This window comes from Cimex lectularius, unplaced genomic scaffold (assembly GCF_000648675.2).
Source record: "Cimex lectularius strain Harlan isolate CLEC.00 unplaced genomic scaffold, Clec_2.1 scaffold231, whole genome shotgun sequence".
Lineage (NCBI taxonomy): Eukaryota > Metazoa > Arthropoda > Insecta > Hemiptera > Cimicidae > Cimex > Cimex lectularius.
The window spans coordinates 96,943-241,121 of record NW_019392879.1 but is presented as its reverse complement, the minus strand read 5'-3'; the positions used below and the strand labels follow the sequence as shown (position 1 = coordinate 241,121).

Here is a 144,179-nt window from a genome sequence, read left to right as displayed (position 1 = left end):
ATTACAGCATGTCCAGATTGCAGACACCTCTCTTTCGGCAGAATTTCCACCTAAAAACACTGCAACTTTATCAGCCATGATACTTTTTCTCATTTGTTACCACCGGCGTAAATTTGTTTCAGCCAAATTACGTGTTACTTTCCCGATATTACCAGCTCCCTGTATAGGTGTCAGGTCGTTATTTTTTAGAATGTTGCTAGTTTTGTCATGCTCAGCCACAAAAATAGGATCTAATTTACCTCGATTGCGAATTTTCCGATATAATGAGCGACTGTCTGTCATAATCATAGTCCCGAAGTCCCTGGACAAGCTGAGACCGATACAGCTTAAAATTGTAAGTCCGGAACCTCACCTCTAATTTTTTTTTTTTTTTTAACTAAAACCTTTCCTATATTTTGGAAAGAGGAATTAGGATTTTTGCGAACATACAGTGAACTTTCAATTAATTAATTTTTTTTGTAAGGTTTTGGTTGAAATGAAAAAGCTAGTGACACAACCGGGATTCGAACCCAGGACCAGTTTTAGCTAAATACGCTGCTCTCCCACTTGAGCACACCTCGATCCACTCGAACACCAAATCCCTATCTCAACCTATAACCTTTCGAATTTTCCCTCTTTTTGCCATTTTTAGTACAAAAATAAATACAGTTGTAAAAAGAAAAAGCTACCGGAACTTTAGAAAAAAACTTCACCGAAAAACCAACTAAGAAGAAATCGTCTATTCAAAGATTTATTTACAAAATCCAATTATAACCACAAGTGGGAAATTTTATCTGTATTTTGTTTACTTCTCATCCTTTAAAATGGACCAAATGTTTTCGTAAGGTCGAATAATATCTAAGAAATGTTGAAAACTGTAAATGGTGGCTAATTTTTTTCCTACTCAGTGCGTATAAAACTGGCTTAATTTATGTGTAACAAATTTTGCATGATAAAAGCTGTGCCAAGTATAAATAAATGTTTAGCAACCAGGAATGAACGAAAATCAAGTGTTTTTTCTTCTTTTTGAATATGATGTATATTTTTCTCTCCGGCTATTTGTACAAATTTCATTGTTTTTCTGTTCCCAGAAGGCGGACTTAGCCGTCGGTTCCATGACGATCAACTACGCCCGGGAAAGCGTGATCGACTTCACGAAGCCGTTCATGAACCTCGGGATCAGCATACTCTTCAAGGTAATATTCCTTTCCAGAAGAGAAAACCGGGACGGGCAAAGTTTCCACGGGACCGATCCCAGACGGCGATAACGAAACCGAGAAACTTCTCAGACGTCCGTTATCACCTCGGAGTTTCCAGTAATCATAAGACGGCAAATCTTCTCGAGAACATTACCAACAAAGTCGACAAGAGCTAAATGCGACTGATATTAAATTAATAATATTTGTCCAGTGGAACGCTTTTTTATATAAAGGGTGTCCTCTTTACATGGCTTGGCTGAATTTATCTTGAACCAATGACGCTATCAAAAAAACAAAAAATACCTTTTAACTAATTTTTAGTCTAGTTTCCAATTTTTACCTTTTTTTGAGAGAAATAATGCAGTGTACCTGAGGCCAAGTTCAACCTCAGAAGAGAAGAAAAACTAGTATATTTTACTAAATATTTACATATGTACATATTGTAACCTGACTCTTTTTACATTTGCGTTAGAAGTGCAAAAGACATTGGGCTTTATAACCTTCTACAACCTTAATATTTTAATCATTTTGTATTGTTTAGCCAGTCACTGCGTTTAGCGGGGAAAACTGATTATAAAAAACCCCGCTGTCACTTTTGATTCATGGTAATGATTTTAAATTATGTGAACAATTTGAAACTACTTTGCGTGCGATTCACCTTTTTGACAGATAACAAAATTTAAATAACTCATATGTACATATGTATAAATTAAGTATAAACATTATATGTATATGTGTGGTGATTAGTGACTGTTAATCGATAATTATTCAGAAATCGTGAGATGCGGTCTGGTGTGATGTAGGTTTCAGAAAAACATTTTCTTTATCGTGCCAACGTTTCGATCTTTATTAGAAACGTTTACATTTAACAAATTCATGTAGCATGTGGAAAAAAGTGAATTTATACAATGCAAAATATCTATTTCCTGATAGCCCCAACCAATGATCTTTTTTTTCAAACTTGTAACCATAACTTTGTCATTTTTGGATCAATTTAAAATTCGATTGTACCATTGTTTTGGGCGTAAAAGTCGTTTAAAATGAAGTGTCCGGATGTATGAGGTCGTATTTGAAGTTTTTTACTTGAACTGGGTCTGAGGTACGCTGTATAATTTTTCTACAAAAAATATAAAATTTGAGACATATTAAACGCGTTTGAGAATCAAATACATTACACGACATTTGAAAAATGGAAAAAAGGAGGAAAAATTCAAAAGGCGGGTTGAGATGGGAAATTAGTGTCCGAGTGGATCGAGGTCACGATAGCTCAAGTGGTAGAGCAGCGGCGTATCTAGCCGAAGGTCGTGGGTTCGAATCCCGCTCGTGACACTGACTTTTTTATCTCAACTAAAAACCTTAATTAATTAAAAGATATTAATTGGTCAAGCAGACCACAAAAACTAATGAATTATTATTAACGTTCTTCAAAAAATCGTCAAGCGATTTCTGTGTCCATGTGGCTTGGCCTTTGGAGAAATAATTTTCCAAATTACCATTGCTCTAATAATCATCGACTAACTGTCACTAATCACCACACATTTTTAAATTTTATTTTATTATAAGTGAGAAAACCAATAATTAAATCTATAAACACTTCTTTTCCTTTGTTATGCATGTAGTTCATCAATTTTTTCCTCTATGATAAAAACAAATAAACGAGATCGCTTTAAATTAGATATGTATAAAAAAGTAATAAAAATGAGAAAACAAGTGAACAACAATTTTTTTCAAAACACAAGTTTTATAGAAAAGTGTTTATAGCTCAAGTGGTAGAGTAGCGACGTATCTAGCCGAAGATCGTGGGTTCGAATCCCGCTTGGGGCACTGACTTTTTTTATTTCATCTAAAAACCTTAATTAATTGAAAGATATTAATTGGTCAAACGGACCACGAAAACTAGTGGAATTAAACAGGTTTTTGTTTTTGTTTTTTTATAGCGTCATTGGTGCAAGACATATTCAGCCGGGCCATTTAAAAAGGGCACCCTGTATATAACTTACGTGTGAAATTATACAAAACATCTTTTTTTTTTAATTCATGTGGTGTTCTGAGAGAAGAAAAGAATGAGTAGGGTTCATCGGGGTCGTTATGTTTGTCGAGGTAATTTTATAGAATTAAGGAAGGAGGAGATTCTGGTCTCTTAGTGGTTTTTTATTAAAAGCAGTAAGTCCATTTTTCCTTTTAAACCTTTTAACGTTTATAAAACCGAGGTGAAGTTTTTAGGTAAGAAAATTTTTGAGAATCGGGTCATTAAATAAAACCCCTGGGCGATTATGCTTTTGATACGACCAAAAATTTTAAAAATTGAGTATACAATACCATGAAAATATGAATAATCCTCTCGAACCGTTTAAGGAATGTACGCGTCTTATGAAACCGTGAGGCAAGGAATGGCCACGAGTCGGCCAAGAATGTGCATCAGTTGTGCGGAATTTATAGTGGTGGGCATCAAAAAGTCATCACGACTTTCGCAAACTCCGGGATCATTGCATATCTGGATCGAAGGGGCCAATAAACTTCTCCTCCTAATACCCGGGAGAATCTCTCACCTTATCACACCCCCTAAGTTAGTCGAGGACCCCGGCCCAAGGGGTGGAAACGCGTTTTAATGGGCACGGCTTCGACTGCTTGATGTACGCCGAGGCGGAGATGGATTCCGTATCAGTCCTCCGAAGATTGATCTCACAATTAGCATTATTTCTTCCTTTCACTAACAGTTTGAACCAAGCACTAAATTTCTCTTTATCATCCTACAATGCATACCCATAAAAAAGTACACTAATATGCCCAATGGACATAAACTAAGGGCGGAAAGCAAAATATATCAAAATGCTTTAAACAAAATGAAATAATAGTAATAAACAAAAACCTTTTTATTATACGGGGATGATATTGTTTTCATTGCAAAAAAACAAAACCCCTGCTGATATTATAAATTATTATGGAATGAGACTTAGAGACATATCTGGATAAATAAAAAAAATTATGATTTATTTCAATTAGTTAAGGTTTTTGGTTGAGATAGAAAAGTCAGTGTCAAGAGCGTGATTCGAACCCACGACCTTCGGCTAGATACGCCGCTACTCTACCACTTGAGATATCGTGACCTCAATCCACTCGGACACTAACTTCCCATCTCAACTCCACCTTTTGAATTTTACCTCCTTTCTGCCATTTTTCAAATATATTCTCGTCAAACACTGACTTTTTTATCTCAACTAAAAACCTTAATTAATTGAAAGATATTAATTGGTCAAGCGGACCACGAAAGCTAGTGAATTGATTATGATTTATGCATCAAAAACGAGTTAGGCATTAAAATTTAAGTAATTACTCTTTGATAAACAGTTAATTGACAAAGGGAAAAATAAAAATATCTTGTGGTATTTTTATGAGTCAGAAAATCTTATTAAAAATTTTATGAAATGCAAAAATATTAAATTTATGAGGCCAAGTATGATATGGTTCATATTTTCATGATAAAGCAAGGTAATATTATATGGTAAAATGTGATTTTAAAGTACACACTTAATGTAAATGTAATTAAACACAACCTCATAAAAACATGATTTAGTGTTTTTACCTTCATCGGATATAATGCGTCAAATTCGCATAAATTTAAAATATTTCAACGAAGCTAATAGTCGCCAGCACTGAGATGGACCTAAGTCATCTATGTTACAAGGATATTTCTTAACTGATTTTACTATCAGCTCGTGACCATTATCCGAGGAAAAACAATTTTGGTGGGCGGTATGTTTGCGCAAAACTAGCAATTTTTATGCAAGGACTGAGTTGACTCCTAATCCATCCAGTACGTGTCACCAGGACGTTTAACTTTTGCCACTTCATTATAGCCTTCTGATCAATATGCAAGAACAAAATCATTTGATGGGCGGTATGTCTCCGCTAAAGTCTTGAATTTGAAAATGTTTTATCGAAGCCTATTAAGCCACCAAGTACTTTTCGCCAGGACATTTCTAACCGTCGCTACTTTATTTGCGCCTCCTGAAAAATTATCCCAGGATAAAACTAAATTAGTGAGCTGAATGTTTGCGCCAAGGTGTCAATTTCTCTTTATTCAAGCACTGAGATGACCACTCCAAAGCCACCCTGTAAGTGTCACCAGCACATTTAACCGTTGCCACTTTATTATAGCCTCCTGATCAATATCCAAGAATAAAACCATTTGGTGGGCGGTATGTCTCCGCTAAAATCTTGAATTTTAAAATGTTTTATCGAAACCAAATTAGCCATTATTAAGCCACCCAGTACTTCTCGCCAGGACATTTCTAACGGTCACTACTTTATTTGCGCCTCCTGAAAATCATCCGAGGATAAAACTAATTTATTGAGCAGTATGTTTGCGCCAAGGTGGCAATTTCTCTTTATACAAGAAGGGAGATGGCCAATCCAAAGCCACTCTTTAAGTGTCACCAGGACATTTAACCGTTGCCACTTTATTATAGCCTCTTCATCAATATCCAAGAATAGAACAATTTGGTGGGCGGTATGTCTCCGCTAAAGTCTTGAATTTTAAAATGTTTTATCGAAGCCAAATTAGCCATTATTAAGCCACCCAGTACTTTTCGCCAGGACATTTCTGACCGTCGCTACTTTATTTGCGCCTTCTGAAAATTATTCGAGGGTAAAACTATTTTAGGGTAACTACCAAGGTGGCAATTTCTCTTTATAGCAGCACTGAGATGACCACTCCAAAGCCACCCTGTAAGTGTTCCCAAGGACATTTCCTAATCCTTCCTAATCCTTTAACAATCCAAATCGTTGCCACTTTGTTATATTAAAACTATTCTGGTGGGCGGTATGTTTGCGCCAAAATTGCAATCTAACAAGGAAAATCATGTTAGTTTTTTTTTTGTGACTTCGACCCAATCGGACACCAACTCCCCTCAACTTACAACCTTTCGAGATGGGGAGTTGGTGTCACGATAGCTCAAGTGGTTAGAGCACCGTCGTATTGAACCGAAGGTCGTGGCTTCGAATCCCGCTCGTGACAGTAACTTTTTCATTTCAACCAAAAACCTTACACAAAAAGATTAATTAATTGAAAGAAGTAATTTTTTCAATAGACAACTATATATAATGGCTCTAAAATATCTTTTACTCATAATTTTCCCTATTTTTTTTCAGTAAGACTTGATTTCAAAAATTGAAATATATTTAAAAATTGAGCTTTTACTTAAGAAAATTTAGTATTAAATGTGAGTACGATTTTTGCTCTGCTTATAAAAACAAAGGATTTATTTGATTTTATCTAATTGTAAAGGATTTTTTATTGTTATGTCGGTTGTCTCTCAGAGATGCTCGAAAGAAAAAAAAATTCATTTCTGCTACATCGAGACTAAACAGCAACAAGTCAGCCGGGTGATCGAACGTTTAATTATGCAATTAGAAGTGGGAGGGATTGTGAACTTAATCGGGTTAATTAATTGGCGGCCGACGTCTCAGTTTTCAAAGGGATTTGATGCTCCTCGTTGAAATCGGATCGGCACCGTTTGTCTTCAGTGGTAAGAGATGTTTTGAAATAAGAGCCGATTCCGGTTATCAAGGGTCTAGCCCTTTGCATTTAGAGTGGCGAATTTAGCGACTTTCGACACTAATTACTTGTCCAAATGGGAAAAGGTTATGACTTTAAATGAACCCCCTTTTGCATCGTACTTAAACGGCCTGTTACTGCAATTAAATATTGAACAAGTCGAAAAGTGGATGGTAAAAACTTTGTTAACCGATGTAGCATTACAACACTGCGGCCCTTTTTAGCAATTAATTTTCGAATTTGCCCACGATGTCTTGGCAACTTTTAAAAGCATAAAACGGAGGATGTTTCTGGCTTTTTTTGTCTGAATATTTTAAAGGGGTTTTTGTGTTATTCACCAGGTTCCGACGAGCCAGGAAACGAGGCTGTTTTCATTCATGAACCCACTCGCAGTCGATATCTGGCTGTATGTACTCGCGGCGTACATACTCGTTTCAATCACGATGTTCATCGTGGCTAGGTTTTCTCCTTATGAATGGCAAAACCCGCATCCGTGCGATGTAGACAACGATCTCATAGAAAACCAGTTCTCTCTAGCCAATTCTTTTTGGTTCACGATCGGCACTCTCATGCAGCAAGGATCCGACTTGAATCCCAAGGTAGATTAACAACAATACCAATTCTTAAACATTTTTTTCAATATTTTTCATATTTTTACTAGGCCACCTCTACAAGGATCGTCGGAGGCATATGGTGGTTTTTCACACTGATCATAATTAGCTCGTACACGGCGAACCTCGCGGCCTTTTTGACCGTGGAGAGGATGATAACGCCCATAGAAAACGCGGAAGACCTCGCTGGACAGACTGAGATCGCCTACGGAACGCTTGACAGTGGATCAACAATGACGTTTTTCAGGGTAAATATAAAAAGTGTCTCAAAATTGACGTCAGATTTGAATTTGCCGCCACTTTTGCAGTAAATTGTCTGCAACCCTGAAAAAAGAACAATTTGACAGGTGAGAGTTTAGGGTTAGGACAAATGGAGCGTTATACGATACAACGTGTGATGATTATTAGTGACCGTTAATCGATAATTATTCCAAAATCGTGATATGCAGGTGTGATGTAGGTTTCAGAAAAACATTTTCTTTATCGTGCCAACGTTTCGGTCTTTATTGAGATCATCTTCAGGGCCTTAAATTAATTACGAAGACTATGCAATCCAAAAATCCACAAAAACAGAGGTAGAAAAAGACAAAACGATCAAAATAATTTAACAAAATAACAAATCACTTACAACACCTCACTACAAATCAACACAACCTATCTGAACAAACATATACCAAAACCAAAAATTTTCCCAAAAAATAATCCTGTCATACTCATTCTTTCTGCTGATAAGACAAAACAAACAGTAGCAATCAGCAAAAAAAGAGTACAGGGAAAAAATTAACAAAATTATCACAGGCATAAACACATACAGCATAATCAAATCAGACCCTACTCCTTCTCTCATTAAACAGACAAACAAAATTCTCCAGGAAACACTTAAACGAAAAGAAATTGACATATACACCTACAAAACAACACCCCCGAAACTATATGGATCTGTAAAAACACTTAAACCAGAACACCCTCTAAGACCCATAATTTCATTTGTAAACTCCCCCACATATAACATGACAAAATACTTAACCAACATACTCAATAACATCACAGATAACGCATATAATGTAAATGATTCATTTCATTTCATTAACAAAATTAATAATATCCACATCCCCTCACACTACTCTCTCATATCCCGATATGTTTCATCATGGTTCACCAACATACCAATAGACACAACACTGAACATTATTAAAGATAAATGGCCCAACATAACACCACACACATCTCTATCAAAGAACACGTTCGTAACAATGATCCGACACTGCTGTGTTAAAGGATATTTTACATACGACAATCACTTTTACAAACAACTTTGGTATAGCCATGGGTAGCAACCTAGGCCCGATACTTGCAGACATAATTATGACACATCTATTAAACACAGTTATACCAAAACTTCCTTTAATATATACCTCAAGTTCACGACAGGCATCTCATGTTCCTTACTCTCGGTGATTATTCCAGAAACCTGCAAGGCATTGTACGATGTTCTAAAGGAAGAGTACTTAAAGATAAGCGCAGATTCAATACAAGTTAAGCAGTGGGAAATATGGGCCTACAGAATTCCACAAGCTTATCGTATCCTTCATTTTTTAAATTTTTGTTCAAATATTCTTTCGACTTTATTTTCCACAAGGCATGGCATTTCCCTGTACAATTCAATGAAGTTTGATAAAACTTCCTTACTCCAACATCTGCTGTCTGCCATACAAAAATAAAAACAAGTAATTTGATCCAGATTACGAAACCTTTTGAGAACAGTAGCGAACAGAAGCAGATCGACAGTATAAGAACGTAATGAACAACTCGGCGTTGACGACTAACCCTACTTTTGATTACACTCCAACCCTCACGTAAAACTGTGAATTACTTTGTCGCTCCCGACCTTCAATTGGAGTGCGATCAAAACCTCCACGCTGAACCGCATTTACACTGACGCTTTTGAGCGTAGATTTGAGTGTCCCGCCCAATCGTCGACTCTTGAGCGTACGTGTGAAGGCCCCTAATCATAAACGTAATTTTTTAGGAATGGTTTATATCAACATCAATTACAGAACAGATACATGTAAACTCAGTCGCAGCTACGCCAATATAATTAATCCAATTAAATATAGATAATATATATATTNATGGCACAATTACACAGAAGACAAACACTTTGAGCCCTGAAGATGATCTCAATAAAAGATCGAAACGTTGGCACGATAAAGAAAATGTTTTTCTGAAACCTATATAACACCAGACCGCATCTCACGATTTCGGAATAATTATACGATACAACAACGTGTTTTCATTATGGAACAATATTTCAACTAAGTTTTTCTATCAATTCTTGTCCATGACACCGAATTGATGTTCCTGGGTTTTCACCAACACTCTCACGCATTCCTTCGATATTGACATTTGAACGGCTTGATTTTGGACGACCGGTGTGTTTAGCGTCTCCAACTGATCCAGTCTCCCTGAATTTTTCAAATAAACTTTTCACAGTTGACGAGGTTAAAGCACTATTTTGACCATATTTTGTATAAAATTTTCAAACTGCGGCCGCCAAAATTTCATTATTTTGTAAATATTGTTCCGGCCTGGTTTCAAAAATGCCGGCAAATTCAAATCTTGCGTTAATTTTGGGACACCCTATATTTTTAATATTTGTACATTGTAGTTTTGAGTTCTTTGGTTTCTGGGATTGTAGTTGATAGAAAATATTAGAAAGCTTCTGAGATGATGATGGGTCTGCGAGTCGACTTATGCTGAACTGGCATAGGGTCACTTATTGGGTCCGTCTTCACTCGTTTTTTTGTTGAATTACTCAAACCTGTTTCGGCAATGTGCCATCTTCAGTGAGGAACTGTTCCTTAAGTGACCCTAAACCGATTCAACATAAGAATATGAGCGTTGAACTAACAAGCCCTCTGGGCCGAGGAAAAAGACAAATCTAAACTAATTTATATAATTTTTTTTTTCGACAATTGTCTTCTGCTTTTGTTGAGCGTGCAATCCAAGGTTATAATATATAAAAATTATGGAGTATTTTATTAAATAAGACTAGGGATTTTTTTGTTTTGTCCCCCCTATCCTCCACCCGGCCATACCTTAGGAGACACCGCCGGACCGAGTCAATTTACTAAAATTTTGTTATCAAGACAATAAGGGGAATTAATTTAACTCCTTCCTCTCGCCTTGCCTGGTTAAAGCTGAGGACTAGGAGGAAGTCTAGAGGGTTTTGCTTCTTAAAAACCCTTACTTCCAAGTACGTACCAAAATGAGTCCTAGCTACAATAAAAACAAAGCCCTAGCCTGGATTGAAGCTAATTGTTCATATATTTATATACTATATGTACATGTAATAAATTCAATGAATAAATAACACAATAGATAGAAACAGAATTAATTTCACGAGTAAGTTTGTGAATGAAATTATTTCTTAGAAAACTAAGTAGGCAAATCATTACGTAAATAAATAAATACAAAAATAAATAAGGAAAACAATTAAATAGAAACAAAATTTAAAAAATTACAAGCCCTGAAACCATTTTTTTTTTTTTTTTTTTTTTTTGGTCAATTCGTGTACGTTAGAAGGCGAGATTTTGGAAATGAGGAGTATGAAAATTCTTAGCGCAAAAGTCAGAGAATAAAACCATTTTGTACAAAACTATGGAGGCAAATCATTAGGCAAATAAATAAACAGAAAAATAAAAAGGGAAAACGATTAAATAGATAAAAAAACTAAAAAAATTATAAGCCCTGAAATCATTTTTTTTTTTTTTTTTTTGTCAATTCGTTTAAGTTAGATGGCCAGATTTTGGACATGAGGCTCTTTATTTTTATTGTCGAGGGCGTATGAAAATTCTTTGCGCAAAAGTCAGAGAATAAAACCTGATAAAATTATTTTACTACTTGGTTTTGTATGAAATGGTTTTGTTCACTGCCTTTTGCGCACAGAATTTTCATACGCCCTCGATAATAAAAATAATGAGCCTCATTTCCAAAATCTGGCCATTTAACTTAAACAAATTGACCAAAAAAATGGTTTCAGGGCATCGAAGCAAAAAAATTGCCTCCGGCTAAACGATTCCAAAAATGTTTGTTTACTTTAAAAAGTTGTACTTAGGGCCTTTGAAGCGTACTTAAAATAAATTCGAGTTCTAATTTTATCCAATATCCTCTCTACTAAAACTGTTCGAAATCTGTATTTCTCTTTTGTGGGCCTATGTAAACAACTTTTAAATTTTATTCACAAATAGTGACATGCGGTCTGGTGTGATGTAGGTTTCAGAAAAACTTTTTAAAAAGAAAAAAAATTTCTTTATCGCGCCAACGTTTCGATCTTTATTGAGATCATCTTCAGAGCTTAAAGTATTTGTTTTCTGCGTAATTGTGCCATTCTTGTGTGTCGTGTGGGCACTCTCAACACTTTGAGCTCTGAAGATGATCTCAATAAAAATCGAAACGTTGGGACGATAAAGAAACTGTTTTTGTAAACCTACGTCACACCAGACCGCATCTCACGATCTACGAATAATCATCGACTAACACTAACTAATCACCACACATTTTTAAATTTTATTTTATTATAAGTGAGAAAACCAATAATTAAATCAATAAACACTTTTTGTTATGCATATAGTTCCTCAATTTTTTTCCTCTATGATAAAAACAAATAAACGAGATTGCTTTAAATTAGATATGTATAAAAAGTAATAAAAATGAGAAAACAAGTGAATAACAATTTTTTTGAAAACTCAAGTTTTATAGAAAAGTGTTTGTTTTTGATCTCCCCCACCCAAAAAATTAAACATAATTCCGATTCATGTTAGATATTCTTTAAAGCACATAATTACTCATTTTTATGGTTAATGAGAAATATATATTTTTGGAATCGTTCAAACTTGGGGCAATTTTTCCCCTAGATATCCAATGTTTCACTAAAAATTTCCAAACTCCACCAGATTTGATCCTTGTAAAGCTGAATTTTTCTTATTATTTTTCTCAGTTTGTTATTGTTAGGTTGTTTTACTATTTTTCATTGAATGGGACCCGTTTTCTAATAGAAGTAATAATTCCTTTTGTAATTCATTCCTTAATCTTTTGAATTTTTTTTCATGAGGGTTCGCAATAGCAGAGGTTATTATCAACCCTCGGAGTGCCGGTGCTTTTGAAAAAAAAGCGCATATGTAAGTATGTCGGGTTCGAATGCAGGGCCGCTGGATTCGAACCCGGGAACTTTACCTTACAATGATGAGTGCCGTGTCAACGCCTAAACCGTTGCGGCTACCGACGCCCCATCATAGAGTTGTTAATTCGATTATTAATTGTATCATAAAATTTAGACATTGTTTTATCTACTGAAAGATTTTTTTCTTTTTATCTTGCTAAAAATTTGTTTGTCCGTGCTCTGCTGGTCACGAATCAGTACGTCAAAATTGCATAATAAAGCATTGTATGAAAGATATTTAAATACATAATTGGGGAACGTGCGACGTAGAATGAAGGTTAAAATATTTTTATAGTGTCAAAATAAAGTAATTTTTAAACAGCCCAAAATAATCGAAATACAATTTTTCGGACAAATAGAAAATTTTAGTTTTGACAAGCCTTAACAAACTTAACTGTTTTCCTCGATTCCTGAAGAGAACTTCAACAAGCTGATCGTGATTTAATACGTAATCATTCAGCACCTGATTTTGAAGGACTATTCAAATTTTGCGCTGAGATTTAAAATCATTCTTCAAAAATTGCTTTTTTGAAAACAAGATTTTTCACCTCACACTTCTTTCATTACTAGATTCCTAATATTTTAAAGAATTTTGTACCATTACAGATGCTATGGAGCATATTTTAATTTTGTGTTTCAAAATAAACTGATTTAATTTCAATTAGACTGATAGAAAAAAATATTGTTAAAAAAGTTGGCTGTATGAGGGCTCATTAGAATGTACACACACAACATATAAACACAACATATAGCATAAATTTTTATGCAATTCATTAGTTTTCGTGGTCCGCTTGACCAATTAATGTTTCAATTAATTAAAGCTTTTAGTTGAGATAAAAAGTCAGTGTCACGAACGGGATTCGAACCCACGACCTTCGGCTAGATACGCCGCTACTCTACCACATGTCACATTGGCATCGACTTTTTTTATCTCAACTAAAAAACTTAATTAATTGAAAGATGTTAATTGGTCAAGCGGGCTCTGGAGATGATCTCAATAAAGGTCGAAACGTTGGCACGATAAAGAAGTTTTTGCAACCTACGTCACACCGGACCTCATCTCACGATCTCCAAATAATCATCAACTAACGGTCACTAAACACCACACATTATGTTAATTGTTAATTTTTATGTCTTAGGGGCTGAAATGACCTTGTTGTCGACAGCCCCTGGAGCCTAATCTTTCTGGCTGTACGGATAAGCCCGAGGTATGACCGGTACTGTCAACACCTGGAGTGCGTGATCTCGAGGCCTGCCGGTAATTTGTTGTAAATTACAAAACCTAGAATTGGCGGTGGACGGAGAAGTGACAAGCTTAACTCTTTACGCGTATGTGTGAACGTGCCTGTGTAAATTTGAGTTTATATAAATCAGTAAGCCGCGAGAAGAAATTTATCTAAATATAAATTCAATTCAAAATTCTTACAAAATTACTTTTTTAAATTATTTATTTTTTTAGATAATAATTAAATTTTTTGATGTTTTTGTTATTTTATTATTTGTATTACATTATATGTTCAATAAATATGCTGTAGCATGGAATTTCATTTGTTAACAGAACTTTCAATTAATTAAGGTTTTTTAGTTGAGATAAAAAAGTCAGTGTCACGAGCGGGATTTGAACCCAAGACCTTCGGCTAGATACGCCGCTACTCTACCACTTGAGCTATCGTGACCTCGATCCACTCGGACACTACTTCCCATCTCACCCCCACCTTTTGAATATTCCCTCCTTTTTGCCAATTTTCAAGGTCGTGGGTTCGAATCCAGCTCGTGACACTGACTTTTTTATCTCAACTAAAAAACCTTAATTAATTGGAAGATAATAATTGGTCAAGCGGACCACGAAGTCTAGTGAATTGAATAAGTTCATATGAAGTATATCTCCACTAAAGCTCTCCGTGGCCATTTCAATTGTCGCCGAGATCAAACAGATTAATTTGCCAAATGGCAAAAAGGAGGGAAAATTAAAAAAAGGTGGGGTTGAGATGGGAAGTTAGTGTCCGAGTGGATCGAAGTCACGATAGCTCAAGAGGTAGTGTAGCGGCGTATCAAGCCGAAGGGCGTGGGTTCGAATCCCACACGTGACACTGACATTTTTATGTCAACTAAAAAACTTAATTAATTGAAAGATATTAATTGTTCAAGCGGACCACGAAAACTAATGAATTTAATTTTATTTAAACTTTTTTATGTTTGATATTTAACATATATTTGAAATTTTAGGATTCCATGATTGAAACGTACAAGAAAATGTGGAGATTCATGGAAAACAAGAAAGTTTTCGTTTCGACATACGAGGAGGGTATTAAAAGGGTGCTCGAAGGGAATTACGCTTTTCTCATGGAATCGACCATGCTAGATTATATCGTACAAAGGGACTGCAATCTGACCCAAATAGGCGGCGTCTTGGATACGAAAGGATACGGAATCGCTACTCCAATGGGTACGTGAATGTTTTTCAAAAACTTTACCTTGTTCTTTTACGATCGATAAATCCAGGTTCGCCTTGGAGGGACAGGATATCCCTTGTTATCTTAGAACTCCAGGAGAAAGGCGAGATTCAAATGCTGTATGACAAATGGTGGAAAAACCCTGGAGACACTTGCGTCCGAAAGGATAAGAGTAAAGAGAGCAAAGCGAACGCTCTCGGAGTAGACAATATCGGTGAGTCAATTTCAAAAAGGTGAAAAAAAAATTTAAAAAAAAAAGATAAGTAAAATTTTATATGATTTAACAAGCATAACAGTCTATAGGGTTTACTATGTTGTAAGGTGGAGTTTTTGTTGTTCTTCTATGCGGTCTTGCCATAGCAGTCGTCATCGCAATTTGCGAATTTTGCTACAATTCGAAGAGAAACGCTCAGCTCGAGCGGGTAATAAATATTATTAATTTTTAGAAAGTAAATCAATTTGATTTTTCTTTTTCTCTGCAAGAGAGGAGGAGCGCAATCCCTTTGCTCGGAAATGGCCGACGAACTGTGCTTCGCATTGAGATGCCGTGGTTCGCGGCAGAGGCCGGCTTTAAAACGCCAATGTTCGAAGTGTGCTGATGGTCCGACGTACGTTCCGGCCGTGCCGCCTGCACCGGGGCCACCGCAGCTTCCTCCGTACAACACTCAGCCACAGGTAAGGAGGTACGCAACACACTTTCTTACGATTGGAGCTGCCTCTAATATAAAACAACACTCATGCAACAATCCAGATTTGCTTAGAATCTACAGACAATAATTCACGCGGGGTTCGCCTTGTCTCGCTGTTTTCTAGCAGACATTTTTAAACTTTTTCTTAATCAATCAAGATCAAATTAAAGAAATGTGCAGTATCTTCCAGCCAAAAATACAATACATACACGTCCAAAGTTAATATGATTCTAAAATGCGAAACCAGGCGGACCAAAATGATAAATAATTTATTTGAGTTTCTTAAAATTCTGAATTATAATTTGTTGAGTTTTTGTTTTATCCCATTAGATTTGGCGATATGGCGATCTATGATGATCTATGCTAGACCGATTTTAAGAAGGATCTTAAAAAACATCAGGTTAAAACAAATTATTCATTTTTATACAACCTTTATCTAGGCTAGAAAAAAACCGTCTATCAAAAATGTTAAAAAGATTTTTAATTTATTACCATAAATTTTGAATATGTGTCATAATTTTGTCATAATATCAAATAAACATTTTGAACACGTCCGGACTGGTCTCGGGGCGAATAAATTTAAAAAAATGTTATTAAAAAAACACATTTAGACATTGGACGAGTTGTTAAATTTTGTAGCCGTACTGTGTCGATAGATATTTTGTTAAAATGTTCACCCTTCGATCAAGTCTGTTACTTGGCTTTCCTTTGCAAACTGAAGAACATCCTGTCTCACAGGAATATCTGCAGTGTATATTGAAAATAGAAATGGGTCAAGTATTCTTCCCTGAGGAACACCCTCTATAATACGTATATAATGTGAAAATTCAGTTCCCTGACGGTAGTATGCTATATCATACTGAGATCTTATCTGAAGGACTAATTTTAGGAGGAACCGTACTCTGGCGAAAAATATTTTTTTAAATGTACACCCTTCGAGTCCGCCACTCGGATTTGCTTTGTAAACTGAAGAACATCCTCTCTCACAAGATCTGCAGTGTATATTGAAAATAGAAATGGGCCAAGTATTCTTCCCTGAGGAACACCCTCTATAATACGTATATAAGGTGAGAATTCAGTTCCCTGACGGTAGTATGCTTTATCATACTGAGATCTTGTCGACGGACCAATTTTGGGAGTAACCGTACTCTGGCGAAAAATATGTAAATTACAAAACCTAGAAATGCCGGTGGACGGAAAGTGACAAGCTTAAGAGTTTTCGCGTATGTGTGAAGGTGCATGTGTAAATTTGAGTTTGCATAAATCAGTAAGCAACGAGAAGAAATTGATCTAAATATAAATTCAATTCAAAATTCTTACAAAATTACTTTTGTGTATTATTTATTTTTTTAAATAATATTTAAATTTTTTTCTGTTTTGTTATTATATTATTTGTATTACATTATATGTTCAACAAATATGCTGTAGCATGGAATTACATTTATTAACAGAACGTTCAATTAATTAAGGTTTTTTAGTTGAGATAAAAAGTCAGTGTCACAAGCGGGATTCGAACCTACGATCTTCGGTTAGATACGCCTCTGCTCTACTACTTGAGCTATCGTGACTTCGATCCACTCCGACACTAACTTCTCATCTCAACTCCACCTTTTTGCCATTTTTCAAGGTCGTGGGTTCGAATCCCGCTCGACATCACTGACTTTTTATATCAGCTAAAAAACCTTAATTAATTGAAAGATATTAATTGGTCAAGCGGACCACGAAAATTAGGGCAATAACAGAACGTTTTCAATCTCATGACAAGAGTCCTCTTCAGGGTTAATAAAATTTGCCTTTCTAGTGGACTTCCCAACAGTGTATTTTTTATTTGTATATTGTTGTTTTTACAATTGTCGAAGGTTTTTAGTACAATTAAAAAACAATTTAACTATTTAGCAACAAAATAACAAAACAATTCAACAAGGTTATACGACTTAAAGCTTAAAAATAATACTTTTTTATATAAAAATACATCGAAGAATTGATTTTTACCACATTGCTCGAATTAACTTTTCTGACCGATTTCCAGAGATCCAGCATGGCAATTCCCCTAGACCTCCCTCAACCCATGCACATGAGCATGTAACCGGACATGTCACAAAGATGTAAATATTTCAAACACGACAGGAGGACCAATCGTCATTGTGGGACAACACGCCGCCCGTTCCGCACTGAAAAAAACCAAAAGGAAACTGAAAGGTTTATGGCAAATAATAAAACAAGTGTTGTATACACAAGGATTTCTGTTTTCTTTAAAAAAAAAAAAAGTATTTGTGATGTAGAACAATCGCTTATACTGTAAACGTCAATTTTAAAAAACCTTAAGTGTTTTCACTGACTCGTATGTTATTTGTGAAGTGGTTGATAAAAGTTCGATCAGGTGAATCTACGCAGTTTTGGTGTTTTTTGGTTGTGTATTTTTTATTTGTTTATTTTTTATATTATGATGACGAGACTAAAACTGGCCGAAAACAAATTTTTAATTTAATTTTTTTCAAATTTACAACCGTAAATCGTGGATTTTACTGCCATTAAATACAATTGATATATCGCTGTTGTATCAATTAATGTCCAATTGTTAATTATAAAATTTCTACGTTGTTTTTGCCGGATTCGGTTTTTCCCGGTTTTCGTTGAATGTTCGCATAAATGGAACGAGGTTTCAGATTTCCGTTGTCAATATGATAATTAATTTCGAATATAACTTACAATTAACATAAATTTACGGGAAATATAATTTCGAATTGTTATACTTTCAAAGAATTGGATAACCAAAAATACATTTTTCCTGGGGAAAATCCCGTAATCCAAGCCAAAAATTATTTCCTGGCGGTGTTTTTCTGGCCCAATATCACTTAGACATTTGAAAAATTATGATTATAGTTTTATTAATAGCTTTAAATTCTCAAAATTATTCATTGTATTAGTAATAAATACCATAAAACAACAACAAAAAATTCTAAATAAACTTAGTTCCTTTTGACAAGATAAACGACCATAAAATTTTAAATCATTGCAACAATTGTTTACACAATTAAATTTACGAAAAGGCTACTTAACTTTTAAGCTAGAAGTTAAGTAAAATATTGATCACATTTTGGATTATCAGTGGACTTATTGACCTAATTAATGCTATAGAGTATTTGCACTCTATTTTGTTTTATTGGAATATAAAAAAATTGACGCTAATGCGTTCAGCAGTTTAACAAGAAATTCCAGGACGAGAAGAAAGGGGTGTCCAATTTTTTTTTAACATCCTTAAAACGTCCTTGTAGATACCAGGTTCAGGACCTTAATTAGGTTAAAATTCAACAATTATTTTAAAATACGGTTTTCTGCCTTTTTTGCGCATGTATTTCAAAATTTCAGTCAGTCGATTTTCTTCTCCATGATAAGAAAATAATCGACAAGTTGGTATTAAATTAGGTTAGTTAAATAAAAAATAAGAAAAACGGGAAGAAAGCAAAAAACGTTTTTTTTAATAAATCAATTTGGATTTGTTTTAAGCACCCTTTAAAACCGTGAAATTGAAATTTGTGGGCTGTATCAGCTATTTTGTTTTCCTTTAATGACCATTTTTACACTTTACAAAACATAACTGATTTAGGTTAACAGTATTACAACCTGAATAACTCATCTTTCAAGCATGTTGAACAAGGTTTAGATTTTTTTCGTTATGAGTGAGAAAAAAAAGGATGCAATTTGCAAAAAGGTTTTGCTTTTTAGTTCTCTTCTTGCTTGTTTACTGATGCCAGATTTATGCCATTATGTTCGGTATATAGCATTATAAAATCCATTATCGTTTCAAGGTTGTTCTAATTTTTGTGATTTTCTGAAAAAAAAGAAATATCTACGGCACTAGAGCAAGAAAATTTCTCAATAATTCGTATTGAAAGGTTTTTCGGATGCAAAAAACGAATATCAACATTGTATTTTCATTGAGAAAATCATTTTCATTTTTTTTTGTATATTACTCGTTAATTACGTGACAGCTGCATTTGGGAGCTAGTGTAAAATATCCATATAAAGACGGCGGATACATAAGTAAGTAATTTCAGACCAAAAGGCGTTAAAATATTTTTATGTTTAAAATAAAAAAATCTTAAAAAGTTCAAAATTTTGAAATATTTGCTAGTAAGAAACAAAACTGATCGGCAAGAATACATAAAAACCTAAAATATACAAACAACAAAATATGACAAAAATATTTTCATATTTACTTACATTTAAGAAAATATTTTTAAATAAAACCAAAAATTTAAATAAAAGTTTTTATTTTTTTTTTAAATTTTAAGCGAACGTTTCTATAAAATACAATAATACTTAAATGCAGGGTTTGGTGCTAATTGAGTAATTTTTGCATATTTTGCAGAAGAACTTATTTGGTCAATCGGGCCACGAGACCTAATCGACTTATGTATGTTTTATAGTAAAAAAAAATTAAATGTCCTTAAATTATAACGGTGATCATTAATCTAATTAAATATTGTTATATTAGACTGTTATGAAAGAAAAATTTATAAAAGGAAATGAAATGTTTTTAATGGCCAGAAGTACGGCGAATCGTAGCTACACTACCGCACGACAAAATTGTAATGCATGTTTAGAATCGGCCAGTGCCTCAACAATTCTTCTTTTCTGTGACAATTCAACGCATTTCAAAATATCTTGGGAAAGTTGACAATTTTCCAAAACTGATACTGATAACTATGATAATAAGATTATTATTTTGATTAAAAACAACAATAAATTATTTAAAATTGAAACTAAATCAAATTAAATACAGCCCCCGATCCTAGTTTTTCAATCTTGCCTAGTAAAAGATCGATCCTACTAGAAAACCAGAGATTAGCGGATTAATAATATAATAATATAATCCGGATTTATTGCTGAATTAAAACCGATATAGGTCCACATCTCGCATAAAAGTCGAGAATTTTTTTCGAACCTGAGGTATAATTAATCCACAGCACTGCCATCATACGGGAATCTGGCGACAAATGCCCAGGAAAAATGTATTTGGGAGCTAGTAAATAACTGTAGGGTAAATAAAAATCAAATTTTAAACCCCTGAGGAAAGCCTGGTTTAATTGCTTAGAATTAGCATCTATGCAAATATGTCAATAAATATTAAAAACTATTTTTTTTTTTTTTTTTACATATTGTGTAAATCATGACCGTTTCACTATATTATGTGTTAAAACAAATTAAAATAAGATTACCAAGTAATTAAATATTTTTAACCGGATACCGCTTGTTATTTTAAAATTATTATATTTTCTTTTTGACTTATTTTATAAATATTTTTCGCCTAAGTTTGAAGGCAAATAATTTTTTTTAACGTACTTCAGTACTCAATTACAGCATAATTTGACTCATTTATTGAAGGGTTTGGATAAATACGAAAAATCATACACTTTTGTCAATAATTATTCAAATATCGTGAGATGCGGTCTGGTGGATGTAGGTTTCAGAAAATCATTTTCTTTATCGTGCCAACGTTTCGATCTTTATTGAGATCCTCTTCAGGGCTCAAAGTGTTTGTTTTCTGCCTAAGTGTGCCATTCTTGCGTGTCGTGTTGAGAGTGCCATTTTGAGCCCTGAAACTGATCTCAATAAAGATAAAAACGTTGGCACGATAAAGAAAATGTTTTACTGAAACCTACATCACACCAGACCGCATCTCACGATTTCTGAATAATTATCGACTAACGGTCACTAATCACCGCACACTTTTGTCAAAGTGTGCTGATTTTATTTATAGTGTAATAATTTAATTATATTCGTCATTTCATGTTAATATAGAAAGCCACATGAATATTAAACAAATTAAACTGATTCAACTATTACTAAATTAGAATTAGAAAATTTTCAAAGGCCTAAAATTGTTTTCAAATAACGGGCTTTCCTCGGGAAAACATTTTTTTAATTATTCATTTGAGCCGTATTACGAGAATAGGTAAAGCGTTGCTATCTAAACTTGGTGTAAATAAACAAAATTTATCATCAGGCGACCCTTAAAGGGTCAATTTTTGTGGGGTTTTGTAAGGTGAAAATCTATAATTGTCAAGAATTCACTTCGAAATGCGTGTTTTCAAAATGTTTTCACAAAAAAAATTGTCACGGCTTTTAAAAAGCCAAAGAAGAATGTATACTAAAGATTTTTTTTAGACGAAAATTACTTAAAATTTAGGCGATAATTGTTAGCGAGCATCTAGTGGGATATTTTTACTAATCGACGAAGGTAAACGTTACCTGATTTTTAATGTTAAAATATAAGAATTTTTTAAAATTTTGTTTGAAAACATAAAGGAAAATTGTTTTGTTTGAAATTGTTGTTTTTTATATTCCAAACGTTATAAATGTGTTGTTTTATTTGTTATAAAAATCATATTTACAATTGTTATTATGCAAATGCAAAGAATGGATATTATATTAAAGAATGTATGTCAAAATAAACAGTACAAAATTTCGTCTAATTATTTTCTATCCTTGGCAGCTAGAAATAAATTATTTTTAATGGTAACGTTTTTCAGTTTATTCAAAAAAGAAATTTCAGTTTTAATATGGTTTCACCAGGATAACTGTTTTATGTAATTATTAAAAAGATTATGACTTTTATTTTTCAAAATCTTGTGAATATTTCACTAAGGGACGAGCATCAGGTTTAATATTTCTTCGCAGATAAAATTAATTTTGAAATGTTTAGTTTCAATTATGTAAAGAATACATTTTATGTTTAAAAATAGATTTTATGAATGAAAATTTAATTGTAGGAACGGTATATTAAAAGCCTAATTTACTGGGGGAAAAATACAACAACTTTTCTTTGCTTTTGGACGTATTTACGAAAAATATTTGATCCGCTAAGAGGGATCGATCGATAGACTAGCCAAGATGCCACCCTCGTTAAATAAAAAATGAATGAAGGCTGGAACGAAAAACTCACATCATTTAGAGTTAAAAAAGACACCGCAGGACTGCAGAGACCAGTCTAGAACGGAAAAGGTAAAACTGTCAGGTTGAATATAGGTCACACGGAATCAAGCGTGGACTCCTTTTTAACGGAAGACCACGCCGGAGCCCATTGGGTAGATAAATTGTCACTTTGGAGCATTTAATGTTTTCATTAGTAAAAATAGGGTGAGTATGTAGATTCACTTTACATCATTTTATAAAAAGTGAGATGTTTACAATCGACAGAAGTACGGCGAAGCGTAGCTACAGTGCCGCAAGACAAATGTGTATTGCACGTTTAGCATAACCTGTTGCCTTAATATTCACCTTGATTTTTCTGCGACTGCATTTATTCAATGCAATAAAAAATATCTGGAGAAAAAAATAATTTTTAAGAGCTGATTCAAAATATTGATAACGATGATAAAATGATACGATAATAAAACTGGTATAGTAAGTACATTATCACTTTAGAGCACATTTTAATAGAAAAAATTAAGTGGGCAAAGAAATAGCAACTTTATATAACAGAGATCGTTTTGTGTGTGTGCATATACAGGGGGTCATTTTTTGACACACCATTGAAAAATCAACGTGGGTGCGTCTAAATCTGACTCGAGGCTTATTTCCTTTGATTAATACGTTAATAAAAGAAATTTAGTCAATTTTCGGTGCACAATTGGAAAATCATCGTTGGTGCGTCTGACATGACTCGGCACATTTTATTTTGTTAGTCTCCTACCAAAAATAGGCGAGTCACTTTCGACACACCATTCGTTACAAATTAGTTTTAGTAGGTTGGAAGGAAAATAAACAAAACCAATATTATTAGAACATTCAAACACAATGTAAAAATTTAAAAAAAAATTCTTCACAAATTAATTTGATTAAGGTTTAATAGTATTTTTTTCGTCCGATCATCGTTTTACGATAGACTAGGCTACTGTGTTGCAGCAAAATGGAGGTCAGTTCGAACAATTATTATAATGATTTTGAACATTTTTGGTTTGCAAACAAAGGAGATTGTTACATTTAATTTTTTTTTTTACTTCACCAGAAAAAAGGGGATTGTTACATTTATTTAATTTTTTTACTTTACCAGAAAAAAGGAGATTGTTAAATTTATTTATATTTTTTACATCACCAGAANTATATATATATATTTGTGCATATGTTATTTATCGAAAAGAATGTATATATTAGCGTGAATATAGATTGAAATGAATGTGTTGAATGGCTTGTCTTTATGGACTTGAATAACACTGAACTAAATTAAATATTAACAAGAACTCAATTAATTATGCGCAATTTTTTTCGAAATGGAAAATTTGTGTCAAAGGCGGGATTCGAACCCACGACCTCCGGCTAAATACGCCGCTGCTCTACTACTTGAGCGTTCGTCACTTCGATCGCCCATGCCACAAACTTCTCATTTCGACTCCCCGTTTTATTACAATTATAAGCAAATTGCGACTTTATATGGAAACACTTTTTATTGACGATTGTACTACATTAGCAGGACTGTGTACGATTGAAAGGTGTGATACTAGATTAATAATAACTAATCTTTTAAGTAAGGTATTAGTTGAGATAAAAAAATTTAGTGTCACGAGCGGGATTCGAACTCACGACCTTCGGCTAGATACGCCACTGCTCTATCACTTGAGCTATCCTGACTTCGATCCACTCAGACACCAACTTCCAATCTCAACCCCACCTTTTTGAATTTTCCCTGCTTTTCGCCATTTTTCAACCAATAACCGGTACACCATTTTTTAATAATAATTATATTATGCCATAAACGGTTTTTCTAGTGTGGTTGTTAACTTATTATACTGGATAGCTATTTCTATTAAATCTGTAAAAAAAAAACAGAAAAAAACACATAATTAAATTGTCCTGTTTATGGAAGAGGAACTGAATTGAAAAGACTTCATTTGGTCAATCGGACAGTGAAACATAATTGATTTAGTACGCAAAGATGTAGTATACTTCACTAAAGCTCTCCGTGGCAATTTCATTTGTCGCCAAGAATCAAATAGATTACACGACATTTGAAAAATGGCAAAAAGGAGAGTCAATTCTAAAGTTAGGGTTGAGATGGGAAGTTAGTGCCCGAGTGGATCGAAATCACGAGAGCTCAAGTGGTACAGCAGCGGCGTATTTAGCCGAAGATCGTGGGTTCGAATCCCGCTCGTGACACTGACTTTTTTATCTCAACCAATACCTTACTTAAAAGATTAATTAATTGAAAAGAATTTATTTGGTCAATCGGACCACGAAACCTAATCGAATTAATACTAACTTTTTTATTATTTTATCAGCTTATGTTCAATTATACAAATACTCAATTAATTATACACGCAACCCGCCTGTGACACAAATTTTTAATTTCGAAAAAATTGAGTATAATTAATAGAGTATTTGTATAATTAAGCACAAGTTTACAAAACAAATAAACAATTAAATATTAATATAAATTAACTAGTTTCGTGGTCCGCTTGACCAATTAATATATTTCAATTAATTAAGGTTGTTGAGATAAAAAAGTCAGGGTCACGACCGGGATTCGAACCTACGACCTTCGGTTCAATACGCCGCTGCTCTAACCACATGAGCTATCGAGACTTGGATCTATTGGGTTGTCCGGAAAATAATGCAGGATTTTGGTATTAAACAAAAAAAAAGAAACTAGTTACTTTAAAGCAATGTTCTTTAATCAAAATAATTTCCCATACTCTCAATACATTTCTCCCAACGTGTTGGTAACTTATTAATTCCGTCTGAGTAGAATTCAGAATTTTTAGAATTGATAAAGTCAATAAACGCATTTTCCAGTTCCGTTTGATTTTTGAATATTATGTGTTGTAAGTAGTGGTCCAGGTGTCTAAAAAAATGGTAGTCAGTAGGCGAGAGGTCCGGAGAGTAGGGTGGGTGAGGCAAAGTTTCATAGCCAAGCTCCAATAATTTTTGTGACGTTACACGTGACACATGTGGTCGAGCGTTGTCATGCAACAAAATGGGCCCTTTCCGATTGACCAAAGAGGGCTTCATTACTGCCAATTTCTGATGCATGGTATTAATTTGGTTACAGTATGATTCAGCATTGATGGTTTCGCCAGGATTTAAGAAGCTGTAGTGTATTAAACCAAATGAAGCCCACCATACCGTAACCATTACCTTTTTTTGATGAGTTGGGGGCTTTGGAAAATGTATTGGAGCTTCTCCTTTGTCGAGCCACTGTCCAGAACGTCTAGTGTTATCGTAGAGAATCCACTTTTCGTCACATGTAACAATTCTGGCCAGAAATGGGTCATTTTTGTTTCGACAAAGAAGTGATGCACAAACATCAAAGCGCTGATTTTTTTGGCGATCGTTTAATGAGTGTGGAACCCAATTTTCGAGTTTTTTCACTTTTCCAATCGCCTTGAGGTGGTCAGCGACGGTCGTTTTACTGACTTTGAGTTGCTCTGCAAGTTCTCGAACAGTTGTTTTGGGGTTTTCTTCCACCACTGATCGCAGAACATCATCATTAAGAGAGGAAGGCCTTCCACGACCTTCTTCATCTTCAAGGCTGAAATCTCCCTCCCGAAATTTTTTAAACCACCTTTGCACAGTGCACTCATTAACACAACCCTCGCCCCAGACTTGGTTAATGTTTCTAGCCGTTTGGGCTCCGCTTCGGCCGAGTTTAAACTCGTAAAAGAAAATCGTACGAAATTCTCGCTTTGACATTATAAGGATGACTGAATTATTTCCAAGTAGCGGAATGCTACAGAGGTAAACAAACAATATCATTTGGAAGAGGATTAATAAGTGTTGACATTCATACAAATGAGTAATCCTGTAAACGTAAACAGAATATTTTATATAGATTTTTTTTAATGAAAACTTAAAATCCTGCATTATTTTCCGGACAACCCGATATAATGGAGCTCTCGGATACAAACTCCCCACCTCAACCCCACCTTTTGAATTTTTCCCTTCTTTTTGCCCTTTTTCAAATGTCGTTTAATCTATTTGATTCTCGGCGACAATGAAAAATGGCAAAAAGGAGGGAAAAATTCAAAAGGTGTGGTTGAGATGGAAAGTTAGTGCCCGAGAGGATCGAGGTCACGATAGCTCAAGTGGTAGAGCAGCGGCGTATTTAGCCGGAGGTCGTGGGTTCGAATCCCGCCTTTGACACTGGCTATTTTATTCCAGCTAAAAGCCTTAATTAATTAATATAAATATTACCAGTTCAACTGAAGTAAACTCTAAGTTCTATAATAAAGTTTATTTTGAATTTACGTAACCTAGTTTGATTGAAAAAATAAAAAAAATCATAATTAGACAATTATTATTTTCACAGCGTTGAACTACAATCCTTAAAACATAATATCACATATCTATTAGGGTGCCGTCTTTAATAAAATGTTAATAAATACGTTCCGATTTTTATAGATTCCATGGTAACAGCACGTAGCATAAAATCATACCTCGGAATGAGAAGACAGGTTGACACGGTTGACGATCCCGAATAGGGTAGGTGATGTCCCAATTAAATCAACAGAATAAATGTGATTTGAAAACGTTTTATCGCTGAAACAAGAAAACTTTGAACATGGCAGGTGAATAGGGATCTTAAGATGAAACATGTCAGTATAATCAGTTCCGTGTTAGTCACGTTCAATTTTCGATCCTTCGTTTATCGCTTGTCGTCTTTTTCTACGTTGAATGAATAATTTGAACCATTTGTTGATACATTATTACTTTTTATATTGGTTTTTAAATTTTATTTTTAACACATCTATTTTAGTGTTTGAATTGGAAAGATGGAACAAAAATTCATAGCGTTAAATGGAAGAATTGGATAAAATTCCCGCTAAGTACTAAGAAAAAAAACTTTATGGTTAATAGAAAAAAAGGAGTTATTAAATAACCGCGCAGGAAGTGATTTCCCAAGTTCAAAAAATAAATTCTTAAGTTAAAGAAAACTTCTTGAAAATTGAAATAGAATGCTAAACATTACGAAAAACGCTTCTTTTTTAATGTTTTTTTTTTTTTTTGGGGTAAAATCAGAGCCTTGGGGCGTCGGTGGCCGCAACAGTTTAGGCGTTGACACGATTCTCTCACTGTAAGGAAAAGGTACCGGGTTCGAATCCAGCGGCCCGGCATTCGAACCCGACATAATTACAAATGTTTTTTTTTTCCAAAAACACCGGCACCCCGAGGGTTGATATGACCTCTTATGTTGCAAACCCTCGCAAAAAAAAAATTAGAGACAAAATCAAATTATATACAATACACTTTATTAATAATGTAATAATATGTAAGATTACAATTACAAGCAAGTTTTGTTTTTATTTGTACATCACATTTTAATTTTTTTTCTCGTATTTCGTTGTAAACACTTCTATTAGTACATATGAATAAAAGGATAAGTTTTTAAAAGAGGGTTGACGGAGGAAAGAAAGAGGTTCCAATTGTTTCAGAAAAGGAAAATTCTTTATAAAAAATATAAAAATAAACGGAATTTTTCCTGGTAAGAAGTTACAAATAATTTCGCAAAGCAGGAATTTTCATAGATATTTTTTTTAGTTCGAACGTATAAGCATCGGTTTCAAGCGCAAATATCTTATACAGATTTGACGTCGAATTCGTGTGATCTCGGCAAATATAAATTATTGATGTCTCTGTAAAATTGTTTTGAAAGAGGGCGAACTGTTCCCTCATCGAACGTTTTGGGTTTGGAACTATGAAACAAAAGCAGACGTAAATTGGAAAATTTAGGCGATTACACGAATCCGACGTAATATACATGTATACGAGTCGTTATTAAATCACAGGTCGGATGTTCCTTCGCTGTAGTGCTGGGTGCCGGGAGGAGGTCTGTAGCCGGGGTAGGTGGAATTGAGAGCGTGTTGAGCGAAGAACGAGCTGTAGTCCTTTTTGACTTTCCTAGGTCTGCAGGCGGGCCCTTTGGCGAGGGCGAGCCTGGCTTCGTTTTCAGCGGCGCTCTGTTGCTTCACGCTTTCCGGCGGCCATTTCTGATCTCCCCTCATCCTTTCGCCTCCTTTGATGCTTACTGCAACCGGTTGTGCTGCGTAAACGGGCGATGGCGCCTGGGAGAGCGGAGGTGAAGGCCTGAGAGTCACAGTCGCCCTTGGCGGCTCGAAACGGACCGGATGAAAGACCGCGTGCTGCTGCGGGGTGTAGCCGGCCGGCTGATGGTCTTGCCTAGGGGTTGGCGGGGCGACGGGCTTTACGGGAGAGAAAGGCTGCTGTTGGTATTGGTTCTCCGGTTGATTAAACGGCTGCTGTTGCGGGTGGAACTGCGGCTCCTGCTTCTGGAACTGCTGCTGCTGGTATGACTGCTGAGGAAATTGCTGCTGCTGATATTGGTGGGGCCTCTGAAAATTAAAAAAAAACATTTAATCAGTTTTTGATCACAGGGTAAGATTTATATAATAACTTTGTATAATGCAAAAATGAAAAAAAAAAATAGAATTATCCGCTAATAAGTAGAAAAATCATTTATAAGAAATGGTCGCGTTTTCTGAATCTATAGTGATTATATTAATGTAACATCAACTTTAACGTTTGCAATTCATTACTGTAAAACATTTTAAAAGGAAGCCGAAATTGTAATCCAAAAACACTGCTGCATGCAAAAATACTGGTTATGGAAGAGCAAGAAAAAGAAAGTTGTAGATAGTCGAGCAAATGAATTAACGAATGAGTGAGCGTTTGAGTTAAAACGATCGATTGGGATTAGAAATAGATAAAAAGAAAGACTGATAGAAAGCAATATAGATAGATTGAATGATTGATCTAGATTAGAAAGATAAATAGATAGAGAGATAGAGAAGAGAGAAAGAGAGAACAATGAAATAGAGAGGGAGAGGGATAGAAGAAATGTGAGTTCCTGCAGCAAGAACAAATAAACAAAGACAAAAATTGACAAAAAATCAAACAAAGAGCCAAAGAGATACACAATCAAAATTCAAAATAATTTTACAAAAAAATCAATTAACAGACACAAGATAAGGTAAATTGTTCAATAAAATTCAGCAATAGAAATATATACCGACATAAAAAATGACCAAACTTAATTTATATATGATTACATATATATATATTGNTATATATATATAAGAGAAAGAGAGAATATAAGAAAGAGAGAGAGAGTAAGAAAGAGAGATAATGAAGAAAAAATAAGAATGAGTAATCTATCTATCTAATCAATAACTAGTTGGACAGATAGTATAGATAGAATGATAGATAGGTAAATAGATAGCAAGATTGATAGACAGATAGATTTATCGAGAGATAGACAGGTAGATAGATAGATAGAGAGAGACAAAGAGAGAGAGCGAGAGAGAGAGTGGCTGAGAGGGAAAACGAAAGAGAACAAAGAGAACAACACAAGGAGAGAGAGTGAGAGAGAGTGGTTGAGAGGGAAAAAGAAAGAAAATAACACAAGGAGAGAGAGAGTGTGTGTGTGTGTGTGAGAGAGAGAGTGTGTGTGTGTGAGAGAGAGAGAGAGAGAGAGAGAGAGAGAGGGAAAGAGAGAGAGGGCAAGGTAGATCAAAAGAAATGTGGAAAGAGAAAGAGAGGGGGTGTCAGAGAGATAGTTAGATACAATTTATGGTAAAGAGTTGGTTTATGAGGAAGTTTAAAAGGTAATGAAGTTAAAAGAAAAAATTGAAAAATGGCAGTAGATATTGAAAGAAAGAAAAAAGTGAAAGTGAGAGTAATGTAAAAGAGGGTACCAAATAAAGGGAATATAGAATGAAAGAGAAAATGAATAAAAGAGAGAGAGAGAGAGAGAGAGAGAGAGAGAAAGAGAGTTAGTGTTGGGTGAACGTGATAGTAAAAGACAGAGGAACGGGAGAAAGCGTGGAAGAAAGTCAGTACTTGAATGAATGAATAAATAAATGAATTAGATAAAGAGAGACAGATAGATATAGGAGAAAACTAAAAAGAGTGAGACAGGGAGACAAAGCGAGAGAAAGTGTAAGAAAGAAAGAGTGAGAGAGAGATAGGGTCAGAGGTAAAGTGTAAGAGTGAGAAAAAGAGGATGAGTCTTTGAGTAAATGAATAAATGGGAGAATAAAAGGAAATAGTAAGATAGGTTAATTAGATAAATAGTTAGATAAATAAAGATAGATTGAGAGAGAGAAAGTGAGTAAGAGGGAGAAATGAAAAAAAATCATTTTGACCGATGTATACATCCAAGATAGACAAAAGAAGTGAAAGAGCTTACAACTGTGTCGAATAAAGTGAATTTGGCATAAAACAATAAGATTAATCGAAAAATAGATTACTCTTAATACTAAATTACTCACTCAATTTACTAAATTGAATTATTTTAACCAGTTTATTTTTGATTAATATTTATGCTTTTGGCTAAAATCTAACCATAAAACTCTAAATACTGCACTAATTTTATACGTCGCAATCGCTTCCGGCAAAACTTGATTTTCCCTTGAGTCTCGAGCGCGAAACAGTCCCGTAGGTTCTCCGTGGCGAAAGTAATAGCCTTCCAGAGTTGGGGGAGGATTTTCTAAAATTGATATCGATGAAGATCCGTCATACAGAACAGGTATGTGACCTGTTTTACAATGAACCGAGCACCAAGGATAGACGGGATAGGAGACGAGATTGAAATTCATACGCGACGAGCGTCGCGAATGAGCCAGGCGAATAAAACGGCCGTTGCTTTGATCGCATATTTACGATGGAATTTCAAACCGGTCGGACAAACAAATCATCCTTCTTTGGTTGTCGCTGAACAAAGATTTTCAAGAAAAGAGTGATTGGCAATATTATTTTTATTTTACAAAAACCAAAACGGAAACAATCACTGTAACACATATACAAAATATAACATACATAAAACAAATTGAATTATGTCAAATTAACTAAAAAAATTTAAATAAAAACTGAACTTTATCAAAAACATACATAAATTCTATTTTAAATAAGTCGAATGTAAATTGATTGGAATAGAAAAACAAACACCATGAATATACAATTTCCATTATTAAAAATAAACTTGGTGCCAAAGAAATCGTGTTTAACAAATGTTTTCTATTTTTATTTCCACCGTTGCACCACTTGCATAATTCGTTGAAATATATTACCTTTTCTATATTTTAATATTACACAATGTGCAACATTTACAAATTATTGTAATTATTACAAAAATACTGTATATATAGTAAGAGAAGTGGATGAATACATGGGCGACTAAGTGAGTGAATGAGGACATGAAAAAATGAGTGAGAAATTGAAAGAGAAATATACTGAAAAGAGAGTGCAAAAAGAATAAGTGAGTGAGTGAACGAAAAAATGAACGAGTGTGTAACTGCATAATTTAGAGATAGATAGAAAGGTAAAAAAAAGAGAGAGAGAGAGAGAGTGAAGGAAGGAATGGTTGAATGTATAAATAAATGAATAAGAACGAGAAAGAGGATAAGTGTTACATTTTTATCCAGCAGTATTAAATAACAATTGAAAAGTGAATCCAACTATTAAAAATTAGAGATAGTATTGCTGAAATTTGGTTTTTCTTAATTATAAAATATCTAAGCTTCAGAGGTAGGAACAGTAGAAAATGTACTTAAAATACGATATTTGCAATCAGAATGTAATAAATAACAGTAATAACCAATTGATTTATTTTAAGAAACGTTTTTACAAAACGTTGGTGACAATAAACTTCAAAATGATTGACAAATCATGACGAAATGTATAAACTTTTAAATTAGCCAAAAATGTAATATTAAAAGAGTACTTGGTAACTGGGCATCTTTACAATAAAGTTTACCTAAACTAAAAATTACTTCTGAATATATTAGCCAAATGATCCAAATCTAAAATCTTATTTAAATGCTATTTTCCTTTACAACTAAAGAGTACATTTCATAATTACGAAAAAGTAGTCTAAGCAGTCTAACTTAAAAAATTTTTAAACAGGCAGTAATCAAAAGTTGTCGTTCAGTTATAGGTGTTTTTTTATCAGTGAGTAATTTTTGCGTATTTTCATCAGAGTTGATCATTACGTTTAGTGTCAGTCGCCTTCTTAAAATAATACTTAAAGTTGACGATGAGTTTTGGTCTGCGAGTCGAGGAACTGAATAATTTAGAGATAGATAGAAGGGTAAAAGAAAATTGGATACATATTTATCCAGCAGTTTTAAATTAGAATTGAAAAGTGAATCCATTTATTAAAAATTAGAGGTATTTTTGCTGACATTTAGTTTATCTTAATTATTATATTTCTAGGCTTCAGAGGTAGGAAAAGTAAAAATGTAGTGTAAAAAAAAGATTTTCAATCAGAATGTAATAAATAACATTTATTCATTTTAAGAAAAATTTTTAAAAAACGTTTGTGAAAATAAACTTAAAAATTATTGACAAATCATGAGGAAATGTATAAAGTTTTAAATTAGCCAAAAATGTAATATTAAAAGAGTACTTTGTAAGTGGTCGTCATTTCAATAAAGTTTACCTAACTCGTAAATTAAAAAGTACGTCAGAATCAATTAGCCAAATGATGGTGTGATTCACCTAAAATCTTATTTAAATGCTATTTTCCTTCACTAGTAAATAGTATATTTCACACTTACGAAAACGTACTGTAAGCAGTCTAACTTAAAAAATTTTTTTAAACAAGCAGTAATCAAAAGTTGTCGTTCAGTTATAGGTTTTTTTTGATCAGTTAATATTTTTCGCGTATTTTCGTCAGAATTAATCATTACGTTTGGTGTCAGTCGTCTTCTTAAAATATATCATTATATGCTGTACTTAAAGTTGACGATGGGTTTTGGTTTGCGAGTTGGGTAACTGAATAATTTAGAGATAGATAGAAAGGTAAAAAAAATCGAGAGAGAGAGAGAGCGAGAGAGACAGACAGACAGACAGAAAGTGAGAGACAGACAGACAGACAGAGAGAGAAAGAGAGAAAGTGAGAGAAGGAAGAAATATTTGAATGTACAAATAAATGAGTAAGTGCGAGAAAAAGAGAAATGTTACATATTTATCCACTATTAAATTAGAATTGAAAAGTGAATCCATCCTTTAAAAATTAGAGGTATTTTAGCTGACATTTGGTTTATCTTAATTATTATATTTCTAAGCTTGAGAGGTAGGAACAGTAGAAAATGTAGAGTAAAAAAAGATATTTTCAATCAGAATGAAATAAATAACAGTAACATCCAATTCATTTATTTTAAGAAACGTTTTTACAAAACGTTTGTGAAAATAAACTTAATAATTATTGACAAATCATGACGAAATGTATAAACGTTTATATTAGCCGAAAATGTAATATTAAAGGCGTAGTTTGTAACTAGAGCCATCTTTACAATAAAGTTTACCTAACTTGTAAACTAAAAATTACGTCTGAGTCTATTAGTCAAATGATGGTGTTATTCATATAAAGTCTTATTTAAATGCTATTTTCATTTACTACTAAAGAGTATATTTCATATTTACGAAAAATTATTCTAAGCAGTCTAACTTTTAAAAATTTTAAATCAAAAGTTGTTTTAAATTATGTCGTTCAGTTATAGGTTTTTCTTTAACTAGTGAGTAATTTTCGCGTTTTTTCAGCACATTTGATCACTACGTTTAATGTTAGCCGCTTAAAATTTGGCATAATACTCTGTACTTAGAGTTGATGGGTTTTGACCTGCGAGTCGGGGAACTGACGTTTAGCCGGCACACTTACTGGGTCTGTCTCTACTCGCGGTTTTTTGAATAGTTCAAACGCGTTTCGGCATTGCGCCATCATCAGTGAGGAAATTTTATGATGAGTTCCTCACAGAAGATTGCACAAAGCCGAAACGCGTTTTAATAACTCAAAATCCCGCGAGTGGAAACAGACCCAGTAAGTGAACCTGTGCCGGTCCAACATCATTTGTTTTACTTAATAAACCATTTTTAATGTTCGAATGGTCGAAAATAAAATGTGATTATATCAGAATGTCCTGAAGATTAAAAAAATAAATAAATGAAAGATATTTTCTATGGTTGGAAGTACGGCGAAGTATACCTACACTTCTGTAATACAAGTATGTAATGCGGGTTTAGCATTACCCAGCGCCTTATCATTCCGTCCTGATTTTCCCGCGAGAATTCAATAAACTTGAAAACTCACTTACTTGCTAGTCATTGGTATTTTTAAAAAAAACTGATACTGATGTTGGAGAAGAATTATAAGATTCGATTTGAATCGTGAAATCAATTTTAAATCGGATTCACCGGCAAACTAAATCAAGCGAATTAAATACAGCGCCCCGTTCCTAATTTGTCACCCGGCTTGGCCGATCCGACTATTGAACCAGAGATTAAGCGATTAATAATATAATCTTGATTTATCGGCGAATTAAAACCGATGCAGATTGAAAATCTTGTGAACGGCTGACCGAAACGCCATCCCCTTTGCTGATTCACCCAAATCAGTACATGGGGTAAGAATAAGCTCAACACACCGTCCACCCGACTTTAATCTCTAGTCAAAATGCTTTAAAAAAATGCAATACATAAAGCAAATTAAAAGTATTTGTGAAAATTCAGTTCAAGTAAACGCAAAAATTATCTTGAATCTTTTATATCTAAAAATTGTTAATATTCTCCTCAAATCAACTCTAACTTTTGAATTATTCTGAAAGTTTTGATATATTTTTTAAAACGCGAGTCAGCCGTTAGAAACAAAATTTACAGATAAACAAGACGGCTTTCTTTATGCGAAACTGAGATCGGCATGTTGCCAGAAAGTAAAAAACATAAGGCCTAGATCCAAATGTGAAACGGTGACTACATCGAAACGTTATACCGTTCCAAAAATCTTTTTTTAATATCTTTTGTCCACTGTAAGCTTACACGATATTTTTTTCTTATAAGTTTGTCAAAAACGAATAAATTTGTAATGCATACCTGTTCAAAATGACAAGATTGAAATGGTCAAGAAAAGTATTGATATAATTCAAGGGTGTTTTTATCTCTACGAGCAATAGAGTTCAAGGAGCGAAAATAGACAGACCCAATGAATTCAACCCTCGGTAAATTTAAAAGGCAGACCTTACACAGTACTACAACAAAGAATAGATTGATAGTCGATGTGATTTTGTGTTTTGTAAACATTAATCTGGTTTGGCATCAAGGGGAGGATAATTTAGGCCGGTCCTGGAGCCCTTAACACGTGCTTAAATCACTTTTATTGCCCTATACGGTAAATAATTCCAAGATAAGGTTCCTTAAATAGGCTTTCGGGAGAAAAAAACTCACTTGAGAGTATAACGGCTCCTGGACCTCAGCGGACTCCTGTTCGTACGACTCTTCCGGAGGAGGCGGCCAGGCGACGCGTTTCAGTCCTAAAACACAAACATCACAATAAATTAATAATTCATATACTTGTGTTAATAATTTTTTTTCTTAAGTATTATTATTTCTAGCTCAAACAGCACTACAATTTGATTCTTTCACACTCCTGTCCAGGGTTAACTCTTGGCATAATGTAGAAGATTGGCTAAGGAGTGAAACTGTCGCATCAGGTGGAAAAGGATCCAGTTCTCTGGGCTCGACAAGTTCCTGGCCCGTTACCAATTTCAATTTTATTTGTTTCCTACTCCGTGCCACCGGGAATAAAAATGACCCGTCAATCCCCTCGGGGCATCTTGCACTCTTTGACAGCCGGACCGAGTTTAAAAAAAACAGGAGATATTCTTTTACGCGAATGATACACCGGTGTGACATCCGAGATTGGTTTGTTAAGAAAATTATTGTAAAAATAATTAACAAAACAAGACCAACCGCCCTTATTTGCGTGCAATCGAGACAATTATGTACCAATTTAGATAAGAAATCAGTAAGTCGAACAATTTTGACGAAGGATTTTATTCTATAACTATCATCAAACATATACCTCTCTATCTCAAATTAATGATGTGAGGATGTGCCTACTGTTATTGTAATAATGCATGACAGATGTGCAAGTTGAAGTACTCTTGTCATGAGAAATCCGTAGTTAAGCTTACAATGTCCTATTGTAAGACAGGACAGACTGCTTCCTCTTTAGAGAAAGTTCGAACAGCGTAGGACCATTGTTTAACTTCTCTTAAGTTAAAGTTATTCCTTAAGCCAGTTTTACTAGATAAGACCTTTGAGATGAGAGAAAGCCACGAATAAAATCAAACTATCTTTTTTTCTGAATTTTCCCTCTCACTCTCTCTCTCTCTCTCTCTCCCTCTCTCTCTCTCTCTCTCTCTCTCTCTCTCTCTCTCTCCTATTTCTCCTCGTATATCTCTCATCGCTCTCTTCCCCTTTCAGTGCCTTGCTCTCCTACTCTCTTTCTATCTCTCTCTCCTTCTGCCTCTGTCTTTCTCTCTCTCTCTCTCTCTCTCTCTCTCTCTCTCTCTCTCTTTCCCTATTTCTCCTCGTATATCTCTAATCGCTCTCTTCCCCTTTCAGTGCCTTGCTCTCCTACTCTCTCTCTCTCTCCTTCTGCCTCTGTCTTTTTCTCTCTCTCTCTCTCTCTCATTCTCTCGTTCTTATTCTTACACTCTTTACTTTTCTACCTATCGATCTATTTGTCTACATATTTTCTCTATTTTACTTTTCTGTTCTTGTCTAACTATCTATCTGTATATATATCTATATATTTATACATCAATCGGTCCACCTGTCACGTTCATTGTATTATAAGTTGCTTGCAAACTAAATTTGCAAGGTTTGTTATAGTAATTCATCCTAAGTATTTATGTCTCTATCGATCTCTCTCATTCTCACGCACAATCATTCGATCATTCATTTATTTGCACTGGCTATATGAGGGTTTTTCTTCTGTTTTTCTCTCTATATATTTACTCTCTCTCGATCTATCTATCAATCAATCCATTTTTCCATCCATCTATCCGTTTATCTACCCATGTTTTTTTAATAGAGTTTTCTTTGTTTTCCCATTTATACATTTGTTGTTGTTAACAATGTCTAAATCACAAAAAAACTAAATTTACAGAATACGTAATATATAAATATCATTATTTAACCTAAATGCTTTACATATTTTTCTTCTTTTCTTCAAATAATCACTTGCGATACATAAAATTTCATAACTATTATTTTATTACACCATCGAATTGAAATGGGATATATTTGAAAGAATAAACAGTAAACATTATTTTATGTTAGGTTATAGTCGAAAGGAAAAAGCTAGGATTCGAACACACGAACTTCGGCTAAATACGCCGCTGCTCTACCACTTGATCTAACGTGACTCTTGTAATTAATCATTTTATGTAAGGTTCTAGTCGAAATGAAAAACCTAGTGCCACGAGCGGGATTCAAATGTCGCCGAGAATCGAATCCTGATTACACGACATTTGAAAAATGGCAAAAAGGAGGGAAAATTCGAAAGGTTGTAGGTTGGGTGGAGAGTTGGTGTCCGAGAGGATCGAAATAACTATAGCTCAAGTGGTAGAGCAGATGTGTATTTAGCCGATGGTCATGGGTTCGAATCCCGCTCGTGACACTAGCTTTTTTCAACCAAACCTTACTTAAAAAGATTAATTAATTGAAAGAAGTAATTGTCAATGGACCACTAAATATAATGGAATAAACATTATATATTATTATTCTAGTATTAGTTAATCTTAATATTAGTTATTCAAAATCAGAAAGGACCTCCTTTATCTCAATGGTGCAGCTTTTCGGGTTAGAGAACATGTAATTTGTTCATTATGCAATGACCAGGTTAAAGAAGTCATAGTGCATTTTATTGCAAAATGCACTATCCAATCGGAAATTCGGCTTCTGCATCTACATTTTGCTAAATTGAATATGACACAGGTTATTGACTTACTGCTTAATGATTACCAAAATTTAATCAAATATGCACGCCACGCCTGGCACTATCGCCAAGAGTTTATATTAGAATTTAATTTTTGAATATTTTAATGCTTTGTCATTCTAAATTGCTGGCCCAAATAATTTATATATCTATATTATTGTAAATTAAACGAAAAACAAAAATTATTGTTTATAATGTATGCTAGTAATTAATGTAATTATTAAAAATTAAATTATCAATTGTAATATTTATTTATGGATCAATTTTTTTAATTTTTTCTTTCGTACATTTTTCTCTGTGTCGACCAAAAATTTAAGTCAAATGAAAATCGACCTCCGGCAGGCGGACCCTCCATGCCGTAATTTTACTTTATTATTATTATTATCTTAATATTGGATTTTTTAGCGTCAAATCAGTACTAGTTAATTTAAGTTAATTTACCTAGATTACTTTGTATTTTTTTTTGCATTTCAAAATTCGTAATAATACAGAAAAATGAGAGTGATTAAAAAACAAATTGTGACATCTTTTGATAACCTAATTTTTTTTCAATTAGAGCGAGGTAAAGGCGAGGGATATTTTTTTAATTGAACTATCTTAATTGGAAGGAAGCCATTGGGCAATCTCTGATCTGGTGTGGCGGTATGAATCGGACCAGATTCCACAACTAAATATACCTTGCCCCACGAGGTATTCAATTAAAGATAGATGAAGGCGATATCTGCCCCGGTTATTCCCAGTTTGAAGGCAGTGGTCGGCTGACCTAATCGCGAGGATCGCCGTTTCAACCGGGTTTCCATTGGGTGGGGTCTGGCAGGACGTTTTACGCAGGAAAACGCCCATGCCAAGAATGTCGCACACCTAAGTGAATGTGACTAAAGCTAGCCGTATGCCACTCATACAAAAGTGTGATAGTAGGAATTTTAAATGTTTTAAATGACATTGTCACAAGCAATGTCGTTTCAAGCGTCAGGTTAAATAGCAGAATTTTTTTCTCACACGTCCAATTTTCCAGGGACTGGGTATCAGAAAAAAACATTATTAACGCTATTTAAAAAAGCAAAATGTCAAATACCTTTTTGAGTTTATAATATTATTATTTATGTATATATTTTTTTGTAAATTTTAGCTTAAAAACGTTAATAAGTAATGTTAATTTAATGATAATCATATTTATCTATGAATTATATTTATTTCAATATTGGTGAAAAAAATGAAACAAACAATAAGAGTGAGCGAGCTATGAAACAAATAAATAAATAAAAAGAAATTTCTCTTTTTTTATTTTTAAAAAAATCAAAATTTTAATGATATGCATTTACGTTTTCATAATCAATTGACCAGGTTACATATTTCAATCAATTAATTATTCTTTCTAACGTCTTGGTTGATATAAAAAAGTCAGTGTCACGAGCGGGATTCGAACCCACGACCTTCGGCTAAATACGCCGCTACTCAACCATTTGAGCTATCGTGACTTCGATCCACTCCGACACTAACTTTCCGTCTTAACCCCACCTTTTGAATTTTCACTCCTTTTCGCCATTTTTGAAATGTCGTGTAATCTATTTGATTCTCGACGACAAATGAAATGGCCAGGGAGAGCTTTAGTGAAGGTATACTTCATTTTAACTTATAAAATTATCTAGTTTTCGTGGTCCGCTTGACCAATTAATATGATTCAATTAATTAAGGTTTTTAGTTGAGTTAAAAAAGTCAGTGATACGAGCGGGATTCGAACCTACGACCTTCGGTTCAATACGCCGCTGCTCTAACCACTTGAGCTATCGACTTGGATCCTCTCGGACACCAACTCACCACCTCAACCTACAGCCGTTTGAATTTTCCCTCTTTTCGCCATTTTTAAATGTCGTGTAATCGTATTGAGCTGAAGGTCGTGGGTTCGAATCCAGCTCGTGGTACTGACTCTTTATCTCAACCAAGACCTTAGAAAGAATAATTAATTGATTGAATTTTAACTATATTTCGACTGGAATTGACAGTTGTTTGCACAATCTCTTTCCAACTTTGATAAAGTTTGAAATCGTCAAACTTTAGATGTTGGAGCATATGCACGTCGTAAATAATTCCGTTGCATTGATGGATCAAGAGGCGTAACGGATTTTGAGTTAGACAACTTCATAGTCAATTCCAAAGGAGAATACAAGACGAACTCGACGTCAATAATTCCACGGGCCTTCCGACACTCGATACGTGCTGATTTGCAAAATTAAACCGGGTTTTAGTCGACTTTTATAATTGATTAAAGATTAAATATAACATGACGATGTTTATAAACGCGGAGCCAACAATTTATTTTTTTCGGCAAATACGACCACCTCAATCGTAGGACCGTAATAATTTTCCACCAAAGCCCTTTGCAAAGGGATCCATTTTAACCCTTTAGTCCCAAAAGGGCGGAGGTAAAACAATGCATATACTCGGAAAAATGGTTCTGCATTTGTACAAAATGCAAACGAAACGAGGGCTTTTTAATTACATCCCAGTGCGTATAAAGCTTATGCAATTCAACAAAAGCCATTATATTAAATAATCCAAAAGAAAAAACAAATTTATTAACAAAATCAAACTTAAATATAAACCATTTTCCAAAATAATCGACAGTTTTTTCAAACGGTTTCAATGAAATATGTATTTAACCTTCATTCCTTTAGAAAATTAAAACGTCACTCATTTCCATATGTTTTTATTCATAGTTAAAGCATATAATTAAATATTAAATTGAAGAGCAATCAGGATTTTTTAATATATTTTTTGTTTATTCATTAGCATTAGAATGTTTCAAAAAAGGACCAAATTTGATGAAAGTACAGCGTGGCCATTTGCAAAATTTATAACTATATACGTTTTGTAGCTATTATTGTTATTAATTTCTCTATATCTTTTTTACGTCCTCGTCTAGTACAATTACACCCCAATATATAGGATAAAGATTAATTATTCAGAAATCGTGAAATGCGGTCTGGTGTGATATAGGTTTCAGAAAAACATTTTCTTTGTCGTGCCAACGTTTCGATCTTTATTGAGATCATCTTCAGCTCTCAAAGTGTTGGTTTTCTGTGTAATTGTGCCATTCTTGAGTGTCGTGTTGGGAGTGCCACTTTGAGCCCTGAAGATGATCTCAATAAAGATCGAAACGCTGGCACGATAAAGAAAATGTTTTTCTGAAACCTACATCACATCAGACCGCATCTCACGATTTCTGAATAATTAATCTTTATCCTATATATTGGGGTGTAATTGCGGTAGAGGAGGACGTAAAAAAGAATCCCAGTCTTTAAAAAAAATGCGGTTTGAAGCTGTTTAAAGTTTTGGAAACTTGTCTCTTTTGGTTGTTACAATGACATTAGAATTTTGCCAAAAAGTTATAAAGTTGATGAAATACAGCGTGACCGTGTACAAAATCTATGACTACATACGTTTTGTGTAGTTTTTCTAAAATCTATATTCTCTATGTGTGGATTAGTGGCCGTTAATCGATGATTATTAGGAAATCGTGAGATGAAGTCTGGTGTGATGTAGGTTTCAGAAAAACATTTTCTTTATCGTGCCAACGTTTCGATCTTTATTGAGATCATCTTAGGGCCGGGGATTTACGAACATTGTTTTTATAAACAACAGCAATATCTCACTGGCATTCTCGACACGACACGCAAGAATGGCACAATTACGCAGAAAACAAACACTTTGAGCCCTGAAGATGATCTCAACAAAGATCGAAATGTTGGCACTCACACCAGACCGCATCTCACGATTTCCGAATAATCAGATATTCTCTTTCATATATTCTATCTATAAAACTTTAAAAAATTGAAAATATACTCAAACAAAAAATAACGGACGGTCATATTTTGTGTGATGTGTTTTATAAAATTCATGTCTGGAGATATAATATTGACCTTTTTTTTTGTAATAAACCCTAAATCCTCTACGAAAAGGGTGACAACATGAGCAACATACGGTCGAGCATTATCATGCATCAACAGGATACATAAATAGAACGAATGGAACCACACCTTCCATAAGAACTTCCTCGAGGTACCTTGTGCAGTCAAAGATCCATTCTGTACCTCATACCATAACTGACCGACTTTGAAAAAGATGTAACTGCACGCCTTCACAAATGGTCCAGGTCATATGATTCACCTGGACATATCACTGCAATTATCTGTGAAGAGAACAGCCCCTCATTGCATTGTGCTTAACGTCTTCCTTCGACCTTGCCCTGAAAGGGAAGACCCAAGGAAGAAGGGAAATGTTTTTCTTATTATTAATTTATCTAATCTAATAGGACCCCCTTGCTGGTTAATCCTTTTGAATACACTTTTTAATAAATACAATATTTTAATAAATAACTAACAATTATGGGTACAAGGAGTAACCAGCCCGGAATTAAAAGTTCAGGAAACGCTAAGATCTAACAAGTAACTTATCATAGGAAGAAAAAGAAGAAAAAAGAAAGAAAGAAAAAACTAGTAAGGTACTTTATTCACTATAGCTCGGCTAACAGGCTTGAGGACCTCAAACGTCCTCTTTTCTTTAACCAGTTCGATGAGGGTCGGTGGCCAAGTGTGGCGGAACAGAAGCTTTAGTGGTTCCCTCACACTCTCAAGGAAGGGGCAGTTGAATAGTCTGTGTTGCACGAGAGTCCAATGTAGATGCTGATTTGCGAATAGTTGCCTTTCACACAATGCCTCTCCAGTAGTAGAGAAAGTGATACGAGACCTCCTAATGACTGGGCTATTCTTAACTACCGAGGAAGCCGTTAAATGACGGTTCCATGTGCGGTAAGAGCAATAAATCGATCGTCCCCAGCCCTGGTACATCGCGGTCGAACACTATACGATTAAGTTTCGGAGGCCCTTTGCCGATATAGACCATCGAGGATACTAGAGTGCGGCACAACCAGGGCCTGGGACTATGTAACGGCCGGGCGAGATCTCATCAAAGTCATGCTTTAAAAAAAATAATGACTTTTTTGCTGAAATTTATTGTTTCATCTACACAATCACACCAATAAATACATTCATACCTATATACATTTATCGCCCTCATACTTTTTGGTAGATGGAGTACTCGATATTCCTCCATCCACCTTCATCAAGACTTTGACATAAAACCTATGGTTTCATGTGCAGTAAATTTAAAACAATGTACTGATGAAGGAGATAATCCTATAATAAACTAATCTAGATTGGGGTCGATGGGGTATTTTTGTAAGATTTGCGCCACCAGCCCAAGTCATACACACAACCTGAGAGGCGATGGAGAAGGTATTTCGCCATCAGCCCTTCCCCATTCACACCAATAAATACTCATACAAGACACAGAAACACAAAACACATAATTTAACTTATATATGCAATAAATAATTTCCAATTCCCACAAAAAGCAGAACAGGGGACTTTCGAGAATTCTTCTTAAAGGCATGAAACGCCTCTATTATGTGGGACACATCGAGCAACCTTTCTCTGCATAAGGGGCACCTGCGCGGGCTTTGGCCAAAAGCAGGTGCCCGTGTGTCAACCGCGTATGGCCAATCCTCAGTCGGGTGAGGACGATCCCTCGTCTCCTGCTCAGGTTCTCTAAGGGCCATCTACCGGTCGTGCTCTTGACTCACATGTACTGATTATTGTTAATCTAAATAGTGTAAAAAGATGAGTAACACTCTATAAAGGTAAATAAAGTAAGTTGTTAATATTGTATTTACGTTTTAAGTCAACAATTAATCATTAAACCTAGATATTATGTAAAATAAACAAGTAAACACAAATGCCCAGTTTTTTGACTTGAGTCTATGTTTTTAGTAAAGAAAACTGTCCTTTTGTGGGACGTTTCGATTCGGTGAAGGTAATTAGATCATGTCCAGGGGATTTTCTACTTAAGGATTTATGAATGTGGTGCTTCACTTCAAAAGGATGAAAGGGGATGAGGGGTGGAGACTAAGGTTATCCATTATATGTGCGTGAGGGGCATCATTTATGTCTTGATGAAGAGTAGCAAATATGGATTCTAAATGGGTAGGAAATAGTTTTGATTTATCATAAAAATGAAAAAAAAATTAGATGATGCAGAAAAAAATAGAGGAATATCAATTTTGTTTCTAACTTTCTGTTATATTATCTGATTTAGTACGATCCCGCAAATTATTTTCTCATCATAAGTAAATAAAAAAAGGATCATATATATCTTGAAAACATAAACAACTATGGCTGAAACCCCCATAAAAAAGATATATATTTAAATTGTTTATATTTTTTCCTCGGTTCCTTGGGCACATTGGCAAGAACGCTCGGACACGTGCCTAATATTTTCGTCCTAGTATCACCAAAAAAAAAGTTTAATTTAAAACAGTAGACTACTCTTGTTTGATGTAATAAGCTTTACCTTCCCAAAAGCACATATTTACTTTAAAAATTCTATGGCACATGAATCTTAATTTAAATTCTGAAACATTAGGTAATTTTATAACACGATCAAACTATATTTAATTTATCAATTTAGCTTAAATTAAAATACAAAACTTGAAAAAAAGTTAAAAGTTAACATTGACAATGAACTAAATTAAAAAGACTAGAGGTACTAACAAATACAATATAAACTTTCCGTTGTAAGTTTACAAATTTTTAATATAGAAGTGTGTGAAAACAGAAAAAGAAGTTGAAAAAGAGAAAGAGAAGATACTCATCAAATCGATTTGAAAATAAATTATATGTATACTATTTTATTTAATCAGAAGATGCACAAATAAAATTGACCTGAACGAGAAGAAAAAAGTCTAGAAAAAAAAACCAACAGAAAAAGACATAGAATGGCATTTATTCTTGAAAAACAAGGAATGAACGTAAAATAATAGATTTACAATACGAATTTAATTTAACAACTCTTAATTAAACATAAGTTTATAATTCCATGTCATAACTGCACACTTGTACTCAAAATTATACAAAATATTTGTAAACTTTCCACCAAAAAAATTATAAACATGTCAGAAATGAACTACAAGTTGGTCGTTTATGTTTATGTATGGAAAGATCCTTTTACAAAAAATATAAATCGCGAGGTTATGAACAATTTAAGCTGTAGATAAAGAAAATTGATAAAGTAACAAGAACAAAACAAAACCAAACATTAATAATAATTTCAATTAATTAACATTTTTATGTATGGGTTTGGTTGAAATGAAATAATTAGGGTCACGAGCGGGATTCGAACCTACGACGATCGGCTTCGTTCGAATCCCGCTCGTGACACTAACGTTTTCGATTCAACCAAGAACTTACATAAAATTGTTAATTAATTGAAAGAAGTAATTTGTTCAACCAGACCACTAAATATAATGGAATTAATAATAATAAAAGAATAAACCATATTTATACGGGGTGTCCCAGTTCCTTCTGACGAAACTCAGGGAATCGATTCTACTCTTCGTTTGGAGCAAAAAATGCCCAGGAGAAAATTTTCGGAAAGTTCTCTATTATGAAGATATTCTACTCTACTAGAACGTTATTTAAAAACCTGGATATATCAACGTAAAGAATATTAGATGAAGAAGTTTTTGTGAAATTTGACAAGTTGTAGGTATTTTTTTGTAACCTCAGTAGGACGTGTTTAAATTTTGTAATTTTGACATGTTCCAACTGATATTGGCTAACATTTTATGTCATTCAGATTATTGCAAATAGAAGTATCTCACAGAAAATTTAGCGTTCTTTCAAATGGTGTAATTGGTTTTGTTGAAGTCTCAAAATTTTTGAAGTTATAAGCGTTTTTATGTGGTAAGGTAGTGAAAAGTTGAAAAAACCTAAATTGACGAATATCTTCAAAACAGTGAACTTTCCGAACATTTTCTCATGAGCATTTTTTGCTCCAAACGAAGAGTAGAATCGATTCCCTTAGTTTTGTCAGAAGGAACTGGGACACCTGTACATTTTATATAATATATAATTAGCCGAAGGTCGTGGGTTCGAATCCCGCTAACTTTTTCGTCTCAACCAAGCCCTTACATAAAAATGTTAATTAATTGAAAGAAGTAATTTGGTCAATCAGTCGACTAAATATACTGCAATTAATAAGAATAAAACAATAAACTAAATTGATATATTTTATATAATATACAATTAGGAAGTTATTGGGTTCGAATCCCGCTCGTTACACTAACTTTTTCGTCTCAACCAAGACCTTACGTAAGAAAAATAATTAATTGAAAGAAGTAATTTGGTCAATTAGACACTAAACATAATGGATATGATATAGAACATTTTATATAATAGAAGAATTATATTTTATATAAAACAACTAAATTTATTATAAAACGATCTGTAATATTTATTGACTTTAATTTATGTTTAAAAGTATTAAAATTTAGATGATAAAATAAATATTTGGACATATCTTATTTCCTTCTCTCAATATTTTGTTTATGGTGAATAAAATAGCTTTACACAAGGGTTCACCAATCATACGCAACATTGATGAATACCTGGTGGCATGTATTGGATCATTGAAAATGATACAAATGAGGTCAGTATAATAAGAAATCAAGAAACAAAAAATAAAAAATTCTGTCAGCTAATAGTGCTAGAAGATTGTAAAGAGAAAAAGACAGGTCTGAAGATAAGAAAATGAAAGATTGTAATAAATTTATTTTATACTTTATCTAAAAATTCAGACAGAATAAAACTGTGGATTCCATACGAGAGTAGAAAATTCAAAAATAGGACGGATTAGAGTTTTCTAGAATGTCAATGATGAATTGGGATTATGAAAATCACGAGTGTTTCTTGTAACAAAGCCTAGAATTTTAAGAGCTTTTTTTATTAACACTGATATGCTCCTTAAATTCCAATTTGCTATCAAATAAGATACACAAATCTTTGACACAGAATACTGTGTTTAGTGTGGAGTTATTGAGAAAATAATTATATAGAAAATTATTAGAAGATGATTGAAGGAAATTACTGACCATTTAGCTACATTTAAATTTAAATAAATCATGTTTAAGTTTACATGATTCTGATGATTATTTAAAGATAAAACTCTACTTGGTTAGAGGTAAATACTCAAATTACTATTCAGCAAACTTTGCTTTTACGTAGAGCACACGTGATTAAAGTTATTTATTTTAACACGAATAGCTCTTTTTAAAAGGTTTTTTTGTTTAAATAGGATACCCTGAGAATTGTTTTAAATCTTGGACGCGGTGAAATTAAATCGCAAAAAGTTATAAATACCTTTGTAAGAGTCTTCAGAGTTGTTTCTTAGAGGTAGACAACTATTCTAGTTGCAGGACAGTCCCGCCAAACTGCTGGGGATAAGAAAAGTGGGGGATGGACATCGACGACCCCCTGGGGGAAGGGAGCGGGCATACAAAACCTTCGAGTCATTTCTGCCGGATTTACCTAATTTCGACCGGCCAGGGGCGGAAATAGACTTTCGTCCCTGCTTTTAACCAACCGGCCCCTGACGGATCGGACCGTGATTTACTTTCCAGGGTGGGCTATTTTCGCGAAGAATGTACCCCTTCCGGGTCCAGGGGCTTCCTCAAGCCTAAATTCGACACGAGGGGTAGTATTTTTTGTTTTATTTGACACACGAGAGGAAATAAGCTTTTGCGTAAGAAAAAGACGAGGAAGTGTTTCAATAATTAACCCTTAAGTTATTTAACCCCTTCAAAAGAATAATTTAAAAAACGCGAAATTGGTTTTCTTTAAATTTCATAATTTATATATTTCCCTGTTTTTTCCTTCTATACACTAATGATCTTCTAAAATTAAAAATATCCAGGAATTTTTTTAGTTTGCAGATGATACGTGCTTGTTTCTTCTGAAAGGATAATTGTTAACTTCCATAAGTTTATTATTATTAACAATGATCATGTTATAACATAGATAACTTGTTAAAACATAGTTATCTTCGTTTACTTTTAAACAACGATATATCCAATGTTTTACATTTTTGTTAAGTAAAGGAAAAGTTTTAAAGAGCTTTAAATTTTGTCTCCATACGTTAATTTTTTTATTGTAACTGTTTCCTCATACCATTTACAACTAAAACTTGGTTGTTATAGTAAAATTTAGGTTAAATTTGAAGTAATACATTGATTCTTTGGTTATGCGGCTGACAAAACTTCTTTATAAATTCAATATTATTTTATTTCAGTATTTTATTTTAAAAAATTTAAAATCAGTTTATTATGCCTTAGTTCAGTCTATAATTTGCTATGATACTGTTGCAAACCAATATTGTTATTTTTAATCTATTAATCATAACGCAAAAATTTCTTTTGAAAATTATCCTTTCTAAACCTTTATCAGATTCAACACCAGTAAACTATATAATTTTCAGTTTTTAAAATTTAAACAATTGTTTGGAAAATGCTCTTGTTTGTATGTCTTTAAAAATTGAAATTTTTGCTGAATCAAACAATGGCTATCAAACGAGACAAAAAGTAATTACTAATATTTTTATATCCAAAGTAAACAATAATTTTTACATCAATTTTTCATTAAATGCTGTTGGTAGCCTTCTGTACAATCGTAAAATTATTTAGCAAATTTAATTCAAAATTTTAAATTTATTGTTCAGATATCGTTAGATGCGGTCTGGTGTGATGTAGGTTTCAGAAAAAGATTTTCTTTATCGTGCCAACGTTTCGATCTTTATTGAGATCATCTTCAGGGCCTGGGATACGCAGAAAACAAACACTTCGAGTGAATAGAAATACATTGATTGAATATAATTTTAAAAAATATTTTTTTGCATTGTATAACTACACTTTTTTCCACATCCTACATGTATTTTTTAAATTTAAACAATGTTTGTAAATCCCAGGCCCTGATGATCTCAATAAAGATCGAAACGTTGGCACGATAAATAAAATGTTTTTCTGAAACCTCCGGCACACCAGACTGCATCTCACGATTTTTGAATAATCATCGACTAACGGTCACTAATCACCACACATTTCAAATTTGTAATTTGAGCTTTCTTTGTGTTATATTTGGCATCCTATGGCAATTATTGTATTCTTTAATTTTTATTTTGTCTTTATTTGAATGTATTGCATTTTATTTTATTTTTGTTATTCTCTCTTCATTGTTTTTATTTTCTTTCATTTATTTTGTCTAAGCTCATTTGATTTAATTTTTGGTAATTTTTTTTCACCGACGTAATTCCTGCCGTTCAAGCACTGCATTTAAGTGGCAGGCAAAAATGTGCGCGTTGGGTAAATGAGTTAATTTTATTTTTTTTTTACGAGGGTTCGTAACTGCACAGGTCATATCAACCCTCGGGGTGCCAGTGTTTTGAAAACAAAGCCCATTTGTAACCATGCCGGGTTCGAATGATGGGCCGCTGGATTCGAACCCGGGACCTTTTCCTTACAATGAAAAGAGCCGTGTCAATGCCTTAACCGTTGCGGCCACCGACGCCCCCAATTATTATTTTTTTATGAATTTGAATTTTATCACTTTTAAACCATTGTATAAAAAAAAACTTAGATTTTAAATTTCAAATATGCACGGATAAAAGAACAATCAAAATCATAACAGTTTATTACCTACTTACGAAATGTTTAACAGTTTTTATTTCATTTTGTACAGGTGAGAAGAATATACTGTTGTACAAAATGGAAACATTGAACAAGTCATTTTACATAAGATAGCAGCTTAAAATTAATTTAAAAACTGTGTATAGTTTCAAATTTTTACTCGTTTCTTTTTGTAAAACTATTTTTATTATGTAAAGAAATCACACAAATATATCAACTAAATCATTAAAAAAATGTGCATTTTTTATATTAAACTAGAACCTTTTCTTCACAAAATATAATTGGTTCCACGAGAGTCCAAACTTCGTAAAAGCTTCTATTATTTTTTTTTAATTAGCGAATGGACTGTTTGGTTGAACTATTGTCGTGATTTAGTTGCAACCAGCCAGCCCACGGATTGTTTGAAACCCTCGTCTATTTACTCAAAATATACCTTTCAAAAAAGTTGCTGTTTGACATTTTTTGTCGTCAATTAGGTTGGCCGGAAAAAATCGCTTTTCTTGAAAAGTTGTATTTATATATTTTTTAGTAATAGTGTAGCGCTCTAGACAAGGCAATGGGACCTAGGTGAGCATACGAATTTCTTTTAAAATCGTACATTCTGGTAGGAAGTAGAACAGGTTCTCTTTGATATTAGATCCAGGGAAAATTCAAAAGGTGGGGTTGAAATGGGAAGTTAGTGTCCGAGAGGATCGAAGTCCCGATAGCTCAAGTAGTAGAGTAGCGGCCGAAGGTCGTGGGTTCGAATCCCGCTCGTGACACTGACTTTTTTTATCTCAATTAAAAACCTTAATTAATTGTTCGATATTAGAGTTATACGGAGAACACAGAGCAGAAGGAAGGACCAGAGGGTGTGTAATTTAACCATTACTCACACCTAATTTTAACAACCATCCGAAAATCGCACAAATTTAGATACTGATTAGGGTCAGATAAGAAAAGGCAGTGGGAAACAGTATGATTGAAATTCCTATAAAGCAAAAAACGAGTTGATGTCACAGACTTCGGATGGCGTACACTTTACAAAAAGAGAATCAAAATTAGGCTACCATTCGGATATACAATTTTTTAAGTTATGTAAAGTGGACTATTTAGAAAATAGAGTGTGCCAGTGGGACAACCAAAACGTGTTGTGTTTTTTAATGTCAAGAAGGGTAATTTTTGAATAAGGGAATTACAGATCCAATTTTTCCGGGGATGTCTCGAAATAAAACATATAAGAGGGGAGGCCAAAAGCTTTTTGATACAAAAAAATTTCAGAAATTTCTCAACTACGTCATACTGTTGATGTACCCAAACTTGGCATGAATAGAACAACACAGACCAAGAGAAATCATTAACTATGTTGAATTTGGCTATCATTGGGGTGTTTTAATTTAGCATTAAGCAAGCCAAAATTTTGTTAAATCCGATCTTAGCTGAGGCGAAACCTGCTTCAAATTATATTAAAAGGAGAGATGAAGTGTAAGAGCAACCCCAAGATATTTGTAGTGATTTACCATTTCAAAAGGTCATCCTTTATAAGAAAAACTGTTAGTATCGACAAGTCTGCCACTTTAAAAAAAAATGACACCGTCACAACACAAGATTGAAGTCAAATTCCAATTCTTGCATTATCTTTCTAAAATGTTTTGTTCCTCTCTAAACTTACTTGATTGTCAATTACAAACATCATCAGCGTGTAATAATGTTTTAACTGTAGTGTGCGATAAATTTAAAAAGGAACACTCAAGAGCGGAGAATTAATTCGCTACGAATAAAAACAGGAGTACAATTTTGTCACAATTTTAGGTTGTTGCCAGAAATTAACGATTCGCTATTTTTAGATACCCTTGGCTACACGTCGGTGGTGTTCTAACAAAAATAATACAATGAAAGATTGGTTTAAGAAGGCCGAAGAGATTTTGAGATAATGAAATCGAAATGTGACAACTTTCGGCCTCGAAATGAATTGCATGAAATGTACGGAAACGGCCCAAGTTTAGTATTTGATACCTAACCAAAAAACACTAACTTTTGGAAAAGAAATGCACATAAAAAAACCCACAAACGTAATAATACATTCAAGTGTAATATAACTACAATCAAATAGGTTTCCTATTTAAAAAAAAAGTAAATAGGACATTAACATAAATAAATATACCTAATGAGATAAAACATTTTAAAAAGTTATCTTAACGTAAATAAATACATATAATGAGGTGAGCTACGTTAAGATTTAATCTTATAGTCGGCTCGATATAAAAAAACCGAAAATTTTTTTTTTCTTAACAGTGACGGTTTTATATAGGCCAATTTGGAGCACGATGTGACCTTCCTTTAATCCAAAAATATATCACGTTTATATTATTAGCTGTCCGATATAATTTTTTTTCGTTTTGTTAATAAAGGAATTGGTCTAAAGTTTACATCAAGCATTTTGAACTGATTTTATTAGAGGTAAAACATTTGACTCAGAATAAATTTCAAAGTGAATTTATTAACTTAAATTTCTCTTTTAAATCAGCTAAAAAGGATCGGTAAAGAAACCGGATCAAAAAGAAAATGTGGTCACAAAAATAGATAATCTTAAACTAGTATAAATAAAATATTTTTATGTAAGGTTTTGGTTGAAATGAAAAAGTTAATTAAAAGCGGGATTCGAACCCACGACCTTCGGCTCAATACGGTGCTACTCAAACTTCGGACGTCACGATAGCTTAAGTGGTTAGAGCAGCAGCGTATTGAGCCGAATCCCGCTCGCGACATTAACTTTTCATTTCAACCAAAACCTTACATAAAAAGATCAAGTAATTGAAAGAAGTAATTTGGTCAATAGATTACTAAATATAATGGATTTAATAATAAAATATTTGATCCATAAGGAAAGGTCTCTTCTTGTCAAAAATTTTTATACAGCAAAAAATTCTTTTGGCTATTTTTTTAATGAATAATTTGGTATAGTTAGAATATTTTTATGTATACAAGCATGGATAATAATGATTACTCAATATCAATGAATTTGAAGTGCCAGGTGGGAAATATGACACCCTTGTAATATCAGGTTGGCATAAAATTCTTTTTCGCTAAAGGCATTTTTGCTATTATTTCTTTGGATCGGATTCAAAATGAGTCAAATGCAGTTTATACAGGAATTCACTTGTGATCCTACCAACTGCATAGCTTGATCTTCAGCCGGTGAGGTATTCTCTCGAGGAGGCTAATAATGGTCGATTTGGCCATTATCCACGATCCTTGCCAAAATTTACCGTTATACAGTGGCCACTTTTCATATCTCGGCGCTAATCTACTAGGAAATAGATTACCTTGGCGCATTAGAAGCAAGATGCAAACAGAAAACGCGATCAATTCAATACTTACACGCTTGTCTAGCTCAGTAGAAAAACCACCCAATATAATGGGTTAGCTCATAGTGATAAAAAAATCGGTGACAGTATATCTAAAGTGGAATAAAATGCCGTACATGTCCTAGTTTTATCTCAATCCGTCCAAAAGTTACAATTTTTTATGTGCTTCTTTACATAAAACCTTAATTTTCTCCATTATAACTAAATTTTCTTAACTTTAGACCCTATTTTTAGATTTAGCACCGAATTTATTTTTATATTAGTCTAATTTTGTTCTAAAAATCTCCTATCTACTTACAAAATAACTTAACAAACAGCATAAAAATTGAAGAAATGGTAACTTTGGATCAATTTCTTTAAACGGTAGCTCACATTCGAACGGTTTTTTCGAAACCTCGATTATTTTGATTTTTTGATGGCCAATTTCAGTTCGGAGTTGGGAAAATTGGTCCGGGTCGTCTCCTGGGAATTAGATGCTTGTCCCAAGGGTTGATCGGTCATGTAAATTAATAATGAGAAGGTAGGAAATTCGGTGGTAAATCTAAAAACTGGGTCAAAAGTTTGGAAACGTTAGGTTAGAGTAGGAAAATTCAAGTTTTATATAAAGAAACGTGTTTTTCTTAAATAAAACTTTTAGAAAAACGTAATTTTTGACCGGATTTAGATAAAACGTGAGGTTTAGGGCATTCCACTTCACTTTATATGTACTGCCAAGGGAAAAATTAACACCACGAGCTTACCACACTGTTAATTCATTAAAGTACTTCTGTTAAATAAGGATCGTATAAAAAGCGCGGGTGCAAAAAAAGACCAGTTCTATTTTTTCTAGAGTTAGTTTACAAAAAAAGCAAGGTCTTTCCCCTCAGGGTTTTCAGTAGACTAGTATAAGAAAAATTGTAAACAACTGATTGATCTCGCTACATTCCAAGTCGTGCCAATTTGGTTAAAGGCGCCTTCAAAGCCCAAGCCAAAAGGAAAGTGCAGAAGGGGAAAAATTTATCGACACCTTTGTTTATTAACAAGCCGACATGCAAAGTAGCATGTATTTTTCTCCCGAGTGTTAGTTTATGATCTGCACACCCTGGGCAATCTGTTATATTTTTAAAGCGGTGCGGTTTGCGTGGGAAGCCGTGCAATATAAAAGATTTACCGACCCTTTTTCCTTTGCTAGACGGTAAACCTTTAAGTTTTACAAAATCTAATTCATTATTGTTTCATAATATATTTAAATAGTAAAGTTTCGACATCTTTGGGCAAATAAAACCGTCTAGGCTAGTTGAATTTTTAAGTTTTAGTTTTTTCATTTAAAAGCTTCAGTTGTCTCTTTTAAACAGGAAATGCAAAACCAAGGACCGGCAGGATCCAGTTAAAAATAACGAAGATTACACGGTTTGTTCAAACGTGATACCCGCCGGATTTAGATCGGACTACTTTTATTTAACAAAAAAATATTACAAACTTGACTCCTGTCCAAGGTCTCCTAGACAAATGATTCATGCGTTTGTGTATTATTAAAGCATGATAAAATCCCATACTTACCTCTTCCTCTGTAAAAAATATCACTTTTATGCCATAATTAACTCTCCCCCCAACGGACTTGCGTTACACTTACACACTAATTTTCATTATGGTTTTCTTATCTCTCTCTCTATCTATCTATCAATCTGTCTGTCAATCTTTCTATCTGCCTATCTATCATTCTATCTATCTAATTATCTGTCTATCTATTTATTCATTAGATAGATTACTCACTCACTCACTNTCTCGCTTTCCTATCCACTCACTTTCGATTTTTCACTAAAGAACTATCTTGCTTCTACCATCTACCAAACTGTTTTCATTTTTTTCTTTCGATCATATTGTTTTATTTCGATTTTTGGTTTCCTCTTCTTTTCTACTAATCATTATCTACTTTCTGATCATTCTCTCCCTCTCTCCCCACTCACTTTGATTAAGCTGTTCGACTCATTAAACTTCGAAGAAATAGTACCAGACTGTTTGATACAAGACGGTAAGGGATCTTGAATCATCCGAGCTTTATTTATATAAAATGGTACGGGGTCGTGTTTTGGTCTCTTTCCAGAAAAGTCGGAATGGTGACGGAAAACTGGCCTACAAAGCGAGCCTAGGCGGACCAGAAATAATGATACATAGATCAAAAAACTGCCAGTAAATAGCATACATCTTGGTATGTACGTAGGCTTGTAGTTATAATATTTTTACTTTGGAAAATAATAAAAGTTTAATTTTACGTTTAAAACACTGATAAAAGTACTATAATAAATAATTATTTTAATTGTTATTATTTTTCTAATAATTTAATAATCTTAAGGTTTAATTAAGGTAATTTTCTATCTCTTATCTTTAATCACTAATTTATGATTAATTTCTTACAGTATTTACTATTATAATATTTATTTGTGTTGTAATTTCCGCTTTTCGCCGTTCAAATTGAGCGCTATTAAAAAGCCAGCTGCTTGGAACGTCGAGGGTATCAGCGGGTTCACTTTTGCAATTCATGTTGAGAGACGTCGTTGTAGGAGTCCTTCAACCTGATGATGAGCTAAAGGGCTCGAAATCCGGTCGTTCCACAACAACTTACTGTGAGTAGGAACTATTTTTTTTAAAAAGGATGTTCTTCAATTTCCAAATCATGATGGTACATGACTCCCAAGCAGTACTGCTTTTGTTCAAGGGAACAAATTAATATTGGAAAACAAAAAGTGTAATTTTATTATATTACCGGATTATTAGCAAATTAAGTTTATAGAAGCTTTTCATTTGCTTGGATCATTATAACGGCAAAATGTAATAAAGCAGGCTTATCTCGTGGCGTGTAAGCAATATTTTATGAAGAAAGGACCTCTGTTTTTTATAATAAAACGTACAAATTTGGCCCAAGGTGGAGTCACGTCAGCTTTCATAATTTGGAAGAGGGCCGCGAACCGGTCTGGAAGTTGGACCCCCGACGTCCTCGGGCATACATCATAACCGTTAATTACCTTTTAAGGGAGGTTTGCTGGCGAGGAATAAAAACCCGACTAGGGAGGGGCGAGAGAATCGAGTTAGTAATGTATAAATCATCGGGGGGGATCCTCCTCCTGGAAATTTTTATTACGTTAACCCGAATGTCCGTTTTATCATATTACAAGGGCGATTCGCTGAGCATCAACTTTTTAGCGCATGCTTAAAATCCAATTAAGTTTGATAAATACACGAAATGGCGTGGGAGCGAGGAACGTCGTTAACTTTTACACTCGCCATTCCATTTAATGTTGATATCAAGTTAATATCCTTAACTCCTAATTGTGTTAAGCTTACGTTAATGACCCTGCGGCTAGATTGTAACCGGAGTGAATATAGTTTCTTTATCGATACCCCATGTTAATTAGGTTATTAGCAATATCCTAGACGTGTTCACTGTTTGAAGATTAATCCCTGATCTTTAAGCCAAAGTCGTAAAGACTCTAATTATCTTTCTGGTTTAATAACAACTTACTTAGTTCCCCGTAACGACTATTTAACAACAGATGACGTATTTAAAAACGCAAAAACTTACACACTGAACTGAAAAATGTATTTTTAAAAGACCATAATATTATAAAATTTAATTATCTAAGTACCCAATTCTATGAAGAAATTCAATTAATTAAGGTTTTAAGTTGAGATGAAAAAGTCAATGTCACGAGCGGGATTCGAACTCACGACCTTCGGCTTGATACGCCGCTACTCTGTCACTTGAGCTATAAGCTATAACTTCATAGCTTAGCTCAAGTGTCGAAGGTCGTGGGTTCGAATCCCGCTCGTGACACTGACTTTCGTATCTCAACTTAAAACCTTAATTACTTGAATGATATTAACTGGTCAAGCGGACCACGAAAAATAGTGAATTCTATGAAGAAAGTAAAAGTTGTATGGTCGAAAAAAAGAAGAACTTTTTTATTCAAAATCGTTGTCAGATAATCGTGTTTTTCAATGAAAACGATATAATTATTTGTAAGAATGGAACCCCTGGAAAATCCAAGTATATTCCCAGAAAGAAATAAGTACTTCTTTGTTACTTTCATGCTGTTCATTTACGTTTATAGAAACCTAGCAAATAGTTTAAATTTCATAAATTAATATAAAAGTAAAGTTTTTGTGTAAATTAAGGTTTGTAATCACGCTAGCTAATACTTTTTCTCTTAAACAATCAATGAAAACGAAGATGACTTGTCAATAAATTCGTTAGTTTTCGTGGTCCGCTTGACCAATTAATCCAAGTCACGATAGCTCAAGTGGTAGAGTAGCGGCGTATCAAGCCGAAGATCGTCGGTTCGAATCCCACCCCTGACACTGCCTTTTTTATTTCAACTAAAAACCTTAACTAATTGAATGATATTAATTGGTCAAGCGGACCACGAAAATTAGTGAATTTAATGAGTTAAAATGAAGTACACTTCACTAAAGCTAACCATGGCTATTTCATTTGTCGCCGAAAATCGTATAGATTACACGACATTTGAAAAATGGCAAAAAGGAGGGAAAATTCAAAAGGTGAGGTTGAGATGGGAACGGATCGAAGTCACGACAGCTCAAGCTAGAGTAGCGGCGTATCAAGCCGAAGGTCGTGGGTTCGAATCCCGTTCCTGACACTGATTTTTTATCTCAACTAAAAACCATAATTAACTTGTCAATAAAGTTGAAACCGGTCGCCAAAAAAACATTGGTTTTCTTACAAAAAACCTTACTCAGGATATACTTGGATTTTCCAGGGTTTCAATTTTTACAAATAATTATATTATTTTCATTGAAAAACATGATAATCTGACAACGATTTTCAATTAAAAAAAAGCTTTTCTGTTTTTTTTCTTCAACCATACAATTTTTACTTCTCCACAGAATAGTGCTCTTAATTAAAACGACACGAACACAAACCAAAGAATTATTCCTTGACTCCACACTATCGAAAATCCGGAAAAGAAAGAAAGAAGTTCAATAGTAAATCAAAAGAAGTAATGAAAATATGATATTAGATCTTCAAATATAGTGACTTCATTCATAATGGCTCAATTTATTTTATAGTTTTATCAATATAATTAATCTTACAAGAAAACCTAAGAACGGGGGAGGACGGATTTTAATTAAACAATTAAAAACGTATTTTCAGTCAAATTTAAGTTTTCGTAATTTGGATTTTGGCTATCGTTGAGCAAATATTTAAATGTTATTATCAGGCGATTTGTTTTCGTAAAATAAAATAATAGTTTGCAGCATATATTCAATGAGATTGCAGTATAAAAAATTACAAAAAATAGATTTAATTATATAGAAATTATATAGATTAATTACATAGATATATCTAAAATTGTATAGATTAAAATATATTCATTTTACAGGAAACAGTGTGAATATGACTAGAATTTTATACTTCTAGTGAAGTATCTTTTTTTATACGTATTGTATATTTTATATCTATTCAGTAATTGACTACTTGTGGCATAAATGAGACGCTAGCATTTTAGGTAATAAAATACAAGGTAATAAACAAAACAGAAAAATAAGTAAAACACGAAGATAGCCGGCGATGACCTCAACTGGTTTTCGGCCCTTAAAATTCCCATATTATTGTTATTTACCAAGAAACAATGTTGACTTTTAATAAACCAAGTTGTGTCCTCAAAAATTCTGAAATATAATTTATTTTTAAATTTAAAAAAAATTGTCAACATTTTTACCAATGACTCTGATTTTATTTTAATAAGAAATATTACATAACCAGGAAAGAGGTCTATCGATCAACAGAAAATTTGAGAGGGTTTTAAAATTTTTCTAAATTTGTTTCAGTCACAAAATAAATATATTATTGTATTTAAATGAATCACTAAAATTTCCTCGTTCGCAGATTGATTCTTTTCATGTTTTTGCAAAGTAGTTTTCCCCAACATACAATGCCGGTATAAATATTCCCGAAAATCATACAACAAGCAGGCGTCCCACAAGGGAGTATTCTTGGTCCCATCATTTATATCATTTATAGTGCTGACCTACCTAAACACCCTAATACCATCGTCACCACCTACATGAACGATATCACAATTTTGTCCTCTAGCCCGAATTCTATTCAAGCTACCTCCAATATCCAAGATCAGCTAAAGGTTATCAAAGAAATCAGTGGGCAAGACTGAATGTAGAAAATTGCGCTCAGAGTACTTTCATATAGAAAAAACAGTCTTGCCTTATATTGTACATTAACAATAAAGAAATACCGACTTCCATTCAAGTAAAATACTTAGGACTATACCTAGACAGCAGACTATACCCTCACAAGACTGAACAGACTACTACTTAACAAGTCACGATTCAACTAACCTTATACATATGGACATTGGACATACAGAGTGGGACTAGGCGTTCTGCCCAGCCATCCGAAATCTACAGCATCCAATACTTCCATTCGAAGTCCTCTACAGCTTGACAAAACGTCAAAGCTCCTTACTACGTCTATCTAATTATCCACAACGACCTCAAACTTTCTTTCGTCAACCAACTGATCCATTCCCGATTCCAAAAGTTTCACACCAAAATCTCGATTCACCTACTGCTCGAGTCCTCGTATATCCACCTCGGAAAACGACATAATCAACGATGGCCTCGAGACCTTCTTGCCTCTTAATCCCTTACACCGGTCCATCATTGGATGGTTTCTCATGGCATGTATCCACTAGCGAGAAAATCAGAAAACATTATTTTTGTTCAATTAATTAATATATATGAAAGGTATTGGTCAAAATAATTAAAAAAGTCAGTGTCACGTGTTTTATTTCGACCAATACATTTCATAAATATTAATTAATTGAAAAATGTTAATTGGTCAATCGGACCACGAACAGTAATGGATTTAATAATTAAACTTAAGTATATCTTCACGAAAGCTCTCCGTGGCCATTTCATTTGTCGCCGAAAATCAAATAGATTACACGAAATTTGAAAAATGGCGAAAAGGAGTGAAAATTCAAAAGGTGGGGTTAAGATGGAAAGTTAGTATACGAGCGGATCGAAGTCACGATAGCTCAAGGGCTGGAGTAGCGGCATATCAAGCCGAAGGTCGTGGGTTCGAATCCCGCTCGTGACACTGACTTTTGTATTTCGACCAATACCTTTCATAAATATTAATTAATTGAAAAATGTTAATTGGTCAATCGGACCACGAACAGTAATGGATTATTTTTGTTGTAAAAGGTCCTTAATCGGAAGTCAATTTCTTGAGATATCTACAGCTAAATTATAAAAAAAAATTAAATATATCAATAAAAAGTAATTTAAACAATTTCCCATGAAATAGCTTTTTATTAACAATTTCAATATTGGACGGAACAAAATTAATGTTTCAGATCGAATTGCTGATGGTAAAATCCTGATCTCTAGAAAAAAATTAATTTTTATTATAATTTAATCCTTTTTTAATCATAGCCTGACCTAAAATATGTATTTTGTGTAGACATTAACTAAATAGTCTTTATGATTAATGTACAGAAATGATTGCGTCAAGATTGGTTTAGGGTTTAATAAATTTCCTCGGAGAAAGAAAAAATTGTTTTGACTTAAACAGTACTTTCTAATTTATAATGGGCTAGGTTTTTGGCCGTTAATTTCCCTTTTGGTGTTCCACTTTTGCCTGATTAACTTTGCAGATTCAATATTCCGAGCTAATTAATCAAATCGCCCCCCCCCCGTCATGGAAAACGGTTATCGCCATCCGACGATGAATCCTGCGGCTGGCAGGAAAAAGCATCGTCTGAAAGGGAAAAGGTAAATCGAGAAAGGCCTAAATAAACCTGCCGCCACGCCCGGACGAATTGAGTTGGATCCAAGAATGCCAGGGTGCTAAATTCTATCTATTCCTGAATATGGATTGATAATAAAAAAAAGAAAAGTTGTAAATCTTCCAGACAATTTTTTTTTTCAACAAAAGCTCTTTTCTTTTTCATTCAAATGTAGTGAAAAGAAGTATTGTGATTCAAAAGCTCATTGTATAAAAAAACAACTTCGAAATATTATTACATACATAAATTTTCCAAATATGTTGCAAGTCATGTTCTTATTAAAAATGGTGTCAATTGTTTCATATTATGATTAGAAGAAATAAAAATAGTAAGATGATTCAGATGTTTTGAAAGGCCTGAGAATACGATCGTATCTCTAAACATAACAAAGTTTAAATAGCCTCCCAGTAAAATCAACAATATTCATCCAAAACTCATATTGCTTATTTAACAACTTTATCACAATATGTTTAATATCAACATCATAATTATGCTGACAGAGTATAATCTTTTTCAGAACCATTTACGCGCAATGACATCACGTGATGACTTCTAATCTATATGATAATATAAACTAATAATACAAGCCAGTGATGTATTAATAAATTTAAATAAAAGGTGAGATTCGAAGCTTTAAAATGAATTTTTTTTTAAATGTTCCGGATCGTGTGTTTTGGTGTATTTTGGGTATTTTGAGCAGCAACTTGTCATTTATTTGAAGATTCTCTCCACAAACTTTCCGTTCCGTACTAAAACACCGTCTATCCACTTGTTACATTAAGGAGAAAATATGTATTATGGCTTTTTATGGTTTGTCGTAAAATTCGAGCTCGATCGGAAAATCGCTTCTACAAAGTTGAATTTTTTTACATTTCGGTACACTTTTATTCAAAACTGAATGACAAAAAGGAGGGAAAATTCAAAGGTGGGGTTTAGGTGGGAGGTAGTGTCCGATTGGATCGAAGTCACGATTGCTCAAGTGGTAGAGTAGCGGCGTATTTAACCGAAGGTCGTGGGTTCGAATCCCGCTCGTAACACTAGCTTTTTTTCACTTTTTTCGAGGCCTCTTAATCATGAGTTTACTATGTCTGGAACCTTAGAGTTCGTCTATTTCTCCTTTTGCAAACCCATTTGTGAGAAAGTATGTTTCATCTTATGATCCTACATAAGATCCTCCTAGGCGTAAAGTTGGTCTTGAAAAGATGTGATAGGGTGTTCCCCGGGCTCAGTTTTAGGCCCCATTCTATTTATTTTTAATATACAAACGATTAAAAGCTCAGTTGCCCAGAGAAAATTACTACACCCAATTAGCCAAAGATTAAAAAAACTGAGTTTTTGTTGAATGTGACATGTCACTACTAATCCAAATTCTCCGTGCGATTATACTTATGCAAATGTATTAAACTGCTAATGCTCTTAATCATGAAAAACAAACAACCTGACTTTTACCCAGAGTCGAAATACTCAAAATTATGATTATAAAAATATATACAGTTGATAAAAAAATAATTGAAAAAAATAAAGATTTTTGATCAATCATTTTCTTAAAGTTGTATTTATGTATTTGCGATTTTCTGTCATAAAAGTGTGCATAATATACGTAAAATCATTCTAAATTTTCATAAATGGAATATTTCTAAAAATGAGAATTTCGAAAGGCAATGAAAAAATGAAGATTTTTGATCAATCATATTCTTAAAGTTGTATTTATGTATTTGCGATTTTCTGTCATAAAAGTGTGCATAATAACCGTAAAGTCATTCTAATTTTTCATAATTGAAATTGTTCAAAAATGAGAATTTCGAAAGGCAATGAAAAAATAATGATTTTTGATCAATTATTTTCTTAAAGTTGTATTTATGTATTTGGGATTTTCTGTCATAAAAGTGTGCATAATAATCGTAAAATCAATCTAATTTTCGATAATTGAAATATTTTTAAAAATGATAATTTCGAAAGGCAATGACAAAATAAAGATTTTTGATTCATTTTGTTAAAGTTGTATTTATGTATTTGCGATTTTCTGTCATAATAATCGTAAAATCAATCTAATTTTCGATAATTGAAATATTTTTAAAAATGATAATTTCGAAAGGCAATGACAAAATAAAGATTTTTGATTCATTTTGTTAAAGTTGTATTTATGTATTTGCGATTTTCTGTCATAATAATCGTAAAATCATTCTAATTTTTAAAATTGAAATTTTAAAAATGCGTATTTCCAAACCCAATGAAAAAAATAAAAATACCAAGAAGAAGAATCGCTTGTTTTGGCCTGGCTCTTCGCATTTATGATCAAATGTCGCAAACTCCTGCGTCACATGTTCTCTGCATTTCGGCCACCCACATATTAAAATTGGAAGGAACGTTTAACTAGAAGATATGTTGAAAGTAATTTATCACACATAAATAGACCCAGGTTGTACGGAAACAGTGTCTTTCCACGTTGTAGGAGGAAAATAGTCGAAGTATTTTTATACATTGCCTATATTTCTGGGCATAGACAAGTTGTTAACTGTGCGAATTTCCTGTCCCTGAAATATAAGTAACTTCAGGTATTCCCCTGGGTGGGAATTTGTCCCCTCTTTTTAAATTATTTATAACTGATTTACTTTCTGTATTAAATTATAGTAATATAAAATTGTTTGCAGATGATGTAAAAATTTATAGGCCAATAGAATCGATAACTGATAATAGATTACAATCAGATAATTTCTATTATCCGTTTTTATAGGCTAAATAGTATGTATTTGAACATTTCATAATGTAAAGTTGTTACCTATTCAAAAAAGAACTGTAATATTAGATATACGTTTTGATAAATGACGTTCCAATCGAAAAGTTATATGTGATCCAGTGATTTAGGTCTAATTTTTGATAATGAAATGACTTTTAATAAACATACCTTTTATTCAAGAGAAAAGTCAAAGAACTGTGGGATTTAAAATGCGTAAAAGTGCATATTTCAGCAAAAAAGTGTTAAAAAACAAAACTTTACTGTAGCTTTGTCCGACCAATATTAGAATATAACAGGGTTATACAGTGGCCAAATATGATAAATATGTACATAGTCTAAACATAGTGCAAAATAAATTCTTTCGCTATACAGCTTATACGATCAAATTTATTACAAACCCGTAAATAAAACTAATATATCCCAGTTCTAAAGAAAATGATCTGCTGTCCCTTGAGAATAGAAGAATGTATAGATATAGTCTAGATATATTATTTTTGTATATAGTAAATAGCATGATAGATAGTCATAAATTTTGGAATGTTTTAGGAACTTTAATATTCCTAGGCTCAATATGAGAAATTCTAATTCATTTTTTATAATTATGGCTGACATATATGAATCCCTTGTAAACGTTTAATGGTGGAAGGGAATTTGTTACGTTTTGACTGGTCTTTTGACAGCATATCAAAACTTAAAAAAATTATTGTAAATTACATTATGTTAATTCATTGTAATGATTAAAAGTATAAAATGTATAATTGTGGGAAGTTCCTGTAAATATAAATATTAACGTCATATAGAAAGTAAAGTCATAAAAAACGGGAATTTCACCCCTTTTGATTAATACACTCTGACCGTCTGGACCAGGTCCAATGAAAGAATAAAAAATCGCCTACGCCCGTTAATATTTTAAATATACCAAGTTGCGTAACTTCAAAGCCTCCAGCGGTTTTAATCGCTCCGGTTGAATTAGGATTCATGAAAATAATCTCGCCGAAAATAAACCGTTGTCTGGGTCAGACGATTTCTGACCTAATCGGAATCCTTTTGAATCTATCAAAGGACTAAATCGGTCTCTGTAGGCCAAGGTTTGAGCAATAAATACATCGCGGGTGCACTATTCTCGTACATTCAATGACTCGCTTTCTCTTCTTTCGTTTTTAGAAGGTGACGAATCCAGAGAGGACGAAAAAAAGATATGAAATTGTTTTACCTTGATTAATTGTAATAAAATCACATTTACATCTCTCTCACTCTCTCTCCTCTCTCTCTTTCTCGCTCTCACACACTCTCTCTCTTTCTCTATCTCTATCTCTATTTCTTCTCTCTCCCCCTCTCATTCTCTCTCTCTCTATCTATATATCTATCTCTTCTCTCTCTTTCTCTTTCTCTATCTCTATTTCCTCTCTCTCTCTCTCTCTCTCTCACTCTCTCTCTCTCTATCTCTTTCTTATATTCTCTCTTTCTCTCTCTCTTTCTTTCTGTCTCTGTCTGTATGTCTCTCTCTCTCTCTCTCGCTCTCTCTCTCTCTCTCTTTCTTATATTCTCTCTTTCTCTCTCTCTCTCTTTCTTTCTGTCTCTCTCTCTCTTTCTCTTTCTTTCCTTCTCTCTCTTTCAATTTATGTGCGTCTCTCGCTTTCTCTATCTATCTACCTATCCATCTACATATCTCTCTCTATTTCTATTTATGTCTCTATTCATTTATTTATTTATCTTCATATAGCATCTATATATTACCCATCTATTTTTCCATCACTTATTTTTCTCCCTTTATCCATTTCATTCACTCACGCTCACTCAATTAATTTTTATGTTCCTCTCTCTATTTAGGTCTTTCTATTTATCTAGCTATTACCTATCAATATATCTATCTGTTTATCTCTACCTATCGATTTATCTATCTCTAACTGTCAATATCTATCTATCTATCGAGCTATCTGTGTATCTATTTATCTATGTATCTCTTACTTTTTTGCCCTTCTCACCACTCTAACATTCTACTTATTTAATCTATTTAACTGTTGTTCTACACATCTATCTACTCCTCTTTTTCCCCTTCTCACCGGTCTCGCGTTTTTTGCTTTATTGTAAATTTATTTTCTTCTCTCTCTCTCTCTCTCTCTCTCTCTCTCTCTCTCTCTCTCTCTCACACACACACACACACACACACACACACATATATACCTACCTATCTGTCTATCTATCTTTATCTCTCTCTATCTCTTTTTTATCTATTCTAATCCTATATCTGTGTCTATATTTTCATTAATAAAATCAGCTAGGATAATTTTTATACGTGCAAACATTTATTTAATTGTGATTTCAATTAATTCAATGAACTTGGAACAACATAATGACAAGGATTTAATGAAAGTAAAATGTATAGGAGGACAGTTCTTGAACGATGAGTATCAAATGTCTTTAACTTACAATTCCATCTTGTTATAAAAGTTGGGTAAATAAATTTACTTCTGGCCCGTTTTTAAAAATGTTTCCAATTATCCGAAAGGTAGTTCGTTTGACGATTACCGCCATCCGAGACAACACACTGCCTTCCCCCCACAATGAAATGAATTATTAAATAGGTCCTAATGAATAATAAACAGAACAGTCCCCCGGGTGATTTACATAAATGTAATACTTGCCTCGGAACTGGAAAAGTAATAAAAAAGTTAAATGGAATGTCATCCCGAAAGGGAAAACTTTTGATCTCGGGACTTTTCACTTCTCCCTTTCGTGGATTACGTCCCGATTAGCGGGGCCGTTACTTTTCCTTTTTCTTTTAGACGCGGAATAATAAATAAAAAATGCGGGGCTTTTAAGAAGAGACTTGGTGACCACACAGTTTTTGTTAATATGACTTTCAAGCTTTTTTATTAAGCCTTTTCATTATAACTTTTCTTTTAATTGTTTATACTATGATATCGTCGCGTTTAGCTAACTGATCCAAAACCTCGAAAGGTTTTTCGGAATAATTAATATTTTGATTTGGACCTGTATAAGCTTAAATCTGTACATATGTACAGATTACGCTTGAATTGAGCCTATCACTTTTTGCAGTTTACTATAAATTACCAGCAGGTCACGAGAATCTCCCAGGTGGTCACACTTCGGATTTATGCGAGGCTGGGCTCATGAAGCTATCAACAGCGACACCCAACGCATGCATTTCCTTGATCCAAACTCATTCACTCTCATTCATTTTATATATACATTCTTGCCTATGCATATACCATTCATTCAATTAAGATTACTATTCGATATCCCTCCATCAACCTAGGGTGACTGGCGATAAGTGTCGAATTTTCAGCTGTTTCTACCCACCATATGCAACAAAAAAGTTCTTTAACCCTTGTCCAAATCTCAAAGAAGCAATTTCAGATTTTGGTTTTTTTTCGACTTAGGTGTAATAAATTGCTTATAAACTTCAGAATGTAGAAAAATGTGATTTGTGCTACTTGAAAGAACGTTAATTTGGCGGAAGAAAACACATATACATTGCAGAATTGATGAAAATATTCTGCACGAAAAATTCATAGAAAACAAAAATGTTGAAATTTGGAATTTTGAGCAAATATATTGGTAATTGTTAATAACTACAAACTTCTAGAGCTTTACAAATTCTCTCAAAAGTTCTCCATTCAATTATCTTCCGGGAGTATAACGACCTTTTTCGATTGCGCTTCTGGAAGCTCAATTTTTCCAGGAAATCTATCTGGCTGTTGGGTTTCGAGTCTGTTCTTTATTGTTCAATTCAATCAGTTTGCTTAATGTTTTCAGCTGACTACGTCCTCAGGTTGGTGATTTAGAACTGATGTCTTTGATTCCTAATACATATCTTGCTGATATGCATTTCATTTACGGTTACTGCTACGGTAATGCAACTGCTGCAAGGAGAGAATACAAAGCTCGTTTTCCACATTCCAGCAGATCGCACCTTCCAACGACTTCATCAGAGGCTGAGGGAAACTGGTTCTTTCACTCGAAGAACGAGGGATGACAATCAGCGAATTGATGAAGATAAGGAAATTTTGCATTCTGTTAATCGTGATCCCGAAAAACGTGCGTGTTTCACAATGGAGACGTTGGGATACCCTTCATCCGGAAGGATTGTACCCTTACCATTTTATTAGGGTGAAAAGTTTGGAACGAAATGATCAGCAGAAGGTTGATTTTTTCCTCATCTACATCAATTCGCTGATTATCTTCCCTCGTTCTCGAAACTCAAAGGTTTTCCTAAAAAAAATTGAGCGTGCCCCTTCATCGACACCAGTTTTTTCAACAAAATGCAAACTTTTTTGGCCTTCCAGAAGCGCAATACATAAATGTGGGTATACAGCTAGATGCTAATTGAAAGGAGAATTTTTGAGGGAATTTGCAAAACTCCAGGAGTTTGTTGTTACTATCCAAAATTTTCAAAAAATTCCAAATTTCAACATTTTTGTTTTCTGAATTTTTTCTTAATTTCGCAATGTAAATAGATTTTCTTACAGTAAATTTACAGTTTATAAGCAATTCTAGTCTAGTAGGACCTAAATCGAAAAATTAAAAAAAAAAAAAATCTGAAATTAATTCTTTACTGTTAAAATTTGGACAGAGCTTTATATGTGTTTTCTTGTATGGTGAGTTTCTATTTATTTATTTTTTCTCTTTTTTTACGATGGTTCGCAACAGCAGAGGTCATATAAACCTTCAGGGTGCCGGTGTTTTTGAAAAAAAGCCCATTTGTAAGTATGTCGGGCTTGAATGCAGGGTCGCTGGATTCGAACCCGGGACCTTTACCTTACAGTGATGAGCGCCGTGTCAACGCCTCAACCGTTGCGGCCACCGACGCCCTTCCTGCATTTATGCCAGCCACCCTATAAACTAATTGACGGACGCATCACTCACACTACACATTCACGTTAATAAATGCATTTACTATCAACACATGCTACGGATACACAACTATCAGTACTATATACGATAAAACCACCCTGCTCTCGAAGCGTTGCGGACCAAGGGGAGGGCTCAGCCTTCCTATGTACCGACTCTCTGAACGCTGTCTGGGCTACACACGACAGGTTCTCTGTGGACCGTCTCGTCCTGCTCTTATTAGATAAATAAATAAGAGCTGGAGCCTCTCGAAAAAACGGTGGTTGTTGTCTGGATTCCCGGACACGTCGGCCTGGAGGGTAACGAATGTGCGGACATGGAGGCGAAAGCAGGGACGTGCCACCCTTCAGATCGGACCATCGCAATCAGGCCCTCTGACGCTAAGCACGCGGTGAAAAACATGATAAAAAAAGATGGCAGCATCAGTGAGCGGGGTAGTCGGAGAGGCTCTTGCAAGTCAACCTGAGAACCTTAGCAGGCGACGAGGATTGTCACTCAGGAGGAGGAAAGGACGAGGTCTTCTCACCGGACTGAGGATGGCCATATGCGGTTATCGATCGGGCACCTGCTCTTGGGCCAAAACCCGCGCAGGTGCCCCTTATGCAGAGAAAGGTTGCTCGATGTGTCCCACATAACAGAGGCATCATGTCTTGGCTGCATACAGAGAGCGTGTAGGCATGACGCCGGATTTAAGAATGGTTCTCGGACACGGTATCGAGTTTCAGGGTCCTCATTTTCGCTTTTTAAAGGAATTGGGAATTTTTCATTATATATAGAAGTAAAGGTATGGTTTTGTGTTTCTGTGTCTTGTATGAGTGAATGTATTTATCGGTGTGAATGGGGAGGGGCTGATGGCGAAGTAACTTCTTCATCGCTTCTCAGGTTATGTGTTTGAGGACCTGATGGCGGAAATTTTCTAAAAATATCCAATCGACCCCAATTTAGATTAGTTTATTATAGGATTATCTCCTTCATCATTGTTTTAATTTTACTACACATGAAACCATAAATTTTATGTCAAAGTCTTGATGAAGGTGGTAATTTCATGAAATTACGACGAAATATCCGCGTATTTTCTTTATAATCGGCCTAATTCCTGTTCGTTTTTTTAATAAATATCATATCCACATTATATCTGTGGATCAGCCGTCCTCTAAGATCCTCTAATCTAGAAGACGTGCTTATCAGTTGCAAGTTAAAAAAAATGTTTTCAGGTTGGCAATTATGCAACAATGTTTAATCTCAATTGAATTGCATGTTAATCAGTGTCCGATGAGAAAAATAAATAGAACAATCGAACCGGCCAGACTTCTAATTTGATCAGTATTGCCAGCTGTATGTTCTCAGGAGTGTTCATTACTGATCGGCTCGATGTTTGAGAATAGGTCCGCCTATTTTCGCTGTTGCTCCAGATTCTGATGCCGGCTGGCTTAACGCCGAAACAGCGAGAATATACGGACGACAGGACCGGTATCGGCTGATCCGCCGGCTTAACCTAATTCATTCGAACCGAGTTTTTCATTGCAAAAAAAATCCCATGTTGTCACTGTGTTCACGCGACATATTTATTATACATAAATATTTTTGGGCAGGATAGGACATAATTTAGAATATTAACGTTTCGCTTACATGAGAAAATCCCAGTTAAAATAAAAAAATTAACAAATAGCAGTCTAAGCAAAATACTGATGACAGTGGAAAAGAAAAAACCTACCCACCCATTTGACACAAAAATTAGCGAACCAATGTTAGTTGTGTTTAGTTTCAATTATTTAATAATTCAATAATAATAAATAAAAAATATTCTCTCGAATTATTAACATTTCAGGAGCGAAGTATGCAATGAAATATAACGTATCTGGGTACAGGGTACAATTTTTTGAAGGTTACGACCTATTTTGTAAATAACCAAGGTAAGGTAACTATTATTTTAGTATAAAATATATAAATCGACCTTAAAATGAATCCATCTTGTCCCATTTTTGTCATTAAAAAATGTATTTCCTTTTATTTTCTCTCTGTGTGTAGAAAGTGTCAAAAGTCGACTATTTATAAGTAGTACATTTCTACAACTGCTTATTCATTAAGCCTGGTGTTCTGCCAAGTTAAAAATAAGACGAGGAGTCATTAGGATGAGTATTCTAGTCGGCTGACACTAGGAATGAACCTATGGGAAATCGGCTTGATGGATGACCGATTTAAAAGCATAAACAATCTTTGACGTTGTTTGTTTCGAAAGATGTTTTGACCAAACAGCAGGACGGGAAAATCAGGTCGAACACAAATTTTCTAGAATTTGATTTTCACGGATGACATTAATAAATATTACAAATATTTGCGTGTTTTGTTTCTTCGTTATAACTTTGACTTTATGACCAGAAATGCACCTAGGGAAACGTAATATAAACCAGAAGGTTTGAAGGCCATCGTCATTTTAGGCAGCTTGCAGACCAATGAGACTGATGCGATATGGTCGGTTCTCGGAATGGGAAAAATGTAGAGAGGAATCAGAAGAGATAGAACGGATAGAGATGTTAACTACAGTCAGCCAGCAACTCAGTGAATCAACCAAAACTGCTTCGTGTGAAACTATTCTAAATGCGCTCGATATTGGATATTTTAATGGACCACACAGTTCGACTCTACATGTCCTAAGGGGCTGCTGTCTTGCATAAAGTTTGACGGTCAAACCGGTCCTAAAAGTCAGTTAAAACTTTTATGTCTCGAGTGAGGATTATCAGTCTCCTCCACTTGTAATCCTAATTTGACTTAGTGGAAGTCTGTAGTTCGTTAGTTTTATTAGTCAGTGGAGAGTAGGACTTCCAATCTCTGTTTATTCATGCTTGTCCTTCATTTTTGCACAGACTTTGATAAGATCAAGATGTTCTGTGTACTGGGTCAAAGAGGCGAGAGGATGCCCGCAGTGAGGAGAAGTTTCGCCTCTGCTGTGGAATGGGGTTATGAATAACTTTATATTCAGACTAAATGAAAGCGGAATCTATACTCAAGCTATTCAGATGATATTGGCATACTAGTCTGGGGCAAATTCACTACAGCATTAAAAAAGCTCACCCAAAGAGTACATAGAAATAAAAGGTCCATGTTTCTACAATAAAGTACTCCATTTCAAAATAGACGTTAGAATGCTAGGAATAATTTCTGGCAAGGAGCAAAACTATAACACTCACTTACAACACATCAAGACTAAAATTAAAATAGCAGGAGCCCAAAATGTTAGAGAAATACACCTCTTTCACGATTAAATAAATCTTGTCAATGCTCGTGCCATATAAAATGTTAGAAGAGTTTATATTGACAAAACATCCTTACCAGATCATACATTAAAGTATTAGCAGGATAAAGGTCATATCCATAAGCCAGTGATGGCATCCAAAATCTCTACCAGACATTGGCTTGAGGAAGATCTGCAAGACCACGTCAATCTGGGCCGAGAATTTTTGTTTAATTGAGAGAAGTAGAGTGTTCGCCGTGGCTAACTTTTAATTATAGGTCATTCAATTAATTAAGGTTTTAAGTTGAGATAAAAAAGTTAGTGTCACGAGCAGGATTCGAACCCATGACCTTCGGCTAGATACGCCGCTGCTCGACCACTTGAGCTATCGTAACTTCGATCCACTCGGACACCAACTTACCATCTCAACCCCACCTTTTGTATGTTCCCTCCTTTTTGCCATTTTTCAATTGGTCAAGCAGACCACGAAAAATAGTGAATTTAATTATAGGTCTGAATTACGTGTAAGTATGTCTATGTCGAAAATGTTAACATGTGTAGAAATATCTGCAGTGTATAATGAAAATAGAAATGGGCCAAGTATGCTTCCCTGAGGAACACCCTGACTATTGCGTATATAAGGTGAGAATTCAGTTCCCTGACCGACTCGGCAAAATCGGCCCGTCAGATAAGATCTCAGTATGAGATGGTACGTACGAGTGGGGATGTTCTACAGTTTCCATTAATTTTTAATTTCATCTGTAGTATGGACAATTAAATTATTAAAATGGCTACACATACATGGAATTCATTCTAATCCCTTCTTGACATCATATTTTGCTTTTAAGTAAATGTGTAGCGAGGTGATGAGGCTGTTGCTTGGACATTCTGATGAATTGGGTTTGTCTTTATTTGCTGTTTTGGTGTCTCTCGCGTAGTGCTACTTTCAAATATCTTCAGAGTTGTCATCATACCCGACGTATTTTCAGAAAATTGTTACTTACTATTATTAGTATTTCACCACAAGTACGCACTATATGATGTTATACTTGTTACCCAAAATTCATAGGTAAAAGGGACAACATGCTTTTGACTATTATAATAACCATACATCGGATAATAAATTCAAACATCCTCAGAATGAGTATTGAGCACAGGATATTAACAACAGATTATCAAGAGGGTATTAAAAAACCTCACTAAAACTAGCAAGGTCATTGCCACAGGTTGACAGGGTCTCAAGGGAGTGATATGACTATACAACGGTCACTGGCATCTGAGAAAATACCTACACAACATGAGTAGATACAATAATGACCCCTTTTGTACGTTATGTATGAAGAGAAGGAAGCCTAAGGTACCGAAAAGACCAGGGAACAAAAGTTCACAATGAGGTACTACTTTTTAAAAAATAATCGACTCAATTAACTAAAGTAATTAATTATGAAAAGTAATAACCCCAAATTCTGACCCTAGTATCTTCATAAAAAGAACATAAGAGCCAGCACGAGACATTAACACTTTGAACAAGTGCACATACACAGTAAGGTAATCCCCCCCCAACCAATCAAATCCGCTACCTTGGGCACTACTTGGACAGTTGACATGGAGCACACACTTAAAACTTTAAACGGCAAGAACTAAACCGAAGATACATATATATTCGTAGTATTGGACCTAGATCCAGAATGAGTACACACAATAAACTAAAAATCTACATGCACTAATTAGACCTATTTGAGCTTACGGTCACCCAAAGAATTCAATACTTTCAATCTGACCCCCTCACTGACCAAACCATCCACAAAGACATCCGTGACGGATATCCAAACACGATTCCACAACTTCCATTTCAAGCCCACCTTCCACACCAATCCACTAAGATCTCTTCCTATCCCATCCACCAATCCTCCAACAATCCTAAACAATCAAAGTTCCAGCAATGGCCGGCTCCTCTACCCCATCGGCAAGCCCGGTCGGACAAGTTGCCAGATCTTTTATTCATCATACCAATTGTTAAATGTGTACATTTTTGTGCAGAAAACGATAATAATAAAGTATCCCTCATATCATCAACGTCATCATCAAAATCAACATCTAGGTGCTGAAAGTTACTTGAATTAAAATTAATAACATTATTTACGATCTACAGTGTAATAAAGAAAATATTTTCAAATTATTTTGTAAATGCTTCGGTTTGATAAATTATCCTTTTTTTAAACATATTTAGGATCAATTATGAGCAAATTATTAATACATTTGTTTTTTGACGTAAGATAATTTCGAATTAGATTCCAAGGGAAATTCAACCTATAAATTTTTAACTTGTTTCTAATAGAATTTAACAAACCACCAAATGAGAGTTTCTCAACTTCACAACCCACGAAATGAGATAAGAGGTACTGTTAGAATATTCACAGAAGTAATTTCCAGGAGGAATAGTTTAATCAGGAGTGAAATACATTAGTATGATGTATGTACCAATTAAGGCGGAATGCATACGAGAATAAAGGACTAGGGTACTCAGCCTGGATAAAGTAACAACTGCTTTCATGCTACTGGGGAATTTAAAGACCTCGTAGCCCACTGATATTAACACTTTATTGTAACTCATTCGTTTTAATAAGATTTTAATTAAGGCCGAGCCTTACAAATTAGTATCTGGTTATTTGTTTTTACCACACATGTAACATAAGCCGTATGAATTTTTTTATTGTGCAATTTGGTTATAGCTTTTCTTCACATGATCACATCGTGATTTTATGATTATGAACAACTAATTCAATATATTTCCCGTTGTGATCAAAAGATAAAATCTGGGGGGGGGGAAATGAACACAAAGGCTCACCGTTAACATTTCCATGTAGTCTTTTGTCTTTTTTTTTTTTTTTTTTTTTTTTTTTTTTTTTTTAAATGGATCGTGGGTACTTTTAAATGTACGATCCGGTCAGCCGAAGCATATTCTCGTGAGAAACAGGTCGGAGCAATTTACGAAAAACTTGAACATTTTCTGTCTAAGAAAAAAAACAGTTGAAGAAATTTTATTTGCGAATTATAATGAACGAGTCGTTAAAAACGTAAATTTAATTCACTAAGAGACCTGGTTTTATTGTCGGCAATGATGATGCCCGCCAAATTAGTTTAAGTAATATATTTGTTGTGTGATGTGAGGGACAGGTCACCGCTATCAAGGTTGTAGTAATACTACCGAGATGCTGCGATCTCTCCAATATGAATGAATTTATTAGCGTGAATGATTTGTGTAAATGGGCGTGGATTAAGGTTTTGGTTGAGATAAAAAAAGTCAGCGTCACAAGCGGGATTCGAACCCACGATCTTCGGCTTTCAAAACCTTAATTAATTGAAAAGAATTTATTTGGTCAATCTGACCACTAAACCTAATAAAAGTTATTACTATTTTTGGGATTTTCGAATTTTTTTACATAAAAATCAATGTCTTTTCGCGGGGAATAAACTTACAACTTGTTTTCTTGAGAAAAAAAATTAACGCACTTTGCTGACCTAGTAAAACATTCTGTCTGTAGGCTACTGAATTCGAGCTATATATTGCAATATTTACAATTATTTGGTGACTAAGCTACGTAGAAAATTAGGTTAAAATATTTTGTATGAAGAAAGAAATTTGATTAATTTTCCACGCAAAAACCCACGAATACATTTTTTTTGTGCTTTCCAAATACATCCACTTAAAAAAAATAGTGACTGTTGAAAAAGTTTTTGCTGGGTAGACCTGCTTTCTGTAAACTAACTGTGAACCGTAGATAAAAAGGAGGATTTTTTCCAGAGGATTTATGAAATTTTGATTGGAGAAGAAAAAATACTAACGAAAAATATCTATTTTTTGTTTAACGTAACTATTTGTAGCTGAGGGCTTTAAAGACAGCTTAAAACAAGTCAGAACTGTATTTTTCAAAAATGATCTTTTTTGACATACCTTACCGATAAAATCTTCTACTTTTTATATATCTTTTCTCATTTTATACGACCTGGCATATCATTTTGTTGGTTTGAATGAATAAACAAACATTGATATATAATAACCTTGAAGTACATGTCAAACAAAGACAGAAAATCATATTTTTAAAAATTCAAATACTTTTTTCCCGACTTCTAGGGCCTATTGATAAGAATAAAAATAGTGATAATTTTGAAAAAAAATTTACTGATTCTTAGAAAATTTTACTAGAAAAAGCCTAGAATCTGTAAGTATAGTATTAGTATACACTCAAACTTCTCACTTATAATGTCGTGAAACCTGGAAAAATCTAAAATAATGAAATTAAGCTTTTTTCGGATGTAATAATGTTAACTTTTGATAAAGTGAGAAGAGTTAGAATACTGGGCGTTGGTGGAAAAAAAAATAGTCACCGATGAATTTTGCCAAAAGAAATGTCTATTTTATTATTGCTATGAAAAGTCGTATTTAAGAGCTTTAAAGAGTAAACTGAATCTTAATTTTTTTTGACAAAATATTTTCTTTAATTATTAATAAAATCAGTCCCACGCACATAGCTACCGTTTATAATATTTAAAATAAATATCTGTGTGGTGATTAGTGATTTAAACAATGTTTGTAAAGCCCAGGCCCTGAAGATGATCTCAATAAAGATCGAAACGTTGCACGATAAAGAAAATGTTTTTCAGAAACCTACATCACACCAGACCGCATCTCACGATTTCTGAATAAATATCTGTGTGGTGATTAGTGATTTAAACAATGTTTGTAAAGCCCAGGCCCTAAAGATGATCTCAATAAAGATCGAAACGTTGCACGATAAAGAAAATGTTTTTCAGAAACCTACATCACACCAGACCGCATCTCACGATTTCTGAATAAATATCTATTTTAAAAAAGACAAATTTTCTGTAGTCTATTCTCAACAAAAATAACAAAATTATTTTTTTTAAATTAGTGACGTCAATGGTTTTATCATGGAAGAATTATTATTTCATATTGTATTATTGTTAAATTTTTTCTTAGTATATTTTTAAAAAAATCACAACGAGCTTGTAAAATAGATTTTCCTGTTGATGAAGACAAATATTTGAAAAATGAACTGCAAGGAATTACAAGAACAAAGATAAGGTCAGGAAATTCTTGTAAATCAATTATTTTATGTATGTCTTGTATGATCTAAACCAATTGGTCGTGGTGAAAATGAATACATTTAGAAAATAATTACCCGTGGACATGCGGCCGTTGATCTGGAAATTCAAGATTGTCTTAAAAAATCAGTCACCGGATCAAAACCGAACTGAGCCGGATTCCCCTTTTCGCTATCTTAAGTCGACTGAGGGGAGGGGCCGAAACTAGCCGACCTATTCTCACATGTAGTAAAAATCTAAAAATAACATTGTTTAACAACGTTAAAAATGAGGGAAAAACTCGACTTAATCAACATAACATCTATCGAGGGTTTAATATCAGCTTTTATCATTTCCCTTTACCTCGCTTACTTCGGTCATATGAGTTAACATATTCTACAACTTTGTCAATGGCAGTTGTTTCTTGTTGTGACGTGTGGGTAAAGTCGTGTTCTGGAATTGAAGAGGTACTAACTTAGAACTGGGGAAGCTAATCGTCTCGCAGAATAGAGAAATTCTCTTTCACGAGGTTACAATTGTGTACGTGCTCAATTATCCCTGAGCACACGGAATGGCAACTATAAAATAAATTCAAGGGCGTTTTTCCATATAAACGACAACAATTTGCAGCATTTAATTGGTAGACTTTAGAAATTACTTATAAACGCTTAACTATTTTTCATGATTTTTTTAATAAAACAAAAATCTTGCTCAATATTTAAGTTTTTTGAACATGAAAAGTTATATTCTCAACATCAAACAATTAAAACATAATTTGATGTAAAATTATATAGCCAAAATTATTTATTTCAATACAAAATCCAATGTAAAAATATAATTGTAATTATCAGTGAAAATTTCGAATTATTCATGTTTTTTCCTTAAATTGGTCATCTTACTTTGCTGTTCGAGGGTTCGTAACAATGAATATCAAACAAGACAAAAAGTAATTTCTAATATGTTTTATATCCAAAGTAAACACTAATTTTTACTTTGATTTTTCATTAAATGTTGTTGTTAGCTTTCTTTACAATCATAAAATTAATTTTAACAAATTTATTACTGGAAAAATTTTAAATTTATAACTTGAACTTTCTTTGTGGTGTATTTGGCAACCTATGGCCAATAACTTCAAAATAGCTTTCAAAAATTATAAAACAATTCAAACACTTTTTTCCAAAATTAAAGATCTCACACCAATAACAAATAAATCTGACGTAATCTACAAGATCAACTGTTTAAACTGTCCGGCAACTTACATCGGTCTTAGATCCCAATATCTGGACAAGAGAGTAAAGCAACATATCTATGATTGCAAAAACCTAAGCAAAACCCTACAGCACTCGCTACCCACCATCTTGAACACCAACACAATTTCGACTTCAAAAATCCAAAAGTATTACACACAGAACAAAACAAACATAAATGTAATTTCTTAAAAATGGTTTATATCAACAGAGATAAACACAGCATCAATTACAGAACAGATACATGTAAACTCAGTCGCAGCTACGCCAATATCATTAATCAAATTCAATACAGGTAACATACCTATATCATCACATTACATTCCACACATCAAATATTTTTCGTATAGTCTAATTTCCCCAAAATTTAGGTTTCCTTTTCCTATTTATCCCTTTCTATATAATCCTGAAAGGATAATCTGGCCGAACCATTACCAACACATTTTTTCCCTTCGTCGGTTTTTTTCACCTCAAAGAAGCTGACGGCTTGTACAAAAATGTCTTTTCTATACCGACATCCTTCCCCACCCCTTCAAAATCCAACGTATATACACACAAAATAGCAAAATCTCACTGGCACTCTCGACAAGACACACAAGAATGGCACAATTACACAGAAGACAAACACTTTGAGTGAGTAGAAATACTTTGATTGAATACAAAAAAAAATATATTTTGCATTGTATAAATTCACTTTTCCACATCCAAAATGTAATTGTTATATGTAAACAATGTTTGTACATCCCAGGCCCTGATCTCAATAAAGATCGAAACGTTGACACGATAAAGAAAATGTTTTTCTAAAACTACATCACACCAGACCGCATCTCACGATTTCTAAATTTAAAAAAAAAAAAAAAAAAAAAAAAAACTGGCAATTATTGTATTCTTTAATTTTTATTATCTTTACTTGAATGTATTTCAAATTGTTTTATTTTTGTTTTTCTCTCTTCATTATTTTTATTTTCTTTCATTTATTTTGTCTAAGCTCATTTGATTTAATTTTTAATAATTTTGTTCACTGACGTAACTCATGCCGTTCAAGTACTGCTTTTAGGTGGCAGGCTAGGTTTTTTTATGTTTTATCTTAATGTATTACTGTACTTTTCGCAAATATTTTTTTTAACGAGAGTTCCTAACTGCAGAGGTCATATCAACCTCGGCCGGGGTTTTTGAAAAAAGCCCCATTTGTAAGTATGTCGGGTTCGAATGCAGGGCCTCTAAATTCGAACCCGGGACCTTTACCTTATAGTGATGAGTGCCGTATCAACACCTAGACCGTTACTATACTTTGCCTTCTGTGTACACCAGGGATTTATTATCCCTTACGGTGATGATGAGGATAGCGGGGTTTGTGCTCCTCAGGCTTTGCAGGCTTCTGGCTTATTGTACCTTCATAGTTCCGTAGTTCAGTGCAATCGATTCATCTTTTCAGAAGTACTAGGTCATTGAATGCTATTGCCACAATTTCATTCCCTAGGTTTTACCTGAATACGGAAATACAACTTTCTTCTTTAAAAATATCTTACTATTAAGTTTCATTTAACTTTTTTTATAAATAGCACTTTTTTTAAATAGTTTTTTCTAGAACACTGAATTGTTAGAATTATATTTACTTTGAGATACCTCACTTTTTAATTGTTTCCCAATGATATTGTTCATTTTCAAGGTGGATAATTTTATTCATTTAACAATTAAAAATTATCTAATTTTCTGTTCGTCTTATTTCGTTTCCTTTTTTCCTCTCGCAGGTAATACATATAATTTCTACTTTGTGGGCTTCTAAATGCGAATTCTGTTTGCCCGTGGGGGACCCTTTGTGAGTTGGAATCCTTGCTTTGGTTCTTTGAAGTGTCATTTTATTATTTTCAAAGTTTATCGCATTTCAATCTTGTAACTTGAAAATCCAGTAAATAATTGTAACCTCTGAAGATGATATTGTAAATTCTCCTTTTCTTATAATTACATAATTATGTATATTCTTGGGATAGTAATGCACTCCGAACTCTGGCTGACGGTCTTAATACCATGCCATAATAATACTATTTCTTATTTTTAACTCTAAATTTCTTTCATTTTGTAAATAAAGTATATCTATCTATCTATCTAATTAAAAATTATCTGGATGGGTTTATATGAGCTTTTTACCTTGTTGTCGTCCGCTTCGCTCTTCCTCCTCCAGCATCCTCAGTACAGCCGAATTCGCCAGGTTTCCTGGTTTGGCCAAGTTGTGAAAGTCGATTCTGGAATTAGAAAAAAAAAGATCAATCTAATGACAAATTAAAAATAAACGTTTAAAATTTATGATGATAATAATAGCTGACATGGTAGTCAAATCTGATGACTGGACATTTACACAAGTCGCCCAGAATCTGGGTCAGGGGCAACGGACAAACTTAAACGCTATTTCACTGCTTCTTAACGCTTTCCGTTTGTTCAAGTATTATTTGGTATTTTTAATCAATTGTACCATGTTAATCATTAATTTATGACAACATTTAAAAAGTTCTCACTCTCTCTCTCTCTCTCTCTCTCTCTCTCTCTCTCTCTCTCTCTCTCTCTCCCTCTCTCTCTCTTTCAAAAGTTTTTCTTAAGAAATTGTTTCACTTTTTAAATTCACACTTATGGTGGTAGTTTGGGAAAGAAATAAAAGCATAAAAGAAATACTCAATAATTATAGACAGTGTGTCAACGCAGCAGAAACATTGTCAATATATAGTCAGATATATTTCTTCCTTGAGAAATCCTCACTTTTATGTCAGCCTCTTCTGCTAAAGGAAAGCGTTAAAGTAAAAAGAATAGAGATTGATGCGGTAAAAGACAAAAGACAGAGCGTGTTCTGATTTACCTTTCCAATATATAAACAAACATGTCTCTAAACTCTAATTGTAGAGCAAAGAGGTGGCCTGATAGGATGACATTAAACGTTGCATTTGTTTTTTTAATTTGTAAAAGATTAAAATTATTTAACAAAAAGACTCCTTAAAAGGGCATCGATATCCAAAAAAAAAGCCCATTTATTAAAATTAAAGACGTCACTTTGTAATCCGACAATGTTTACATTGGCCTAGTAATGTCAAGGTGAGTAATTAGCTCTCGATAGACAAATGCAGCAGTCGTGACTCAACCGAGTTCACCTTCTTCCATACCAAACTTGGCACCCTGGCCCGGCAGGCTCGTTAAATAAATCCCCCGTCCCAGATTCGATCTCGTAAAATTAATTGCATCTCGTTTGCACGCTGCAACATCATGCAGGGAAATTTTTCTGAATTTTACGATTAAGACATCTCAAGAACTTACTTAAGGAGGTTATCTTTCATCACAAATTGGGCTAAAAAGTCTCTATTGGCTTAAGTTTTAATTTCTAATTGTATTCGCGATATTCCATTTTTCAGGTTACTTACACAATTTTTTTTTTACACAAAATCTTCTAAAATATATATGCAGGGTAACCATAACAATCTCATTTTATATTGTAAATATTCCCTTTTGAGCTGGGTTTTGTTTGTTGTATCAAAAACAAATAAAATGCAGGATTTTACAGTCTAATTTGAGACGTAGAACAATATCCTAGATTTATTTTTTATTTATTTCTTTAATCGAATAAATGACCAAACTGATAGAAAATATATTTTGCAATTAAAATTACAAAATGGAGGGGTTATTCCCAATGATCAGGACGAATATCGAGTGCTCTAGAGTAGTAGGAAAAAATTGTGGTGTGTGAAAGCAATTTATTAGCGTGCAAATTCTCTAATTTAGTTAGTACCACACTCTGGAGTAGTGTGTGTGATTTATTAGCATGATATTAGCGTACAAAATGGAGGGTCTTATCCCCAATAACCCTAGGAATCTCCAGTACACTGGGGCAATATGAATAAGGTCGAAAGGTGAATGTATTTATTAGCGTGAATGAATGAAATTGTTTTCTAACCATTCCGTAAAATACTCGGTACTCTGTGAATAAAGTCTAAGAATGAATGTACTTATTAGCGTGAAAGAAAGACTTCGTTTCCTCCCACCTCAAAAGTATATCAAGTACATTGGAATGCAGGGAATGACCTATAGTGGGTGAATGTAATATGATTAACGTGAATGAATGAAATTGTTTTCTAACCATCCCTAGAATGCTCAGTTCTCTGTAGTATCAATAGAGTCTAAGGGTGAATGTATTTATTTTTGAAGAGAGGGAGAAGAAGTGAGTATGTAAGTTCACTTTGCGTAAATATTGGCTCTGTTCATAGATTTTTTGTTTGTAGTTGTAAACGGCAAATCTATGAGTAAAACCATCAATTACCAAAAGTAGAGGAACTTTGAGAGGAACGTGTAAGAATATAATTAATTAGCCTAGATGGAAGGACCTACCTCCAATTACACCGAAAAATATGAAGTACTCTGATGATATTGCGAACGAAGTCTTACTGCATAAATGTGATTTATGAGCGTGAATGGAGGAGCTTATCCTTAATTACTTCGATGAATACTGCGTACCCTGGGGTAGGGTGATGAAACTTCTTAGCGTGCATGAAAGAGGTTATGACCAATTACCACGAGGAACATTTTCGCAAGAGAGTTTTATAGAAGTACTATGTCCTGAGAGTTATAAATCTCAAAATAAATTTTAAGATAATTTTCAAAAAGAAAAAAAGAAACAAAAGAAATTAAAGAATCTATGTTACAAGAAGCGGTTAGATAGTTGTGCCAGAACAATCAACAATTAGAAAAAGAGAAGAACGAATTGAAATATGTTTAAGCGAAAACCTGTATATAAATTGTAAGTAAACAAAATAATAGTTCTAGTCAAACAGGAAGGGTTAACGTCCATTAATAGCTAAGTGTCGAGGACGAGAAATCAAAAAACTATTTTGCAATTTTTTATTTGTTTCTCGATTAAAAAGTCATGTGTTATGCCAAGAGTTGAACTCAGAACCACTAGCGTGGCAACACAAATCGGACGCCTTAACCGCTCGGGCACCCTTTTAATAATTCAGATAGATTTTAAAAAAACAGTAAAACCATTAATTAAACAAGGCTAAACCATTATATGTATATAAAAAAATTAAAAGGAAATAAATATTTACGATAATATAGATTACAAAAGTGGTTTCCAATATTAAAATTGTGAAATTTCAAAACAAAAGATTAAAAATGTATAAAGGATCATTTGTCATTTTTCCAGTCTTCCAGTGTCACAGCCGGCAATCATCGAACTTTATAAGATGGATCGCTGTCCGTAGATAGGTCAATAATTTCTCCTCTATAAAAACATGGATAGCTCGATTTATCCCGTTTTATTTCAGCATTGTGCAGTGACAGACGGGTGACAAATCGTTTCACACTGGATAGAAGCTCTGGCTTAATTTAGGTGAACCACTCGTGTGGTATGTCTCTTAGTAAAATCTTGTTTTACAGTACAAATTCCGCTCAAAAAAATTAACTACCTCAACTTACATTTAAATAAAACTAAGACCAGCTTCTGAAGTTAAATTGCGTTAATAATCAGGACACCAACACTTGAAATATCGTAAATATTAGTCATGAAACAACTTCAATGGTATACAGGCTTACATGTAGGAAATAGTACAGAAATGGGCATAAGGTCAAATTACTAGTCATAGAAACACACAAATTTCAAGAAGTAAGACAACCAGACAGCCAGAAAACTCTGCAACTCTTCAAGCCTGCGAGTTCAATTTAAAACTAGTCTCCTAAATATAAAAACAAACTGGGATCCACAAATAATCCCAATTCAAGATATTTCAGATAACGAGACCCCTCTAACTAAAAAGGAAGCCATAATAATAATGGAATCTTGGACTTACTAAAGAAAAAATATTAGGAAGTTATAGAAGACATGAGGCAAGGAAAAAAATTCAAAAACAATACAATGGGAATAATACAATAGATAATCCTACTCAAAAGAAAATAATTAAAAACCCTAAAAGATGGTACAGGACGTGCTCTAATAAAATACTCCATAAAAAATTGGACTGAATAAATAATCAATGTCGACTCTCTGGAGGATACAAAGACAGCGTATTTTATTCAACTACCCTGCAATAACTAGAAAAGCCATTCTTCAACAATGGCAACCTCCAACTCATACCCCAGAGAAGAAATATTTTATTAAAGATACAACAATTCAGGAAACCCGTTAGCAGAGGCGAATCACAATGACTCCAAAAGTAAGAGAAAATAATAACATTTCGTTTATGATAAATCACTCATTTTTCACCCGATAGACAAAAGTTTAAGTGTAAAATATAAATAGGAAAATCCCTACGATTCCAAAATAAATATAATCAAGGAAACACTCAAGGAAATATCATCAACTTTTGGAATGTGATGATCAACATATGAAAACATACAACTAAATCTAAAAGATATCATATTCCCATTAAATATGATATATAATTTTTGAAAGTTACAATAAATTTTGTAAAAATCCATGTATGGTCATTTTTTAAGTTTTTTCAAAATTTCACAACTAAATGTTGTATTTTTCAAGAATAGATAAGCTATCAAGCTCCAAAATGGAGAGAGAGATATAATATAAATATGCAATCACAGAAATTTCGTTAGACCTTTGGGTATGACAAATCATTAAAATAAAAATATTAAACGATACCTCAATGATATCATCTACCCAATTAAATATAGTACATAATTATTGTACACTTAAGCAAAGTTACAAAATTTTTGTAAAAGCCCATGCATAGTCACATCTTATATTACATCCCCTCTCTCACACACATCTCAAGCTTTACTTTCAAAAAAGTTTTTTTTCAAAACTTTATTAAAATTTAAACATTTTAAATGTACTTGAGAAAAAAGTAATTTGATTATGTATTTTAAGAAAAATAGACGTGTACTGTGTGTTATGTGTAACCGAGATAATAGAGGACCACGTTGAGGTTTTAAATAATTTTTTTAAATTTTTATATTGTATTGTTTTATTGTTTTTAATTAACTCCATACTGTCCATTGTTTATATACTGAGCTTCACCTAATTTTAATTAATCTTATTATAAATGCAGTTTCTTGCTCTCTAAATATATTTCAACACTCATCGAGTTAAAGTAAGATAAATAATTGTTTTTTGTAATTTTGTTTTTTTAAATAATATAACATTTATATAACTAACTGCGATATTTTCCTAAAATAAATAGGCCCTGATGATAAGATCATCTCATCTTTAAAAATTTTATTATTTCAAGGATTTTCTTAATAGTTGTCAAAATTTACAAATAAATAAAGATTTTTCCTTTTCTTAATTGAGTAGATGTGAATTTGTTTTTCAAGATAATAACAAATTTCATGACTAAATGCAGTATTTTTGAAGAGAACTAAACAATAGATAGATAGACATTGTCACACCTTCGGCATTATTCGTCAGAAACAAAAATCAACACAAAAAAAACCAATATCACAAACCACGAGCACACAAAAAACCAACCATTTTAACCAATTTAAATCCATAAACATACATAAATTTATCTGTCATCAAATATACAGCAATACACTTAATATATAAATATATATATATATACAAACTATAAAAAGTCAACCCACATGAATTCCTGGACTAGAATTCTACGGAACAGAAATATTCATAAAGCTCCCACGTCGTTTTATTAAAAGATAAAAATATCAATGTAGAAGGGGTTTGTTAAAAAAAATAACCATCAATACAACTCCTAGACGTGAGCAACCATTGATGGTACTCATTGACCTTGGAAAATTTCCCAAAATTTGTACGTTGTACAAGGTACGAACTTGATGAAGGACAGTTTATTATGAATAATCTCTTTATTTCACATCAGCCAGTCTTCCACAAGAGCGACGAGAGAAAATATCATTTTTTAAGGAGAATGGCCTCAAACAAGCAAAGTTAGCTGATTTAGGAGAGGTAAAAATTATAATACACATTGACTTGAACATAAGCATAGGCCACACATTTTAGAATGAATAGGCTAGAATTTACTTTCTACCGGATTTTTATCGCAGTGAGTCTGGCCTATATACAGTCAGAAAATCCAAAATTATCGAGGAAATGACTCAAATCCTTCAGTCCCAGTGGCATTATTTCAGTTTTATTGTTATTGACGATAAAGTCAATTACTGTAAAACATAAAGTCATCCAAAAAAGCGTTGTTCATTACAAAAGCAACGCATAGATCATGATTAGAAAAGGAAATTGACAATAAATCAAGTGTATTGGTGAGGACAACATAATATAATGTGTTAATTACCTGAACTAAAGAGGGATCAAGTTATGAAGCTGAAAACGTTATAAAAATAAAAAGAAGTCTCACGACGACCTGGCTGTTCTATTCAAAAATTACCTATATATCCTGGAAGAAATTTAAAAAAATAGCAAATAACTATAAATACTAACGTTATGTAAAACTTTATGATTGTCATTTTATAAAATTAGATATAGATGTATTAATTAGACAGGGATACTAAATGTCCTGCTTCGTATACTTGCTCAATTCTATAAATTTTGGGTTTAAAGATTTTTTTACCAAGTAGTATTATGATTATAATTATTAAATAATGTAATCCAGTTTGATAATTATCATCCAAAATGAATTTTAAAAAAACGAGTTTGCAATTGATAAAAGACGAGAGATTGTCCGCCAACAAACAATGACAATGATAAAGACTGCGATATCCAATTTTAATTGTTGAGATTTTTCTTTCTAAAGTCGTTAAAAACAAAGCTAAAAGAAAGATTCCAGAGAGTTTTCCTATACTGTAATAAGATAAACAGTAAACAAAAGATGTCCTATATAATTTCTTGGACGTAAATAGAACAAATATGGTACAACGGTTTGAACGGTTAGCCTCTTGAAGAGGTCGAAATTGTGCCACCAGTTTCATTACCATATCTGAAAGTTTTAAAAAAACGACTCACCTCGATTGCAGTTCCATTGCCACGACGGCTAGCACTCTTCTGAACACGTTTTCGCTCAAGAAGCGTCCAAGAGGTGGGGTCCCCCTCCCGAACAGGCCGTGAAAAAAAGATCTTGGCCGCCAAAACGATCGGCAAAGATACCGGCCAAATTCGACAAATTGGCACTGTATTCTGTTACCACGTGGTCGATTCGCAAAAGTATATAAATAAAATACCTTTTTTTTCGTGGCAATTTTATCAATTTTTACGCCAAACTTGACCCTATAACAAGTGTTAAACTAAACCTATAAAAGCCACAATAAACAAGATAAAGGAAATAGTGAACTTATCGTCTACATAAAAACCTGGTAGCAACCCAACCACCTGTTGAACCCGCCCACCTTTGAAAGACAGACTTTCCGAAAATACAAACACATTTGGAAGATTATATTACAACATATACTGGCTTAGGAAAAAAAAAATTAAAATTATACTAAATTTTTCATATTCAGTGAATCTGTAGCGAAGTAATTCGAATAAAGAAATGTATTCTCGTAACCAAGGTTGTATATTTTTTGTCAAATTGTTTTATCTGTGTTCCAAATTTAAAAAAAAAAATCATGGTCACTTCGTCTAGCTATTTTCCCTCTAATGACCTCATCGATCGTTCTATTTTCAAAGATCATCCATATCCCATCTTGAAACCCATGACTCCATTGCTAAAATTAATATAAAATAAAAAATATTATTTAATGGTGAAAGTGAATATGCATAGAAATACGGTTAAAAATAATAATAATAATAACAATCGGACACGTGTATTTGTATTTTACATAATAACATTATTTGTAGATTAATTAATTAATCTTTACATAAGGTATTGGTAGAGATAAAAACCCACTACCTTCGGCTAAATAAGCCGCTGCTCTACCACTTGAGCTATCGTGACTCCGATCCTCTCGGACACTTACTTCCCATCTCAACCCACCTTTCGAATTTTCCCTCCTCGAGGTCACGATAGCTCAAGTGGTAGAGCTGCGGCGTATTTCGCCGAAAGTCGTGGGTTCGAATCCCGCTCGTGACACTGACTTTTTTATCTCAACCAATACCTTACATAAAGATTAATTAATTGAAATAAGTTATTTGGTCAATCTGGCCACGAAATATAATGGATTTAATCGTAGATTTCAAACGGAAAGACCACAATTATACCTTACTGTTTATGTTTTTAGAGAGCTACTAATTCTTTTACACTATTTAGATTAAATATACAAAAATATTTCTAGAGCCAACTTGTCGAGTGAGTTAACTGCTTTTTTTTAAATGTTTTCTTTGATCAAACAAAAAAATGACTAAAAATTGTAGCTTGTTTTTTCTTAAAAGTATGGTTTTAAAAGCAGATCTCGCCACGTTGCACTGGGTGTGCCACGCTCTACCATCCACCATGGTTTCAGTGGTTTAGAGCCACGGGAACTTCGATCAAAGAAAAGGTAATGATCGAACGCGATGTCTGGGGACGATCGTTTTATTGATTTTACCGCATACCATCATTTATCGGCTTCCTCGATATTCAACAGACCAAACAGACGGCATAAAAATGATTATCCACATACCCGATGCAATTAGGTCTATAACATTCACCAGAATTTTCTCCATTCTCCACTCTCCACCAGAGAATCGCCTAGTCACTAGACGCCTCGCATCTAGTTCTCTACTACTGGGAAAGAGTAGAAAGGCGACTATTCGCAAATCAGGACACTTGAACAATGAGGGGCTGTACTCCTCACAGGTGAGTGCCGGTTGGTTTGTGCCATTGTCAAGAGCAACTGAGCACATCAAAGATCTAAAATGCAAGAAAGGGATCTGCTCACCCATTGCAGGATAAGCCATACCCGAATGACCCACGGACACCTCCTTTTGGGCCAAACCCAGCGCAGGTGTCCCGCTTGTATTATACAACTATTGTATAGCTTTGCAGTGTGCATGTTGAATACCGGGTGATTATTTATAAACTACTCCATTTTATTTCTTTTGTTTGGAAATAATTTAAAAAAAATGGGACTGGTCTTTACATAATTTTTACGTATCTATGTAGATATAGAATCTGAATCTGAAGTAAAATTTTTTTTCGATATGATACGTCCCCAGGGTTCAGCAACTTTTTTCAATGGGAAGGTATCGTTATAAATTCGGAATTAAATTCTACAACTTTAGAAGAAGATTTTATTTCCAGCACTTTTCTTGCAGAGTTTGTCGTTTAAGAGTTATAAGGATTTAGAAAAAAAGTTTAAATTTTATTAATCTCAATCGTTGAGCACCACCGATCTCAATACAAAGCAAAAACCTATTATGGAATTCATTTCTCACTTCACGGAAACTATCAGGTGTTATGCTTCTACAACTTTCTTTCTTTTCTTTAAAACTTCCAGATTGTTTGACGGTGATCGGTGCACCACTGTTTTAATGTGTCTCCATTAAAAAAACTAAGGGTATTAAATCTGGAGGTCTGGACATGATGGAACCACGTCTTCCTATCCATTTTGAAGCGAAACGGACATCTAAAAAGTCTCTCACCTTTCTTGTATAGTGAGGTGGCGATCCAGCTTGTTAAAAAATAACTTCTCCTTCCTTAAATTCTTCCTCATTTTCCTCAAGTATCCCAAGGAAATTTTCTCCTCTTAAATTACCAACGATGAATACAGGTTCTATGATATGCTTCCTTAGGTACCTGCTCAAATGTTTAGTTTTCAGGTTATTAGGTGTAGATTCCCTCATTGCATGAGGATTAGAACTACATGGGCAATTGTGACGATTCGATTCACCTAATAAAAAAAAGTTGTCTCGTCACTAAAACAAATTCTCCGTATCAGTCCCGGTTCAACTGTAATTCTTTTGTACAAAATTTCACAAACTCTATATTTATCTGGGTGAATTTCAATAAGTCCTTGATGCCGTTGAATTTTGTATGAATGAAATTTGTTTTTCTTAAGAATATATCGAACACTTCGAATATCATGCCGACTGACGGCTTGCTGGCATGAACAGGTTTTCGACAAAGTCGAGAAGAACGTCCTACTACCTCTCCTGAAAGTCTATTACTCCCTTTAAAAAAAAATGACGGCAATAATTAATATCTACCGTGCTTAACAATTAAATTATAAGTTGCTTTTTGTTTTTTTGTTTTTTTAAACAAACCGTACCTGTTCTCTTATTATCAATGGATGTTCCGGTTTGTTCAAATTTATTAACTAGTTGCCTGATATAACACATAGCAAAGGGCAATCCGGATCATTGATGTTAAACACGCGTTCAGCTTCGGGAAAATTATGGATGGCTCCATAAAGATAAATTAATTCAACACTAACTTCCAAAGATCTACATCACCTCGGCATATTAATTTTTTTTCAACGGAAACACAATTAACATTTTAGAAAAATCAAATTAGCGGTTCTCTTTTACATTAGCAACAGATGAACTGAACCAACACAAATTCTCTTTTAATTCCTTACAATCAAATTAGAGAAATTATTCAATGTTTACTGACAAACCAAGAACTGTATTGTCACAATTTCCGATATTGCGATAATTTTAATTCGCATAACACCAGATACTTTCCGTGAAGTGCGAAATGAATTCCATAATAGGATTTTGCTTTCTATTGAAATCGGTGGGCCCGTTTTGAAAATTTAATTTACTAGGATTAACTTAATAAAATTACTAGGAGATAAATGAATTAGTAATTAATGTAAAGTTCCTTGAAGGTTAATGAATGACGATTGAGATAAAAAATATGTGAACTTTTTATACCTTAATAACTCTTAAACGACAAATTCTACAAGAAAAGTGTCCGAAATAAAAATCTTATTAGAAGAAGTCAGAGAATTTAATTCCTTATTCAAAATGATACTTTCCCATTTGAAAAAAGTAAGATAATAGAATTAGTAATTAGTAATTACCTGAAAGTTACTTGGAGGCAATTAATTAGTAATTAACTTAAAGTTACCAGGAGGTAATGAATTAGTAATTAGTAATTAACTTAAAGTTAGGAGATAATTGAATTAGTAATTAGTAATTAACTTAAAGTTACTAGGAGGTAATTGAATTAGTAATTAGTAATTAACTTAAAGTTACTAGGAGGTAAATGAATGACGATTGAGATAAATAAAATTTGATCTAATTTGATCTTTTTTTTTTCAAACCATAATAACTCTTAAACGACAAATTCTACAAGAAAAGTGCCCGAAGTAAAATCTTCTTAGAAAAAGTTGTAGAATTTAATTCCTTATTGAAAATTATTCCTTTCTATTTGACAAAAAAAAAAGTTGATGAGCCCTGGGGGCGTACCATACGTTGAAAAAAAATTTGACTTTAGATTCAGATTCTATATCTACATAAGTAGTAAATAGAAAAAATAAATAAATTGGGGGGGTTAGTTTATAAATAATCACCCGGTGTTCAACATGGGCACTGTAAATCTGTGCAATAGTTGTATTCTACAAGCGGGTCACCTGCGCTGGGTTTGCCCCAAAAGGAGATGTCCGTGGGTCAATCGGGTATGGCTTATCCTCAAATGGGTGAGAAGATCTCTTCCTTGCATTTTAGATTTTTGGTGGGCTCAGTTGCTCTTGACAATGGCTCAAACCAACCGGCACTCATCTGTGAAAAGAACAGCTCCTCATTGTTCAAGTGCCCAACCGAGATGCTGAATTGAGAGATTCGAACTTTTCATCAAACCTTAATGAACTCTTAACCGACAAACTCTACAAGAAAAGTGCCGAAGAAAAATCTTCTTTGAAAAAATCGTAGAAAACAATTTTGGACTTGAAATTCAGATTCTACGTTAAAAATTATGTAAAGACTAGTCTTATTTTTTTTATTATTTCCAAACAAAAGCTATACAAGAGGGTAGTTTATAAATAATCATCCGGTATAGTTGTTTGTTTGTAGGAATTAGTAGAAAGAGAATATCGAGTAACCCATTGACCCTTACAGTTAATTGAAGGCTGATATGACTCCATTGTCGGTAGCCCAAAATAACCATAAATCATAAATCATGAATTATTAATCATATTAGGACTGCAATTAAAATTAATGTGAGTGGTTTACTTGTTTTATTCATCCCATATCATGGGAAAATCGAATAAATTTGACTTGTTTTCGAAATCTAAAAATGCGAAGTTCCTCTCAGATGAAGGAGGCGTTGGTTTAACCTTTCGAGTCCGTTTCTTTTCACACAAGTGCATAATATGTAGTAGAAGGCCAATGATGTGAAAATTGTCGATTGTCGGGAGTAATTCGGTAATTTTCATTTGGAACAATAAAAATGTAGTGGAGGAGGAAACGGAGGAAGAGTCGACTTTCACCGGGGCCGTGCGAAACGGGTGAAAATGACCGAAGACACGTGGAGATGGGGGTCCGACCTTGTCTAGATTTTTAACTTTTCCCCACTACGAGGTCCGTTCACCTCCGCTCTCTTCTATTTTCGATAAGTCCCGGTATTTATAAACGGGCGAATTTTGCGTTTATTAAAAGACGTTCTCCGTGGGAAAAACGTCAGAGCTTGGCGAGATTGGATCTATTTCTGAAGACCTCTTCAAAAAACAAACAAAGAATTGTTTTTCTCTCGGTGTGATATAAATAAAGAAATCCAGCTCGAGATCATAATTGTCAACGGGGATTTTCCCCGAGCTTCAGGCGCGAAAATTACATCTCTGTACCGTTGGTAAATACAATGGTAAAAAAATTTTTGAAATTATTCGTATCTAAGAGTTTTTCATTATGAAATTGCACCTGAGTTGAATGTCAATCGACTTTTTTTAAATTCGAATTCATTTTCTTTAATTTATGCTTTGGAAAACCTTTCCTCTTTGGTCCTACATATAGATCATTTTCTTCAGAATTGCATTTATTGACCAGAAATTTTTCATTTTATTTTTTATTTTATAGACAACTGTAATGAAGGAACAAGAAGTAAATATATTTTTTAGAATATCTAAAACATAACTTTATTACATGAGGAAGTCATCACACAAAGGGGTTTCTTCAATATTGTAACTGCTCAATTTTTACACTACATTAAGAAGCCTGACCAATTCCATTATACTGATTATTTGAAAGAATGGAGATTGCAAGTAGGTTACTGTGAGTAGAAAGGGTGGAGTGAAATGTAAAGTATATAGTTATTGCCAGAAAGAAAGAAATGTTGAGGTCAAGTTTGATACGTACAAACATCGACTATTTTTCGGAGGATCATGTTTGGATCTTCCTCCTGGAGGATGGGTTGTTCTGGAGTCTCAAATACTTCCTTCACCGACGACCTTAAAATCCCTTTTTTACAAAGATTAAGTACTCAAAATATTACCAAGTTACACAATCCAAGACCAAAGACAAAACCAACATTTTTCCAACAGATCCCAAAAATAATAAACGAGAAGTGAAGTGTAATGTTGATCATTCCCTCCCTTCAATGCAACCGTGTATATCATAAATAAATGTATATGATTCTACAATATCAGCAAAGAACATACTAGTTTCAAATTTGCAGATTGTAATAAAAAATTGATTTTAATCTTTTTTTTTTAATTTTGTATTCACAATAATAAAAAATTATCCTCGTTTTCTTATTATATTGGCAAAAAAAGAAACGTTTCTTGTATTATTATAGCTGTGTAGACGTGACGATTGTCCATCTGAAAAATTGTATTTGCCCAGAAAGACGAAAGCCCTCTCTGCTCGGCAGATCTTTATAAATAAGGCAGACCGTTAACCATTTTTGACGTAGGTCGAATCATGATATTTGGCCGGCTGACGATCATGATTAACGCGATCTATTAATTTTCACTTCGTTCATTTGAGGTTCAATAAACTTTATTTCTCGGAGGGCGACTCTATACATTTTAAAAAACCTATTTTATTTCATTTACCTTTTATTTAAATAAATAACTAATTGTATTCCTTTATTTTAAAAAGGACTGGAACGCATTTCGGGGTTTTGCCCTCCTGCTCATCAGGCAGAGTTTCCTCTGGAGCATTTTTTTCTAATATATGTGTTAACAACTCATCTCATTCAAAAAGAGAGAGAGCAAGAGAGAGGAGTATGAGGGAGAGGAAGAAATCAATCAAAGAGAGGGAGACAGTGAATGAGTGAAAAAGAAAGAAAGAAAAACACAAGCAAAAACAGAATCTTGAAATTCAGGGAGAGAAAGAGAAAACGGAGAGAGAGAGAGAGAGAGAGAGAGAGAAGCAACAACAAGAAAAACATACAAATCTCTTGATTAAATAATATACCAAATTTAGTAAAGTTTCCCGATGTTTATACAGGAAATAAAGCAAGTTAAAAAAATAAGAAACAATCAAATCTTCTAAAACTGACTTAAATGATTTTGATGATGTTGAATTTTTTTATTTATTATTGTTTTTAATCAAAGCTGTTTCCATATTTTTATATATTAATCATAAACCTTTTTCTCTTTTTTTCGTGGGCTTCTTTTGAGTTTTTGCTCCTATGTTATTTAGCAAAATATAACATGTAGATCTTATAAGCTTGTTGGTTTTATATAATTAATATAAAATTATATAATAATNAAGAAGCAAGTCTCTTCCATTGCAATCTGCTCAATAATTTAAGATAGACATACCTGAAAGAAGAATCACCTTAGAACAACTAATTTAAAAATTAATAATAATAATTAAAAAGGATTTTTTATAAACTTTAATTGAAAATGTCTACATTGTCATTAGTATATTAAATTTAGATAATATAAAACCTTAGATCACACTACTCCCAGATAATTTGTATACCTTGGGAACTCCACGTTGTTATGAGTGATTTCAACTTAAATATGGTGTGCCTCAGGGCTATGTGTTAAGACCAATTTAATTTTTCACTCTGATCAACGATATGTTGTAATGGAAAGATTTCTTCCTGTACGTTGGGTGTTAAACCCGTAATTGATCCTTTAACGATCATTTTCGTCTGCCTATCTTCGCTGATTTTGTCTTTCTGACGCGTTTCGGAATTTCGCCATTTTCCATTTTATCCAATACCATCAGGTTTTTTTTAAATGCGAGCAAAATTCAAACTATTGCTTTTCAATTCGAGTAACCTCTCAAATGGAATAATTCAATGAAATCTTTCAAAAATCCATTAAGTACCAGAATTAATTGATTAGCTCACCAATTCTAATGTTTTTTCTATGAACTCTAATTTACAAATGCAATAAAAAATGTTTCGGAATTTCACCATTTTCAATTTTATCCAATACCATCAGTTTTTTTTTTATGCAATCAAAATTGAAACTATTGCTCTTCAATTCGAGCAACCTCTCAATTCAGATAATTCAGTGAAATCTTTCAAAAATCCATTAAGTACCACAATTACTTGATTAGCTCCCCAATTCTAATGTTTTTTCTAAGAACTCTAGCGTTACAAATGCAATAAAAAATGTTTTGGAATTGCGCTATTTTCAATTTTACCTAATAACATCAGTTTTTTAAATGCAAACAAAATTCAAACTAGTGCTCTTCAATTCGAGTAACCTCTCAAATCAAATAATTCAGTGACATCTTTCAAAAATGAATTAAGTACCACAATTAATTGATTAGCTCTCCTATTCTAATGCTTTTTCTATGAGCTCTAACGTTACAAATGCAATAAAAAATGTTTCAGAATTTCTCTATTTTCAATTTTATCCAACATCATCAGTTTTTTTTTAAATGCAAACAAAATTCAAACTATTGTTCTTCAATTCGAGTAACTTCTCAAATCTAATTTGAATAACCTGTAATTAAGTGGAATCTTTCAAAAATGCATTAACTACCACAATTAAATGATTATCTTCCCAATTCTAATGTTTTTCTATGAATTCTAACTTTAAAAATCCAATAAAAAATTTGATGAAACGGGTATGCCTGTGTTTTTGGGTCGGATCGGTAGAGAAGCTCCTACAGATTAAAAGTTCGGTCGATTGATGTCCTCATCCTCACCAGATTAAGAACAGGCCATACTAGGTTGAAACACGAACACTTACTTTTCGGCCAAAGCCCGCGTAGGTTTCCGGAATGCAACCTTTTTTAAAAAATCATTGGCAACTCAGTGAGCAATTACAGGGCTACAATTTCTTAACTAAGCTAAAATATTTGCCAGCATAGAAAAGTGCAACTGCAAGGTTATGTGTATACGTCAAAACAGTTACCGGAATATTCGTTTATAATTAAACGTGTGACAAAAAAATAAAAACATACCCGACTGCGCCGTTGGCAAGGACCTGCTTCTGCTTTTCCAACGTCTCCGCGACAACCATGGGTGAGTAAAGTCGTATTGGAGAGTTGTACTGCTTGTTGACCAGGTTGCTCCTAAATGCTGCCATCGCTGGAGAACTGGTGAAAACAAGAGTAAAGAACATATAAAACATATAAGAAAAAACAAAAGAAACTGAAATTTTACTAAAAGATATTGTATGAATTTGTAGGAAACCGAGTGGTTAGGTCCGACTCGTATATAGTCACTCTGCCAGTTCAGTGATCGAATTCTGGCATAACCTTTAGAATTTAAATTGATATTAATATGTAAAAAATAATGTAAAATAGCATGAACCAACGACGTTACACTTCCTGTTGACTGAAATTACTAGTGAGGTTAAGTTGTCTTAAGCACTGTTCATTACGTATAAGCCCTGGATGATTTAATGTAATCAACTAATGTCAAATAGCAACTGTTAAACATATAAATGTTTTTTCACTAAACAATAATTAAATAACAGTACATCATTGTGCTGTAATGAGTCTACCTACAGTGCAAGTCTACCTTTCCCATTTCACTTATCTCTATATCAAAAGTAAAACTGAAGCCGTAATTATTTTTTTTCTTTCTATGTGAAACTATGAGATTTACGGGAATAGAAAAAAAAAAACTCCGCCAGTCAGCTTTGGTCATGAATGGAACTAAATGGCTTTCACATTCCCACCATGCATATTAAACTGGACGGTCCGCCAGTAAATCCGAATTCATTGAATGCTCACCACTCCATCTTCTACATCTACTGTGCATGCATCACAAGTAATAAAAAACTTGGAGAAAGCCAATTAGAAGCTTTTCTTTTAGTTATGTATTATTGGCTTTTGTTGTGGTAGTAAAAAGTAAACAAAGGAGCTTCACTTCAACAAGGCCGATAAACACTTAAGTTTTACCAGTTTGTCTGCAAATGTTAAATACTCCAACACACTTTTACCATTTACATTAACTTAAATATAACTAAAAAAAACCATAATTAACAAAAATATGATATAAATTAAGGAAAAACTCGCACCCGGAAAGAATATTTAACACAAAGTAGTGTTTTCCCTTACATTTAAAACGTTAAGACACAGCGTTAGCCTTTACGATTCAATTCAAGAAAAAAAATGAATGACTATTTTAATACTAATGATGAGAATAATAGTAGTTCGTTAAATTATAATTAGTTTGGAAAAATTAGTATCATTAAAGATAGAAATAAATTTAGAAGTCAAGGTCACTACTGCAATTTAAAAACTTCCTGAAGTATATGTAAATTCTGATGCATGCAAAACATAAAGTTTATAGATAGGGAAGAAAAAGTTGTAAGATAAATATACTTACATATATATATATATACATATTTATTTATCTTACAACTTTATGTATATATATATATATATATAGAGAGAGAGAGAGAGAGAGAGAGAGAGAGAGAGAGAGAAAGAGAGAGAGAGAGAGATAGAAAGAGAGAGAGAGAGAGAGAGAGAGAGAGAGAGAGAGAGAGAGAGAAAGAAGTAGAAAGAAAGAGAGATAGTTTGATAGATAGAGAGAGAGGAAGAAAACAAGGTCACGATTAGAGGAAGAAATTTTAAAAAATATAAGCCTAAAAGCAGCCTTAAAAAAATGACGAACAGTTAAAAAGTGGAAGAAGATAAATATGAAATACAGAAATGAAAATATGAAACGACGTGAATAAATAAACAAAATTAATTCCTGGATGAAATATATATGCACAACTTCAGTGTAAAAATGAGAAGAGAGAGAGAGAGAGAGAATAAAGAAAGAGATAGCGTGTGTGATAGATGATACAAGTGTGTGTGTTTTTGTTATACATAGGTATGGTATGGTATGGTGGAAAGGATACTGGGAAGCGGGATTTGTATTCCTCAGGCACTGCAGCCTTCTGGCTTATTGTACCTTCCTAGTTCCTTAGTTCAGTCAATAGACTCAATCCTTCTTCTTAGAATATCAGGTCATTGACTGTCGCTGCTGCAATTTGATTCCCTAAGTTTTTTCCGTACGTTAGGTTAAACCTCCATTGAGCTGTTGCTTCGAATTCGAAGATGATATGAGTGGCTGTTTCCTCCTCCTCATTACATAATCTGCAAATGAGATCATCATTGTATATACCCATGTTTGTAGATGTTTTCTCAGATACCAGTGACCGGTTAGTAGTCCCACCACTCCTCTGAGTTTTGCCCTCTCCAATTGCAGCAGTGTTTTTGCCAATTTTGGTGAGGGTTGTTTCATCATAAGTTTACTAAGTCTAGCACTGCTAGAGTTTATCCACTTCTCTCTTTGTTTTGTTTGGATCCATTCTGCGATGGAGGATTCTATGTTTGTTTTTGTTATCCCAAGGATAGGTTCGGGGCCTATGTATGGTCTTGCAGATCCTCCTCTGGCTATCATCAGGTTGTTGTGTTTTCCCACGTTTTGGAGATTTTGGATACATTCACTGACTAGTTTTGATGTAATTCTTTTACATGCCAATGCTTTAATTGCTGCTTGGATGTCTGATCTTATGAGGATTTTTTTGTCAGTGTAACCTCTTTTAAGATTTTCCAGGGCACAAGCGTTGATGGCATGTATTTCTGCTTGAAAGACCGAAGTATACTTCCCTAATTAGTTTGATTGCTCATGTTTTGGGCTGGTACAGAAAACGCCTGATCCGGCTCCTTCGTTTGTTTTGGAGCCATCTGTGTACCATATCATTGTATCTGATGCTCTCCTGAGTTCTTCCTCTCCTTTATAGTCTGTTGAGACTTTATAGGAAGTTGTGAAGATTGTTTCCGGGTTGTTCATGTAGTCAGTCCCCATTTCTAATAATGGGTGTCTGATTTTATTGATTATGGTTGTGTGCCCGAATTGTTTGGTTCCTTTCCAATTTAATTGTTTTTGGAGCCTAAATGAGCTTTTCCTAGTGAATATTTCTAGTGGAGGTAGGTTTAGCAAGGTTTCTAATGCGTTTGTAGGGGTTGTTCTCATCGCCCCTGTGATACATAGGTTTGCTAGTCTTTGTAAGCTGCCTAATGTTTGGGTAGGTACTTTTTGTTGAGCTTTGTTCCACCAGATTACTGATCCGTAGGTTATTCTGGGTCTTATTACTGCCGTGTATAGCCAATAGGCCATTTTCGGTTTTAGGTCATTTTAGTTTATACATAGGAATACAATGTGAATGTCTGTGAGGAAAGGGGGAGAGAGAGAGAAGAATTATAAGGTGCGCTAGAAATTGGGAAAGGAGGAAAGAAAGAGAGGTGCAAGTAGAGAGAAATAATGAAGGTGTAATGGAGGGGAAGAGAAAAAGATAAAGGGAGAATGAGAGAGAGAACGGGGAGAAAGAGACGAAATAAAATGGATTGCGAAAAATTATGAAGGCAGCAGAAAAAAGGAAGAGTTGCAATTCGAGGAAATATATAAAAAGAAAGAAGAAGGGGGAGATAGAGAGATAGGGAGAGAGAAAGAGACAAAAGAAACGAAATTAAAGGGGGTGTGAGAAACTACGAAAGAAGCAAAGAACGTGAGAGTTGAAGATAGAGGTAAAAAGTAAAAAGTGGAAGGAAGGGAAAGGGAAATAGATAGCTAGATACATAGGTAGATTGGGGGAGATAGATAGAGAGAGAGAGAGAGAGAGAGAGAGAGAGAGAGAGAGAGGGAGAGAGAGAGAGAGAGAGAGAGAGAGCTATAGATAGATAAATAGAGAGAGAGAGAGAGAGAGAGAGAATGAGAAAATATAGATCGCGAGAAAGAGAGAGAGAAAAATTATGTTTGCCAATATTTTGTGTTGATATTTGAAAACATAACATTCGTCTTCATTTTTTATAGTTTATTTAACCTTCGTACATTTCTGTCCTCATTTATTCCAGCTTTGTTAATAAAAAATAAAGCAAATTGCATGACATCTTTTCAAGTTTGTATTTTTCGTTAGCTTGGATTATCAAATTAACGATCATCAACAAACTTAAATATTATTTTTGGCTTGCGTCTGAATTATCTTTCCATTTAAGGCCATTTTGGTTCATATTTCGTTTCCAAACTCCTCAATAACATAAGCCCTCCCATAACACAAAAAGTTGAACAATAGTATCAAATAATTCTGAGTTAAGAATAATGATTCATACGCTCCAAAAGCATAAGCAATAGGCCGACGAGCAAGGAAAAATTTTATAATCTTTAGACATTTTTTGATAATATGAAAACGTTGGAAATTATGCAAGAGCGGTGGAAATCTCCAATGTGAGGATGTGACTCGTCGAATTTAGAACTGGCACCGTTTCATTTTAATGCAAGAATTAAGTCGAGTCTACGTAAATTGCTAATAATAACAGGTTTGGTCCTCTTAACTGTCTCATTTTATTTGAATATCAATTAGTCATCTTCCAATTTTAAACCAAGCTTCGAGACAACTTAATCTCTCACTGCAATAATCAGCCTGAATCATAAGTGATTTTTTTTAAGTTTAAGGACATGTTTAGAAAAATCTTAATCCTGTAGGGGTTTTTCTTATGCCATGTTGGTATAAAAATTAAATTTGGCTATTTTGTTACCTATTGTATTATTTTTTAATACTGCAAAGTTAAAAAACCTTCAATTCTCACTTTTGTCTTAGATAAAAGGTCGCGATTTGGTCCTCGTCTTATCTGTACCCAGTGGCCCTCGAAGGATCTGACCTGTAGAAGAAGGGTCATCCTCACCCGATTAAGGATAGGCCATGCGAGGTTGACACACGGGCGCTCACTTTTGGGCCAAAGTCTGTGTCCGGCATATAGAGAAAGTTGCTTGGTTGGTGTCCTACCTAACTGAAGGGTCCAATTCCTTGGCTCCATATAGAGAGTGTGTAGGAATGCCACCCGGTATGAGAACTATTCTTGCGCAAGACAGCGATTATTTGGATTGCTTTATTGTTCCATTTTCCTTCCTTCCATTATTCCCCTTTTCCAATTTTTAATGAAACTTTTTTTTTATTAAATATAGTACTGATAGTTGCGAGTGAATGTATTTATTGGCATAAATGTGTAGAGTGAATGAAAAGGCAGTTGGCGAAATATTGAGTACCCCATTGATCCCCTGTTTGGTTAGATACGTGGTATGTGAGAAAGGTGATGATTATTGAAACTACATCACCCTAGTATTGCAACTCTCACGTATCAAGAGTACTGTCGATAGGTGGCCCTTGGAAGACATGACTCAATGAAGAAGGATCATCCTCAACTGCAAGGTTGACACATTGGCACTTACTATTGAGTCAAAGCCCATGCATGTGTCGGCATGCAGAGAAAGCCTTGTTGCTTGATATTTCCCACCTAATTGGATGGAGGAATTCCTTGGCTCCATATAGAGAGCATGTAGGAATGCCACCCGATGTGACAGCTGTGCTTGGGCATGTCAGTGAATATTTGGGTCGGACCAATTAGGTCTCCTGTTCTGGTTTTTGGAGGAAACAAGGTGGGTATTGTATATAGTTTTATGCTCCTAGTTGAAAGTGAATGTATTTATTAATGTGAATGTTAGAATGAGAGGGCCAATGGCGAGATGTTGAGTACCCATTGATCCTCAATTAGGTAATATAATAGGCTATAATATAATGAAGGATGATGATTATTGAATACTACACCACCCTACTGAATGAATCGGTTGTAACTGATTGTATTGGGCTTAGTTGTTGAAACCTTGGCGGCTGGTCGGATAAGACGTGACGGATACGACTATGATGTGGCCATGAACTGTCAACACCCGGGATGGTGATTCTTAAGGCCTACCAGTAATTTATCGTAAAAGCTGGAATGTAAAAGCTTGAAAAGGTAGTATAAAAAAATGTAAAAGCTGATGGTCTGCGAGAAGTGATAGGCTCTACTCTATACGAGCTTGCAAGTATATACGTATATGCATGTGCAGATTTGAGCTTATATAAATCAGAAAATCATAAGCATTTAAGGAAAGCTTCAAAATTTAGGGAAAACAGAGTATTGCAGGTTACAGAGAATGCCAGTCAAACAACTTGTTATACATTTTACAAATGTTATAAATATGTTTACAATAGAGAAAAATGTATCCTTTGTTCCAAATTTTAGGAAACAGGGCTGTTTTTTCTATGTAATACTGATATTGTTATGTACCGTAGTGTATGTTGTAAATGAATGTATTTATTAGCGTGAAATTGTGTGTATGGCGGAGGATTATACCCCATAAACCCTCAATTAGTTTAGTTATATAATAGGTATAAAACAAAAAAAAATTTTAAAGGCTTTATCAAGTTGCATATTAGTATCAAATGGTATGTAAATAAGAAATAATGTTTTAGTGGCTGGGAGTTTTGGTGGCCCTGAAAAGGCCCAGAGTGGTTTCGTAGCGTCGAGCTCATGAATCGAGTCCAAGACCGTTGGTGGTGGTCCGTGACCGAGTGTACCGTTGGCTGAGGTCTGTGAGTTTGTTGACTCTACAGTGGCTGAAGGGACTCGAGTGCAGCAATTAGCCGAGAGCAGCAGTTGGCGTTTTTTGCCAATTCGGCTGTGTTTAGAAGGCGAGTATCAGGCTAATTGCTGCGAGTACTCTTGCTGTCGTCGTGGTGAAGATGGAACGTAGATGTTCCATTAGTGATAGGTAAGACCTCGTCGGGTTGATAAGTCTGCTTTCAGTGTGGCAGTGCCCCTGCTTATATTCAGAAGGGCTCTACTCTGATTGGCTGCAGAGTGGAGGGCAAGTACCTTCCATAATCGATAGTGGCATCTAGCTAACTAGATGATCATAACCACAAATGTATTTAAGAGAAGAGAGAGAGCGCATGGGTTCGGTTTTAGGGACTGATTCCGTTGGGGTCTGAAATGACTTAGCTGTGACAACCGCTGGATCTGATCCGTCGACGCTTTATGGATAAGACCGAGGTCTGACCTGCCTGACTGCCAAAACTGGAGAAATGGGCGATTAGCGAAGCCTGCCCGTGATTTATTGTCAATTACAAAACCTGGGAATTGCCGGTGAACTGGGAAAATTTATGTACAGATGTAGCTTAGTACATATAAATTATATACATGGACAACTGGAAAATGTCATAAAGAGCAGTGATACGTCACAAAATAGCTCTTTGGTTTACAATTAAAAGCGAAGGACAAAGGATTTCCCGTTCTTTTTTATCGCTTTCGCACATAGGAGAGAATATTCGCGAGGACTTAATTTACGTTTTTTTGAAATCCATCGTATCGAGCACTTTTCCCCGATCGACGGGAGCACGGTCACTTTCCTCACAGTTTACACTTCTATAGAGGTGTAAACAGAACTTGTTTGGAGATGCCAAAGCCGACCTCAACGATTTCCACATTTTCCCCTCGTGTAAACCAAACCAACTGCAGATAAAAGGATTCGGAGTATCAAATGACCTACTAATGGTTTCTACATCCTACATTTTTTCCGACCACTAAACAGTTCCAATTTCCAAACAATTTTAGATTCGACGAGCAACCGGGTTTATTTGGCAGTAAAGTAGGAAAAGCTGACATCAAAGGAAAAAAACATGTCTTCCTTTAGGTGTTAAAGTTTGTTTTAATAAAATCTATATTGTAGGCAAAGATAATACTAATATTAATTATCATTTTGGTTTAGATAACTTTGAACAAAGCAGAAACACTCATATTACCAACAAATATTTAAATATAACTAATTTTTTTTAAATATTTTAAACAAATCCTATTTTTAATACATAGATAAAACCAATTTTAATTATTAATAGTGTTCCATCTAAAAACGTCTAACTCTACTGGACTGTATCAAATGTAAATTAAATTTTGCCTTCCAAGAGTTGTAATTCACTGGAAGTTGGGCATAATAAAGAGAAGTTAGGAATTTTTTGGTCCAACACAAAATATCTGAGAAAAAAGTCGCCATCAGTCTTTTTTATTATTATAAATTACCATAAGTTGCTTATATTGGTTTAAAGAAGAGATCACCTGTCCCACAGTTGTAATATACTGGATGTTGGATAAAATCCAGGGAGTAACGAATTATATTATATCCAACATCCGGCGAATTGCAACTTTGGGAAAGTTAAATTTCTCGTCTTCTAGTTTTATTTTTATTCTTTTTAATTAAAAAAACTGGGCTGGACAGACAGATTATTTTTCCAATATTCAGTTTTCATGAAAAATTTCTTAACTCATCCCGATGTTATACAACGTCCAATATGTTAGATCTCTAGGAAAGGTGAATTTTTCTTTAAACCAATATCAGCAACTTTTGGTAATTTATAATAACCATTATGATTTATAATCATAAAAAAAAGGTTAATGGCAATTATTTTCTCCGACATCTAGTGTTCCACCTAAAAATTCCTAACTTTTCGTTATTATATCCAACATCCAGTGAATTACAATTCCTGGAAAGTTAAATTTCTAATCTTCAAGCCTATGTTTTTTTAAATTAAAAAAGAACATTTCTGGACCGAACAGGCAGGGAATTATTTTTCTTATATCCAGTAACTTATCCGGATGTTATCCAACGTCCAGTATGTTACATAGGAAAGGAGAACTTTTCTTTAAACCAATATCAACAACTTTTGGTAATTTATAAATAAAAAAGACGGCAAGTTTTTTCTCCTTTTTGTTGTATTCCACATAAAAATTCCTAACTTCTCTTTATTACATCCAACATGCAGTGAATTACAACTATTGGAAACCTAAACTTATTATAAATAAATCTATCACCTCTCGATTTTCTCCAATGTCCTCCGAATTAAAACTATTGAAAAGATGAACTCTTAAACCTTTATCAACAATATTTCGTTTTTAAAATAATAATAAAAACATTTTTGGACCGGAAATATCGGGGTAATTGTTTTTCTCCGATTTCCAGCGTCTCCATAAAAATTCTTTACTCCTCTGGATTTTATTCTGTGTCAACCAAATTAAAACTATTGGCGAGCTGAATTTTTCTTCTTTAGGCCTATGCCAACAATTTGGTTTTTAAAATAATAAAATAAACATTTTTGAGATGGATAAGCCGGGAGCATTTTTTGCCAATGAATTGTCGTGTACTTAAAAATTCATAAGCCTTCTGAATTTTAACCAAATTTTTAAAATCCAAATTTCAACTTTTTATCACTGATTTAAAACAGAATATTTCGTCTTTCGATCTATATCAAAAATGATTACATTTTATGTCACTGTAAGTTTTACATTTTTTTTTTTTGTTTTGCAAAAATCTGTATTCAGTCTACTTTACTAAAAAGATAAGAAAAGAATAAAACTGCGGGCGAGCAAATTCGAGCTATTATTTGAAATATTTACAACACGTCACCAAGAGACGTAGCAAAGTAAAATTTTAATAACATAAATTCTAAACTTTGGTGAATGGGATGAGCTTAAAATAATCCAGCTTTTCAACTGTTATCAAAACGTTCGAATCGGAACAAAATCCCGATATGTTATGAATATTTAATTTTCGGAAGAGTGTCTGATATTTTTCGACCTAATATCACCAACAACAGTTCCATTAAAAACAATATCCACCCCTTGCAGTGCAAATTATCAAAGCCCGACCTCAACAATCCTTTTGTCAATGCTGATCCGATCCGATTCCAAAGTTCCACGCCAAGCTTTCGTTCCTATACTAACTCTACTGTCCAATCCATATATAAACTTTCTCTAGCTGAGAATCCGTCCCGAATATGGCCTCGAGATCCATCATATTGAGTTCTACGGTTGTTTATTTCACTTTTCATTTTTCTTTATTGTTTAGATATTAAAATTGACTTTTGATGCTTCTATGTAAAATTCTAAATTTTGGTTGGTGATACGCCCAAGACCTAAATATACGATGGAAATGACAGTTTTGTTGTGCCAAATCCATTTTCTCTAAATAACTGCACTGTAACTGTTTTTTTATATTATAAAATAAATAAATAAAACCGTTTGTGCCATTGAACAAAGGGCGTCAGTGAAATGTTCTGTTTTTAGGATAAGCGATCACTTTTCTCGGTAGACCGTACGGAGTTTCCAAATTGGCATGATACTCAATTTAAAAATACATACTCCGATAAAAACAATGGGAGAATTGAGCTGAGCTATGCTGACTCACGGATAAATACAACTTTAAATTTTTATTTCCACCTTTATTACATAATCGTTAAAACACGACCGGCCAATTAATATCTCGTATTACATTGGCATCATTCTCAAATTGTTCTCAAAAATGTTTCTCCAATATTGATTTTTATAGAACCTCAATGAAACTATAAATAGGTCATTTTATGCTTTTAGTAGGTAATTTAGCTGACAGTTAATATAAAAAGTTTAAATTGTATTGTTACCAAATCCTGTCATTTGGCTGAATAATATCAGGTTTCGTACAATAATAAAAGTCCAAATTTTCCGGCAAACTTACATGGCTTAGTGTTTCGTCAATGAAGCTGCCAACTTAACCGAAAAAGTTGAACATAGTGCCTCCATAATAATTCTGGCCAATAAGTTGTCACAAAACAAAAATTACATATCACGGCTGTTTTAACGGAAAAACCTAAACCTGTTTGTGTAAAATTTCTTATTGAAAGATAACAAGAAGAAAAGTTTAGCCAGTAGCCGCAACGGTTAAGATTGGCTCAGCGCTCATTGTAAGGTAAAGGTCCCAGGTTCGAATCCAGCGGCCCTACATTCAAAGGCGACATAACTACAAATCGTCTTTTTGTCAAAGTTCATATAACCTATGAAAAAAATTCGCTGTAGTCTTGGATTTTAAAGTGAAAAATCAGACATCGCCGAAATAAATATAACCTTGTAACCGACCTTGAAAATATACATTTTTGTTTGCTGAAAATATGAGAACTTAAAGACTTTAAAGAGTGCTTAAAACGAATCCGATTTTCTTTTAAAAAAATTTTCTTTCTTTCTGAAAGTTTTTTTATTTTTCTTCTCTTTAATCTCATTTAATAAAAGCTTCCATATTATAATCTCATTCTACGTAGAAAAATTACAGAAAACAACACAAAAAGTATGTAAATTGCTGTAAATATTTTTCCTATGCTCTAAGGCACATTGGCAAAAACGTTTGGACAAGATTCCAAAATGTTTCGATCTAATATCACGAAACAGGTTTTGTTAAAAACACCACGAAAGATATTACAAGAATATTTTTGTAAAATCTCTCTTAGCAAAGAGTAGCACAAGGCGACGATTAATCGTTTACAAACCGCCTTACGTTGAAAAATCATGCTAATATATAGGGTGTCCTTTTTAAATAGCCCGGCTGAATTTTTCTTGAACCAATGACGCTTTAAAACAAAAATTTAAAAGTGTTTCATATTTTTTAGTCTAGTTTCAATTTTTTTTCCTTTTCAAGAGAAAATTAATACGGGGTACCTCAGGTTCAACTTCAAAATTTCAAATACGCCTTATACGTCCCAACACATTTTAAATGATTTTTGACTCTGACTGCCATGGTGCACTAGGATTTTATATGGGTCGCAAAATGACAAAGTTATGGTAAAAATAAAATTCATTGAAATCGGTGACCTGGCTGCCTGCGCCCTTGTAAGATAATTTCTGATTATATCATCGTTTATTAACCTTAACTGCTCACATTTAATTAATAATTTTAAATAAAATGTGGCAAAAAGATTTCCCTTTTGGCTTCAATTATAAAAATAACCGGTTTTAAAAGTTGTAATTTGGATTATTAACAGTTTAAATATGTCACAACATATCATTTATTGTTATTTCAATACGGTTTGCTTTGTTCATCTTTATTTCAAACCAACTTCCATGGAACTTACCACATCAATGATGAAATTAAGAGAAATAATTTGAAAACAACACACCAAAACAGTTTTTTGTTTATGTACACAATAATTTTTTATATAATTACTGATGTAATAATTTTTTATATATTCAGTTTTATATATATACACACACACCCCCTTACCATCCCTAAGCAAACATCAACATTAGTGATTACCTCATTTTAATGCCGAACACTTTCGAAATGGTGTTTTCGATTTATTCCCTTGACTTCGAGATTTTAAAAAAATGATCGATGAACCAGTGTCAAGGATCGAAATCCTAAATGGTGACTCAAGATAATATTCTCGAACATTCGGCCCCACCTTTTCGCTTATTTTTAGTTCCATTTTGGACCCCGGCCCGGCTCAAACGCAAACTCGAATCTCCACGGGGCCAAATTTGTTTTTTGCCAAATTGCACCCTCGCAGGTGGATGATTTAGGATTTGGAAACGTTTTAATCCCGTAATTACTTAATTTTAATTTATGGTATAGTTTTAATTTGTATACAGTAAAAAAAGTGTGTTTTATAAGCATTTTTACTTTCCAAAACCACATATTTAAAGGGGGTTTTTTCTGGTAAAATACAAGAATTGAATAGGATTATGGCGATCTCTTAAGAAGCTATATTTCTTAATTTCTTTGTTTTTGGGCATGAATTTAATGAACATTTTACACATAGATCGATCTACTTTTAAACCATATTTCCTCAGTGGTCATAATTGACCATATTAATTATTCCAAATAATTATTCTTGCCAATAACCTTAGCTAAGAAGGATAATTAATTGGACTATTTTTAAACATTAGTTACGTCTCGACTTCTCAATGCTAATCCTGCGCTTGTCCGGATCAACGTACAATTTAAACAACTCCCACACCTGTACAAAAAATTATCCAACATAGCAAATCCTACCAATGTATGTTTTGAAAAAAACACTAGATGATAAGCTCAGTTTTTATGAAAATTTGTGGTAAGTACAAATTGTTTATTTTGATACCTTTCCAATGAATAGGCAGTTTAATCTCGGTTTATTTTTATGATTATACAACAATTGTATCGGTATCATAAATGTGCGTTAGTTTCAATATGCAAAGAAAAAACCATTATGACAATTAACTTCGAAAATCTCCAGTGTCTTTTACCAGTTACATCCTGTAATTGTTAAAATTTAAAAAAAAATAACTTCAAAATAACTATATTTTAATGGTATATTATAGGAAAATTACGCTCATTTGTTTGATAATCACCTCGCACACTAACAGTCAATAAATTCCACCCATTTGATTTTTTTCCATTTTCTCGATAAAAGAAAATTCTGCCCTTAATTTGTCACATTGTTTATACCAATAAATATTTGTTTAAACTATGTTTTAAACTGAGAATACCAATTAGAGGTAAACACACTTAATCCACAATCCAAAACAAGGATAAAGGATATTTCAATATGTACTTTTTTACGGAATTTAAAAAGTTTATTCAATCTCGTTTGAATTCTGAAGCAATAAACTGTTTAGTTTTCATCTTTGTTTTCTTAACTTCAATTTTTAAACTTAAAATTGCCATTTAGTGCTGAGGATGTTGGGCGTGGTGTGGCTCTTATTGATCATGGAGGTTCCATGAGGTATGCGGCTATTGCCATCGGAGTTCCCACGAAACTCACGTTGGATGTTTTCGAGAAACTGGGTCCTACCATAGAAGGCCCGGTTCTGGACGTGCTAGGTTATCAGAACTACAGGATGGCCGTTTTTTGACTTTGAAAATTTTACGAAACCGGCACCTTCCTGTTGTTCAAGGGATTCATCAGCTCCAGGAAGTTCGAGGTGTCCAAAATGCTGAACGCACTGCTTGCAGAAGAAGAAATCAGTATGGACTGATTTTTCGCCCCATAAGAAGACCATAATTGACCCGAACACAAGAGTTGCACGCTCGCATTTGCTCGAGAACACAGCCATTGGTCTTTAGACGATTGGTCTGCTGTACTTTTTACAATTGATCTCTTGGATCTCCAGATGGAGGTGATAGAGTGTGGAGAAGGCGAAATGAAAATGTACGAAGCCTGTAATTTTTCCCAGAGCCAATCTTTTCAACGTAGCTCAGTGATGGTGTGGGCGAGAATTTCAATGGAGAGTCGCACAGAGTTGGTTGTTGTTCGTGGAGGGTCAGGCTAACACGTTAACATGTCGCCCGTATAGTACAAACGTTCAACAGCATAACATGAGGGTCTTAGCTGGCCAGCACGTTCTCCAGACTTGAGCCCCATCGAACATTTATGGGATAATCTCAAAAAACGAATAAGAGCATGTCCATCACTTCCTGATACACTCCACGATCTTGAAAGGACTCTTCTTGAAGAACAGGCTAACCTCCAGCAAAGAGACATTTCCAGACTAGTAGAAAGCATGACTTCTAGGAGATGTAATTAAGGCAAGAGGAGGAAATACGCAATATTGAAATGTTAATTAAAAATCTAAAACAAATTTTATCTGGCCGTCTATTTTTATTTTCCTTAGCAATTTACATTTTGTTTACTTTTTTAGACAAAGTCTTAATTATTAAACGTTAAAAAACGTAAAAATTTGATTAATATATAAAAATATATACAAATTAAATCATAATACAAATGGATGGAATTTTTTGCCTGTCAGTGTGTATTCAATTCTCCTCAATACTATGAGAATAATGGGTTTTCTATTGAAGAGAACGTTCTATATATTTATTGCTTAAAAAAAAAAATTTACATTTATTTTTATTTTAAATTTTTCAATAATTAGTAATAACATTCAAAATTACTATAAATTTAAATTACAAAATTAAAACGTTCAATAAAACCTTAAAAAACAACTATATAGGTTAATTGAAACTTTAATTAAAATGTGATGTTTGGCTCGAGGGTCTCCAAACATTCAATCTCCAAAGCTCAAATGGTTAGTTTATTCTTGCTATTTGATTGGAGTTGTTGAAATCAAAGCTAGAACAAACTTTCATTTCAAATGCTATTGATGTAAAATGTACAGCCCAGACCAAATATCAAATTTTCAATAATAATGTTATCATTTTGATAAAGGTGTCACGGACGTGAGATGACCTTAGACTAGGACACACTATTACCTCGGTTCTGCTTGTTGTATTGATCTGAATTCTTAAGAATTCCTTTGCATTTTATTTATTTATTTTTTGTTAATATTTGAAAACGTTTCCAAGTGGTTTTTTTAAATAAAAAATAAATACATTACTTATTTACATTTATTTGCGCGCTCGAGAATTTACACCCCTCATCAGTATTTTATATTGTATTACATTTATAATTTATTATTATTCATATTATATTTTAAAATATTTGACAAACTTTCATCGACAAGCGCATGGCCAAGATGGAAGGAATGTATTTTATTATAATTGTGAACACCTGAAACCCAGAAGACATGGGTCATCAAATCATTAGATAAAGGTACAAATATAACATTTGTTTTAGTTAATTAAGGTTTTGGTTGAAATAAAAAAGTCAGTGTCACAAGCGGAATTCGAACCCACGACCTTCGGCTAAATACGCCGCTGTTCTACCACTTGAGCTATCGTGATCTCGATCCACTCGGACACTAACTTCCCATCTCAACCCCACCTTTTGAATTTTCCCTCCTTTTTTGCCATTTTTCAAATGTCGAGTAATCTATTTGATTCTCGGCGATGAAATGGCCACGGACTTTTTTTTATCTCAACCTAATAAATTTATTTTAATTTTCTTTGATATTTTTTTTAATTGTCAATTTATTTTCCCCGTGGGTCACTGGTGTATTTGGCATCAATTTCTTTCACTATGACCGAAAAATCTAGTGTAGTATTACTTATATATTTAATTATTTATTATTTATTACTTATTATACTAATTTTTTATGGGAGTGGCTGTACCGTTTCAGGGATGATGCTTACACTCACATAGGACATGTGTTCTATTGCATCGCAGCTTGGAAAATGTATGGTATTGGGCCAAGAGGTTTCGCTAGATACAAATTCTTCTGCCTTAAAATCGTAATTATTATCCAATGTCTATGGCATAGTCCATGTGCTGATGATGTACCCTAATCCCGAAACATCCATGTAATAGACAAAAAAATAAAATATTTCAACCACGGATAACTTGGAATTTTTCATCCTTGGGATAATAATTGTTACGAACCGTGGATTTTAAGAAAAAGATTATTAAAATCGTAGGTTTTTTAAATTTAAGCTCCTTAAAAAAAATTGTTAATGCTGTGTTTTGAAAAAAAGACGCTTTGAATATTTGCTTCTATGTTAATAGAGAATTCGGAAAAAAATATTAAGCATACTTTTAATAAAGTTAATCCGAGTTTTATAAATAAGCAAATTACGCAGTAATACGGTTCACACAATAAGCACAATGACGCTTCCGACAAGTGTTCAAAGTGAACAATCAATAATTTAATCAGATATGCAATGATGATTGATGAAGGCGAAAGGCGTCTCATCAAGGCAAGACGGCGAGATTGGATGTGAGTCGGAAATCATCAACCCACTGACAACAATGCTTGTTCGCCCCGAATACTATTTATATTTTACACCTCGCTTCTGAGATAACAAGGCGTTTTAAACAATAAAAAAGCCACATCCAGTCCATTCAATTAGTGCAGGGTGTGAATTGTTTTAAGAAATTTTGACACTCTCATGCAACGTTAAAAAATGCGCCCTGATTCATGTTTAATGTTTTTTTTAAATAGTTTTAAAATGTAAATTCTCGACGATCTGAAATCTTGAATTTACAGTTTTGCATCATTCGTGTAAAGTGGCGTACGTTCATAAGTTAGTTTATGTTTTGAAAACGGTTGTTATGATGATGTTACCAGGAATTTAAGCTAACGTTTCTGAATGCTCGGAATAATTAGTTCTTTGCCGGATGTTTGGAAAGGGGGTATTTATGAAGATTGGTTGCAACAATACTCTACGTTAACCGACCATTTGTTTATATGAAGTTGAATGAAATTTAGTTTGAAAGAAACTTCACTTTAAGAGATTCTTTTTTCTTTTGTTAGTTTTTACATTTTATTTATTTTCGTAATTTTTTTACGAATTTTATTAATTAATTTAGTAAATAAAGCATAGGAAATACTAGCTACAGGAATTTACCTAATTTTTGTTATGGTTTTATGCGTTTGTTCTGCATATATTTCAAGGTTGTTATACATCAGTCGATACATTTTTTCCGTATGATGAGATTATCACAAGCAGGCTTGTATTAAATGAGATTAAACAGTTGAAAAGTAGCAAAAACGAAAAGACGCTTCCAGCAAAATAGGCCGAGCAGATTGTTTTTAAAAAACGACATTCTTTTTAGTCACTCTTTAAAGACCTTAAACAGGATTTTTTAAAGTAAAAAAATATAAATTTTTAGAATTTATTTTTTTATCGGCGTTGTTCCACCTAAAAATCTCTAACTCCTCTGGATTAGGTTATACGAACCCCGGGTGTTTTTGAAAAAGCCCGTTTGTAAGTTTGTCGGGTTCGATTGCAGGGCGGCTGGATTCGAACCTAGAACCTTTGCCTTACAATCATTAGCGCCGAGTCAACGCCTTAAGCGTTGCGACCATCGACGACCCTTTTGTTCTTGTTATCTTTCATTAGAAAATTGTACACAAATATTTTTTCTTTTATCAAAAAAAAGTGCATCCATGACTTGCAGTTTTCGAAAGTTTTTTGTTTTATTTTTCTAACTTTGCACTTGCCAGAATTATCGAGGCACAATGGTCAACATTTTTGGTTGAGATGTCAGCAACATTTCCAGCTTCATCAATGAAACATGAAGCCATGTTCATTTGTTGTACAATTTTTACTTCTTTTAGTAAAACTTTTTTGGTGATACTAGATCGAAAGATATGTTAGTAAACAGTAAACAAAAACACAAAAACATTATATATATGTATATATATGTATATAAAACATTATATGTATATATATAGGCTAGATTTATAGGCTCTTTTTTGAAGGGTATTTCAACAGAATGAATTTGGATAAAATCTTTTTAAATGAAAACAACATAAGAAGACTAAAAAAATGCCCTTGCTAGTTCAGTACAACATTTTCTATTTTTCATTGATAAAAAATATTATTTGAAGGCTTAAAACGAATCCGAATTGTAGTTTTCAAAATTTATTTTATTTTTACTTACTTCTCTTGAATTATTAATTTTAGGTAAACCAAAAAAAGAGTTGAAAAGAGCGTTAAATTTCCATTAAGAACTGTCTTCTAGAACTTTCAATTTAATTTTTGGTAAAAAAGAAAACAAAACTAGATCTTTCCAAAACTGCTTGATTTAAAATTTGTAGAAAAACTAAATCTGCAACACGTTGGAAGAATTCACGGTAATTTGGCAAATTTCATAATCTCTTCGTTTAAAAAGCTTTATAGCTGTACATTCTTTTCTCTAAACATGGAATCAAAATGGTGACATTTTGTGCTAAGTGGGAAAAAAGTGGTCACTGTGTGAAAAAGGGAATGGGGTAATTCTAATAATTCAACGTTTTATCCTGGGCAAAATTAATTCCCATCTTTAACTTATTAAAAAAGCACAAAACGAAAGAAAATGAAGCAAAACAAATAAAAAGGCAATGAACGTAGTGAACAACCAAAAAATTAGACAAAATATCTACATTAGCAACATACTAAAGAAACCAAAAAAATGTTAATACAAAAGTTGTAAAATGCAACTTTAACCAAATAAAAAAGTACTAAATAAAAATTCATCGTAAAAATCAAATAAAACAGATAAAAATAGACAATGAACATAGTGTACAACGAAAACAGAAAAATTAGAAAAAATATCTTCACTAAACACAGGCTAAAGAAACCAAAATAATAATAATACAGAAGTTGTAAAATGCAACTTTAACCTAATAAAAAGGCACTGAAAAAAGAAAAAATCGTCAAAATCAAATAACACAGACAAAAACTAGCCAATAAACATAGTGAACAATCAAATAAAACATATAAAAATAGACAATGAACATAGTGGACAAGCAAAAATTAGAATGGTACATTACACTTATTGCCTGCTGCTTTGGATTTAATATTTTGATTAGCTGGCGTTTGGATTTTTCTATATATCTTTTTTTTCAGTACATATTAACTAAGAAAATGCAAGAAATAATGTCAAAACTGGCAATTTAAAGCTGAAAGTTTTTGCTGGAAGAGTCGAATACAAAAAGAATCTATAAAAGATTTTAGAGGCTTTGTTAAGAAATTACAGATAAAAGACTGACCATTTAAACCGGGATCATAATTGATTTTGTAATGTACTTAGCATAATTGAACTTATAAATTTATATCGTATTTAAATAATAAGGCAACCGAGAAAGATAAGAAAATTCTTATCTATTATATCATATTTATTTATTATGTTTACTTCTTAGCCTTTGTTACTTAGAATTACCCGTTCAGCAGATGTAAAACGAAGTTTTTTAATAAATTCAAATGAAATACTGAGATTTCAAACAAATAATTTGTGGTAGTTATTTTTAAATATATAGCATATAAACAGCTTAAGACAACATCCACCGTTGTGCCAGCATCAGCAATGTTATTTGTTAAAGTTTATGTTATTTAACATTGACATTTTTTATACTCAACTTAAAAAATGAAATATAGATTGAGTTTATGATAAATTAATTCTTTCGGCCTTCCAAATTATTAATGTCTTATTTTATTAATTGACAATTTTAAAATAGTAAGCAAGAAATAGCCAACTTTTGTTTTTGTCATATAAAACCTGGCGTTGTAAAAAAACTATATATTGTGTTTATAGAATTTTTTGACATTTGGAAGCTGGTCAAGTCAGGATCGATAAAAGTCCGAGTTTAACGTTTAAAAAACCTGGCTATTTTCCCTTCCGCCATCCCCTCGGAAATTCCGCGGCTCGCCCACTTTTTTTCCTATATAAAGCCGTAAATTTCGACCTTTTTCCTCTGTTAAGACAGGCTCAGTGTACTCACCTCCTAGCAATTTCCCAAGCGGTCGAGTCCGACTGTCTGAATGTGTCGAAAGCCGGGCGAAAATGTGCGTGGGCGTACACACAAATAACGCCGGCATGGCGCTATTTCCGTACCGTCCTCCCACTCTTCCATCCTCGAATTTTTACCCAAATTTTTCCCATTATTCCGTTTCCCAGAGAGTGAAAAACGAGGATATTCTAGCATGTGCCTGTCCAATGATGGATAAATGCTCCGAGTTGTCTATATTGACGTAAGAAAAAAAACCATAATCCATTCTTGCTAGCACTTTCCCACTGCTCTATAGTACGTGATATATATCGCAAACCAAATTTCATTCATACTGCCCCAGAGTACTAAATATTCCTGGAAGTGATTCAGGAATAATTTTCTCATTTCACGCTAATAAATACCATTCACAGACCAGACTTCTGTGCCATACTGCCTCATATTATTCGATATTCCTGGAAGGGATGTAGGAATATTTTTCTAATTTTACGCTAATAAGTACCATTCACAAACCAGACTTCATTCACACTGTCTCAGAGTGCTCGATATTCTTGGAAGTGATTCAGGAACAATTTTCTCATTTCACGCTAATAAATACCATTCGCAGACCAAATTTCATTCATACTGCCCCAGAGTACTAAATATTCCTGGAAGTGATTTAGGAATCATTTTTTTAATTTTACGCTAATAAATATCATTCAAAAAACCAGACTTCATTCACACTGTCCTAGAGTGCTGGACATTGCTAGAACTGATTTAGGAATAATTTTCTCATTTCACGTTAATAAATATTATTCACAGACCAGACTTCATTCATTCAGTCGATATTCCTCGAGGAGGTTGGAGAACAAGTCCCACCATTCAAGATAATTAATTATATTCACACACCAAACATCGTTCATAAAGCACCAGAATACTCAATATTTCTCGAGTTAGAATACAAGTTCCTTTATTCACAGTAATAGATAAATTAATCGTGAAAGCAATCTTCATCTCAATTCATACACGCTAATAAATTACATTCGCACAAACTTCGTTTCATACTACCTCAGAGTATTCGACATCTTTTTAGTTAGCAGTATTTCATTCATTCACTCAACAATCATCCATCCGTACTCAAGTAACCGATTTTCCTTGTGGATTGAGGAGTCTAGAGACTCAATTATCGATAATAAATGTATTCGTTCCAAGTAGCATATAAAGAACATAACCACACAAAGATTTATACACAGTTAATAATATTCGTTGCCCTGAGGTATAACCATTGATATGTGGCGGCTGTTGTGTCTCAAAGGTTTTCTTTCTTTGCACATTTAATTTCCTTCAACGTTGATGCCCAGAATTTGGAGCTTTTGTTAGTTTCATTATAGTTCATCATAGTTCCTCCTTTTTGAGAGAAAATACACATTCTGTACCTTAGATATTTATTATCTTGGCCGGGAAAGAACTAAGGGTCGTAAACAGAACACTTTTCACGTCTAATCCAAAGTGGTTAATTCTCAAGGAAATATCAATCCATTCTGAGGTTAAGCGCATTTGATTCCGGCCCGGTTAAGTGGGCTTGAGAGCCGGAGATAGCGAAACAAGGCGCACAACGTTCTAAGAGAATCTAAATCCAATCTCCTAAGACATTTAGAGCTTTTCCCTTCTCCCCCAAAGAAAATACGAGCTAACGCGGACGAAAGCCGTGTAATCCCTATTTTCCAAACCTTAACCGCCGCCTTTTGCACTTAGAACTAAGCACCAAATAAGTTTGACTCGTCTATCACAATTATTTTGTGAAAATCTACATCAAACCCGGTATTTTTACAAGATTATTTAAACAATAAATATTAGACAATTATATTATTCATTAGTTCGTTTTGTCTATTCAAAAAGATCCAACCTCTCAGTTGTTTGTTTCCAATTGGACGATATCACACTGAGAAATGAAAATAGGAGTGGAATGAGTAAAAGCTCAGAGTTCGTATAGAATGAGAAATAGTCTCAGTGTGCCAAATATGCAGCTACTTACACCACAACACCTGTGAGTTATGCAAAAATAACTCTTATACGTCAGACTTGAACATGAACTAGCCTCGTCAAGCAAATAAATCATTGACGCTTTTTTTACACGAATTCTTTCAATGCTTTATAATTAAAAACACGTACGTAATAATAAAAAATGAGTATTAACTTATACGGGGTTTTGACTATAAGATTTTCTACGCTAGGATTATGTATATATGTATATACATACATAATAATGTATATATATATATATTGTACTTTGGGCTATTCCCAACAATTTATACTGCTTTTCTCGATCGATTGGCATTTAGCAATGAATAGCTCTTAATGTTATATATATATATATATATATATATATATTGGTGTATTATCACTATAATATATATATATATATATATATATATATATACATACACACACACACACACACACACACACACACATAGGTGTTGGGCTACTCGTGTAAGAAATTTTGCCAGTAGATTCTACATTCAAAATGAAACCAAAAAGTCCTAAGTAACTATGGTCCGAAAGTCAACAATTGCTAATTTTTTCCCATTTTTCTGATTTTTTTGAGATTTCACGACCTTGCTTCAAATAAACAATGATAACGCCAAAACTAAAAAGTTTTGGAAAAATCCGTTGGCACCATTGAAAACTACGTTAAATTTCCAATAAGATGTGATTAATACTAACTTTGTAAAGCATTTTAGCCAGAACTTGAAAAATAATTCTTCCAAACCTAGAAATCAGCAAATTTCAGAAAACGTACTCCATTTAATGTAATTTTAGTGGTGTAATTGCTTTTTAATTTTTTTTTTCAAACATGAAGGAAATTGATAAAGGAAAGGAATAACCGTGGTTGACGGATTGGTAAGGTGGAAAATTAATAATAATAAAGGGGAATAATAATACAATAATCCTTTGATGAGCAGCATTGTATTTTAATGATGCTAAAGTTGCGATTATGATTTTCTGAGAAAAAAAATTGATTTTAGATTAAAATCACCAAAATGTGATGATTCTCAGGAAAGAATCAAGGTATAAACTTCGTTTTGGTCGCACTGAACTATGTTCTACTTAGCAAAACCAACCAGGGCTGTTAGCCTGTATATCAATCTAATTTAAAAGACCATAAAAAACTAATGCATGTTTCAAGCTGTCCTTAAAAAATATACGTATAATGGGAGTTTATGGTCCAACAAACTGCTTAGGTCATCACCGGCCCTCTGTGTGTTTTTCCTCCTTTTCAGAGTCTCCCACACATTTTTTTTTAAATTTTTTTAACTGTTATCATTTGATCGTCTTGATCTGATTTCTGACTCTGCCTTTATATGAAAACTAAGTCGATATGCTAAAATGCGAGCTTCTCATTTGTACCTAAGGTTGCCAACTATAGAATAGAGATATACAATATATACATCTCCACCGGATACAAATAGGGTTAAAAGCTGTCTCTATGGAAACATATTAAAAATTGACCAATTTTGAAATGCTTAATTTTTGATATATATTTCCATAGAGACAGTTTTAAAATAGAAGGTGACTTAAACAACTTCTTTTTGTTTTTAAAACTAAACCAATATTTATATTAATTTACCACTATGTGGAACAAAGTCTTTAATATAACAATAAGGGTGGCTGGTGCCTCCCTGTGTATCTACACGGCATATAAAGCACTGAAATATTTCAAGTATTCGACTGTTGATCGTCCCGAGTTCCATGAACGTCAAGAATTGGAAAGGAAACGGGACAAAAGAAGATATATTCCAGGTAAAGGATTAACCAGTGAATTCTTTTTATGCACCATATCTCCTGATGAAAGCGAAGATGAAGGAGGGCGCCCCTCGACTAGTGCTCAGCCTGAAAGACGGTGCCCGATAGGTTTTCCCGAGCATGATATCCTCGAAGGGATTTATACTCGCCCTAATAGAGCTAAAAATTTGCATCCAAAGAAAGAACCTCTTCCTGCTGTCACTGAAAAGAAAGAGAATGCACCCGAGAAAAATCCAAAGTAAGTGAGCTTTTTTTTAACTTTTTATATTATAATGTTTTTTCCAAACGATATGTTGTTGTAAGTACAACTTTTTTATTGTTAGGCCTGAAGATGAGCAGCAGCCAGGGGGATCTGGGTCAACATGAATCCATTTTCCAAAATGCACCGGGCAGTAAGTAAAGGCAGATCGGGCTTTAGTTTTTATGTGAATGTATACGTGAATGAATGAATACGTATTGAATGAGGAGGGACACTGTGCTTTCACGTATTAAACGACACGAATCTTCTAGACTACCCCTAAACCAAATTATGCCCAAATGAAAACAAAGCCCTTTCAAAATAGCTCGGGGACCACTGTCTATAATGAACTATATGTACTTCGTATTGATAATATTTGTGCCTCTACTCTACACAAGTCTAATAAGCATGATACGCATATTTAATGTGCATGACCAGAAGCGCAAAAGTCATCATGATTAAAACTACAGAGCGTTACATAGCAATGATTCATCTTGACATGTAAAGTAAGGCCAAATAATTCAATTTACTCATTCATTCTGTATACAAATGACATTCTTTATACAACGATGATACAATACATTTCTGGTACTATTTCTGGATTGGAAAATGACCTTGAACCCACAGATATAATAAGAAGATTAAAAGTAATATTAAATTCAAGGTAGAGATAAGGAGATGAACATTTTGGTGCAAATCAATGTTCCTAAATCTTCAAAATCTAGGCCCAACAATTCAAGACCCTCTGAAAAAATATGCTTGATTATATACATAATTGAACCAAAAATAAGCAAAAACTGTAGTGGCTCTAGTAACTGAAAAACTGCCAGAATACATACTATCTACCAACTACTGCAGTAAATGGTTGAATGATACAATGAATATGAAAACTATCCCAGCCTCTTTATGGATGTAGAAAATACTTTTCACAGAGACATGGTAAAAGTAATTTAATCATTTTTAATAAAAAGGTATAAAAGTGGTATAATCTTTTTTCAGAATGAAAAAAAAAAACGCCAAAACACTGAGCAGTCAAAACTCAATATAATGTGATCGACTATAAACCACTCCTTTTGTCACTGGTCAATGGGATAGATCTGTAAGCTCTCAAGCACCTCCTTCAATCCTGATTTATAATCTAATATCCCAATTTTCATTAAATACCTAAATAATTCTACTTCTAAATGTAACTGCAAAGCCAACAGGTACATAGTTTTTTAAACTTTTTTTAAATATAATTTTTGTTTTATTGTTACATTAAATGTTTTGGATGGTTCGGGAATTTGCACTTATCATCAACATCTTATTATTTTTTTTATATAAACTTTTTATTATATACAGAGTGTCAGTTTTACAACATAAAAAATTTAGATAAATAATAAAGGTAGGATGAGTATGTTGTTTAATATTTTTAAAAGATAGCTCTTTCTCAACTTAAGAGACAAAAAAAAGACATGCTTGTAACTCCTTCAATCTGATGATGAGCTTCAAGCTTGAAATCCAGAAGTTGAAAACAACACACTATCAGTAAGAACTATCTTTTTAAAAGTTTAAAAATTTATTGATCAAAAGTCATTAGAAAATTCGTTTTCAGCAGTTGTTAATAATAATGACTCAAAATTCTATTCAACCCAAGCAAATAGAAAAAACAATTAAATGAACTTAAATTTTTTGAATTAATTAAAATACCTTCCATCGCTTTCAATACACTTCTCCCAACGCGATGGCAACTTTTCTATATCCTCTGAATAGAATTTTGAGTCTTATTAACCCATTTTCTAACGAGTTTTAATAATATTAATAAATCTTTATTTGAAAGAATGCACAGTACATATAAATTTAAAACAAATAATAATATTTTAGGATATCCCTGCCTGCTGTCAAAAAGCAAAGCTTATACTAGACAACAGGAGTTTTTTGGAGATCCTCAGAGAAATAAACAGAATATATCTTTAAAAACCATAATAAAAAACAAACAAATAAACAAACAGAATAAATGTGTAGTATGAGAAAACCAACGAAATTAAATCTTGGCGTTAAAATGTCTGAACAATAATTTAAAATGTTTGAAATGATAAAATTTTTTCTTTCTTTGCAGTTTTTGAATTTTTGAATAATGATCCTCTCTTTATTAAAAAGACGAAGTGCCATATTTAATGAAAAATTGTAATATTGCATAGCTTTTACATTGTAAAAATGTGAGTTTGCCTATGAATTGTGTCTTGTGTTATATTCACTGATGTAACTAGTTTTTTGTGTTTAAAAGTAGAAAGTTTGAGTTTAGCTAAAAAAATTTATACCGTTATTATCATTACTTAAATTAATTAAATTATCACCTAAGAAAACAATACAAGTATCATCTGCATAACTAAATATTTTTTCCGGAGAATTTAATTTTCTAAAAATCATTAATACATAAAAGAAACAAAATTGGGCCTAAGACTGTACCTTACAGTACTTTGAATGTTTTGATCAATAAACTTTTTAAACTTTTTAAAAGATAGTTCTTACTGACAGTTTGTTGTTTTCAACTTCTGGATTTAAAGCTTAAAGCTCATAATCAGGTGTTACAAGCACGCCTCTTAAGGTTGAAATTCAGATGGTTGAAAACGACTAACTGTGAGTAAGAGCTATATTTTAAAAAGATAAACAACATACTCATCCCGCTGTCATCATTTCTATTTTAAAAAAATTCGTAAAACGTTGTCACCCTGTAGTGAGTTTATAGTGAAATCCAGATTTTCGATGTAGCATTTATTAGTAACCCCCCCCCCCCACAGGAAACAAACCATAGGCTATTTTATGGATTGTGCAAAATAAAAATATATTGCCCTTAAGAGTTCAATTTTCACAAAGTAGCGTAAAATTATAAATTTATAAAACAGTTTTCTCAGATAGGAAATTAAATAATCAATATGTAAATTAAATCTTAAATTTGAGTCCAATGTCAAACCAAGATATCAATCAAACATTGTAAGCAAAAGGGATAGGCAAACCACAGCCCTCATTATCACCACAAGTATGAAAAGGAAATTTTAAATTATTAGTATTTGTAATCTTTTTTAATGAAAAGGGTAATACATTAAATTTTTGTGTGTTTAAAAGTAGAAAGTTGAGTTTAATTTTCATATAATTATTTATGGTCTTAGTTAAATTAATTAAATTATTACCTAAGAAAACAATGCAAGTATCATCTGCATAACTAAATATTTTTCCAGAGAATTTAATTTTCCAAAAATCATTAATACATAAAAGAAACAAAATTTGGCCTAAGACTGTACCTTGCAGTACTTTGAACGATTTGATCAATACATTTTTTAAACTTTTTAAAAGAAAGTTCTTACTGACACTTTGTTGTTTTCAACTACCCAGATTTAAAGCTTAAAGCTTATCATTCGGTGTTACAAGCTCGCCTCTTAAGCTTGAAATTCAGATAGTAAGAGTATATTGTCAGTAAGAACTATATTTTAAAAAGATGAACAACTACTCATCCCGGCTTTATCATTTCTGTAAAAAAATTTATGTTGTAAAACGTTGTCACCCTGTATAATGAAAATTTTAAGTTTAAAAAAATAAGATACTGATGATGGATGTAAATTCGCAGTGTCCAAAAAGTTTAACGTAAAAGTAAAACAAACAAAAATTAAAAAAAAAGGTATTTTTTTAAATCCACAAATTTATGTAATTGATGGATACCATTTCAGTGTGAATGAAATTGTTCTTTATGACACAGCAAGCGCTCTTTGTCGCACCCGCACCTGACTTCGCCTCATCGACGAACCTCCCCGTTGCTTAGCATAATAGCACATCCACGGACCAGGGCGAGAGGTTACTCATTCAAAAATAGAAGATGCATTCGACATCCTCCTGTGATGGTAAATAGTCCAAATTTATTTATTTATTTATAATTCCAACAGAATAAGTATAAAAGTGGAGTAGTCGAGGAAAACAAGCAGCATTATTACAAAAAGAAAACATTTGAGTATAAAACAATAACAAAAACACATGGCTTAAGTGAACGTTTTGATTTGACCTTAACTGAATGCATTTATGTGCAATATGAATGCATGTATTTACATCTATTTCATTAGAATAATGATTCAGCAATCTCATTATCCAAGGCAAAGAAGAGTAAGAAGTTATGGTTTTTTAGTGGTCGCTGAGGCGCACAGAGATTAATGTAAATTTTTGATGTCATTCCACAATTGCCGACCCCTCAATGAAATCAGAAGAAGTACAGAGGTATTTAGGTAAATTGAAACCAAACCAGTTCAATCTTTACAAATAAAACAAGACCCAAGTCTTGGTTGCTTTCCTTCGTACTTTTTTATAATTTGCTAATCTCACCGACATGGAAAGAGATCCCACACGATACTGCATAAACCTGGGGGCGGTTTCATAAAACAAGTTACAAGTTTACAGTTCTACTAGTACAAGTACCTGTAATGCTCAGATTCTTAACAGGACACTGCAAACTAAATGGACATTTAAAGAAAATTCTTTTACCTCAGACCAACAGCCCCCTTGGATCCAAAAAATTGTGTTATCCGAACCCCCCCCCCTCTTTAGTTTTGTTAAAAAGGTTTTACTGTAATTCATTTGTAAATTTTTAATTAACCTGTTTTTAAGATTGTACCAAGGACAGCTCTGATTTGACTGACAGCAGTGCGTATGAAGAGCATGGAATCGAATTTGAAGTCGTTTCGATGTCGGAAGGAGAAAGGTTCTACCGTTTTGATGACAAATTCAGTTCATCGAGCCCCGAGGTAAGATAGAAAACGGCCAGTTTTTTTAATACCCCATGGGTATATCAATTAAGCAAACAAAGCAGTTCAACCCTCCAAAAACGTTCTTGAATAAATTATACAAAGGGAAGGCCCCTGGTTTTGAACTATTCATGTAATGAACTAAAGGTTGAGGGGTTGGGAAGGTCAGGCTTAGCACAGACTCAGACCATCTTTGTAATTCTTCTGTCGGCTATTGTACATCTCCTCACCTTCAGTGGGTATTTCAGAAGAAAGGGGGCAATAAAGTCAATGGAAGAATGTATGGTGTAGCAATAAACAACGACAAATAGGTTTTATTTGCACATCTATTGCTTCGTGTAAAAGGAGCTACATTATTTGAAGATGTGCTCTCTTACAATGGTATTGTATATTAGTGGAAGCTTTAAAGAAGCACCTCTTGCCCGAGGATTACTTGAAGATGATACCAACTAGTTTACCTGTTGTGATAACCAACCTCAGGATTATGAAGTGGGGACTGGGATAGAAGCAGAACTACAGGGACATAGGATTAACTTCTGTATTAAAAGTTAATAACTACAAGAGTGGAAGGCTTACGGGAAACAGACTCGTATTTGTTACAATTTTCCCTATTATATACTGTGGTAGGAGGTCTAAGAGTAGATTTAACATGTTAAGAGTGAAGGGTGTTAGTGAAGTCCTTATCTTGAGAAGATTGAACAAGGGACAAGTCTTTTAAATGAAAATATTTGTAGGTGATTGGAATTATGAATATTACACTGTCTTGAAGAAATGCAAATGGCTTTTAGCTCAAAACAAAAAGTTGTGCTAAAACAACTACGGGAATTGTTTGCATTTGTGTCTTTGTGAACCATCATTTTCCTACCAGTGGATCACTTACAAGTCTTCTTTGGTCGAAGATGTAATGGAGCCAGATGAATTCACTTTACAGCATACAGATCAAATTCTTAGGGTCAATGGTTTTGTCTGATTTTTCATTAACCTTAATTCCTTTGTGTCCTAGTCAGGTTGTCGTTTTCTCAAGTTTTGGAGATTTTGAATGCATTCACTGTTTATTTTGTACCTTTTTACTAGTTAATTATTTTAAGGCTGCTTAGTTGTCTGAAGTTATTACAATTTTGTATTAGTGTATTTGAGACTGAGACTTAATAATTTTGCCCCAGGAACCACTCCTATTATTATGAATTAAAAGTTGACTTGTTTATTTACTGTTTAAGGATGTTCGAAATGTGATGACAAGATTAAACCCGAAAATTATTGAAGTTGAAGATTCTGAGAGTAAACAATCTGGAGGTGATTGTGTTACCGAACCGACGAAGGTATGCTGTCCTGCTCCTTATAAATTTTGTATACGCTGCAGAGATATTAACCATCACCCTTATTTTCCATACTGTATCAGGTGTCAAAGGGTATGTATTCAAATACAGATTAAAATAATTGGAATGACTCATTCGTAATTTTTTTCTTGAATATTTCAGCTGAGGAGGGATTTTCTACCGAAAAGGCCAGGGAGGAAGAAGAAACGCGGGAAACTCTTAACTGTACTGTCGCCGGATTCAGTATTGAAGGACGAAGTGATCGTGCAGTCGTTCGACTCACCTAAAAGTGATTCGCTGTGCAATGTCTGCGGGTTGAGGCCCAAAAACGGAGGCTTCATCCACGGTTTAATTGTTCATTTATACGCGTGCTACAAATGTGCGCTCAAAATCTATAAGGACAATAAGTTTTGCCCTAGTTGCAACTTGAAAATAAAGGCTGTTATGAACGTATTATGATGTGAACATATTATTTATATATTTTGAAGAGAATAAAGTATTTTTTATGTAAAAAAATCCCAAAGAAAAAGATGTCCATTTAAATTGGTCATCTGAAATTGTCTCTTTAATTTCTTAGCAAATATTCCAAACCAATAAAAAATATATTAATTAAAATCAGAAAAATCAATTGCATCATATTCTATTTCTAAGTCTTTGATAAACAGAAAAATTTATTTCTCAATTTTTATTATAAGCATTAAGCATATTGTCGCAGTGCACCAAGGCCTAGCTGGGTTCTACACCCTCATCGACATCTTTCTAAATATCTACTTCAACCAAGGCAAGATCATGTTCCCAGCTCTTCAGCAAAACCCAGGGTTCCACCGTTGTGTTTCAAAGACTTAACTAGTATCAATTGAGTTGGAATCAGATTCTAAGTGAGATTTAGAGTCAGAAAATTACATGTTCGTGGTGATCAATCTGCTAACATTTTTTATTTTTAAAAATGTTACAGCCCTGTCATTATTAATACAATTTAACCAAGCAAAAAGAGTGAGGAGGTCGAATGGATAATGGCTGACTGCATCACCAAATTTTTGGTAAGCCATTGGCCCCATTCGTTCTTCAGGATCTTGAAGAACTGCTCTATTGCGCGGTTGTTTCTCATTTTTCACCCTTGACAGTGGTGACTCAATAATGATCACAACCCGTTACTTCCAAAGAACGTTGATCAAGGATGATAAATTGATTTTTAAAAAAATCAAGAATGATATAAGCTTGTTATTACTGATACAATTTAACCAAGAAAAAATGAGGTTCATTATAAACCTACTCATGTTGCAAACTGTCAGAAGCTATAAGTCTATCAGCACTGATATGAACAATTTTGTTTTATACAAAAAGGGTGATAAAATTGTCGAAAATTTTCGATATTTTAGGCCTGTCAGCAATGAATGGTTATACAATTTATACAAAAGGAAAGAACGAGTTGATAACACTGCTGACACATATTTCCAACTTTCGGAGGCTGATGACAAACCTGTCAGTGCAGATACAAACAATTTTAGTTAATTAAGAACATGAAGGATTCCCAAATTAAAATAGTCTGATGACAAGCCTGTCATTACTGATCAATGATATAAACAAATATATTTTATCCTTAGACCAGAACAACAAGAGATGCTTTCAAAGGAAGTCTATTTAAAATGACTTTCATTTAACATTGAAAAGTACCAATAATTAGGCCTATCATTACTAACACAAATTTATACTATTTGTATAAGAGAAAAGAATGAGTGGATAAAATTGCTGACATATATTTCCACCATGCTTCAAACTACGTACGCTGATGACAAACCTGTCAGTAAGATACAGAAAATTTTAGATAATAAAGAACATGATCAGGGATGACCAAACTGGCAAAAAAACTTCAATAATGTTACAAGCCTGTCATTACTGACACAAGTTGATAACACATATTTCCATGATGTGAAAAAATGTGAGAGCATTCATTATTCAGTAGAATAGAGAAGAACATGATCATTGAACAAATGACATTTTTTCCAATAATGTTGCTTATATAATCTTCTAGATGCCTCTCTTTTTATGTGTAACTAACTTTCTTACCTGTGATCTTTTTCATATTTGTTTTATTTTTGTTATATATAAATATTATAAATTCCCATTTGTTTTTTCTTGGTTCTTGTCCATAAAATAAATGAATTGTTTCATTTTTGGAGAAAAGAACCCTGACCGTCACTTCCAATGATCCAATGATTTTATGATGTCAGTTATGATTCAAACGCTAGCGCTACGAATAGAAATACGAGGTTACATCAAAAATAAAAGACGATATTCGTTTAGGCTCAAGGGCTGGCTGATACCAAACAAAAAATAGCCTTTTGTTGACACAGACTACCAAATTGAACACTGACAGAGGGAAGATGTCGAGGCTCAAATTCTACTACGACCTCCTTTCGCAGCCTTCCAGGAGTCTTTTGATTTTCCTCCAGACAAATAAAATCCCTTTCGAACCCGTGCCGATACGATTGGGAAAAGGTAAAATCTATAACTTTTTTCTATAATGAAGTCAAACTTGATCTTATCTTTTTGTAATTTTTTTTTTTTTTTTTAAAGAAAATCACGTTCTTTATGCTAGTTTTGATGACAGACATTTTTCGCTATTTCTGCAACTGATTTTCTTTTTTTATCTCAACTGTTTACGAATGAAATAATTATTAAATTTCTATTTTAGTGCTCTCGCCAAGTTTTTATGATTGAAATTTTAATTTACACCTGCAAAAAATGACTGTCATTTAATGCTTTGGTAATTATCGCTACTTTTCAATGTCAAATGCAAGACTTTCTGGAATCGACTGCCTTTGACAGCATTTTTTGTCATTCAGATCTAAGGATAAAATATGTCTGTTTGTACTTGTATTGCATTATTAAATTTTCTGGCAGTTTGATCTTATCTGATTGTTCAAATTTTATTTATTTTTTTGTTAATCTTAATTTAATGTGGTGATAAAAATATTCTAAATCTAGAAAGGCTGATCAAAAGCATATCAGTACTGATCTGATACAAACCTGGTTTATAAAGAACAACATGATTAATGATTAAACTGCCAACTTTTTTTTTCTAAATAATATACCTGGCCTGTCAGTATTGATACAGACACAGTTTAAAGCATAACAATGGATAAAATATTATCATTCTGCTGGCACATATTTACATCAAGTTTCAAACTGTCAAAGGCTGGTGAAATGCCTGCCAGTACTGATACTAACCAATTGGTTTATTAAGAGCAAGCAAGCAAGGACTGCTAACATTTTTGTAAAAATAATATACCTGGTCTGTCATTACTAATATAGACACAATTTAAAGCATATCAGTGTATATAATAACATTTTTCCAATATGTTTGGTACATATTTCCATCATGTTTCAAACTGTCAAAAGCTGATAAAAAGCATGTTAATACTGATTCAAACTGTTTGATTTATAAAAAACGTGATCAAGGATGACAACTTTTGATCAAATGCCAGTGTCAAACCAGTCATTACTGATACAATTTAACCAAGAGAAATAAATGATTTGATAATGCTGCACGCACATATTTCCTTCATGCTTCAAACTTTCAGAGGCTGATGACAAGCCTATCAATGCTGATACAAACAATTTTAGTTAATAAAGTACATGATCAGATAAATCTAGAAAGTTGGTTATTTTTTTAACTAAACACTCCATTTTTCTCTTGTGATTTTCCCAATAATTTTTAACTTTATTCAGTGACCATTTTAATATTATAGATATGTACGTCGGGTTGAGGAATAGGGCAGAAAAGATTTGAAAAAGTCTAAGCAGGACATGGCCCAAAAAAAGTTTGGAAATATTGCATTAGCAATAAAAATATTTTTAAAAAAACCAACTTTCTAGATTTATGTTATCATGTTCTTTATTAACTAAAATTGTTTGTACCAATGCCGATAGGCTTGTCATCAGCCTTTGAAAGTTTGAAGCATGATGGAAATATGTGTCAGCAGTGTCATCAACCCATTTTTTTTATCTTGGTTAAATTGTATCAGTAACGACTGGCTTGCCATCAGCATTTAACAGTTTGGAACCTGATGGAAATATGTATCTGCAGTGTTATAAGACTCCTCATTCTTTTCTTTTGGTTAAATTGTATCTGTCTGTGTCAGTAATGTCCGGCCTGTTAACTGTTACATTATTTTTTTAAAAAGTTGGCGATTTGACTATACTTGATCATGTTGTTTTTTATTAACTCAGATTGTTTGTATCATAACGATAGGCTTTTCATCAGCCTTTGACTATTTGAAACACGATGGAATTATGTGCGAATAGAATGATAATACTTTATCCACTGTTAACTTTAAACCGTGTCTGTATCAGTAATGACAGGCCAGATATATTATTGAGAAAAAAAAGTTGGCAGTTTAATCATTAATCATGTTGTTCTTTATAAACCAGACTTGTATCAGTACAGACAGATTATCATCTTACTAGTTCTTTTCGTTGGTTAAATTGTTTGTTAACCATTGTTTAAAAAAAAGAGTATCTTAAAAAATTCTTTTTTATGATAGATTCGGATAAAGAAATAGTGATCTGCTTCAACCTATGTATTACTGCTGGAGCATTTCAGGGACAATCTGGCTTCCTTCTTCAGGGCTCGTTGGAGTAATAAACCCCTTTCTCCTAATGTTTGTTATTACATCAATGAGCCCTCGGTTGATTTTTGTCAGTAATGACATGCCAGTAACAGGTTTGAAAAAACCTGCATTAATTAAAATTGTATTTGTTTGTATCAGTTCTGACAGGTTTGTCATCAATTTTTAACTGCTTAAAGCTCAAACAAGACAGTCTGTCTTGTAAACATCGACCATTAGATTTATATCTTTTTGTCTCCCTCTTGTCAAAATTATATCTGTTTATATCAAGACTGACAGTCTTATCATTATCTTCTGCGTTTTAAACCCTATGGAAATATTTATTTGCACTTAAGAAGAGTTTTTTTTCTCTTGGTTAAATTCAACCTGTATGCAAAAATATTCTTGACATCACTTTGACCATTTGAAACTTGAAATTATTTATACCAATATTGTATTGTCATTAAAAAAATTAAATTGATTAAAGTATTTAAAAAAAGATAGAGAAAGAATAGGCTATTATAATCAGGAATTATTCAGAAATCGTGAGATGCGGTCTGGTGTGATGGAGGTTTTAGAAAATGTTTTTCTGAAACCTACATCACACCAGTCCGCATCTCACGATTTCTGAATAATTATCAATTAACGGTCACTAATCACCACACATAATCAGGATTGATCAAACAGCTCACAGTAAGATGCTGACCGACAAACCGACATAAATATACTATTGCAAGATTTTTTTATTTGAATCTTGAAAATTAATTTGACAGGGGAACACAAAACCGAAGAGTTCAAGAAAATCACGCCATTACAGCTCGTACCAGTTATAGACGATGATGGCTTTGTTGTAAAGGAGAGGTATGTTATTGTAAAAAGCTGATTAGTTTCTCTTATAAAACTCACATTCACATATTTTCTCCACCAAGGAAAACATTGAAAGATGTGTAAGTTAAACATACTCGTGTGTACTCCCTGATAATGCAAAAATGGTTATACAAAATGTCCAGACTAAAAATATTTTTTAAATTTTAATATGTTTAATAATATTGAATTTTTAAATCTTGCAGTGTTGGAATTCTTCGCTATTTGTCCAAGCGGTATAACGTCGATGACCACTGGTACCCTAATGACGTAAAAGAGCAGGCAAAGGTTGACGAATATCTCGAATGGCAGCATTTAGGCACACGATTCGCCTGTGGGATGTATTTTAGGATCATGGTAATTAAAAATTTCTTAAATAATTTTTTAGTTTTTATAATAAATTGATTCTTTGAAATAGTGGTTAACGCCGATGGCGACTAAAGTCGCTCCAAATTCCAAGCTTGCCGAAAAACATAAAGAGCTTATGGTAAACACTTGCAATACTGTACAAGATGTATGGTTGGGGGATAAAAAGTACATCTGTGGTGATAAAATTTCAATTGCTGACCTGCTTGCCGTTTCAGAACTGGAACAGCCAAGTAAATATAGTTTCACATTTCTTGTTTTCTTTTTAATTATTAAATTTTTGTTTTGAAGGGCTTGCGGGCTATGATCCAAGGGAAGGAAGGCCCAAATTGGCTGAGTACATGGAGCGGGTTCGCCAGGATACAAACCCATCCTACGACGTTGCGCACAAAGTGCTCAATACAATTGTCGAAAAGTTCAAGGGCGAGTGCCCGGCTTTGGTAAAGTCTGCTCAAAATTAGGCTTTTATAACTTGATCACTACTGAGTAAAATTGAATCGTTGAAAATGTAAATATATTTCTGCATAACAATTTTTGTTATTACTTAATAGATGATTGTATTAAAATAAAATAGTTTAGAAGAAGGTATTTGTAGCTAGTTTCATTTAGTAAAAAAGTGTGTTATTTAGCGATCAGTTGTTCAAAAAATTAATAATAAAGAAATTTATTTTGTTACATTATCTGTTTATTTTCGCAAATATGTTTCAGGATGTAAAAATCCTTTCACCTCACCTTTCAGTTACCTTTAAACTATTTAATACCCATCTTTTTTTCTTTTTTCTTTCTTTACAATGGACACCAGAGACTGGAGGAGTTCCCTCCTGAGCACTGCAGCTTATTGTACTTTATCCCTGCCTCCATATTTTTTTTTTGGGGGGGGGGCTTGCAACACAAATGTGAACTTCAGCCCCCGTTGTGCCGGTGTTCTTCCATCAAAGAAACTCATTTTTGAAGGGGGTTGGGACCAAATTCAGGGTCGCTGAGATCCAATCCCGCCCCTTCCATTGATGAGTGCTGTGTCAATTTCTTTCAATTCCGGTCCCCTTAGGCATCAGAAAATGTCCAGAGGCGAAGGTGGGGATCGAACCCATGACCGCGGGAGCTACTAGCCGAGAGTCTGACGCCTTAACCACTCGGCTACCACGGCCCCCTAATACCCATCTTAGATTCACATAAAATCATCCTTCTCACCTATTCATCTTCTATCCACATCATTCCATGATCCATCAAGGTTTCAGAATCATCAACACCATTTCCTTGTTCTAGAGAACAATGTATTTCTTGGGTCCTACCCGCAATTTATTAATGTATCCTGTTCAACCTACAGGTCAGAGTGAGATGCAGCTCAGATATCATACTGATACTAGCCGGCATCCCACAAGGGAACATTGTTGGTCCTATTCTAAAAACCATTTTCAATGCTGACAGAGACAAACCAACTGTGGCATAGTAAAATGCAAAAGCATGTACAATGACAATATTACTGACAAAATTGGTAATATATTTGTGTATAATAAAATTGTATCCATTCTATAACAGTACTGACAAACTTGCCATCAATCTTTGAGTACATGATCAAGCATTCAAACCTCATTAGAAAAAAAAGGTACAAACTAATCGAAATTTTAAGAACCACTGAAATTAACTGTGAGGAGCTTTACCTAATATCTGAACTGTATTGGGGTCAGTAACCTGAAGTTTCAGTTGAGAAAGTCACCTCAGAGTCATGATAGTTGAGAAGGGAGTAAGACAAGGGTGCTTTCTATCACCGTTTTAACCTGTACTCAGAAGCTATAAGAAGCTTTCAAAAATTTGCATTGAAAGGGCGTCTGGATCAACAGGGAATACCTGAATAATATGAGGTATGCGGACGACACAGTTATGCTAACTGACAACATAAATAGCCTATGAATGATGAATTTGTTCAGCTTAGTGAAACCTACTGCCAGAACTAAGGTAACCGCGTTCTCAAAACATAAAATAGTGATAAATCTATTGGTGAAAGGAGAGCAATGGGAATCTGTTACCTAAGTGCCCTAGTAAATGGCAGTGTAACCCTAAAAAACTACTTTATTCAAAATTTTGGTAAAAAATAGTTCTTACTCACATTTTGTTGTTTTAAATCATGCGGATTTCAAGCTTAATAAGCATCATCTTAAGCTTTAAGCATCAGATTGAAGGAGATACAAGCACGTTTCTGAAAGTCTCGACATTTATTGTAAGAATGAACCGGGAAACCGCCGATCACGAGACAACGCGACGATCTAATGAGAAGCTGGCTTTTGTTGGCGCTCAATTTTGAACGTGCGAAAGGCGGGAAAAAAAGCGGTAATTTTATATTATCACAATTAAATATTACCATAATAAATACTGTAAGAAAATAATTTTAAATCAGTGATTAATTTGTATATCCTTTTATTAATCAATTAATAAAAATTAAAACAAAAAAACGCAAAATTGAGCGGCAATAAAAACCAGCTTCTCATTGAAACGTCGCGTTGGCGGTGGATCGGCGGGTTCACTAAAATTCATATCGAAACGTGCTTGTAACTCCTTCAACCTGGTGATGAGCTTTAAGCTTGAAATCCGGCTGCTGAAAACAAGAAACTGTGAGTAAGATCCAACTTTTTTAAAAAGATTAAACAACATACTCGTCCAAAATTTATCATTTCCACTCTTTATTCATTCTAAACATGGTTTAGATTATTTAAGCATCTTGTGATATGGTCTGGTATAGGTTAGAAAAATATTTTCTTTATCGTTTAGAGTTGAGAATAAAAATGATAAGTCACTACGTACTCTCCAGTCCTGTTATACAAATGCAAAAGCTGGATGCTTAATCAAGTACTGAGAAGAAGCTCTTTGAGATATATTTAATGTATAATCTGCATACCTTGGATCCAGAGGGTTAGAAAAAAGAAAAGTTCTGCACAATGGATAATGCCCAGGGAACTTTCATGATCAAAGATAAAAAAAAAAAAACAACGTATATTTCTAAGGTTAATGGTGAGAAAGTACTGAGGAAGCGTTCAATTGGAGGAAAAGATGATGATGATGAATACTATGAAGCAGAGTTTGTGCTCCCCAGGCACTTTTGGGTTAGTGTACCTTCCTAGTTCCCTATTTCGACTCAATTGACTCTCTCTCTCTCTCTTTCCCATCGTTCTAAGTTTTCTGGAGAAATAGTAATATATTTTATTTTTCATTCTTTGAAATCTATTATTAATTCTCCTGAAAACATTGAATGAGAGAAAAGAGAGAACTTGATCAAGAACATATTTTTTATATTAATTTTTACAAATGTTTAACATTTCCATAATTTATTTAAATTATAACGCATGTGTCGTGGATCTGTTTCCTAAAAGTTAGGCAATCCTTATGATTTTTCCTTCTCGAAGGTGGGATAATAGGTCATCTCAAAAAAACAACAACCAGTTTTTCTTTCAATCCACAACGTTTTGCATTTATTTTAATCCTTCTTCAGGTGAGTTAACGCAATGGTTAAAACAGTGGTCGTCAGTATCATAAGTTAAAGTAATATCATAAGATAAACTGTTGAGGTTGAAATATAAGAAAACATCGTTAGGCAATCCTTTCACACAATTAAATCATGCAAAATTGCCTAACGAAAATATTGAAGGCGTATAGGAAATATTTGTCTGACGTTATTGTCTTACCTCCAATACAATTAAATAAAAGTTATTATTTTTAAGTAGGTTGAAAAAGGTGAAAATCATATTTAAAGAATATACTAATATTATAGTCTTGTGTGGTGTTTAATGACCGTTAGTTAATGATTATTTGGAGATCGTGAGATGGGGTCTGGTGTGAAGTAGGTTTTAGAAAAACATTTTCTTTATCGTGCCAACGTTTCAATCTTTATTGAGATCATCTTCAGAGCTCAACGTGTTTGTTTTCTGTGTAGATGTGTCATGTTGAGAGTGCCCCACGACACCCAATAATGTCACATCTACTCAGAAAACAAACACTTTGAGCCCTGAAGATGATCTCAATAAAGATTGAAATGTTGGCACAATAAAGAAAATGTTTTTCTAAAACCAACATCACACCAGACCACATCCCACGATCTCCAAATAATTATAGACTCTTTAGAACAAATACAACTTACGAAAAATGTTTTGTGACTTTTTTTAGAAAACTATATAACATTGGTGAAAACAAGCGGATAAAAGATGGAACAAATTATTTGTACTAAGTTTAAAATAAAGATGATAAATAAATTTTACGATACATAAGTTTACACACAGAGAAAAAATCTAATACATAAAACAGGGATCTTGTACAAATTATAGTATCTAGTAAAATAAAGTATCAATTAGTTCTCTGAATGAAATCTACGTTTACACAGGCTTTTGAATTATTTTTACACATGGCCTTAACGGTAGAATAGCCAAAATAATAGTGAAGCTACTTCCTTGTTCAAAATGATCACTATGTTGTCCCAGTGTTTTGTGAACCTTCATTCTCCCAGGAAATTCCAAATTGTAATAGGTTGGTTTTATCTTGATTTATAGTTTTTCCCTGCCTAAACAATTGCGTAGAATCCACTCTGAAGTTATTCTTCTCCTTCTAGATGATGTAAACCTAAAATAATGAATTATAATTGAGATTTTGTTAAAAATTTTAGATAAAACACCTATTTTCTGGTAACAATCATGTCATTATTATCGGCTCGTTTAAATCAAAATGAGTCCCATTATCATTATCCTCAGAAGTAGTAGGTAAATGACTGTTGCTGCTACACTTTCATTCCCTAGGGTTTTTCTTTATGCTAGGTTATGCCTCTATTGAGCCATTGCTTCACATTCGAAGATGATATGAGCGGCTGCTTCTTCTTCTTCATTGCATAAACTACAAATGAGTTCATCATTGAATATGGTGTATTTGTTTTCTCAGATGCCAGTGACCGGTACATAGCCCTATCACTCCTTTGAGTCTGGCCCTCTTCAACTGCAGCAGTGAGTTTGCCAGTCTTGGTGAGGGTTGTTTTAGCATGAGTTTACTGTGTCTAATGCTGCTAGAGTTTATCCACTTCTCCTTTTGTTTCATTTGGATCCATTCTGTGATATTAGATTCTGTATTTGTTTTTGTTATCCCAAGTATAGCTATGTATGGTCCTCCTCTGGCCATTTTGTCTGGTTTTTTGTTACTCATTACCCAAAATTCCTTTACGTCCTGGCACCCAAGTTATCATCAGGTGTTTACCCAGGTTTTGGAGACATTCACTGGCTAATTTTGATGTGATTTTTTACATGCTAATGCTTTAATAGCTGCTTAGTTATCTTATGAGGATTTGTTTGCCAGTGTAACCTCTTTTAAGATTTTCTAGGGCAAAAGCATTGATGGCTTGGAAGACCGAGGTGTTCTTCCCTAATGAATTTGATTGCTCATATTTTGGGCTTGTACAGAAAATACCTGATCTGGTTCCTTTGTTTGTTTTGGAGACAGCTGTATACCATTTCATTGTATCTAATGCTCTCCTGAGTTCTCCTCTCCTTTATAGTCTGTTGTAAGTTTATAGGACGTTGTAAAGAATGTTTTTAGAATCATATAGTCAGTCCATTTTTTAAGAATGGGTGTCTGGTTTTATTAATTATGGTTGTGTGCAATCGATATAGGAATTGTAAACTGCAAATTAAGAAGATAAAAGATGGCTTAATGTCCGAGCGCCTCAGACAGTACTTCTTTTACATGATGATGAGTGGTAAATATGAGTCAAACACCTTCACCTTTGTCCACCAGTCTCCTTGTTTGGAAATTTCCTTTGACAGTAAAACAAATAAACAAAAAATAAGAAATAACAGTACTGGGGGTGTCCGCAGCTACAATGGTTTAGGCATTGACTTGGCAATCATCACGGTAAAGATGCGGGTTTGAATACAGCAGCCCAGCATTCTAACCCAACACTTATGTTCTTCTGTTGTGAACCTTATTAAAAAATAAATAAATAAAAACTTATAAGAATACAAATTTTTCAAACAGGAAGTTCTTTTCAGTAGGCGGTCAAAAATAAAATACAACTAATTATATAATTATTTTAATATTTTTTATTGTATCAACAAATATGCAACTCATCAGCGAGAAATAGACGTGTGAGTTAACATTATCATTCTGTTTTTTATTTATATTTATATATATAATAAATCGTAGTAAAATGAAAAGATTAGGTAAAGGTGGAAAATGGCACTAGTATATAATTATGTACACAACATTTTTTCTTCTTTTTGAGGGTATGAATGTATACATATATATGCAATTTTTACATGATTATACATATACACTTGCAACAACTTTGTGTATAAAGGTTGTAGTATAAATGTTAGTTTGAATAATTCCATATTTTGTCGCTTTAAAATTAACAATTTGTTTTGACATTGAAATTGAAAAAGCTAGTTTATCCCAAATAAATATTTATGGATGAATGGAGAGATCCCTTGAAGGAGATTTTAGTTAATACAATTTGTGTTACAATTTATGTGTTTTAAAAGGCAATGTGTGGATTATTTTGTTTAATTTATGCCTTTTCAAATTTTTATCCAAAAGAAACATTTTAAATACAGTTTATTTTGTTTATTATACAACAATCATCATTTGGGAATATTATGTTGTTTTTAAAATTTTTTTTGCTTGTTTTCTTTTTAGTCACAATGGAAATATGTACAATAAATAAATTAAAAAAATCAACTATATTTACAATGATTTTTTTTTGAGTCAGACTATTGCAATGATGTTTTAAATAAATCAATAAAGTGGCTAAATTAAACTTTTTTTGACTGATTTTATTTACATGCAGTTTTGACGATTTTTAAGCGACTGATTGGCATAATTGACCATGAGGTTTCCGCATGTTTCTTGGTGATTTTTTAAAAATTCAAACAATTTTTTTCAAGTTTAAATAATTGAAAAAAAATCAGCTATCTTTCCACTTTTTTTCCAACAAAATTTTAACTTTAATTAATTGGAATTTTGTTTTAATTCATTGTTAATGTTCACAAATCGAGGTCTACATTCTCATTAGAAATTGTTTTCAAATGATCGGAATTTTCTCTCAACACACACAGTACTCAATAATACATATTTTGTTTCATATATTACAAAACAAAAAGAAAAAAATTTCTTTCCTACGGAAAATTGTAATAAAATAGCTGATTTTTATAAACAAAAGTTTAAAATTCACATCTTTTTGTATCATAAAAATACAGTAGCTTTCTAAAATATTCATAATTTAAGAATAAGTAAAAAATTCTAATTAACAAAAAGCAAAAACTTCATTTTTGTGATAAAAGTATAACTAATTTCATCTCTTTTTTTAATTATGAATAATTACGATAGCTAGTGTACCTTACAATTAATATGTGTAAGTAAAGTGTTGCCATTTTTTTTCTTCATAAAATTCACAATTCAAGGCATAAGAGTCGATGATAGAAAAAATTTGCATTGAGATAATATTCGTTTCATAATTTCCTTTATAATGTAGTTACCTTTTTTTTAAATAAATTACTATAGTTAAGTTTTTATCATCAGAGTTTTTTTTTTTCAAATTCATTACAATCTAATCTAGCCTAGGGAAAAACTTTTTTTTAAATATTTCTTATCACTTTGAAATAAATGAAAGTTTCAACAAGGTTTTTTTAAACATGTGTATATATGTGTGTGTGTATATTTACACACACAAAATTTTTTGTTCGGTTTATTTTGTTTTAAATTATTTTTGAGAAATCCTTGACTTTAAATATGAGTAGGATATGAATGAAAGTGATTACAGATGAAAACATTTTTTTTTTTTTTTTTTTTGGGGGGGGGGGGTTAAATTTAATATTTTCAAATATCTTATTTACATACAAATACTAAGTGCACACATAGTGAAGTCTTCATGATATCGCATTTTTTGTCTCCAATAATAGAGGTTATTAATTGAAAAACATAAGTTGTAAATTGCTTTTAAAAGTTTATAAATCACTTTTTTTTATATTAAATGGGAGATTTCGGGCGATAAATATTGATAAAGTCAATACTTATAAAGAAGAGGAAAAGAAAGCGAACATACCAATCTCCCCGATTTTTTTTTTTTTGTTTTTGTTTCCAGTAAAAGACTGTAACAGAGAAAAGTAATACGTTTCTTTACTCATATTAAGTGTTTAAAATTGTAAGTTTAAAATTTGATATAAAATTCCATTACAAGACACACAAAACACACGATGCTTTTTTTTCCAATTTTATACATTCAAAAATTTTACAGAGCAGGAAGGCATAAGTAGAAATCTCTATATATATTGTTATATTTTAATTGTATAATTTATATATATTTTTTATTTATATAATATATAACAGACAACAAAATAATAAATGAAAAATCAAAATAAGAACAAAGTTAAAATTTATATTTCATAACAATAACTGTCTCTCTCCGTTTACGTTTTTTTAATATTTTTAATTATTATTAATTATAATATACGATTTTACAAAAAAAAAATCCTTTTACCCAAAAGTATGTTAAAACAAGTTTTTCTCTTTCTAAAAAAAAAGTTAGTAAGGAGCAGCAAGTAAAAAATACTTGTTTTTACAAAAGATGCGTTCATTCCCCCGTGTTCATACAGTGAAAAAAAAAAAATATAAATATATAAAAGGAACAAAACTGGAATTTTAAATATTTTAAAAATTAGTACTAAACAGTTTTGTCTTTTATTTGACACATTTAAATATATGTACAAAAATTTGTATTAATATTCTCTGTTTTAACAATGTTTATTTTTATTATATATATAATATATAAATATTTACAAAAAAATATGATTAAAAACAAATATTTTTTTTTAAAATTTATAAACCACAAAAATCTACGTGCAAGCGATAAAAATGATGTAAAAACAACACTTGTTTCTTTTGATTTAAATATATTTATTTATTTAAAATTATTTTTTAACTTCATTTATTTTTAAGGCGAAAAAGTCGTATGACTAGAGCTCGGTTTTGGTCGGGAACAGGACTGTGGTGGTGAAATGGGGAAATGAACGCTAAAATTATCTAAGAGAAACAAATCCGTCAGATCTAGCCGAGATTTGAGTGCGAGAGGCAGGAATTAAGAAGTGGTCGAATATTGTTTGTCTTGCTCGGGCTCAGGCCTCCCAAACCGGTCTCAGCCTGCTGAACCGATAAGTTGACCTGCTCGGAGGCACTTCGAAAAATCAAATTGGACCCAACACTTTTTTTAATTTAAATTTTTTTAAAATTTCAATTTATCTAAATTCACCAGCTGTGAAGTCTGAATGTTCTCCAGTGAGAAAAAGTGTGAGTCCAAACAAATTTATTTTATTTCCGAGTAAAAAATTCCTTCCTCGTATAAAATATAATTTTTGATTAGATGGTATTTTAGTTGATTGATTCTTAAAAAGTATTATTTATAATTTCAGTAGAAAGTTTAAGCAAAGTCAAAGATGAAAGATTCAGTGAAGAAAAATGATAAATGACTTTCTTTCTTAAATACATAATTTTTTTGTAATTTTTATTTTTTATTATATATAATTTTTTTAAATTTTTTTTTAATGATGACCGCTGGCAGAGCACAACTCATATCCTTTAGGGCAAGGATTCTTATAAAGGAAGGGTTTTTTTAAAAGAGACCCGTCCATTTTCACACATTGGCATCATGAGATCCTGAAAGACAAGTTTTTAAGTCCCACTCAAAAAGTACTTTTAAAACTTAAAAAAAAAAAAAAAAAATACTTTTAGCTCATGCATTTGTTGGAGCCGGGTGTGGAGTGGTGTTGGGCTGCGTGGGTGTTACAGGCTGCTTTTCGCCTTCAGATACCGGTGTTGGTGGCGCGTCCTTTCGTGGAGGCATCCTCTCATTAATAGCATCCAAACCTTTTGCCTCGGCAAATGATGTGATCTTGTGGTTTGGAGAGAATCCTTGGAGAGCTGGAAAATAAATTGAAGTTAACAAACCGGTCGATTTAAATAAAACTGTAACAAATTTACCATTCTTCAAGGATGTCTTTCCACCAGAGAGGGCTCCAAGTGGCAACGATCCTGTTGGAGTTAGGCCCTTAAGCTGAAGTACACTCTCGCTCTCTTCTCTATTTAAACGACAACAATAACATTTATTATTCTTGAAAAAGTACATAACATAATTTTTTTGTAACCTATACAGATTTATATATATTACAAATGGTTTCTTTATTAATGGTTTACAATGTTTCTTTTCACATGGTCATAGCGCTAACACTAATGCCAGTGTTGCAGAAAGTCTCGAGGCCATCATCGATTAAGGTGACAGGTTCTCGGGTGGTAATGTGTAGAGAGCGCTCAACCAGTAGGGTTAGTTTGAATCGAGAGGTTTGTGGGAAACGTGTTTTGAATAGGGAATGGATCTTGACAAAAGGCATGATGAGGTCGTTGTGGATACTGAGGTTAATGGTATAGTATGGAGCTTTGACGATTTGTCTGACTGAGGACTTTTGACTGGAAGGATTGGATTGCTGGATGTTGGATGTCTCGGCAGAACCCCACAATTCCACTCCGCATATTACCAAGAGTCTTCGTAGTTGTCCTAATCGTCAGTTAAGTTGTTGTCTTTTAAGTCTTGTGTGGGGATTCCATGTCTGCTGTCTAGGTATAGTTCTAGGTGTTTGACTTGAGTGGAAGTTGGTATAACGTAAAGTGTTACAACTGTTATAATTACAATTGTATTATGGTGTCTCAGGTAGATTTGTCTGTTTAAATTAACTAAATATTACAAGAAGGCAGCTGCAACAACTAATTTATTAATTTATTTATTAACTATCTTCAGATGTGGGTTTGTTCATTCCATAAAATTATACATGGTTGACAAAATAAAACAGACCATTCTGTACTTTCGCTCTACCAAATTTATGAACACTCTGGATGATGGTATGGTCTTGAAGAAGAAAGCAAATTTAGTTGCTACTTGCCAAGCTTTCAACCTATTTTAAGGTCATTATCAAAGCAAAACAACCTTAAAATATATCTACAGAACATATTTAAGTTTGTTTAGCCCATCTGTGGACATTAAGATTGTTTTGTCCTGATGATGACCTTAAAATATGTCGAAAGCTTGGCAGTATCAACTAAATTTGCTTTCTTCTTCAAGACGATACCAAGATCTAGAGAGTTTGTAAGTGAAAAAGTGGTCAATACTTGGTCAATAAGTTGCCAGAGTGCAAAGTGCCATAGCAAACATGAGTTTGGCCAGAGAGAGATAAGATCATTTGCCAGGCTTTCCTATTTGGCTTGGGTCACTCTTTTATTGCCAAATTAATTACTTGTTTTAGAGGTTGAACTTTTCATCCTCATATTTAGCCTAACTATGAAAATACTTAAAAACAACATTTTCAGCCATTAAAAAACATAATACATAACATATTAATCTATTTATGTTTAGCGGTCTAATTGAACATGTTAATTATAATTAATTATTCTTTTATGTAAGGTCTTGGTTGAGATGAAAAAGTTAGTGTCACGAACGGAATTCGAACCCAGTGCCATTGAAAAAATGGCAAAAAGTGGGAAAATTTGGAAGTTTGTAGGTTGATATGGGAAGTTAGTGTCCGAGTGGATCGAAATCACGATAGCTCAAGAGGTTAGAGCAGTGGCATATTAGCCGAAGGTCGTGGGTTCGAATCCCGCTCGTGACACTAGCTTTTTCGTCTCAACTAAGACCTTACATAAAAAACATAATATTACATAGTCATTGGATTTTATTTATTTAGTGACTTTTAAAGTATATAAAAAAAAATTTATATAGAATAATTTGATACCTCAATACAGAGAATACTCTTGCCATCTTTCCAATTGCTCTTATCTTGTTACGTATAACTTCCTTACGCAA

General features: G+C 33.4%; 5 protein-coding genes across 8 annotated transcripts in view; 3 read left to right on the top strand and 2 right to left on the bottom strand.

Moving 5' to 3' along the window:
* The window catches only part of LOC106673990 (glutamate receptor ionotropic, kainate 2-like), a 282,478-nt gene extending 263,870 nt beyond the window's left edge, over positions 1-18,608 (top strand). The window contains exons 11-18 of the mRNA XM_024229005.1: positions 1,071-1,175; positions 7,077-7,334; positions 7,397-7,594; positions 14,794-15,013; positions 15,070-15,234; positions 15,342-15,442; positions 15,504-15,695; positions 17,739-18,608. Coding sequence (XP_024084773.1) covers positions 1,071-1,175; positions 7,077-7,334; positions 7,397-7,594; positions 14,794-15,013; positions 15,070-15,234; positions 15,342-15,442; positions 15,504-15,695; positions 17,739-17,795 — 1,296 coding nt within the window. The 3' untranslated portion in view covers positions 17,796-18,608. The remainder of the gene's footprint in view (positions 1-1,070; positions 1,176-7,076; positions 7,335-7,396; positions 7,595-14,793; positions 15,014-15,069; positions 15,235-15,341; positions 15,443-15,503; positions 15,696-17,738) is intronic.
* A 9,422-nt stretch (positions 18,609-28,030) lies between these two features.
* On the bottom strand, positions 28,031-116,445 carry LOC106674210 (basic-leucine zipper transcription factor A). Of its 2 annotated transcripts, XM_014406813.2 has the most exons (5): positions 116,359-116,445; positions 96,568-96,702; positions 80,574-80,668; positions 35,945-36,030; positions 28,031-29,058 (listed from the first exon to the last, which is right to left on the bottom strand). In XM_014406813.2, exons 2-5 carry the CDS (start codon positions 96,690-96,692, stop codon positions 28,489-28,491), a joined length of 876 nt encoding a protein of 291 aa, XP_014262299.1. In that variant the 5' UTR covers positions 96,693-96,702; positions 116,359-116,445; the 3' UTR covers positions 28,031-28,488. The 2 variants fall into 2 exon arrangements, with proteins under 2 accessions (XP_014262299.1, XP_014262300.1); XM_014406814.2 differs by lacking the exons at positions 96,568-96,702; positions 116,359-116,445 and adding an exon at positions 87,346-87,452.
* A 3,680-nt stretch (positions 116,446-120,125) lies between these two features.
* LOC106674211 (E3 ubiquitin-protein ligase Mdm2-like) lies at positions 120,126-126,997 on the top strand. 3 transcript variants are annotated; one of them, XM_014406816.2, is made up of 8 exons: positions 120,126-120,388; positions 120,474-121,327; positions 121,388-121,487; positions 124,122-124,263; positions 124,542-124,638; positions 125,018-125,154; positions 126,372-126,563; positions 126,633-126,997. In XM_014406816.2, the coding sequence occupies exons 5-8, from the start codon at positions 124,608-124,610 to the stop codon at positions 126,927-126,929; spliced, it is 657 nt and encodes a 218-aa protein (XP_014262302.1). In that variant the 5' UTR covers positions 120,126-120,388; positions 120,474-121,327; positions 121,388-121,487; positions 124,122-124,263; positions 124,542-124,607; the 3' UTR covers positions 126,930-126,997. The 3 variants fall into 3 exon arrangements, with proteins under 3 accessions (XP_014262302.1, XP_024084771.1, XP_024084772.1); XM_024229003.1 differs by lacking the exons at positions 120,126-120,388; positions 120,474-121,327; positions 121,388-121,487 and having other exon boundaries at positions 124,111-124,263; XM_024229004.1 differs by lacking the exons at positions 120,126-120,388; positions 120,474-121,327; positions 121,388-121,487; positions 124,542-124,638 and having other exon boundaries at positions 124,113-124,263; positions 126,633-126,992.
* Positions 126,998-128,651: 1,654 nt separating this feature from the next.
* Positions 128,652-132,898, top strand: LOC106674273 (glutathione S-transferase theta-1-like). The gene is made up of 5 exons (XM_014406898.2): positions 128,652-128,969; positions 131,854-131,941; positions 132,151-132,301; positions 132,363-132,543; positions 132,602-132,898. The coding sequence occupies exons 1-5, from the start codon at positions 128,855-128,857 to the stop codon at positions 132,769-132,771; spliced, it is 705 nt and encodes a 234-aa protein (XP_014262384.1). The 5' UTR covers positions 128,652-128,854; the 3' UTR covers positions 132,772-132,898.
* Positions 132,899-141,212: 8,314 nt separating this feature from the next.
* Positions 141,213-144,179, bottom strand: part of LOC106674096 (serine/threonine-protein phosphatase 2B catalytic subunit 3-like) — a gene marked incomplete at its 5' end in the record, with an annotated part of 85,443 nt that continues 82,476 nt past the window's right edge. Inside the window, 4 exons of the mRNA XM_024229006.1 lie at positions 141,213-141,985; positions 142,055-142,249; positions 142,310-142,407; positions 144,109-144,179. The exon at positions 144,109-144,179 is cut by the window's right edge and continues 14 nt beyond it. Of these exons, the coding sequence (XP_024084774.1) occupies positions 142,062-142,249; positions 142,310-142,407; positions 144,109-144,179 (357 nt within the window). The remainder of the gene's footprint in view (positions 141,986-142,054; positions 142,250-142,309; positions 142,408-144,108) is intronic.

Excerpts from the sequence above, each read along its gene's own strand:
- LOC106674210 (XM_014406813.2), bottom strand. The coding sequence starts at position 96,692 with ATGGCAGCATTTAGGAGCAACCTGGTCAACAAGCAGTACAACTCTCCA. Across the intron at positions 80,669-96,567 it reads CTTGCCAACGGCGCAGTCGG|AATCGACTTTCACAACTTGG; the intron begins GTATGTTTTTAT and ends TTCTAATTCCAG. Across the intron at positions 36,031-80,573 it reads GCGAAGCGGACGACAACAAG|GACTGAAACGCGTCGCCTGG; the intron begins GTAAAAAGCTCA and ends TTTGTGTTTTAG.
- LOC106674211 (XM_014406816.2), top strand. The coding sequence starts at position 124,608 with ATGAAATCAGAAGAAGTACAGAGGTATTTAG. Across the intron at positions 125,155-126,371 it reads TCAGTTCATCGAGCCCCGAG|GATGTTCGAAATGTGATGAC; the intron begins GTAAGATAGAAA and ends TTACTGTTTAAG. Across the intron at positions 126,564-126,632 it reads ACTGTATCAGGTGTCAAAGG|CTGAGGAGGGATTTTCTACC; the intron begins GTATGTATTCAA and ends TGAATATTTCAG.
- LOC106674273 (XM_014406898.2), top strand. The coding sequence starts at position 128,855 with ATGTCGAGGCTCAAATTCTACTACGACCTCCTTTCGCAGCCTTCCAGG. Across the intron at positions 131,942-132,150 it reads GGCTTTGTTGTAAAGGAGAG|TGTTGGAATTCTTCGCTATT; the intron begins GTATGTTATTGT and ends TAAATCTTGCAG. Across the intron at positions 132,302-132,362 it reads GGATGTATTTTAGGATCATG|TGGTTAACGCCGATGGCGAC; the intron begins GTAATTAAAAAT and ends TCTTTGAAATAG.